Genomic DNA, 139,112 nt, shown 5'->3' with positions numbered 1-139,112 from the left:
GCCAAAGGACCAGTTTTATATGACATATGGACGGTTAAGACAAACTTAAACCATAAGGATTTTGTGTTCATGGTGCTGTGAATGTTATAGTAGAAAAATAATATGGTTAAAGTTTCGGACTCAAATAACGACCCACACTTATTGCAAGGTACTTTTAGACACTTTTATATGAACATTTTAATGAAGTCCCCCCCACCCAATACTGTTGATGTTGGTACGGAAAACTGCATTGCTTTACTATTGCAGCAATACTTCAGACACGATTCTACAGATCCGATTGCTGGTACTCGAAGCGTTGTAGTTGGAAAAAGCACATCTAACCAACGCATTGAGAAGTGGTGGTGTACATTACGACAAAATGGAATCCATTGGTGGATTAATTTTTTTCAAAGACTTACGCGATACATGGGTATTTAATGATCTGGACCCGATACAATGTGAGAACTTTAAATTTTGCTTCATGGACCTCATACAAACCGAGTCACATGAAAAAAGGCAACAAACCAGTTTTTCTGTTATTTGTGGTAAACCTGTTTTTTGTACCAGGTCTGTATGAAACTCACGACTTTGGTAATGCAGTTAACTTGAGAGACGTAAATATTTGCAAACAACATGTATTCACGCCAAAAAAGACAATGTGAGGAATTCGTAGAATTAGCACCTCTTCTGAATCCAGACCTACAGATGCCATGGGACGCTGATTTAGCACTACAACTGTGTACCGAGTTGAATATTTAATTTTGAGAATAGATTTAATATAAATACGCTTTGAAACGAATAATACTGATTTTTTTCCGTGTTATTGATATATACTAGGTTACTATAGGTTAAGTTAAAAAAATGATGTTTTAAAATCATAAAGACGATAGTCTACGATTTCACTTTATTATGGTTGTTTTAAGATACTGGTTTGTAAATATTGAGCAAATTACAATATATTTGTAAATTAAGTTATAACCACTCTAATTTGCACCAAAAGGGATTGTAAAATTGACAACATTGTTGAGTGGTATACCTAAAGGACACCTGCATGCAAAATTTAAGCAAAATTTACCGTACGGATTTGGAGTTGTAGGCATAATTATGAGTCAGAACCTATACATTAAAAAGGCTTTTTAAAAGAAATACATGTATTGAAAGTCTAAAAAAATATCCGTGTCATCTCATTTAAACATGTTCTGCAAGTGTTTAGATGCAAATAATAACATTCTAGTAATGAACTGTGCATGTTAAATGCATGACTTTTCTCGACACGATAGACATATGCATGGAAATGTTTCTCTACCCCACCCATTTGAACATTTTCTATCATATTACTCTAAATTTAACTAGAACGGTGTCCAAAGGACACGAATATATATGGTATGTAGTGAAAAAATCAACAAAGGGCCATAATTCTGTTAAATTTGGTCGCAGCAAAAATGCCTTCCTTTTCTTCCATCTACACATTAAGGTTGTTCATCCCTGGAATTTTAAGCAAAATCTGCCATCCAGATTAAGAGGAGTTGTGTTCACAAAATTTCTATATGGTATATAGTGAAAAAATCAACAAAGGGCCATAATTCTGTTAAATTTGGTCGCAGCAAAAATTCCTTCCTTTACTACCATCTACACATTAAGGTTGTTCATCCCTGGAAGTTTAAGCAAAATCTGCCATCCGGTTGAAGAGGAGTTGCGTTCACAAAATTTCTACATAGTAAATAGTGAAAAAATCAACAAAGGGCCATAATTCTGTTAAATTTGGTCGCAGCGAAAATTCCTTCCTTTACTGCCATCTACACATTAAGGTTGTTCATCCCTGAAAGTTTAAGCAAAATCTGCCTTCCGGTTTATGAGGAGTTGCGTTCACAAGATTTCGGGACGTACGGACAGACGTACGGACGTTCCAACATTTTGGGTTAAGGGGCTATTTTCTTTGTTATTTTCTTTGTTTTCTTAAGGCCTACTAGCCCATAAACCCTTTGGTCACGGAATGAACCTATTGTTCTCTTTTGTTCTCTTTACTGTTATATAGCCCCTAAACCCAAAATGTTTGCTCGGACAGACGGACGGACGGACAGACGGACGGAGCCTATATCTATATCCCCCTTTTTTTCTTCGAAAAGGCGGGGGATAATTGGCCAATGACCTGCAATGTTGTTTTTTGGCAATAAGCACAAATAAAGTGTTTAAGTATTTTGTATAGAAGTCAAAATGCAGCTTTTTTTACATTTCAAATAATTTCACATTCCAGGTAATAAGCATCTAACATACTTCTAACTATGGAAAGCCATGGCTGTCTTATATTGTTCTTTTGCAATTAATTTACCCATGCGGACAATATATAAGTTCACTTCGACAATATATGAATTGAAAACACATTCTTATTAAACCGGAAACCATTATATAAATCCAAAGTACAATATATGAAACCATGCCGCTAGTGTATGAAACCAAGGTAGCTATATATAAGTTGATTTTATCAATTTATGATACCAACTCTTCAATACATGGTACCAAAGTAGCTATATATCGAACCAGATATCCTTATATGAATCCGAATTATGAATATATTAGTTCATTTTTCAATATATAAAATCAAGTCGTCAATGTATGAAACCAAAGTACAAATGTATCAACATATAAGTTGATTTCGCATTATATGGTACCAGTTCTTCGATATATGGTACTTAAGTAACCATGTATTGAACCAGATGTCCTTATATGGAACTGAATCATCAATGTATTAATTCATTTTTAAAATGTATGAAACCATTTAATCAATGTATGGAACCAGAGTAGCAATATATCAGTTGATTATCACATTATATGATAGCAATTTTTCACAATATTGAACCAAAGTAGCCATGTATGGAACCAGGTGTCCTTAATTGAAACCGAAATATCAATATATTAATTCATTTTTACAATATGTGATTCCATTTTATCAATGTGCTGAACCAAATTATCAACATATAAGTTGATTAGATACCAGATCCCTTCAATATTATGGATCCAAGTAAGTCATGTATTGGAACCAGTATGCCCTTATATGAAAACCGAATTATCAATTATATTAATTCTTAATTTTTTACAATATATGAAAACATTTCATCGATGTAATGATCCAAAATATCAATTTATAAGTTGATCCGGCCCTGATGTGGTACCAGTTCTTCAATATATGATACAAATGTACCAATATATTGAACCAGATGTCCTTATATAAAACCGAATTATCAATTTATTAAATCGTTTTTACAACATATGAAGCCATTTTATAAATGTATTGGACTGAAGTTCCCATATAATATGTTGATTTTTACATTATATGACACCAATTCCTTCAATATATTGTCTAGGTTGCTTAGTATATGAATCCACTTTTCCCATATATGGAACCCAAATGAGCAATGCGTGGAGACAAAATGTCACTATATTGACGGGACTTTTTTTAAAGGCTGTATTCTATCCTTGCACCGGTATAACAGTTTCTTGGCAATATTCCTTGTAGAACTGTCAAAAGACCAGCGTGCTTCACTGATGGCATACTGCACATTTTCTAAATAAGGAAATATTTGAATTTAACGTCACTTTCATATTGGCCTTAAAATGGGCTGGGCAGGGCAAAACTTATCGTTATATATCCATGCAAAGTTTCAAAGTCCTCGTAATTTAAGCTACTGACTCGTACTGACCATTAACAAAACTTATTTAAAAATTGGTTCATCTCGACCTTTACCTTTTATCACACATCAAGGTTAACCTATTCACTAAGTTTAAAATTAAACCAATCAAATAATGATTGATTTCATGAAAAAGTGCATGCTTTGTAATAACAGAACCCAGTCACCTCGGCCTTGAAAATAGGCTATTTTGGTTCCATATAATGAAAATTGCTATCATAGAATGTAACATCACCTTATATACTGTTCCTTTGGTTCCATACATTAATAAAATGGTTTCATATATTGTAAAAATGAAATAATATTGATAATTCGGTTTCATATAAGAACACAATGGTTCCATATGTGGCTGCTTTGGTACCATATATTGACCAACTTATATATTGCTACTTCGGTTCCATACATTGTAAAATGAATTAATATATTAATCGGTTTCATGTAAGGGCATCTGGTTCCATACATGTATTTGGCTGCTTTGGTAACATATATTGCTACCTCGGTTTCATACACTGACGGTATGGTTTCATATATTGTAACTGTGGATTAATATAATGGATTATAATAATGGTTAAATCAGGTGTTTTCAATTCATATATAGTCGAAGTGAACTTATACTGTACATTATCCAAATGGTTAAATAAATTGAAAAAGAACAATATAAGACAGCCATGGCTTTCCATATCTAACCTTTATTTTAACCTGATATTATCAATACTATCCCTGGACTTAATATGGATTGAAAGTAGTTCTACCACGTATGTTTACATGCAAACATAAACAGAGGTAATAATCTTTAATCATGCATATAACGGATGTATTTATTTGACATACAAAGGAAAACAAGGAATTATCATAGTATTGCAAGCAATCCATAAGTCCCCTACCGGTTAGAACCCCATCAACATTCTGAACGGCCATTGGCCATTCACTAATGTTTCAATTTTTCTCTATTTTAAGTAAATTTGTTGGAAAAGTTCTTTAAAAGTGATCACAGGAAACAGTTTTTATGAACAGACAGACAGACGGACTGAAGGACACTCTAAAGTTAATATTTGAAACATCCCTGTTACCAAAATATAACATTTTAAAAGCAAAAATCTTAAAGAGGAGATAACTCTTGAATTAAAGATGCAATTTCATAAATATTTTCAGCTCTTTTAGACTAATCACAAATATTGTTATATTTGCCATGTTTTAAGCCTATTTGTTGCCAAGGCAACAGATATTTTTTTCAAAATAGGAAGAACAGATAAGACATGCATACTCTCAAGACTGCTATCTACCCATATGTCAAGTTTCATAAAAATATTTCCAGTACTTTTTGAGTTATCACTGGATTCAGTTTATGTGTAAAATTTGCCATATTTTCAGCCTATTTGTTGCCATAGCAACCAGAATTTTCAACATAGGAAGAAAAGAAAAAGACGTGCATAATCTCAAGACTGCCATCTATCCATATGTCAAGTTTCATAAAAATATTTCCAGTACTTTTTGCGTTATCACTGGATCCAGTTTATGTGTAAAATTTGCCATATTTTCAGCCTATTTGTTGCCATAGCAACCAGAATTTTCAACATTGGAAGAAAAGAAAAAGACGTGCATAATCTCAAGACTGCCATCTACTCATATGTTAAGTTTCATAAAAAATATTTCCAGTACTTTTTGCGTTATCACTGGATCCAGTTTATGTGTAAAATTTGACATATTTTCAGCCTATTTGTTGCCATAGCAACCAGAATTTTCAACATAGGTAGAAAATAAAAAGACGTGCATAATCTCCATACTGCCATCTATCCATATACCAAGTTTCATAAAAATATTTTCAGTACTTTTCAAGTTATCGCGGGATCCAGTTTTGTGGACGGACGGACTGACGGACAGACGGACGGACAGACGAATGGACAGACGGACGGACGGACAGACGGACGGAGGGTAAACCTAAAGTCCCCTCCGGTAAACCGGTAGGTCTACCGGGACTAATAAAGTTTATTGCGGTAAAATTATGATTTAACATATGTCTTACAATCATACATGTACATTTATTGCAGGTATTTTTATAACCAATCCACGATTCTATAATTACATATGTTACATATAATCACATATGTCACATACTCGTATGATACAGTCAACAAGGAACTTCATTATATTTATATAAAGTTTTTAATCAAAAGAAAAAAGGCTTTGCAAATAATATGTACTTGGTTATTTGTACATTTGGCTATCGTTTTTAGATTTAGGAACATAAGAAAGGATGACTACAAACTTCTGACAAATAGATTCCAGGTCCAAATTATTCTGAAAAAAAAATGCTTTCTCATTCAAAGTTATAAACTGGTACTTTATATATTGCTGTGCTCTTGTAGTATTTGCTAGCTGTTCTTTTACTCTACATTTGTAAATATATCTCAGAAAAAGAAATAGGATATTTATTGCAGTTGCATAACTATCTTTCAAACCTAGAGTAAAGTTACAACAGCTGGGCAAAGTTCGCAAATTGCCGTACTTTTCAAAAACAGAAAATATTAGTGTTTTCTACTGGACAATACAAAAACAGATGTTCTAATTATTCTATCTCATTTTAACAAAACCTATAGAGGCCATTATCTTTTATTTCATTTTAAAAAAAAATTAGTTGCTATTATTATGTGAAAAATTCAGTACTGAAACCAGTTAAGGTTTGAATCTTTTGATATATTAAAAGATAAAGAAAAATCAAATAACTCAAATCATCTTCGCTGTATGTTATGTTTAGCTTTTCACACCATTTTGAAATACAAGTAAGTTTTATTTGGGTTTTAATATATACCTCATACATGATATGTGTGCCCTTAGGAAATTTTAAAATAACCTTTAAGAATGGTAGTATGAAATATCTTTGAAGGACATTTCTTGTTCTTTCATGAGTTGAAAGAAAACCGGATACACTTTACATTTTACTACTTTATAACAAATAATTTCACATTCAAGGTAATAACCATCTAACATACTTACAACCATTATTTTAACCTGATACCTCGGACTTAATACGGATTAAAAGTAGTTCTACCACGTATTTTTACATGCGGTAGTAATCTTTAATCATACATATAACGGATGTATTTATTTGGCATACAAAGGAAAATAAAGTTTATTTCGATAAAATTATGATTCAACATATGTCTGACAATCACTGAATTAATGTACTATTATAGCCAAATCCGAAAAACATATATCAACTAGTAGACATTTTGTACTTAACCATAATAATAACAGCTATTGTATATAAATAATGTACTGTTCCAAGTTATATCTGTAAATTTACTTAATTTTTTCTTGTAGAGTTTTCCCCATGTTATGTATTTTCCTCGTCAACTGGTATATGTAGGCCAAAGACATCCTACTCTATACCGTACATCGTATATATGCATAACCCATGAATTATAATAGTTAAAACCATACATGTATCGCAGGTGTTTTTATAACCAATCCACGATTCTCTAATTGCATATGGCACTTCAGACAACACATGTTTTTCATGCGTCACATTACAGCCTGAAGACAGAGGGAAATATTGCATAAAGTTGCTTTTCTTTACAGATAATATTCCGTGTTCGAGATCTGACGTACGTGACCAATACTCGTGTTGTTTGCAATGTCATCACCACCGATTTGAATGATGATGTCCCACAAATCATCGACTTTCCACGTTCTTAGCCGCACGCCTAAATAATAGGCTTTCCTTGAGAATGTAGCTCTTTCTCAACCCGTCTTGTTTGATTTAGCTCAATGTAGAATCTCCGAGTAATATTATTTTGCTGGGAACTGTTACTTTATTTGACTGTTGAATTCTATCATTATGAGATTGACTGTTTGAATTTGTAGTAGACTTCTTACATGGAGACTGTGGATACTGGCTGTTGCCTTTATTGGGCAAGCATGCTTTTTATTTGATGTGTTCGACAATATAGCGTACATAGTCTGTTTTTTTTCACATTTTGATGTACCGACACAAGTTTCCTATCCATACAGTAATTTCGTTTGATGCTCATGACTTGAACATAGTCTATAAGTGACATTTCGATCACTGGCTTATTCCCGTAACTGGGTCTCTTTGTTAAACTAATGATAATTGTCTCTTAAATTATTTGCTGATTATTTATGTGCTAAGAGAAATGTCGTTTTCCAGCTTGCCCTGGAGTATTTGTGTTGTCTTGTTCATGTTAACATTTAAGAATTGCTTAAAACCTTTTCTGTTTATAAGCAAAGAAAATTTTGTGTTGTATAGATATAGTGAACTATAGTGTAATGAACTTCATTTTCCGTTGTTGCTCTGAATTGGTTTCAACATCGTTATTCATATTTTTTTCTATATATATATTATATTTTTACAATTTTAAAGTACCAGTAACTTGTTGTGATAGTTCCAAATGACATATTCATTTGCAGGGGGTCGAACGTATAGCGGTGCGATACTCCTTTAAGCGAGGTGAAATCATGCGATACGGACTAATGGCGGATTTATTCGTGTAAACACACTCCAGAGTGAGTGTATTTTATTAAATATTTCATAAATCGTCGATTACAATTGAATATTTTGTATTAAAGTTGTGGAGATAGGACCGACACACATTTCATCAAAATTACAGAGGCTTAAATTCATAATTAAAAATGTAATTGAAGGTAAACTGACGGCAACTAATGTTGTGTCGGTGAATGAAATCGCTTTTAAAGCAAGCTTATATTAATATAGTTAATTTTTCTTCTTCTTTATTCTATAAGGGTTATCATAATTGAGTTGCATAGCAAGTACCTTTGTGCGTCGATATACATAGACGCTTACTGGTCAAAATATTTTAATTTACGCTGTGTTTTGGTGAGATAAGATAACTGTACGCTGTTAATGGTTCGATATTTTTCATTATCACATCTGTTGTACATGTTTTCCTATGATTATACTCAGAGATCTACCATATATGTGTCCGTTTCCGGAATTTGAAAAAAAGTTTTTTTATATCTTCTTCTTTCCTTAAGGATTTACTTGAAATAAAAGTTTCGTATCACCATCTATATAAGTGTTACTATTTGAACTAAATTTTAATAATAAGATATCTACCTGTGATAATAAGGAGTTGGAAAAAGTAATCTTTACTCTATGATCTTAGATAACTATATTTCTTGTCATCTCTCAATTTTTACCAACGTTCATAGTTACTGTATCTTCATTCCAAAAAGTTGTCGCCCTTTCCAAAAACAAGTCTTGTTTTTTGTACTGTATCTTGTTTGTGACTTATTTTTCCTTTTGATCATAGAATTTGTGTTATGTCTTTTTTTCTGTAGTCTAATTTATTACTGAAGAATCTATGCAATTGAATTTTGTAGTTTATTTTCCACTTTCGTTCATCTATGATATGTCTGACATTTGATTTTACTCTTGATATTGACTAGGCAATACTGTATTCCTAGAAATTAATTCAAGCTTATTAAATTAGCGCTTGTCGCGTTGAATACATTTCAGCGAATTTGTATCCGCAAACAAGTTGCATGTAACAAATCCGCGAACATTTGTAGCTTATAATTTCTACAGCACATTATTCACATAAAAGGCATCATACAAGTTCAAAATGTTTTTTAACTCCAACTTGCCACTTAGGCAAGAAAATATAGCAGTTCACACACATTTAGAAAGGCACTAGCTTGCATAAGAGATCAACAGAAGCATGTTAAAGGATTCTTTAGTATATGCCATCAGTCCTTATATCATGTTGTACATTTCATTCTGCAGCTTTTATATGGTGATAAATATATTATAATTATATACATTATATACATGAATAAATGTATTTATTCTTGGTAGAGTTATTAAGTTACGCTGTAATATATAGTAATTGTATAAAGATTGTGTTGCACGAGATTTTCGTGCATCAACTAAGCGTATCAGATTTCTATATAAAGTATCGAAAGATATTGTCAAATCACTCGAGGTAATTGCATAGAGGCGGTTCAGCAGATTCTATGGTCGCTTTTCAGGAGTATCTAGATAAAAAGTTTTCTTCCCTTAAGCGTGAATTAATAGACGATTTATTAGTGTCAAAAAATTGAGAGAAAGTTCTTGTGCTAGTGACTTTAAGTAGACAAGTAACCGAAAACAGTTTGAATTCAAGTCGGGACTAATTGAACAGTTAGAGTCGGTTTCCAGTTTTATTCAGAACGACGAACAACGTAGATCATTAGATAAAGTTGCTGGAATCGTCAAAAGCCTGTCTTACAGGAATAAACTTATCAAATTAGCTGATAAAAGTCCCGGCGGCTGGGACTCGGTTGCTGAATATGAGTCGGATGAAATCGCCAGCGATAGCGACGATGATAAGAAGATACGTCGTGGTGAAAAGCGAGCTTTGGCCAAGAAAAAAATTCGTTCGGGTTCGAAACTTGAAAATTCTACAGTCAGCTTGCTGGAGTCGTCACGTGATACGGGTTATGCTGATGACACTGCTAGGGGTGTATTCAGTTCTTTTCGCACCTTTGACGAAACAACAAACAGCTCATCCAGTGTTATGCATGTGGTGGATTTGGACACTTCCGGTCGAGCTGCCCAAAATTATGTCAACCCCAAGGAGTCGGATATTATCCCGTTCTTGGAAGCGCCTTCCCTTTACAAGGTCAGCCAGTCAAGGTCAATCAGCAGCAAGCGGGGAGACCACAACAAACCGCAACTGAACCAAGAACCGGCTTATTGTAAAGATGAATATTTTTCAAATGATTGTATTTCGCAGAACAAAAACAAAAACTGTGTTTTAGAGGACATAATTTTAGCACAAACTAAGTATTTTGAATACAAAATGAACTTTTCTCATAGTAAAAATCAGTCTGTTAAGGGATGGTTACGGTGTCATGTTGAATTTTGGAGAAATATTTTAAAAGCTTCTGACTATGTAATTGATGTAGTTCAAAACGGCTATATTATTCCATTTTATGAAACTCCTGTTAGTTATTTTCTCAAAAACTACACGTCTGCTCTTGATCATTGTGATTTTGTTGCGGGTGCTATCACTGATATAGTTCATTCTGGTTGTGTTTTAGAAGTTCCTTTTATTCCTTATTTAGTTAATCTTTTGCTCAATAGTTCTGGCAAAAACGTCTTATTCTTGACTTAAGCGTTATGAATAGGTATGTTTGGAAAGAACATTTTAAGTTCGAGGACTGGTCAGTCGCTTTTAAATATTTGTATCCGGGAGGCTTCATGTAACCTCAGCATATCACCATATAGATATAGCTCCATCCCAGCAAACACTTTTTGGATTTTCGTGGATTGAAAACGGTTTTACAAAATATTATGTTTTCAATGCTTTACCTTTTGTACTGACATCGACTCCATTTAACTGGACAAAGTGTTTACGGCCAATTGTAAGCATATCAGGGAAAATGGTATATTTTTTGTACTATTTTTAGATGATGGCTGGGGTGTAAATAAAACACTTCAATTGGCTAAGAATGACGTCATGTTTGTGAAGTCAGTTTTGATTAGGTCAGGTTTTTTTTATTAATTTGAACAAATGCGTTTTAGAACCAGTACAAATTCTTGAATGGCTGGGGCTTTTATGGAATTTAAAAGATAACTTGCTTGAAATTCCGGACAGGCGGATATGTAATGTGTCCGATTATATTGACGTATGTTGTGCGAAAATTCCTCTTTTAAGTGCACGAGAAATAGCAAAGTTCGCAGGGAAAATTATTTCATTAATGCCTGTTATAGGTAATATTTGCAAATTAACGACAAAACATTTGCATCATGTTATTGAATCTAGAAATGAGGGTTGGGACTCTGTTTTAGATGTTAGCCGGTTTGAGGGAGCTATTCGAGAAATCAAATTCTGAATATAAGAAAATAATTAGTAAACCAACCAGACGTTTGTTCAGTACTGGTATTGTGTCAGTAACTGTCTATTCTGATGCAAGTCAAATAGCCTGCTCTGGCCTTTTCTCTCAAATTCTTTCGTCTATTTCTGTCAAGTTCTTTTTGTGTCTCATTTTGTTCTGGATCTCCTCCTCTGACCTTTTCTCTGGAAGTCTTCCGCCTATTTCTGTCGAGTTGTTTGAGTTTCTCATATTCTTCTGGATCCACTCTGACATTTTCTCTTTGAATTCTTATTCTATTTCTCTCTATTTCTTTCTGCATCTCATTAAATTCCAGATCCAGTGCTCTGACCTTTTCTCTCAAATTCTTTCGCCTATTTCTGTCAAGTTCTTTGAGTTTCTCATATTCTTCAGGATCTACAGCTCTGACTTTTTCTCTCGAAGTCTTTCGTTTTATTCTCTCTTTTTCATATTCACTGTTAATTTGTTCTGTGGTTGCTTCCTTGTTTTTGTCTCTCAAAATTCTAATTCTCTTTTTCTCACTTTCTCTAAAAGACTTTAACTGTTCTTCCGACATTTCAACTAACCGTCTCTTTCTGTAATTTTGCTTTCTTTTAGATTCAATAGTCTGAACACTTTGTTGGAGAGAAGTTAACCTGCACTGTTGTTTTTGTGATTCTTTTATTGTTTGGTCACTCATGTAAGAACTAAACCAATCATTATTGTTTATATCACATAATGGCATATTACTAACTGGAAAGTTCTCCACTTCACCATTTACTATACACTTTTTTAAATGAGCACGAGCACTATGAATATTGAACTGTTGTAATGTTGGGTCATTTCCGAGGAAGCAACTGAATGCAAAGGCAATAGCCATCACACCACATATTGGATAAGCGCACTGCTGGGTTACATATGGATATTTCATTTTCGAAGCAAGATCTCTCCCATAAATAATGTTTAACTGCCTACATGCTTCTTGTTTATGTGAGTCTGACATAAGTGAGTCATATACATATAACTGATTATCACTGACACTGTAAAATGATGTAACCCAGTGATTCAAAATAATTTTCATCAGAAAAGAACAGTTCTGAAATGTGAATGCAATATAAACAGTACACACAAACTGTATTTAACTGAAGTGTTAGAAACTATAGCATTACCTGCTGATGACATCTTAAATCAGGACCTGCAGATGGTATGATACTGGTATGTTTCTCACTGGTCTGGCTAGCAGCATTGCTGGTGTAATGTTGAGCGCTGACCTCAGATGTAAAATGACTGCTGGCACTGCACTGAATGGTGTCATCTTCCGTGACACTGGGTTCCACGGTTTCAGCAGGATATGAAGCACTGCACTGCCTGGAGGTCCCAAGAGTACGAACAGTGTCATGTGAATGTTCTATCGTGGTCCTAGGTATAGATGAAAAAGTACTTTTGTTTATTTCAGACTCAGGTGTACCAGGAATGATGATGGTTTCATTTTCAGTTATAGTCAGTTCACTAACATTGTCAGTACACAATCTAGCTTCGCGCATATGTTCCTTCCTTTTCCTTTTCTGGTCCGCGTAGAATTTTTTACGTCCTTTTTTTGGCATCTCTTATTCAAAATACAAAATATATTTAAATCAGAGAAGGAAACAAATGTTTAGATAGCTTTTGTACGGAACAAACATGAGGGTTTGCAAGTGCCGGTTACACAAAATCAGTAACTAGTAATGTCTAATGTCATAAAAGCATTGTAACAGATTCAATTGTCACACTGGTCCTCAGATTCCGTTTTGGTTTTCTTGGTGGATGGTTCCACGCTGTCATCATTGGAGTCTTCTTGGGAGATGCCCAATTCCTCGGTATCATCTTTCTTGCTTTGCTTGCTGAGCAGTTCAATGCTGTCGTTGCCGGGATCGTCTTGTGAGTTGCTCATGTCCTCAGTATCACTGAAAATAACATCCATGTTTAGTGTTTCAAGTTTTGCTTCTTCTACTTCCCGTTTTAGTGTCTTTACTTTAGACGCAAGCTCATTTTTTTCCATGGACAGATGACTACAGTACTGTGTCAATTTTGCATTTTTTTGTTCAAGGGTACTGCAGTACTGAGTTAATGTTCTTTGCTTTTGTTCAAGGCTGTTAGATTTTCGTACAGCATTTGAAAGTGAACCGTTGGCATGAGAGTAAAACGCATTTAAAGTTGTCCTCATACACTTTATGGTTTCCTTCGCGTCACCTACATCATTCTCAGACAGAGAATACAGACTTGCAATAAAAAGGACAATAACTGCATTTAGTCAAAATAGAGTTATGTTTCTTGTGCACTGCACTTCATCTCACTGCCCTTGACCATTGGTATGAAGTTTCATTTAATTCCAACCATTAATTTTCAAGTTATGCACAATAAACAGTAACAAAGGAAAAAAAATCTAAAATGAGTCAAGAAAGACTTATGGTTTCTAAGCATTGCCCTTTCTCTTAATATACTTGACCATTGTATGAAATTGTATTGAATTCAAACTAGTAGTTTTCAAGTTATGCTTTGGACAAGAAAAAAGCAAAGTAGCAAAGGGCAATAACTCTATAATAACTCTGGACAGAGTTATGGTTCGGTTCTTCTGCACTGCACTTCCTCTTATTGTGCTTGACCATTGTATGAAGTTTTTTTGAATTCCAACCAGTACTTTTCAAGTTATGCTTCGCACAAGGAAAAGTATCAAAGGGCAATAACTCTGTAATTAGTGAAGATGGAGTTATGGTTCTTATGCAACTCTAAATATACTTGACCATTGTATGAAATCGTATTGAATTCAAACTAGTATTTTTCAAGTTATGCTTTGGACAAGAAAAAAGCAAAGTGACAAAGGGCAATAACTCTATAATTACTCTGGACAGAGTTATGGTTCTTGTGCACTGCACTTCCTCTTATTGTGCTTGACCATTGTATGAAGTTGTTTGGAACTCCAACCAGTACTTTTCAAGTTATGCTCCGCACAAGGAAAAGTATCAAAGGGCAATTACTCTGTAATTTGTCAAGATGGAGTTATGGTTCTTGTGCACTGCACTTCTTCTCAATGTGCTTGATCATTAAATGAAGTTGTATTGAATTCCAACCATTAGTCTTCAAGTTATGCTCCGGACAAAAAAAGCAATGGAAAAGAAACTAAGGGCAATAGCTCTGTAATTACTTTAGATAGAGTTATGGTTCTTGTGCACTGCACTTTCCCTTATTGTGCTTGACCATTGTATGAAGTTTGAATTCCAACCAGTAGTTTTCAAGTTACATGTATGCACCGGACAGGGAAAAGTAACAAAGGGAAATAACTCTGTCATTAAAGAAGATGGAGTTATGGTTTTTGTGCACTGCACTTTTTCTCAATGTGCTTGACCATTGTATGAAGTTATATTTAATTCCAACACTTAGCCTTCAAGTAATAGTCCGGACAAAAGAAAGCAATGGAAAAGTAACAAAGGGCAATAACTTTGTAATTTCTTAAGATAGAGTTATGTTTCTTGTGCACTGCACTTTTCCTTATTGTGCTTGACCATTGTATGAAACTCCTGTTAGTTATTTTCTCAAAAACTACACGTCTGCTCTTGATCATTGTGATTTTGTTGCGGGTGCTATCACTGATATAGTTCATTCTGGTTGTGTTTTAGAAGTTCCTTTTATTCCTTATTTAGTTAATCTGTTGCTCAATAGTTCTGGCAAAAAACGTCTTATTCTTGACTTCAGCGTTATGAATAGGTATGTTTGGAAAGAACATTTTAAGTTCGAGGACTGGTCAGTCGCTTTTAAATATTTGTATCCGGGAGGCTTCATGTAACCTCAGCATATCGACATATAGATATAGCTCCATCTCAGCAAACACTTTTTGGATTTTCGTGGATTGAAAACGGTTTTACAAAATATTATGTTTTCAATGCTTTACCTTTTGTACTGACATCGGCTCCATTTAACTGGACAAAGTGTTTACGGCCAATTGTTAAGCATATCAGGGAAAATGGTATATTTTTGTACTATTTTTAGATGATGGCTGGGTTGTAAATAAAACACTTCAACTGGCTAAGAATGACGTCATGTTTGTGAAGTCAGTTTTGATTAGGTCAGGTTTTTTTTATTAATTTGAACAAATGCGTTTTAGAACCAGTACAACTTCTTGAATGGCTGGGGCTTTTATGGAATTTAAAAGATAACTTGCTTGAAATTCCGGACAGGCGGATATGTAATGTGTCCGATTATATTGACGTATGTTGTGCGAAAATTCCTCTTTTAAGTGCACGAGAAATAGCAAAGTTCGCAGGGAAAATTATTTCATTAATGTCTGTTATAGGTAATATTTGCAAATTAATGACAAAACATTTGCATCATGTTATTGAATCTAGAAATGAGGGTTGGGACTCTGTTTTAGATGTTAGCCGGTTTGAGGGAGCTATTCGAAAAATCAAATTCTGGAAAAAGAAAATAATTAGTAAACCAATCAGACGTTTGTTCAGTACTGGTATTGTGTCAGTAACTGTCTATTCTGATGCAAGTCAAATAGCCTGCTCTGGCCTTTTCTCTCAAATTCTTTCGTCTATTTCTGTCAAGTTCTTTTTGTGTCTCATTTTGTTCTGGATCTCCTCCTCTGACCTTTTCTCTGGAAGTCTTTCGCCTATTTCTGTCGAGTTGTTTGAGTTTCTCATATTCTTCTGGATCCACTCTGACATTTTCTCTCAGAATTCTTTTTCTATTTCTCTCTATTTCTTTCTGCATCTCAGTAAGTTCCGGATCCAGTGCTCTGGCCTTTTCTCTCAAATTCTTTCGCCTATTTCTGTCAAGTTCTTTGAGTTTCTCATATTCTTCAGGATCTACAGCTCTGACTTTTTCTCTCGAAGTCTTTCGTTTTATTCTCTCTTTTTCATATTCACTGTTAATTTGTTCTGTGGTTGACACTTCCTTGTTTTTGTCTCTCAAAATTCTAATTCTCTTTTTCTCACTTTCTCTAAAAGACTTTAACTGTTCTTCCGACATTTCAACTAACCGTCTCTTTCTGTAATTTTGCTTTCTTTTAGATTCAATAGTCTGCACACTTTGTTGGAGAGAAGTTAACCTGCACTGTTGTTTCTGTGATTCTTTTATTGTTTGGTCACTCATGTAAGAACTAAACCAATCATTATTGTTTATATCACATAATGGCATATTACTAACTGGAAAGTTCTCCACTTCACCATTTACGATACACTTTTTTAAATGAGCACGAGCACTATGAATATTGAACTGTTGTAATGTTGGGTCATTTCCGAGGAAGCAACTGAATGCAAAGGCAATAGCCATCACACCACATATTGGATAAGCGCACTGCTGGGTTACATATGGATATTTCATTTTCGAAGCAAGATCTCTCCCATAAATAATGTTTAACTGCCTACATGCTTCTGAAAGAAATAGAGATCTGACTTTGGAAAGAACATTTTAAGTTCGAGGACTGGTCAGTCGCTTTTAAATTGAGATCTGTCACCTGCTTGTTTATGTGAGTCTGACATAAGTAAGTCATATACATATAACTGATTACTAGTATCACTGACACTATAAAATGATGTAACCCAGTGATTCAAAATAATTTTCATCGGAAATGAACAGTTCTGAAATGTGAATGCAATATAAACATTTCATGTTTTAAGGTACACACAAACTGTATTTAAATGAAGTGTTAGAAACTATAGCATTACCTGCTGATGACATCTTAAATCAGGATCTGCAGATGGTATGATACTGGTATGTTTCTCACTGGTCTGGCTAGCAGCATTGCTGGTGTAATGTTGAGCGCTGACCTCAGATGTAAAATGACTGCTGGCACTGCACTGAATGGTGTCATCTTCCGTGACACTGGGTTCCACGGTTTCAGCAGGATATGAAGCACTGCACTGGCTGGAGGTCCCAAGAGTACGAACAGTGTCATGTGAATGTTCTATCGTAGTCCTAGGTATAGATGAAAAAGTACTTTTGTTTATTTCAGACTCAGGTGTACCAGGAATGGTGATGGTTTCATTTTCAGTTATAGTCAGTTCACTAACATTGTCAGCACACAATCTAGCTTGGCGCATATGTTCCTTCCTTTTCCTTTTCTGGTCCGCGTAGAATTTTTTACGTCCTTTTTTTGGCATCTCTTATTCAAAATGCAAAATATATTTAAATCAGAGAAGGAAACAAATGTTTAGATAGCTTTTGTACACAACAAACATGCATGAGGGTATGCAAGTGCCGGTTACACAAAGTCAGTAACTAGTAATGACTAATGTCATAAATGCATTGTAACAGTTCAATTGTCACACTGGTCCTCGGATTCCGTTTTGGTTTTCTTGGTGGATGGTTCCACGCTGTCATCATTGGAGTCTTCTTGGGAGATGCCCAATTCCTCTGTATCATCTTTCTTGCTTTGCTTGCTGAGCAGTTCAATGCTGTCGTTGCCGGGATCATCTTGTGAGTTGCTCATGTCCTCAGTATCACTGAAAATAACATCCATGTTTAGTGTTTCAAGTTTTGCTTCTTCTACTTCCCGTTTTAGTGTCTTTACTTTAGACGCAAGCTCATTTTTTCCATGGACAGATGACTACAGTTCTGTGTCAATTTTGCATTTTTTGGTCAAGGGTACTGCAGTACTGAGTTAATGTTCTTTGCTTTTGTTCTAGGCTGTTAGATTTTCGTACAGCATTTGCAAGTGAACCGTTGGCATGAGAGTAAAACGCATTTAAAGTTGTCCTCATACACTTTATGGTTTCCTTCGCGTCACCTACGTCATTCTCAGACAGAGAATACAGACTTGCAATAAAAAGGACAATAACTGCATTTAGTCAAAATAGAGTTATGTTTCTTGTGCACTGCACTTCATCTCACTGCCCTTGACCATTGTATGAAGTTTCATTGAATTCCAACCATTAATTCTCAAGTTATGCACAATAAAAAGTAACAAAGGGAAAAAACTCTAAAATGAGTCAAGAAAGACTTATGGTTTCTAAGCACTGCCCTTTCTCTTAATATACTTGACCATTGTATGAAATTGTATTGAATTCAAACTAGTAGTTTTCAAGTTATGCTTTGGACAAGAAAAAAGCAAAGTAGCAAAGGGCAATAACTCTATAATAACTCTGGACAGAGTTATGGTTCGGTTCTTCTGCACTGCACTTCCTCTTATTGTGCTTGACCATTGTATGAAGTTTTTTTGAATTCCAACCAGTACTTTTCAAGTTATGCTTCGCACAAGGAAAAGTATCAAAGGGCAATAACTCTGTAATTAGTGAAGATGGAGTTATGGTTCTTATGCAACTCTAAATATACTTGACCATTGTATGAAATCGTATTGAATTCAAACTAGTATTTTTCAAGTTATGCTTTGGACAAGAAAAAAGCAAAGTGACAAAGGGCAATAACTCTATAATTACTCTGGACAGAGTTATGGTTCTTGTGCACTGCACTTCCCCTTATTGTGCTTGACCATTGTATGAAGTTTGAATTCCAACCAGTAGTTTTCAAGTTACATGTATGCACCGGACAGGGAAAAGTAACCAAGGGCAATAACTCTGTTATTAAAGAAGATGGAGTTATGGTTCTTGTGCACTGCACTTTTTCTCAATGTGCTTGACCATTGTATGAAGTTATATTTAATTCCAACACTTAGCCTTCAAGTAATAGTCCGGACAAAAGAAAGCAATGGAAAAGTAACAAAGGGCAATAACTCTGTAATTTCTTAAGATACAGTTATGTTTCTTGTGCACTGCACTTTTCCTTATTGTGCTTGACCATTGTATGGAATTGTTTAGAATTCCAACCAGAAGTTTTTAAGTTATGCTCCGGACAAGGAAAAGTAACAAAAGGCAATAACTCTGTAATTAGTGAAGATGGAGTTATGGTTCTTATGCACTGCACTTCCTCTCAATGTGTTGACAAATGTATGAATTTGTATTGAATTCCAACCATCAGTCTTCAAGTTATGCTCCGGACAAGGAAAATGCAACGGACGGCTGGACCGACCGACCGACCAACCGATCGACCACCGAGTGACTCCTATATACCCTCCCCAAAACTTCGTTTCGAGGGTATAAATATATGCAGGAAATGTTTATTAATATCAGAATTAGGGATGAGAAAAAAATACAGTCTGACTAAGACTCAAACCAGAATAGAAAGAAATGTTAACTGCATCAGAAGAATTGTCACTCAAAGAACAAACGAATTTGAAGACAATAAGGAGAATTACACGCAAAACAAGAAGTCAACTCTGAAAAGTGTCGTTAAGAAAGCATAATATATAGTTAACATTTATAAACTGTGGACACTGAAAAGTTACGAAGTGAAATAAAATTAATCATTTAATATTAAAGAAGTGCTTAAAAAAACTGACGATGAAACATTACTGACATAGAATTACAATGCTGAAAGTGAAATATTAAATAAACTGTTACAGTGAAGAATATAAATAGTATATAACTTTTACATGCATTGTACAGTAAAAATATAAATTGAAGCGCTAAATCAATGGACATTTGAATAAAATTGTGAAAGAGAATTAATAAATTAAATAAGAAGTGACTTGTGAAATATAAAAACATTGCATTGACTGGATGAATATTGTACCATAATAAACAAAAGTTATCATAAGAACTTCAGGACATATTTTGAGTTATCACAAGAACTCCGTGACATTTGAAAAATCCGTTATAAATCTATTAGCCTGGGCTTTATGTTTGCAACTCTCCACTTGAATTGGGTAATTAAGTATAGAAACGAAGAAGATCACAAATGAAAAGGTCAATATGTACGAATGAGCAAGTAGTTTGGAAATTTTACTCAAAACTACCAGAATTTTAAAAAAACATACGATGAAAAATGGACTAAAAGGTTCATCTGAAACATAATATAATATGTAGGGCAAGCTTAATTATCAAAGTTTAATTAAGCACCTCAAACTCCCCATTTAAAGGTAAAAATGACCATTTTTCACACGAGTTCTTCAAGTATATAGAAAAGTTTTCCACAGAAATCCGTAACATTTTCCAGGAACTCCGTGACAGTTATCATAAGAACTCCAAACAAGTTATCATAAGAACTCCATCCTTCGTGTAACACTTCCGCCCCGTGGTTAAACAAAATCGTAAAATAACACAACTTTTACATGAAGAACATGTTACTGGAACTATATGTAGCAAACAGGAACTTTTAATTAAATTCAGTAAAATTTACTTGTGACACTAAACGTCATATATGTTATAACATGGTTTAACATGTTTTAGTGACCTTGAAGACATTTATAGAAATTTGCTATGTAGTTATGCTACATATTTTATAACAGATTTCTTGATTGATAAAGAAATCTATAAATAGAACTTGAGATTTGTGATTCATGAAAAAAATGATCTCAAAAGACAATTGTTTATCAATTGACAGTGTTATGTACTTAGTAATTTATTTCATTATTTATATAATATGTGTGTTTAACAGTTGAAATTATTTAATTTGTTGTATATTTTAAGATTTTACATTTAAAAATTATTAATTTTGATTGATGGCAACAGGATTTTAGCCATAGAAACAAGGGGGCAATGTTGTGATTTGAAATTTGCAACTATAACTGTAACATAACTGAACTGCATGAACTCAACTCCTTACCTTAATTGACTTGAACTTGAGAAGTTATTTTTTCTTCTAATCTTTAATAGTGAGGGTATGTTGACATTTACTAGCCATAAAACATATAATGAGCTGTGTTTTACTAGAAATCAAAACACCAACGCATGTATACTGGTTATGAGCCAGATTTAATATATCCTATTTTATCCAATATGTTTCCTTGTTTATCCTCCATTTTCACGATGTGCAGCTCAATCTAACTTATAAGGGGAATTGTCACTTTCACTCGTTCCCTGCGATTAAAAATCCTATTGTTATTGTTTATAAATTATTTAAGTCACTGTTTTGCCAAGTAACAATGTTTAATTCCATGTATTTTTGTAGTTATGTTCCGTTTTCTTAGAAAAACGTGCTTCCACTTTCGCTTCAAGATGCCATTTTGAACTGTTTCCGGTACGTTGCTAGGGACGACCGGCTACAGCTAAGTTATTGACGAAATTCTGCGATCTGATTTTTGTGTATTTTCTTCATTGAAAAGGTATAACTTGTTAAAGATAATGCCATAATATTTGTAACAAAATGTTCTTTGTCCATTTTTATTATTTCATAGGTCTAAGACTCTATGTTTAAATTTCTAACCGTTTTGGTAAATCAACCAATATTTCTTGGTCGGACCAACCATTTTTTGGCACCAACCGCAACCACTTTGGTAAACCAACCACTTCAACCACTTTACTTTGGTTGGGATTTGTTCTGGGTATAAAAGGGCCCAGATTTTTGGTTGAAGAGCTCAGTCTTGACCAGAATTCCAGAGGCAAAACCCCGTTTTGTTGAGTTACAAATTTGAGCGGAAAAATTTATATTACATATTAAAGTAATTAAACTATTCTTGATAAATAACGATTTATTTATTCAGATTAAACAGTTCTGAGCTATTTTCTAGTTATTTAATCTTTATTACACATTTTTTATTAACACTTTATTGTTTGAAATAGATTATTTAACTGCTTGTTGAATTTAGTCACGGTTCACTGGTACGCTATTTTTCCGTGTTTACTATTCACGTGTTAGACATTATGATACATTAAATTAAAGAAGATCTATATTATTTAGAAAAACGGTTTTAACATAAATAGGACTTGAAAACTTTTGATGATTTCTACTACAAACTTTTACTTATTTATATTTTCGTATTGAATCTGTTGCTGAATGGTAAAAATACAATTGTGCTCATGTGTTGACAATTTATTATTTTGTTATTGTAACTTTGTTATAACCAAAATAAACTCGCAATTACTACTGGAATAAACAGTGTTTAAATGTTACAGAGAATTTATTTATCTATGTAGAGATAGTGTTCCGTTAATTCGCGAAATTAATTCATTGAATATTTTTAAATCTAGAATGAAAGAAAAGTTTAAAGCCCCAGTAGTACCTAAACACTTTTTGTTTGGTATAAGATATTTGTCAGTTTTACATGCTCGTTTAAGGAACAATTGTAGCAACTTACACGCTGACCTTTTAAAAATCATTTGAGAGCACTATATATTTTGCTGTCCATTATTTAAACCTCAGAGACTTATACTCTTCGCAGAAACCAGAATTTTTCATCCTTTTAATGTTGAGCTATTACTGTGGGGTAGAACAAATATTTGCGGCTGTCCAAAAATTTATCAAAACTACTGACCGTTTTCGAAACACATGATATTTCTGTAAATCGGCCAATTGTATTAATCCTAATAACCTGGTACCACAAATAATTGACAATCACATTTATGATGGACGTTTACTCCCAATGACGAATAATGCTAAATGCTGGATCCTTAACCTTGTCGTTATTATATAAATACATAAATAAAAAAAAATTTCTTTCTTACTTATTTCTTACATTGTTTTATATTTATATGTTAATCTGTCTTTATTTTTTTTCCTTTGTTCGCTTTATATGTATACATGTCACACTTTCTCATATAAATGCCATCAATGTTGATTAATATATTTTTCAGGGGGAGGGCCGATCGCTAATGTTGTAAGAACTTGGGCCCAACCCTTTTGCTATTTGTTATTTCGAAATCAATTTGTTCTCTGTATATTTACATGTATATATAATATAAATATATATATTTAAAATATGATTAAACTGAAACTGTTCCGTTAAAATTATAAGTAAAAGGTTTAAATGAGCAAAGTAGATATAGAATAGCAATCACTATAGAAGTAAACTGTGTGGAACCAACCAACTCCCTTTACAGACTACATAAATAAACTTCTACTGTGAGACAACACTACCAAAGGTTTTTACCTCACGGCCTAGACCGTGACAATATGATTTCTGTTGATTCTTCACGTTAAAAATATCAACTATGATAAAAACATATGAATGCAATAATTCTAATGCAAAAATGAGGCTTGTGGCTAAATGTACTTGTAAACATTATATGACTTCAACACCACTCTCGGCTGATGTGCTCCCTTGCTTTTGGTGATTGTATTACAAATTTGCTTATTTTGCATTAATCTAAAATCAAGTAAAGCTAATGTTTATACCAAGGCAAAGAGTAACAGCAAATGGCAAAAGTTATAAGTCAAAAGTCAAAAGATAAAAGTCATAAGTAAAAAGTGATAAATTATAAGTGAAAAGTCACAAGGCAAAACCTAAAAAAAAACGAGAAAATAAGTCAGCATTTATTACAAAGATCAATTATTATTTTTGAAATAACAATCATATATATTCCTTTTAAATACCATAATACATCCTATAAAGTATGGTTGCTATTTGTTGCGAATGAATAAGACGTTTGAATCTAATTACACATACTTGAAATTACACGTATAACTTATATGTCACGGTACGAATCTATTCAGTAGATGATGTGCAATCTCGGTCGGGACAGAACTAGCCCTGTAAGGGGTTCCGGGTTCGAATCCCGGTATGGCTGCATATCTTTCTCCCCCTGTGACATTTGGCATAGTGGAAAGTGTCCCTGCCAGTCACGCGGGAGACCGAGGTTCTATTCCTAGTCGGGCAGCCTTTTTGTAACCAGGGCTTGATAGAAGAGATACAACCAGAAGTCGATTCATATAGTGCAGTTAATCTCGTAATACGTATGCCAAAAACAAAAAGAAATACTGCATGTATTTTACGTAAAAAGTCACAAAATTGCACATACATATATTGTGATGTAAAAACTTTACAAATTAATATTTACAGGCTGCTGAGTTGGAAATCTTTAAAAGGACCATTAACTTGTACAATAAATGTGTTTAGATTTGATTTTTTAAATAACTTTAGGAAGATTCCCACTACACGTATGCTTTTCGTGAAAAATTACATGCAAAGACTGTTTAAGAAATGACCCGTTAAGGTATGACCATTCTAATGCACTACCTCCATTTCAAGAGTATTTACATTAGTTGCATGAAATCAGAGGGTTGTGGGTTCGAATCCCATAGGAGCCAACTTTTTTTTCTTCATTTTTTCTTTTAACAGTATTTTTGTATTTTTCTAACTATATTTAGATGGAAAAATATGCTCGTTTTCTATTATTATCATTTTTTACAGTAAATGCTAAATCTAAGAGCAAATACGACATATAACATTTTCAATGCTGTATATATTACGAAATAGCCGTTAAAAGCCTTCCATATTTCACAGAATGAATCAATATACTTCTAGAAAGATTTTAGCAAACTTTTATAGAAGCCTTTGACTAATGTAATTTTAGTGATTTTTATGCCCCCACAAAGTGGGAGCATATAGCGTTGCACTTGTCCGTCCGTCCGTACGTCCGTCCGCTCTCACGGGACAGTAATAATGTGGCTAGAGGGACAATAGGTAACTGTTCTTTCTTTTTGATGTCATTCATTCTGTAATGCTTTTATGTGGCTTTTTTCTTTTGTGTGGCTAAAAAGAACAATAGAGAGAACAGTAGAGTAGCCACATTATTACCGTCCCGTTAGAACATCCGTTCGCCGTCCGTCACACTTTCGTGTCCGGTCCATAACTTAGTCATTTATCAAAGGAATTTGAAATAACTTGGCACAAATGTTAGTTATAATAACAGTCCTACGCATAAACCCAAGATTTCCAGTTTTTCCCAAAATTTCCTATCTCTGGTCAGTGATGAGCATTTAATTATAATTACACGGCTTGTCACTGTATTACTGATAGCAGCACCCTTGAATGTTTTATGATCCTATCATGTAAGCTTGAAGACATAGAGAACATTTTAGATGTAATGTAAAGAGTTACATACAATTTTATAAAATAGTTAAAGACAAAAAAAATTGGATTACATTAAAAAAGGTTTTTAATCACTTACAACTCACAATGAAAATAATTGTGTAAATTACTTTCATATTAAAGGCATATCATACCTCAGTGATTTACATTCTTTTTCTTTTTTTCAGAAGGAGCAAAATAATGTTTAGTAATAATAATAATTGATTCAAAGCATTATTGAAGCTTATCATTCAATCTAGTAGGAAAAGAGATGAATGTGAATTTAAAAAAAAAAAGGTACCAAAATGATACAAGCATAAAGTAAATAAAGTTTTTAAAGTAAAATTCTAAGTTCAAAGAGGAAATATCTCTTGAAATAAGGATGCTAGAGTTATAAACCGTGTCATGCATGATGTAAGTAATAACAAAGGACAATTATCCTAAGTCTAGAGTTGATGTCATTTATAATAACAAAGATAATTCTTAGAAATATATAAATTTAAATCTCTGATTCATAAATGAAATGGAGATAATTCTAGAAATACAGGACTTGATATAGATGTTGATAAGAAACATTTTTATGCCGGCGAAGGGAGGCATATTAAAATCGCACCGTCCCTCTGTCTGTCTGGACATCCGTCTGTCTGTGCGTCCCCACATCATTCCTGTCCGGACTATAACTTTGTCATGCATGGAATGATATTAAAATAACTAGGCGTTAATGTCTACCACATCAAGACGATGTGTCGCGTCCAAGAATTACGTCCCTACCTCAGAGGTCAAGGTCACACTATCATTTTTAAGTTTCACTTTATCACAATAAAAGTTTATAGGTTCACACATTTGTGTCCGGAATGTAACTTTGTCATGCATGGAATAATTTTAGAATAACTAGGCATAAATGTCTACCACATCAAGACGATGTGTCGCGTCCACTTATCACGCCCCTACCACAAAGGTCAAGGTCACACTACCATTTTGAAGTTCACTATATCAAAATTACAGTTTATAGTTACACACATTCGTGTCCAGACTGTCATGCATCAAAGGATTACAAAATAACTAGGCAGAAATATCTACCACATCAAGACGACATGTCGCGACTGAGACCCCTATCCCTACCTTCAAGGTCAAGGTCATACTTATAGTTTGAAGGTATTCATTCATTCGAGAAGAGTTTGAAGATACACATTCATGCCCGACTGTAACTTTGTTAACAGTTAATAGTGATTTACTAGCTGATAAGCCCTTACTGAGATTCAGCAGGCTTGAAGGGTTTATGCGTAGGACTGATAAGACGATGTGTCATGCGCAACAACAAGACCCCTACCTCCAGGATCAAGGCCGCACTTGCTCATTCAAGGTCAACGTTGTCTATTTGAGGTTATATGTCGTGTCCGGTCCATAACTTTCTTATCTTTGAAGGGATTTTAAAAAAATACTTGCCACAAATTGTTCACAATAATGAGACGATGTGTCATGCGTTAACAACCGGTCACCTACCTCCAAGGTCAAGGTCACACTTGGAGGTCAAATATTAACATAATCTGTTATAGGGTATATTTTGTGTCCGGTCCATAACTTTTTCATAGATCCAAGGATTTTGAAAACACTTGGCACAAAAAGTCACAATAATTAGATGATATGTCATGCGTAACACCTGTGTCCCTACCTCCAAGGTCAAGGTCACACTTAGAGGTCAAAGATTTACATAGTCTGTTATAGGTTATATTTTGTTTCCAGTCAATAACCTTTTCATAGTTCAAGGGATTTTTAAAAAATCTTTGCATAAATAATCATGATAATAAGACGGTATGTCAGGCGCAAAACATGGGTCCCTACCTCCAAAGTCACACTTAGAGGTCAAAGATAAACATAGTCTGTTAAAGATTATATTTTGTGTCCGATCAATACCTTCTTCATAGTTCAAGGGATTTTTAAAAGATATAAAAATTTAAATTCCGTGTTTCATTTTATTTCTTTAAATAATTTATTGTTGCATTTGCAGATCTAGCATTGATCATAATTTTGGACTGAAAGTCCTGAGATCCATACCTCAATCTTTTGAAATAGCACAATTTTATATTGTAACAATCATGACGAGTTATGGCCCTTTAATACAGGTACTCCATTTGCAGGTAAACATACGTAAAGAATACGTTGCACTAGAAACTATTTTTTTAAGGTTAGTTTGCTATTACTCTGTTGTAAATAATAATGCAAGTATTCCTTTGATGCAATTTTAATGAAATGTAAAAATAGTTTCTACTACAATGTTTTAATTGACAAACTATTTTTTTTAAAGTTAGTGTGCTATTACTCTGTTGTAAATAATAATGCAATTATTCCTTTGATGCAATTTTAATGAAATGTAAAAATAGTTTCTACTACAATGTTTTAATTGACATTTGTAATGCAGACTATATGATCTATATAAAATTATTAGCAGGTGCTCGTTTCTGTATAATTGTATTGTAACTAGATAATATTAAGCCAATCATAAATAGCCGTAATAGGGCGTTGTTGTGCAAAGCATATATAAGCAGAGGAATTCAAGGTGAGTTGGGTCTTCCGACTTCCCTTCGCGGCGTGCACGTCGCTCGGAAGGCATAGGTCACACCAGATGGGTGACCTAGTTAGGTCACTTAGCTGGTGTGACCTAGCCAACGGCGAGGGATGTGGCCCTAAAGAGAGCTGCTGCTCCCGGAAGAGGGGCCTTTCCTCTATTGTCAACCATTGTTCAAGAAGCGAGGAATTGGGTCCTAGAGAAGGTCTACGACGAACGACAGCATGAAAAGACCTCCGTCGCGGCTCTACGACATCGACGACGTTGCAGGCGAATAAGTCCTCCGTTGCAGGCTCTACGACCAGCAATCGTAATAGAGGCCGACTAGTCTGGGACATATGGGAAACCGGCGCCCAGAATAAATAAAACCTAAAACAACAACAAAAGTGAGTTGGGTTTTTGTTGGTGGAAGTCAGATTGTCAACATCTAATCTTGGACTTTGAAGTTATACCTGCTATATATTGTCTGTTATCCGTGTTCTCTAGGGGGCAACGCTACCGGAGAGGATTGCAGGTTTTTATATAGTAGAAAGTAAACCGGGCTGCAGGATATTTGTTGGATAATTGTTTGGAGTTAAATAAAACAGAAACATAGGAAATACGAGCATAGTATAATAGGTAGACATCGAGACGGGTTATATGTTGACTAGTGTAAACAAATATATCAATATTGTGTATTGTTTATCTAATATTTGTTTAATTCAAGTTGATTAATTTATATTCCAATTATTTTGAAATCATTAGTCTTCAATCATTTAGGTAAGGAAACCTAGAGGAAAATTATTAATATAATTTATTGAATACAAATACGTAGATTTAAGCTCGGTACACGTTACAATATAAAACTTCCCCGAGGCGGTGGAAGTTGGTAACTCTGTTACAAATTCTTGTAACTTTTGGAAACTATAACAGGAAATCTAAAATGAAAAGGTTTCGGGAAATCAAAATAAAAGCATTTCTTGGACATGATGGGCATTAAAGGATAAGTGAAATATTATGTTTTTTTCCGGTATTAAACCTTTATGGAATATATTTTCACTGTTTAAAACTATGCATTTAACATAATTTATTCATGACTTATTTCATAAAATGTACCTTAAACTAAAATATAATGTGATTATCAGATACGGTTTTAGGTCATCATATTTTAACCTATATTAATTAGTAAAACGATTGATTATTTAGCAAAAAACTCATCCATGGGTTTTTACTCTTTTGTGACATTATATCATTGTTTAGTCTTAAAATAATTGAATACTTCAATTAGATATCAAAATATCAAATTGAAGTGAAATATGCTAGAATACCTGTGCGTGAACACCAAAAATAAAACGCTTTTGAGAAATAATGACACTATTTTCGTTTTAAGATTTAATGCAGTGGTTTCTAAAAACCGGGTTTCCTTCCTCTTACTAATTACAAAACACCATTTTATATAATTACATAATTTACTTTTTACTGATACACTTACGTAACATAGATTTTAAGGGAATCGTGTTCATATTTCAGTTGCAGTGTAACAAAAAAAAAGATTAAATATACTTTTTGAAAGACACATTACCCACAACATTGTAACAATATCCAATATCCAATAACAAAAAAAACCCATTTATTTTGTTCAGGTCGGAACTTCTTATTAAACTGGTATTTACTCATGTTCTCCGAGATGAGATTATGACAGTTCATTATAACAAAGCACAAATACGAGATCACGATGTCAATAATCAGATGAAAATTCTTGACTATCATTTTTCTCATGCACTCTTATTGTCTACAGTAAAAGTTCACAGTACAAGAACTTTTAAATTAAAGCAATTACTAAACGGGAGGCACATGTTACTAAACGAGATTAATATATATGCTACTTAATGTTCCCCCACTATGGAGGCGCCTGTGGCATTTAGATTTACAAGTGTCCGTCCGTCCTTCCGGCTGTCCGTTCTCATGTTGTGTCGCACGTAGCTCATAAAATATTTGACCTACTTTACAGGAATATTGTTCAGCATGTGAAGTTGTGCACCTGGGTGTTTGCGTGTAGATTAATTTAGTATTTGTAGAGTTACTGTCCTTGGCTTAGTGAAATTTGCAAGTTTTAACTTGTGTCGCACGTAACGCAAAAATATTTGACCTAGAGTCATGAAACCTTACAAGAATGTTGCTCAGCATGTGAAGTTGTGCACCTGGGTATTTTCGTGTAGATATTTTTAGTATTTTTAGAGTTATTGCCCTCGAATTAGTAAAAATTTCCAATTTTCAACTTGTGTTGCACGTAACTCAAAAAAGTATTTGACCTAGAGTCATGAAACCTTACAAGATTGTTGCTCAGCGTGTGTAGTTGTGCACCTGGGTACTTTTGTGTGGATATTTTTAGTATTTTTAGAGTTATTGCCCTTGACTTAGTAAAAATTTCCAATTTTCAACTTGTGTCGCACGTAACTCAAAAAATATTTAACCTATAGTCATGAAACCTTACAGGAATGTTTGTCAGCATGTGAAGTTGTTCACCTGGGTATTTTCATGTGGATATATTTAGTATTTTTAGAGTTATTGCCCTTGAATTAGTAAAAAATTTCCAATTTTTAACTTGTGTCACACGTAACTAAAAAATATTTGACCTAGAATTATGAAACCTTACAGAAATGTTGCTCATCATGTGTAGTTGTGCACCTGGGTATTTTCGTTTGGATATTTTTAGTATTTTTAGAGTTATATCGAATTGCCCTTGACTTAGTAAAAATTTACAATATTTAACTTGTGTTGCACGTAACTCAATTAGTTTATGACCTGTAAGCCTGAAAGTTTACAAGAATGTTGGTAAGCATGTGTACTTATGCACCTTGGGGTTTCTTGTGGATTTATTCAGTATTTGTAGTATTGCCCTTTACTTAATAAAAGATTTTTAGTTTTCAATTTTGGCACATGTAGCCAAAAAAATATTTGACCTAGAGACATAAGATTGACAAATCGGTGGAGTGTGGGGGCACCCGTGTCCTATGGACACATTTCTAGTTCATAAATGCAATCTTGTTTAATATTTACATTTATCACTGAAACCCCGACAATATGAGCAAGGAACTTGATGGCTAGGCTAAAGAATCACTAGAAGCTGCGCACTAAACACCTTGTTCACTATATATTCCATAGATGTAAAAACAAAGGGCCATAATTAGATCAAGAGTAACCAAATCACAAAACCCGGGGCACTTAATGACACAGTTTCTGTGAAAGTTAAGACAAAGCCCTTTGCAAAATGTAGGAGGGTTGCGCACGGAAGATATTGTTTACTCCCGACTGCCCGCTTGTTCATATACCTCAATCTAATAAACAGCTTTTTTTATTTCGGAAAACCTGGTTATAACATCTGTGTATGTATCAATAGAAATACATTTCAGTAGTCTTTATGCTGAAAATAATGAGCTAATAAAAAAAGCTATTGAAATGTTCCTTGGGTCACTGCTTTCTTTTCATAATTTTAAAAGTCACTGAAACCCCTTTATTATCACAAAACCATGCTCCCGTTTTTACCCCTTTTAATTAAAACTTTTACGGTAGGGGGTTTTTGGGGTTTTCGCATACAAAATTCATTGTCTTACCCCTTTTGAAAATTTTTTTCCCCAAATTATTTTCAAAATTCATAAAAGGATTAATAAGTTATGGGAACCCAAAAGTTTACCTTTCAAGTTTTGGCATGGGAAAATTTGGGGTAGGAACCCGGTTGTTTTGCATTGTTAAACACTTACGCCCCCCCACCACACACACACACTTCCCTGGGTTTTTAAAGTCCATTTGCCCTTTAGATGAAAACAAAAAGGGCAAATTTAAAAGGGGTTTCTGGGTTAAATTTCCCTTTTCAAATTAATGGTTTTTGCAATTATTGGTACAGTTTTAAAAATGGACCTAATTATCCCCGAAAATTTAAATATGGTTCATCTTTTTTCCCCCTGGTCCAAAGGGCCCAACCAATTTTTCAAAAAAAATATTACTTACACCCGCTCAGGTTATTGAACAGCGCAAAATGTAGGACCCGGAAACCCCCAAAAAACAGTCAGCTTTTTCATTTTTTAAAAGAATTATAAAAAAATAACTGATTAGTTTAAAAAATTTTTAAATTATATAATAAAAAACGTTTAAAAATTTTTGTCATTTCAATTTTCAAAAAGAAAATTTTGAGCTTTTATTTTTTTAATTTTTATACAAAAGTATATTAAATATATTCTCGTACTAAAAAAACTAAATAAATAAATATTTAAAGAACGGGCTTGGGGTTTGATTTGAATAAAGGGTTATATGAGCAGTGTAATAAACAGTACATTTTATATCTCTATACATTAAAAATGTCAGTTGTTGTTAATCGCAATACTGTTAAAGAAATGAGTGTTGTATAAATTGACTGTGAAAGAAATGAGTGTTGTATAAATTGACTGTGAAAGAAATGAGTGTTGTATAAATTGACTGTGAAAGAAATGAGTGTTGTATAAATTGACTGTGAAAGAAATGATTGTTGTATAAATTGACTGTTAAAGAAATGATTGTTGTATAAATTGACTGTGAAAGAAATGATTGTTGTATAAATTGACTGTGAAAGAAATGATTGTTGTATAAATTGACTGTGAAAGAAATGATTGTTGTATAAATTGACTGTGAAAGAAATGATTGTTGTATAAATTGACTGTTAAAGAAATGATTGTTGTATAAATTGACTGTTAAAGAAATGATTGTTGTATAAATTGACTGTTAAAGAAATGATTGTTGTATAAATTGACTGTGAAAGAAATGATTGTTGTATAAATTGACTGTTAAAGAAATGATTGTTGTATAAATTGACTGTGAAAGAAATGATTGTTGTATAAATTGCATCCTGCTCTTTATAACTGGAGACATGATCTGTAGGTCATTAATACTAGTTATCAATAAATCATACATTGTCGCAACACTGAGCAGGACAAATAGATGTATATGTATGTCTAAATTATCAAAAATATCTAAATAATTTGAAAATAAAAACACATCACATTAAAAACAATTATTCGGCAACATTTTGGCACAAAGAGACAGTGTTCAGCATTTTGAAAAATATATACTAAGTACTGTATATTAGTTTTATATTCACGAACAAAATACAATATATTGAAAATAAATAAATCTGGAAAAATCGTCACTAGTGCACTAGTTACATAACCAAGAAGAAATAAATCTTGATATCAAAATCTTTAATTCATGATGATGTAAATTACCCATTCAAAATATAAACGATTTTGATGGTTCTCTTAACGTATATCTATATTGAGGGTAAATAAAACTAAAATGTCTATTCTTTCTATCTTGATAAATTTATGAATTAATTGCTTTCTTTTTTTCTGATGCAAATGGCAAACTTATACAAAAGGGAGATTATCATACGAAGTATAATACGTTTCCGTCACAAAAGATGAAACTGAATTGAACAGAAAAAATGTTAAAATCAAAACAAGCAATGCTTCGAAGTACAGAACGAACTGAAAGATACAAGATTCATTGGAAATTTACAAACTTGTTTAAAAACTTTCATTCTAATCATCTTACGTAGTGATAACATTAATATCGGAACAAAATTAGACTTAAAAAAAATGACTTGAAAAGATATCAAAGTGTCATAATTATTAAAATATTTTAAACATATTAGCTTACTTATGGCTTTATCAAATTTACTAACAGAATAGTTTTCGTAAACTGATCTCCTAATCAAATATAGTTTGCATTTTCTCGCATATTACAATATTATTTTGACTGAGAGACAATTCACTGGATTCAACATATTAATAAATCAAATTCACGATATTCAGAACTCTTATCAATGTGTTGATATAATTAGCTGTCAAATTTCTATTTCGATAAGCATGAGTAACACCCCAGAAGGCATGATGTCAAAATTATTGGATCAGTTTTATTGCATATTTGTTAAAAATAATATATGGTCGACGAAACAACATAAGACTGGATGTCTTGGCATGAATCATTCAGAAAATGTCGTTTCACTTTGTATAAAACAAACCAAAAATATGTCGAGGATGCAGAAAATGAAGAAATGGCAACAAAAGAAGGTACAAGGAAAAACAATTCTTCAAGAAATATTTATTTTAAAAACCTTACTGGTTTCTTCTAAGGACAAATGGGACTCATCGTATCATTGTTGAACAGATAGATCTCCGCAATTAGGAGTGAGCTTTGTAGGAGCACATTTGTCTCTGAACACATTTGTCTCACGAGGTGTGACCGATGTGTTCGTAAACATTCATATTTGCGACAAATTGGAAATGAGACGGATGTGTTCGACACACAATAGAAAGGACACTCGAAGCACATTTGTCTCACATTCTTCCATAAAAATCTACTTAAAAAGAAAACTGTTTCTGCTTAGTACATTGTAATTGTCCGAAAAGGCGGATATAAAAATTGTTCTGGGTTTTCTGTATTTTCTGTTATACCGTTTTTATGTCACTTCCGGTCAATCAGAAACTTCCTGCCTCTGCATTGGTGTCATATATCAACTTTAAGAATATCCCTGTTCTGCATGTTACCGTAAAAGTTTCTACCAGTGCAATATCCAGAACCCAAACACATATGCAGCAAGTCCATTCTTATCGTTGTTAATTGTAAGATGTTTCTTTCCGATGATTAAAGTTTTATGAATAATTCAAGATATATTCTAAGCAACAACAAGGTAGTATCTACGAGTGCATAAAGGGGATATATGATTTTCCTTACTTATTTATTGCGTGCGCATGCGATAGCTATTACGTGGCAACGCGATACTAAAACTTACGCACGCGATAGCTATTACGTTCTAAAGGGATAGTTATTGCGTGCGCACGCGATAACTTTTACGAGCGCACGCGGATAGGTATTCCGCATTTGGACCCTGCACGGGCTTTCTCGCATGTATAGTTCGACGCCCCGAGTAGGTGTCGAACGTACAGCGGTTAGGGACGAATGGTTTTTGTGTCGCCTCTACGGAGTAGTGGCGACATATAGGGATCACTTCTCCGTCGTCTGTCTGTCCGTCTGTCTGTCTGTCTGTCCGTCCGTCCGTCACAAAACTTGTCCGGACTACTCCTCATAAACTACTGGTGCAATTTCATCCAAACTTTACAGGAATGATCAGTACCAAGTCTAGTTGTGCATATTGTCGGCATTTTCCGGTTCAATGATTTTTGTCAGAGTTATGGCCCTTTAATAATTTTTATTTTTAAAGTTTGTCCGGACTACTTCTCTTATACCACTAATGCAATTTCAATGAAACTTTACAGGATTGATCTGTAGCTCAAGTCCTTGCGCATATTGCACGGGTTTTCCGGTTGAATGATTTTTGGCCGAGTTATGGCCCTTTGATAAAAAGGTTTCTCTTTCTGTGTGTTGCCAGATACACAAAAGCTTGTCCGGACTACTTCTCATAAACTACTGGTGCAATTTCATCCAAACTTTACAGGAATGATCAGTACCAAGTCTTGTTGTGCATATTGTCAGCATTTTTCGGTTCGATGATTTTTGTTTGAGTTATGGCCCTTTAATAATTTTTATTTTTAAAGTTTGTCCGGACTACTTCTCTTATACCACTAATGCAATTTCAATGAAACTTTACAGGATTGATCTGTAGCTCAAGTCCTTGCGCATATTGCACGGGTTTTCCGGTTGAATGATTTTTGGCCGAGTTATGGCCCTTTGATAAAAAGGTGTTTTTTTCTGTGTGTTGCCAGATACGCAAAAGCTTGTCCGGACTACTCCTCATAAACTACTGGTGCAATTTCATCCAAATTTTACAGGAATGATCAATACCAAGTCTAGTTGTGCACTGTCCGTCTGTCTGTCCGTCTGTCACAAAATTTGTCCCAACATGAAATTAGCCATCATGAGGCGACACATGTGATTACTGATCGCTCTTGTTTGAAATCACTCGACAACAGAGGCCCCTAAGGATGATCAATGATCTAAGAAAGAAAATGGGAAGACCATCCACGTATTTTGTGTTCATCAGAATGTATATATCAAAATATATCGCCATTATCCGAGAATTGCTGCTTTCAGATCCGCCATTGAAAAAGCACTTACAACGTGCATGAGTTCCTAAATGAATCCGGGTAATGCCATAATTATGATATCGGGCCTCCCAGAATCAGACGAGACGCGACATTACGAAGAGACACGAAGCGAGGCACGATATTGTAACGCGAGATCCGGCAATGTCGAAGTATCCCGTACCACGAGGTTTCACCTCCATTTCATGTTTTACCGGAATTTCGCTATTCGTGTCTCTAGGTAATAGACGTCTAAATTTAAGCTGTTTTCATCATGGATATGTTTTTGACATTTTTTGTAGAAAAAATGCGGGCAAAGGTTGTATTTGATAAAGTGAATTTCAATTTTAGTATTGGTGGTTCTTTTACGTCACAGCAGTGTGATTTTATAGTGATTTTACAGTAGCAAATGTGACGCTAGAAATTTTTCTTAGAAGATACATGACCCCTATTTTTCTCATCATTTTATATCAGTTTATCATAACTCTTTAAAATTAGATAAGGATTTGATCGCTAAAATTGGTCTAGCAATGTTTTAAGCACTTTTTAAATAGAAAATAAAGGGAATACTATTTAGCGGTATATGGCCTCAAAGGATTTTCTTGTAGCGAGACGCGAGATTCTGGCAAGATGCGAAACGAGTCACGATATTGTATCGTTCAAATATTGCCCGAGCACGGTGTTACGTTTGGACACAAGAAACATTTGTTTGCCTCTCTGAACCGCGATGCACGATGGTACAATTGTACAAATGAAAACACGATAACAACGATGGCAAGATTGTGAAATCAAGATGATGCGATGACACAATGGTGAAAATAATATCACCTTTTCATCATCATGCCGTCGCAGTTTCATTATCGTACCATTGTTTTCCCACCATCGTAACATCGTGTTTTCACCATCGTGACATAACGTTTTCATCATTGTGTCTTCGTTGTTTCGCCAGCGTACCATCGTTGTTTCACGTTCGTACCATCGTGTTTTTACCATCGTTCCATCGCGCCATCGCGCGTTCACCATTGAACCATCGGGTATACGTGAACGGGATTCCGTATGTTTCATTGTACGCCTTCATGTCCAGTCAATCAAATTTCTAAGAGATATTAGAATCGGAGCATCGGAGCACATTTGTCACATAAATTTGTTTTTTGGGGTAGACATTTGAGGTCTCATTTGTCTCATGTGGGACAAATGCGGCCGCATTGGTCTTACGTAAGACAAATGTGCGCCGAGAAAATGTGCTGCTTCAGAGCTTTCCATTCGCATAGTGGTCCGCATAAGTTTTACTATTTGGAGAAACTTGTTGGAAAAGATAATAAAGGAATACATAAGATTCAACAATTTCTGCATAATCAAGAATCTTACAGTCTTCACAAACTATTTAGGAGGCGTTTTGGACGAAATCACATCGTAAGCGGGGGATTGATGATTATTGGATGGCTGATTTGGTTTATATGGTGAAAATGTCCGACTGGAATCAGTGTTATAAATACATCTTTATGTCTCCAAATATGTTTGGTTAAAGCAATTGAAATACCAAACGGTGTGCTACCAAGTTGATTATGGATAATGATAATTCTGTTTTTAATGATATAATCATTTAAGCGTGTGTTCAAGCTCTTGTTGAAAACAAAATACTGCGTATTTAGTTTTTTATATCGGTGTATTCTAAAACATGGTATAAATTAAATGTTTTCATTTTTCAGGCCAAAAAGTACAATCGTTATGAGGAAGGAGGACATTCGCTACTTTCCCAGCAAACCCCTCGCTAAATATGTATGGGAAGTAGGCAGTAGCAGTAGCAGCAGTAGGAAACGTGAAGTTAGCAGTAGCAGTAGCTCAGCAGTAGCAGTAGCAAATATATAAAACGTGAAGTTGGCAGTAGCAGTAGCTCAGCAGTAGCAGTAGCAAATTTATAAAACGTGAAGTTGGCAGTAGCAGTAGCTCAGCAGTAGCAGTAGCAAATTTATAAAACGTGAAATTGGCAGTAGCAGTAGCACAGCAGTAGCAGTAGCAAAATTATAAAACGTGAAGTTGGCAGTAGCAGTAGGACAGCAGTAGCACTAGCAAATTTAAAAAAACGTGAAGTTGGCAGTAGGCAGTAGCTTAGCAGTAGCAAATTTATAAAACGTGAAATTGGCAGTAGCAGTAGCAAAATTATAAAACGTGAATTTAGCAGTAGCAGTAGCACAGCAGTAGCAGAAATGTTGTAGCAGTAGAACAGCAACGCATTTTCGCGATTTTACTACTACGTTTAAGAGGGGAAAAGGCCGCAAAAAACAGCTCAATATTTTTCCCTTTTTACATCCGATATACATGTATATCACAGGGTGAACCGCAAGCAAGCAGTCACTTCACTTCGGCTTTACCTACGAAAACCGAATTATTTCATTTTGTTCTTTATATACCCGAAAATCAAAATAGGCGTTAAATAGAGTTAAAAGTTTTTTTGCGGTCGTATGCAACAACACGAATTCTGCATGGAATGGAATTATTTGTAAATAAAGGGGATCATCCTTTTTACTACGGAATTTCATACATGACAGGGTCCTGTTTAATGCGTACTTGGTCCTGTTTACTGCGAGCTGCCTCCTGTTTAATTGCATAATTCTCAGCAGGAACTTAATTGACATTACGCCAGAGAAGGGATCGCTCCGCCCACTGGTTCAGGCGACCCGGTCAGTAAGAACCTTAGACAAAGTACGGTATCGATGTAGTGGCAAAACTGTAATGTCACTAATGTTACAAATGAATTTACCTTATATAAATTTTCTATATATAAAATTTTGATGCTTTAATGGTTTTATTGAATAGTAGATCTATTTCTCAATGTATAAATGCATTATGGTATTTCAAAAACGTAGGAAAAACAATATCTGCATTCCGTATTAATGATGCATGAAACGTTTTATTAAAGATCGTGTTATTTCTTGTTGATTTCAATGAAAATTTAAAACATCAGTATATCATTATATCTTACAAATTCAAAGAGAGACTATATGTAGAAAGTATATGATCATGTTATGAACGTTTTATTTTGAAATTGAAAAAGCGAAGTAAAGTTATATTAGTGACACAAATAAATTTAATAATACATTAATTTGTTCAAGAATTAATAAAATTGATTCAGAAAATTGCATGCCCTTGTTAACTTTTTATATTTGATTATGTATTGTTAACATACATTTGATATGATTCACGACATAACACAACGTTATACTCTTTAAAATATACTTCACATACATCAGACATGATGTTATTGGTATTTGTTTCGTATAAGCAGATCTTTTTGAATATTTAATATTAATTTATTGAACTTTAATAGAAATACTCAGGTTAGATAATTTCACCAAAGTTGTTATTGTATTTACTCATTATATTTGCATTTCTCTTGTAATTTTGTTGTGATTAATGCTTCCGAGGGATCACTTTATTTCCAGATTTTTTACAGTAACATAATTTTAAAACTGATTTCTTTAAATCATCATTCATACATCATATAAAGGGAAATGTAAATATTTTGAGATACTTTTATCTATTTAACCTTTCCTGATCTTTTTTATACTAGGTTTGTTGGAACTCTCTATATCGTGTAGGTATTGATGGAATTAGATTCCATCTCTCATAAATCTCTTGAAAGTATCAGAATTGTTCCAGATATGCGGCTCGTGTGTTTCTCATATGTGGGTATTACGCACGCTCATCTCTGACTTTAATTGCAAAAATCTTTTTCAAACAAACTTAATCATAATTGTACGGAGCCCCTAAAGTGACATTTTCCACACTTTTTCCCGGGACTTAATTCGTTTAAACGAAATATTAATTCGTAATAACGAAATATCAATTCATGTTTACGAAATATCAATTCGTAATTACGAAATATTAATTCGTTTTTACGAAATATTTATTCGTTTTAACGAAATAATAATTCGTGTTTATTAAATATTAATTCGTAATCGAAAAAATAATTCGTTTTTACGAAATATTTATTCGTAATTACGAAATAATAATCCGTCTTTTACGAAATATTTCGTTTTTACAAAATGTTAATTCGTTTTTACGAAATAATAATTCGTTTTTATGAAATCCTATTCCGCTTTTGAGTAACCATGAACAGTCACAATACCTTCATTCAGTAATGAGGACAGCAAGCAAAATAATATACCTGAGTAATTGGCCTGACATAGAGTTTGAATTGCTTGACATAGAATCTTCTAACCAACGAAAGGGGTCCTTTACAAGCATGGATCAACATTGCCACCAACTATGATGATTATAAGCTTAATGGCTTATTATATTTGAGTGAACAGGGTTCCAAAACATCCTCTTTTTCCCCTTTTCAAAAACATATTCAATTCACATTGGTGTATGATATCAAAGTTTAAAATAAATGACATTAGATACACCTGTCAACAACTCGGTGATGATTGTGTTGGGAGCTTGTAGATTGTAAATTTAGGAACAGAGAACACTTTATGGAAGACAGATGTTCCTAAACGTTTGGCGTGCGTCGGATGGCAAAATCTTTGTATTTCCGCAGAATAGCTCATGTGGTTAGATATTGCGATAGTAAAAACAAATTATTTCTCAACCAGGCAAATAGTGCTTTATATTTCTTTTGTAATGGAACTTTAATGAGAATCATCGTAACAAAACCATCATAACAACCATCGTAACAATATAAACAAAAATATATGGTGCTTAAATAGTTTTTATTTCAACAGTTCAAAAATGTGAATTGGCTTCTGTTGTGCACTTAAATTTAATAAACAATTGTGATTTTTCCCATTAGACGTATTATGTTTCTAATATACATATGTACATGTAAGAATGTAAAACTCATTGTCATTTACTGTACATTATTACAATGTATATTAAATTCTGAAAATATCTTCCCGTCCCGAACAGGCTATTTCGGCAGGCAGTTGATATTATAAAATATTAATAGTTTAATTAATGAATGTATGTGTAAACTATATTACAACAATACGGAGCCCCTAAGGTGACATTTTCCACACTTTTTCCCCCAGACTTAATTCGATTTTACGAAATATTTATTCGTTTTTACGAAATATTATTTCGTAATTACGAAATATTAATTCGTGAAAATGAAATATTATTTCGTAATTACGAACTAATATTTCGTAAAAACGATTTAATATTTCGTGATCACGAATGTTTCATAATAACGAATTAATATCTCGTAATTACGAATAAATGTTTCGTTTTTATGAATTAATATTTATTTTTTACGAAATGCATCATGTGATTAAACGGACTCACAAAAGGCACATAGAGGATATTTGTTTGTTTGTGTGTTAGATGAAATTTTATTTCATCGAGTGGGCTTTAAAAACAGTATTCTCACGAGTGGCGAAGCCACGAGTGAGAATACTGTTTTTAAAGTTCACGAGATGAAATAAAATTACATCTTACACAACAAACAGACAAATTTTCTTTTTATTTTATGCTTAAAAACAAGTTAAAACGAAATTTCCATAATTTTAATGTTAATATTAAAACTGTTTCCCCCATTGAGAGCCCCATTTATTCGGAATTTCTCATTAAAAAAAGAAGTCTTGAGCTGAGAAATAAGTCCGCTAATCAACATTAAATGACGGTGATATTTATTAATTTTATTAAAAAAATATGAATGATCGCTTGTTTTGATAATAAAAACAAACAATTCTTGTAGGAGAAAAAGTCCAACCATCCATCCATATTTCTGTTACTTAGTGCGAATTTATATTAGACCTGGCTTTGTAAATTGTAAGCGGCAGCCATTTTTTAAAGTTGTGTATTTCATGGGAGGAAAATAATTGTGTAAGATTCAGAGGGATATAATTTGGATTTGTTAGTCATACACATTCTTAAAAGAAAGAAAACTTATTTGAGGATTGTAACAGACAAAAAATAAGTGTTGACAGATGTGAAAACATTCAGAAAAGGAGCTAGGAAAATGGAAAACTTGGAAACCTGCTCAAGAACGCTGGGTTGATTTAACTTATTCTTCGAGTTATGGCTGTCAATGCTTTCAATTTTTCATAAAGCATACGGCAGTTATTGCTCGTAGGATACTTTAATATGCCCAAATGTCATCAAGAGCAGTTTTGCATGGGGAAGGAATGTATTTTTGAGACTGTCAAAATGAAACAAAAAAACGAAATTTGGTGATTGGAATTTCATGAATTTGAATGAATAGAAGTAAGTTTTCTTCTTTTTATTACTTTTGACATTTAAGTTATTTATCAATTTCAGTTTTGCTTTTTCTTTAAACAGCCTGACATTGTCAGAATTGTCAGCAAAAATAAAATTGAGGTACCACATGGGGAAAATCTTAAAAAAGTAGTTTCGTCATTGAAAAGAGTGAAATTATATTTTGATAATTTTCACTGTGAAATTACCAAATATAATTTTCACGGATAAATCAGTAATCCACTGAAAAGCATAAAATAAAGATGCATCTTTCTTGTCGGCTCAATAACTTAAACCTTTGAAATTTACTTTCTTTATATTTTAAATTAGTGTTTTTTATCATGGCATGGTGCAAATAAATAAATTTTAACGAAATATATTTCTTTAAGATTTAATAATGTGTATGATATATAGTCGTTAGTTTTTTAAAGAAACATGTCAGAAAAGAATAATTGTCTAAGAAATTTAACATTTATTTTTTTGCCAGCTGTTGGGAATATGTTCCTTTGTCATAGTCAGGCATTTGAGAAGCACATGCACGAAGCGATGCGCGAGAGACAAGAAAAGCGACATTCCGGCAAAACATGAAGCGAGCCGTGAAATTTCGTGGTACGGGATACTTCGACATGGCGAGATCTCGTGTTACAGTATCGTGCCTCGCTTCTGGTCTCGTCGGAATGTCGCGTCTCGCCCGATTCTGCGCGGTCAGATATTCCATAATTATGGCATTACCCGGATTCTTTTAGGAACTCATGCACGTTGTAAGTGCTTTTCAATGGCGGATCTGAAAGTAGCACTTCTCTTAAAATGGAATTATTTTTTTATATGTTTCTGATGAAAACAAAATACGTGTGGGATAGTCATCTCGTTTTCTTCCTTAGATCATTTAGAGGTCTCCGTGGCCGGGTAATTTGAAAAAACTACTTGCCTTTAACCGCTATTGGTTTGACACGCACTCGGAGCGTCGAACTATTCATGCGAGGAAGCCCGCCCAGGTTCCAAATGCAGAATACCTATCCGCGTGCGCACGTTATAGTTATCGCGTGCGCACGCAATAACTATTCCTTTTGAACGTAATAGCTATCGCGTTCGCAGATATAAGTATCGAGTGGCCACGTAAACGCTTTTGCGTGTGAACATAATAAATAAGAAAATCCTAAGTCCCTTTTACTACCTTTTTGTTGCTTAGAATAATTCTTTAATCATTTATAAAACTTTGAGTATCGGAAAGAAACGTGTCACAATTGATAACGATAAAAATCTCGCTGCATATGTGCTTTTTAGAATCGATGTTCGCCGTTTTACCTCATGTCAATTGTCATCATAAATAGGTTTGTACATATATTTATATAAAATCTTAAACCTAAAACCTACAGTGGAACTATATATTATTATACTTTTAATTCAAGAAATTTGATTGGCTGAACCTGAAGCATACACTTAAACATACGAAATCCCGTCCACCGTGGTACAATGATGAAAACGCGATGGTACGATGGTGAAAACATGATGATACAAACGTAAAAATACGGTTGTATGATGGCGAAACAACGATGGTACAACGGGAATCGCGAAACTACGAAATCACGATGGTAAAAACGTGATGGTACGATGGTGAAAATACGATGCTGCGATTATGAAACTGCGACGACATGATGATGAAAACGCGATATTATTTTCACCATCGAGTTATTTCATCAGCGTGATTTCACCATCCTGCCATCGCTGTTTCATCATCGTACCGTCGTGTTTTCATCATCGTACCATCGTTTCATCACGCTTTCAAAATTTTAACATCGTGCATAGTGGATCAGGGAGACAAAATTGTTACTTATGTCCAAACGTAACTTCGTAATCGGGCGATATTTGAACGATACAATATCGTGACTCGTTTCGCATCTCGCCTGAATCTCGCGTCTCTCTTCGCATATCGTACGTCGACGCCAGACAAGAAAATCCTTCGAGGCCATGTACCACTAAATATTCCCTCTATATTCTATATAAAATTGACATTTTTCAAAGACCTACAAAACATAGCTAGATCCATTTTAGAGAACAAATAAAGAGTTATGATAAAACGGAAAAAATGTATCTCCAAAGAAAATGTCTAGCGTATCATTTGTTATTGTAAAATTTGCTATGACGTGGAAAAACCACCAATATTAAAATTGAAATTCACTTTATTAAATAACACCTTTGCTCGCATTTTTGTTTTACCAAAATGTCTAAAATCGCGTGTCCCTTTAAAAAAGCTATCGCGCGCACATGTAATAGTACTAGTATCGCGTGGCCACGTAATAGCTATCGCGTGCGCATGTAATAGATAAGAAGATACTATGTCCCCTATATGCCACCGTAGATACTACCTTGGTGTTGCAAAGAATATTTCTTAAATTATTTATAATCTTTAAGCATCGAAAAGAAACGTGTCACAATTAATAACGATAAGAATGGACTCTCTACATATGTGTTTGAGTTCTGGATACTGCACTGGTAGAAATTTTCATTGTGACACGCAGAACAGGGATATTCTTTTAGTTAATATAGGACTCCTATGCAGAGGTAGGAAGTTTTTGATCGGTCGGAAGTGACATAAAAACGGTATTATAAATACAGACAACACAGAACAATGACTGGTTGCCATGATACGGACGGCATAATTATTACCATTTTAGAATTTTATGGAATAATGTGAGACAAATGTGATTCGAGTGTCCTTTCTATTGTGTGTCGAACACATCTGTCTCATTTCCCATTTTTCGCAAATATAAATGTTTACGAGCACATCGGTCACACCTCGTGAGACAAATGTGATCCGAGACAAATGTGCTCCTACATTGCTTGCAATACTGTCTTTATTGCTTGTTGAACTAGGTGGCCTTCAAACTCGTAGTCGAGATTCAAGTATTCGACCTCGCACTTTCAATACGTTCGCCTTTATCACAAAGTACTAATATGCAAATTGGATTTTAAGCGTTGGTACTAGTACCGGTTGCCCAACGTACACAGATGTTGGTTAGTTTATGTCTGGGGGATACTGAACTTGAATACTAGAATACAAGAAACGGTAATACGGAGTATTGAACTTTATTCGGACTGTGTGAATTCGTTGTGTTAGGAGTCGGATAGGACGAGTTGGTAATCTCAGTGAGAGTGATCCATTCTCCCGGAATAACAGTCTTGTAATTCTAATGTTGTTTCATGACCGTCATACACACCGATGGTCAATGTTGTACTTATACAGTAAAGAAAAGTTATACACTGAATATTTCGAATTCGAGCATGTTTTACATATTATTACATTTTATTCAGTCCAGAAGTAGTAAACAACAAGAATAAAAGGTCAGCTATAAAGATCGATCCTTTATTAATATCTATAGTCGCAGTGAAAACAGTTTTGAGGGAGCCTTGATGCGTGCCTTATATGTGACTGCTATCTATGAGTAAATACAAAAAACACAAACTATTTCGGCAACTGTATATATAGTTCTTTGACCAATGTGATTGCAATAGATTTTTTATTTTGAAACAAGAAGAAAATAGTTAGAAATAGGCAGTAGACAGTACACTGTTTGTTGTAACGTTATCACAATATTCGGAATGTTTTGATATTATTGCTTTAAAATATGCACAGCAAGCAATAGACAGTAAGCAAAACGCTGTATTTTGTATGTATTGCTTATCAACACCGATTCCTAAGTGATATAATTAATATCTTAGTATCAGAATATCATTTTTCATAGCTCCATCCTATTCAATCTACTCTAATGTAAGAAACCAGTTATTTGGAAATACACCACATCTGATATATTGACACATATCTTCGAATCAGTTAAAAAAATCAACATAAAATTGTTTTTTTAGAGGAAATTAATTTTCATCATGTTTTCGTTTGCATGTGCATTAACCAAAGGTCAGTACTTTCTGATTTGCTGGAAAAAAATGAAACCCGATTAATACTACCAAAACAGAAAATATTATGAAAAGTGAAAATTTCGAAAGTTATATGTCGAATTACGCACCTATGTCCAGATTGAAAGTTAAAGTTTGCTCGTTTAATAAAAAAAAAGAAATCTTGTCCAGTTTGTAAATTTGAAAAAAAGACGTACATCATATATCTACATCATTTATTGATAAATTATGTTATGCTCGGTCATGAAATCGATTACCTGGAGTATTCAGAAGTGTTCGGCAGGCATTACGAAGGCAACTGATCTTCGGTTGTAAATTTAAAATTTCTCTAAAATACAATTACATATACGATGAAACAATATATATAACATTGTCTTCTTTCTTTCTGTAACGTGTCCCCATAATTTAGATTGACTGCTTTACTCAAGCCAGTTAATAGCGTTTTTTTAGCAATTGATGTTGAATAACAAAATAAAATAAATTTGTATTAACTAAAAATGAACACTGAAAATAGTCATACTGTGGAAGTTGTAATACATGAATTGTTGAAAATATATATTATTCATGTCAATGCTCAATGCTCGTTTTATAATTTTGCTACTGCTACTGCTGAGCTACTGCTACTGCCAATTTCATATTTCATAATTTTGCTACTGCTACTGCTGAGCTACTGCTACTGCCAACTTCATATTTTATAATTTTGCTACTGCTACTGCTGAGCTACTGCTACTGCCAACTTCACGTTTTAATAATTTGCTACTGCTACTGCTGAGCTACTGCTACTGCCAACTTCACGTTTTATAAATTTGCTACTGCTACTGCTGAGCTACTGCTACTGCAAACTTCACGTTTTTATAATTTTGCTACTGCTACTGCTCAGCTACTGCTACTGCCAACTTCACGTTTTTTAAATTTGCTACTGCTACTGCTGAGCTACTGCTACTGCCAACTTCACGTTTTATAATTTTGCTACTGCTACTGTTGAGCTACTGCTACTGCCAACTTCACGTTTTATAAGTTTGCTACTGCTACTGCTGAGCTACTGCTACTGCCAACTTCACGTTTTATAAATTTGCTACTGCTACTGCTACTGCCAACTTCACGTTTATAAATTTGCTACTGCTACTGCTACTGCTACTTCACGTTTTTAAATTTGCTACTGCTACTGCTCAGCTACTGCTACTGCCAACTTCACGTTTTATAATTTTGCTACTGCTACTGTTGAGCTACTGCTACTGCCAACTTCACGTTTTATAAATTTGCTACTGCTACTGCTGAGCTACTGCTACTGCCAACTTCACGTTTTATAAATTTGCTACTGCTACTGCTGAGCTACTGCTACTGCCAACTTCACGTTTTATAATTTTGCTACTGCTACTGTTGAGCTACTGCTACTGCCGAATTCACGTTTTATAAATTTGCTACTGCTACTGCTGAGCTACTGCTACTGCCGATTTCACGTTTTATAAATTTTGCTACTGCTACTGCTGAGCGACTGCTACTGCCGAACTTCACATTTTATAAATTTGCTACTGCTACTGCTGAGCTACTGCTACTGCCAATTTCACGTTTTATAATTTTGCTACTGCTACTGCTGTCCTACTGCTACTGCCAACTTCACGTTTTATAAATTTGCTACTGCTACTGCTGTCCTACTGCTACTGCCAACTTCACGTTTTATAAATTTGCTACTGCTAACTGCTGAGCTACTGCTACTGCCAACTTCACGTTTTATAAATTTGCTACTGCTACTGCTGAGCTACTGCTACTGCCGACTTCACGTTTTATAAATTTGCTACTGCTACTGCTGAGCTACTGCTACTGCCGATTTCACGTTTTATAAATGTGCTACTGCTACTGCTGAGCGACTGCTACTGCCGATTTCACGTTTTATAAATTTGCTACTGCTACTGCTGAGCTACTGCTACTGCCAATTTCACGTTTTATAAATTTGCTACTGCTACTGCTGTCCTACTGCTACTGCCAACTTCAAGTTTTATAAATTTGCTACTGCTACTGCTGTCCTACTGCTACTGCCAACTTCACGTTTTATAAATTTGCTACTGCTACTGCTACTGCTACTGCTCACTGCTACTGCTAACTTCCTACCGGTTCGCTAAATTGACCAGTAGCGATATCGATTATCATCATAATCTTCTCGAATCAGTATTTAAATGTTTATCTGAATTTAATCTAAATATAAAGCCATCTAAATACGAATTCTTCCAAAAAAAAAACAACAAACCTCGGCCATGTAGTATCCGAAGATGTTATTAAAGCTGATCCCTCAAAGACGGAAGCAGTGAGGAATTGGTCAATACCAAAATCAATTGAAAAAAATAAATTAGCGCATACGGATTTTAACCTTATGTACAATTTTTTTTTTTTGCTTTTCATGTTCATTTCGTTTAAATGACTACTTAACCACTGTAACCACTGAACTGAATGCAACTTTTCTGGTCCGTCGGTGTTAATAGAAAAGTACATGAACACATATAATACTTCATTGTATTTTTTTTGGTCCGTAAGTGATATACAAAACCACTTTTAACAAACAACAGACGGTAGGTTAATGATTATAGTGGTTCTTAAATTTTAATAGTCTAGGATCGAGTGCCATATACTAAAAGATCAATGATTTTAATATTTAATCTTTAAAGTGTATAAAGCTTTTTGTTTGCTGCATGTGTTAAAGACACATGTTTTGAAAATGAACTAAAAACTAACGAATATCGAATGTTGAGCTAAATGTTGATTGTCTAATACAACATTGGAAACTTTGAATGTTTAGCTGATTCTTGACTGTCTAGGTCAACATTCGTTTTGGAATTACACTGTTAACACACTGAAATATCGCATATTGAGCTGAACGTTGATTGTTAAACTTAACATTGGTAATTTGCTCGTATATCGGTTACCTTTTTCAGGGTTTTAATATTCTGACGACAGGGGACGTGTTTTTATTTTTGTCTATGCTGCAAAAGAGAAAGAACATCAAAACACTTGGCATACTGGGTGTTACTCGTTTTATACAAAATCAGTCCCATGTTTCGATGCTCTTTCTATTACATATTCATAATCTAAACTTAATACTTTTTCTGTTGAATAAATAACGAGTAAGAATACAACTTTGAAAAACACTAAAACGTGGCCATTACAGACAACACAGATTGATAAAAATAATTATTGTATCTTTTTGGGGGTAGGTAAATGAGTAAGTGAGTGCGTCAGTGAGTGAGAGTTGATCAAATTATTGTTATGCTTTTTTCATCAAACGATATTACATTATTAAAATTTCGTTCTTTGTGTTATTGTTTTATTTCGAGTCCAATATAAACATTCGAAGTGAATTGAAAACGTGAAGATTTTTTCCCACTGGCTTTTTTTTAGCTTTGCTTAATAAGATTAAATCAACGTCTTCATTTATTCGAGCATGCTGTTCAACAATAAATCGTTGTCTCATTAATTTGTAGACAATGTCTTTTCTCACACAAAATTGTAATTATGAAAATTAACGAATTTAATTACTTACCAAATCCAACATTCTACTTTAATCGCAAAAGTAAGAAATGTTAATCACTTTTGTACGAAAACGTATACTGACCCCTTTATATTTGTTGAAAAGTACGGAAACGTATACTGACACGTTGCTATTTAGTTGACGTTTTTATCATTTTATTTGTCGGCACCTATTTATAAAATAAATCAGTAATTGTCATTAAATAACTTTTAAGAAAAGTAACAACCAATTTATATTTGACATGATATTTTGAATTCATATTTGTAAGTTTTATTCAAACCGATATTTACAAGACTTAAAATATTTCGCACAATTTATAACTGATAGTGATGATGGTTATTATTAATTCGTACCTGCGCGAGTAGTGTAGTGAGGAGAATTGAAGAGACTGGGAAAGGTTTTAGAGGTATGTTCTTCTTTTTTCATTATGTCATAGTTACAACATGTGAAAGCGGAGTGAAAACTGTAAAACAGATTTTTCAAAACGTTTGTAACAATATGTAAAAATAAGTTTTATGATATAATAATAAATACAATCACAAACAGGGGTCGTTTTTGAGTAATCTGCCATTTCTTTTCTTGTCAGTTAAAGGACAGATAACTTTATCTTTAGTGTGGCACGCCACATTTTTACAATTGGTAGAGGATTTTCCAGTTTAAGTAAAGAACCTGGCAAAAAAAAAATAAATATGGTAAAGATAAATGTATTGAAACAAACTACTTTCACTATTTTCTAAAATGTTGTACATTCCGTTGACAGGAAGTCAGCTACAAAAAAGCAGAAAAATAAGGCAATGATTATCTGTCTTTGAAAAAAGCAGGTTCAAAAACAAGCTCAGTGATTCCCATCTCTCCGCTTTATATGTTTTTGATACTCTAAAAATATCTTATATGTCCTGTAGGATATTCTTTATTTATTAATTTTGCCTTTCGGAGAGCAACGTTAGTATAATCATGTAATACATGCATTGATTAACTTCATTTTAATGAATTTCTTTTTAGGTGTCATTCAGTACTGACAGTTCAAGGTGTCCCATCTGTGACGAGAGGTACAGAAAATATTTTATGCCACGTGGTCACATCCTCTGCAAAATATATGATGTAACACAAAATCCAGTTGCAATCATCTGTGATAGTGCCCTTTTAGTCGGACAACCATCAGGAGCATAGGAAACATTCACTATTAAAATATCAGACAACAAGACAACATCGTCATTTTCTGTTGTATTTTCATTGCTTTGTTCTTTGTAAACACTCTGTGCAGTGCATTGCTTACAATTGTATAATTTTATTGCATTGTTTTCATTCTCAATTTGTGTCAAGACTATTATTCGAAAATTAAAAGAAATTTTACAGCTAGAATAAACTTTTCAAGGAGAAGCGCTGTAGGAGCACATTTGTCTCACGAGATGTGACCGATGTGCTCGTAAACATTCATATTTTCGAAAAATGGGAAATGAGACAGATGTGTTCGACACACAATAGAAAGGACGCTCGAAGCATATTTGTCTCACATTCTTCCATAAAATTCTAAAAAGGTAATAATTATGCCCGTCCGTCTCCTGGCAACCAGTCATTGTTCTGTGTTGTCTGTATTTATAACACCGTTTTTAGGTCACTTCCGGTCAATCAAAAACTTCCTACCTCTGCATAGGAGTCCCATAGTAACTTAAAGAATATCCCTGTTCTGCGTGTCACAATGAAAATTTCTACCAGGGCAGTATCCAGAACCCAAACACATATGCAGCGAGATTTTTATCGTTATCAATTGTGACACGTTTCTTTCCGATGTTCAAAGTTTTATAAATGATTTAGGAATTATTCTAAGCAACAAGAAGGTAATATCTACGGTGGCATAAAAGGGACTTAGGATTTTCTTATTTATTATGTGCGCACGCGAAAGCTTTTACGTGGCCACTCGATACTTTTACGTGCGAACGCGATAGCTATTACGTTCGAAAGGAATAGTTATTACGTGCGCACGTGGATAGGTATTCTGCATTTGGACCCTGGACGGGCTTCCTCGCATGAATAGTTCGACGCTACGAGTGAGTGTCAAACCTACAGCGGTTAGGGGCAAGTAGTTTTTTGAAAACACCCGGCCACGAAGACCCCTAAATGATCTAAGGAAGAAAATGAGATGACCATCCCACACGTATTTTGTTTTCATCAGAATCATATAAAAAATATCGCCATTTTCAGAGAAGTGATTCTTTCAGATCAGCCATTGAAAAGCACTTACAACGTGCATGAGTTCCTAAAAGAATCTGGTTAATGCCACAATTATATAAAAGAATCCGGTTAATGCCATAATTATGGAATATCGGACCTCGCAGAATCGGGCGAGACGCGACATTCCGACGAGACCAGAAGCGAGGCACGGTACTGTAACACGAGATGTCGCAATGTCGAAGTATCTCGTACCACGTAATTTCACGGTTCGCTTTATGTTTTGCCAGAATGTCGCTTTTCTTGTCTCTCGCGCATCGTATCGTGCATGTGCTTCTCAAATGCCTGACTTTGACAAAGGAACCAGCGCGGGAGCCATCTGGGCTTGTCGCCTAATGGCGGACAGGTTATTGACACTTTTTTCACACTGCATGACTATAGACGTCAACACGTCAAGCTATTTTCTGTTTAAATTTCATCATGGAAAGGTTTTTGACATTTCGGTTGAAAAAAAATGCGTGCAAAGCTTGTCATTAAGTGAATTTCAATCTTAGTTATGGTGGTTCTTTTGCAGTGTAATTCTCAAGTGATTTTACAGTAACAAATATGACGCTCGAAATTTATCTTTCATTATTTTATATCAGTTTTATCATAACTCTTTAAAATGAGATAAGGATTTGTTTTATATAGAATTCAAGTTAAATGTTGATGCTGCACATCAAAGACGCCGCTAAATGATGTGAACAGTCACAGATGATGTACAAAATCAGAATTGAAAGTCATTCTCTATTACAGTTGAATATCTGAAGCACTAATAATTTTTTCTCCATGTTCTTGGTATCATGGTATGTGTCTGAAATTCTGAAATGTTTGTCTGTTGTGACAAAGATTGAAACGTCTGGTCGAATCAAAATAAATTGGATAACAAGTAAAATTGAAATGATTGGTAAACTGAAAATAAGTTCAAGACAATATGTGCCGAGAATATGTCCATTTAAATATTGGTGCGAATTGCATAATGTTCGAATGATTTTGAGGACGAACTGTCTGTTATTTTACAAATAGCAAAAATATGTCTGTAATATCAAATAATAATTGATAGTTAAAAATATGAATAAATTGATAGATATATATCATCAAGATTTGCCAGGGGAACCATAATTGTAAACTGGTTAAGTTTTAGAGCGATCGACTATAGACTGTCTCTTGGCACGTTATTTATTAGGTAGATAAAATTAGATAATTATAAAAAGAATATGATATTCAAACATGGCACTATCACTTCAGTTAAACGTTTATTATAATTCATTAAAGCTCTGTGACATGTTGTACATCAGAAAAGCTATTTTTATTAGAAAATTTGAAAACAATGTGATTTTGTTAAAACAAAAGAGAATGCACAAAATCAAGTCTAACATTTTCCCCATTGCTATACGGACAAATCCATATCTACTAGACGGCGCGTGCACGCGCCGTCTAATAAAGGGAATACTATTTAGTGGTATATTGTCTCTTTCGCGTCGACGTACGATATGCGAAGCGAGACGCGAGATTCCGGCGAGATTAAAAACGAGTCGCGATATTATATCGTTCAAATATCGCCCGTTTACGGTGATCCGTAACATTTTTGTCTCCCTGAAACCGATATGCACGATGGTACAATGGTGATTTCAAGCGCGAAGGTACAATGATGAAAATACGACGGCATGATGATGAAACAATGGCACGATGGTGAAATCACAATAATGCGATTACACGATGTTGAAAATAATATCGCGTTTTCAATATAATGCCATTGCAGTTTCATCATCGTACCATCGCATTTTCACCATCGTACCATCGCGTTTTCATCATCATGCCATTGTGTCATCGCGTTTTTACCATTATACCATCGTGAACGGGATTCCGTATGTTTCAGTGTTTGCCTTCAGGTTTAGCCAATCAAATTTCTGGAATTAGAGATATTATAATTGATAGTTCCTGTAGGTTTTAGGTTTAAGATTTCATAAGGAAAACATTTGCAAACCTATTGTTGATTACATTTGACATAAGGTAAAACGGCGAACCTCGAAAAAAAAATCTGCCTGAGACAAATGTGCTTTCTTGTCCCTTAAAAATCATGAGACAAATGTGCTTTCCGGTCCCTTAAAAAACTTGATCGAAGCACATTTGTCACACATATGAGTTTTTTTGGGTAGACATTTGAGGTCCAATTTGTCTCACGTGGGACAAATGCGACCGCATCGGTCTTACGTAAGACAAATGTGCTCCGAGACAAATGTGCTCCTACAAAGCGCACCAGAACACTATTATATACAAGTTTTGAGTGGTAAACCCTTTGTGTAAAGAAATTGTTCTCTTTTTTATCTTGAACAAAACTGAAAAAAATATTTGATATATCAATTGAAACTTCAATATTCAAGAAACGTACCTTTTCAAGAACAATAATTCTTTTATGCATAATTCTGGATTAATTGTTCATAAAAGTTAATATGTCCCGGCCATGATAATGGCAAGGGAAAATATAGTTTTAACCCTTTCTTTCCGGCTTTTAGTGCGTGTTCGAAAACCTTGTCCATCCAGTAATGCTGTAATGCAGGAACGAATTTTGAAATAACTTAGCATAATTGTGTAGCTGGATGAATTAGTTTATCATTTGCAATATCAAGACCCATAGCTTCGAGATATAAGTTACACTAAAAGGTCAAAGATCAACAGTGAGAAAATCTTGTCTGTCATGAATCAGGGAATTTTGAAATAACTTGGCAACTTGGTAATGAGACGGTATGTCATGCGCTAGACCTAGACATTAGCTCCAATGTAAAGGTCACACTTAGAGGTCAAAGGCCAGCAGTTAGGACATCGTGTCCGGCCGAAATTCTGTATTGTATCAGGGATTTTGAAACAAATTGGCACAAATGTTAACCATATTGAGACGGTATGTGACTTGTTAAACCAATACCTGTACCTTCAAGGTCAAGGTTACACTTTAGTGGCGGCATGGCCGAGTGGTTAACGCATCGTAATGGTAATCTAATGATCGCTAGCCGCTTGGGTTCAAACCCTGTAAGGGGCCAGTCGTTGATTCCTTAAGAAAAAAACTTTTACACTCATTGCTCAGTACTGGTTGGTTCCAGGAACGGATTCGAAAGTGTGTCTATAAGCTTATAGTTTCCTACACAATCGCCCTAAAATGAATTCTGTATAAGGTTACACTTAATTTGGGGATTATGAATTAACTTGAGATAGATGCTTAGCATGAGAAAAGGGTGTGTGTGTCATGCGCGCAAGACCTAGAACCTTTGTTTCAATGTAAAATTCATTCTTAGCGGTCAAAGGTTAGCTGTTAGAAAATCTTGTCCAGACAAAATTTTTGTGTTGTATCAATGGATTTTGAAATATATTTGTAAAAAGGCACACATATGAAGCATGATCAAGGGATTTTGAATGTTTTTGGCGCATTCGTTTAGCATGGTGAGATGGTGAGTCAATTGAATGACATAGACCCCTAGGTTCTAGGTCAAGATGACACTTAGAGGTCAAAGGCTAGAAAATCTTGTCCAGCCTAAAACTCATGATACGCGAGATTTAAGAGTCAGTTGGCAAAAGTGTTAAGCATTATGAGTCCTTGCTAGCAATTGTGATAATGCTTTTTTTGACAATACTTTACTTTGTCTTATCATAACACTTCTATTCATACTATTTAGAATCCTAACATCTATAGCGGGGACATCCGTGTCTTTCAGACACATTGCTAGTTGTACTTTGTAATTTGTCATATTTATTTTTTGTCTACAGCTCATAAAGTCAAGAAATAGATATGATGCAATTAATGTTTCTTCTTTTAAGACCTTAATGTTGACTCCTAGAATTGTTTTGTTCAATCTTTAATTAATTGAAACATGATGATGTGTATCCCACAATCAACATAATCAAGTAAATCAGAGTTTATGTTGTTAACATTAATATTATTCCTGGTCTAAATGCATTAACTGCTGATTCAGTGAATTTGATAATTTGAGCATGAGGATGCTTTCATTGCATACTTCACCATGTTATGATTGTCATTGTAATAGTACTTTAAATAAATGACCAAATAACAAACAAATATTAAAACTTATGTTAATGTTATTATATCTAAAATGGATGACCATTTGCTTGACTGGAAGGCTTTGTGTCATTTTATTACCCCTCACTTTTTTCGTAATGTTAATTTCCTATGGACCTCTGGGTTTTATTCTTACTGTTAATGCAAGTGTACCACGTGACTAAGAATTTTGTACTGTTACATAGGTAACAGTATTTCTTAACAGTATAATATCTGGTCACGTGGTCTATTTTCTAAATAAAATGAAATAAAATGGCCGCTATTTTTCTGTCGATTCATTCTTATTTTCGACGATAGGGCCTAGGGCATCACCAAAGTAACTATGACTCTCATAAAATTTAGATCTTTGCACTGTAGGAGCACATTTGTCTCGGAACACATTTGTCTAACGTCATTTTTTTAATGAATTAGTTGTCACGTATTTTCCAACTTTCCAACCAAATTTTTTTAGGTTCGCCATTTTACCTCATGTCAAGTGTAATAATCATCAATAGGTTTGCTAATGCTTTTTATGAAATTTTAAACCTAAAAAATTCTAATACCTCTAATTCAAGAAATTTGATTTGATTGACCTGAAGGCGTACACTGAAACATACGGTAGCCCGTTCACGTACTCGATAATGAAAAACGCGATGGTACGATGGTGGAAATTTGATGGTACGATAATGAAACTGCGGTGACATGATGATAAAAACTTAATATTATTATTACCATTGTGTCATCGCATCATCGTGATTTCACCATAGTGCGATCGTTGTTTCATCATCGTGCCATCGTGTTTTCATCATCGTTTCATTGCGCTTTCACCATTGTACCATCATGTATCGCGGTTCAGGAAGACAAAAAATGTTACTTGTGTTCAACCTCAACACCGTAATCAGGCGATATTTGAACGATACAATATCGAGACTTGTTTCGCATCTCGCCGGAATCTTGCGTCTCGCTTCGCGTCTCGTACGTCGACGCGAGATAAGACATATACTTCTAAAAAGTATTCCCTTTATTTTCTTTGTAAAACTGACATTTTTCAAAGAGCTAAAAAGCATAGCTAGACCAATTTTAGTGAACAAATTCTTATCTCATTTTAAAGAGTTATGATAAAATTAATATAAAAACATGAATCTTCTAAGAAAAATTTCTAACGACACATTTACTACAAAATCACACTGCTGTGACGTAAAAGAACCATAAATACTAAAATTGAAATTCATTTTATCAAATACAACCTTTGCCTGTATTTTTTACTACCAAAATGTCATAAACATATCCATGATGAAATTTGAACAGAAGACAGATTAAATTTAAACGTCTATTACCTACCGAGATACCCGAAAAGCGAAATACCGGCACAACATGAAATTTGGATACGATATTCTATGGTGAAATCTCACGGTACGGGATACTTCGGCAATGCGAGATCACGTGTTACAATATCGTGCCTCGCTTCGTGTCTCGGCGGAATGATGCGTCTCGTCCGATTCTGCGAGGCCCGATATCATAATTATGGCATTACCCGGATTCATTTAGGAACTCATGCACGTTGTAAGTGCTTTTTCAATGGCAGATCTGAAAGCAGCAATTGTCGAATATCTCACGATATTTTTTATATATACATTCTGATGAATAGGTATGAGCAGGGATATTCTTTAAGTTAATATATGACTCCAATGCAGAGTCAAGAAGTTTTTGATTGACCGGAAGTTGCATAAAAATGGTATTTCAGAAAATACAGAAAGCCCAGAACAATTTTTATATCCGCCTTTTCGGACAATTACAATTTAATAAGCAGACACAGTTTTCTTTTTAAGAAGAATTTTATGGAAGAATGTGAGACAAATGTGCTTCGAGTGTCCTTTCTATTCTGTGTCGAACACATCCGTCTCATTTCCAATTTGTCGCAAATATAATTGTTTACGAGCACATCGGTCACACCTCGTGAGACAAATGTGCTCCGCGACAAATGTGCTCCTACATTGCACCCTAGAGTTCTTTTCGCATATAAAATATCTTTTCGTTGAATAGTCAAAAAGTAAACATCCGTTTTAAACGGAAAAAATTGTAATGTGAATAATTTTGTGTCAAACTGAAACATGCAGACGATTTAAGCATGCAACAAAGGATTTTTTAACAATTTTAATCAGTGAAACGTTACAGATAGAGTTGATGGACAGACATCTGCACTTTGTCAAAAACCGGCCATGCGAAGAATATTCTGGTTACAGAAGGATCAGATTTCACAGATCATAACCGTATAAATGGGTTAGTGTTTTGTTTTCTAAATAAACACAGCTTATTGTATGTTTATGACTGGTAGATATCAGCACTTGCTTAAAGAATAAAAGAAAAACAGCTTCTCAAGTAGGCCTATAGTACACTTAAAACTTGCAAGGTAAGGACAGTTTAGTTACTCTTGGTTTATTTTTGTTACAGTTAGATTTAGTTTACAAATTCAGATCGTCGCAGTATTTGTTCGGGGTAATAAAATAAATAACACATGGGATTGTGTGTAATAGTAAAAATATCATCCCTCGTAAAAATACTGTTACTCTCGGCTACGCCTCGGGTAATAGTATTTTCCTCGGGATGATATTTTTACTGTTACCCACAAACCCATGTGTTTTTATATAATAACACTCTGATATATATAATACTTAGTGTCTAAGTAGCTTATTTAGATTTAGAGGATTTCTTATAATTTTGTTTCTAGACAATATTAATGTTTTTTAACCATATACAATTAACAAAATGACTTTAATAAACAACTATCTACCGGTATTTATGTTAACATTTTTTAAATCTTATATTAACGCATGTACGCTAAGTAGACTCCATTTTCGCAGAATCAAAAATGGCATCCGTTTCAAGGTGAACTTCCAACTTATTAAACCAATGTCTATGTATCCTTTAAAAACATCTTCGAATGTACATACACAATATGTAAAAGTATTGATCAAATATTTTACCGTCTATAATTTTTACTTTGATGTATATGAAATTGTGCTTGGCAAAAGTTTTTAACTTGTACTGAATTATCATTTCTGAACACATCTTTAATTCATTTTGATTTCATTTCACTAGAAGATTGTGTTTGATTTTAATTGTCCAGATCAAGAAAATTATAATGGAGTTGTAGCCAGGAATAATTTACCAATGTTTCAACAAAATGGCTGTTGGATTGATGCAAACTCTGCAGTAACTCGTTTGGCATTTTTGACAATATTGTAGCTTCTCAAAAATTACATGTTTGCAGAAATATTCCTTTGATGGAACTTTATCAAATATTCAAAAGAATTATTTTAATTAAATAAAAATGCATTGCTATCAAGAGATTGGAGTTGTTTGCATTTTTATGTGTAAGATAGCTGATTCAACAATCAAATTGTTTATACAGTTTTTAAGGTTTATTTCATGTATTATTGGCTATTTATTATGTAGTGTTTTCCTTTGAACTAATAGAGCATAATTTATCCTAACGACTTCTTGTTACGTGATTTGTAAAGAAAAAAATGCTGATACGAAAGTCTATGCTTTAGAGAGATGACCACTAACAGGTTCATAAAAACGTAATATTACGACCTTGGTAATAAGAAGACAAGAAAGTGTAACAAAGTGTATGATAACATAACATGTGTGATATTTTTGTATTGTTTATACAACTCCTTATGTGATATACCGTAGATGATAAATCATAAATGATTAATGTGATTCTTATATGATTTCGATGTCTTGTAAAATATTTTAGATCTAATAAAGATGTTATACGAATAAATTTATTTTATCTTCTACTATTGCCATATCACAAGGATAAGTTTCACGTCAGTCCCTCTAACCCAAAGACAATCGATTGCAAGGGTTTGCCATTGTGTCTGATTAATATAAATATGTCATTCATGTTAGTTATTTACATATGTGTATATTTAAGTTCCTGACCTGATAATATTATGACCAAAGAAAAGAGGTTGCCTTTACAATTACTGGAATTAAATAGTATAAATAATCTATAGTTATAATCTGTTGCCCTTTCACTATTGTGTGGTATTTTGCCCTAACTCTATTGAAAAGTCTTATGCCGTCTGTGGTTCTTTAACTTGGAAGCAGTTACATGTACGAGTAACTAGGAAACATTGATGTAGGATATAACCCTCTTAACTCGGACTTTGTCATGATAATAATGTCATATGTTGCAGTTCGGATACGAATATTCGGCATATTTGGGCAGTAACGATGATTGCCGAGTTGCCGGAAATGGGCGGGTATCAGAGAGACGGATATTTCGATCTGAATACATGTCATGTGTTTCCGTAAAACTAAAATGAGGGTGCCAGATAAGTCACGTACTTTTCAATGGCGTAATTTAAGCACACTTTATGAATGATCATCGTTAGAATAACGTCATTTTGGCACATTTTTGTTTGAAAATACGTACAAGGAATAACATATAATATATATATATATATAGGTATACATGCTTAGAATAATATGGTTTTCTTCAGGCCGTTAACATATAGCTTTACCGTGGCCGAGGGGTTTGCGCGCTCGCTTAGGAAGCGAGACGTCTGGAGTTCAAATCCAAGTTAAGGCAACTCATTTTATTTCAAATAAGTCAAAAAAAACATTGAATTGAATATCAGTGTTGCAATTAGTCTTATAGCCAATTTACAACAATTAAAACGCTGGAAAGCATTGGTGGCACTTTACAAAAACAAATTGGTTTATAATCTCACAACCATCATATTTCTGACATTCTGAGACCCAAACAAATTCAGCGCCTTCTGTGCTTTGATTATCTTCTGTTGCTTTTGGCAAATCGAACAGTTATAGTAATTTGGTATTCTGTATGGAAGTCCTTTTTTACATTTTGCTACCTGTATGACAAATCAGTTGACATTTAGCGCTACTTTTCTCTAGCAACAAGAATCTAATAGCTTTAAAACCATTATTTAAACGTTATAAAATTTATATATGCCTTTTCTAAAGAAGTAAACATTTATTAATTTCTGAGGCATTATGTGCCTTTAAACGAACTTGCCAATAGTGAAATAAGGGTTAAACTTATACAGCATATTAACATGTGTTACATATCGTAAGGATATTTTAACGTATACTTTACTTACATGACATGTTCTAACATGAAATAAGTACATATAAAATACATATATGATGCTTTTCTTCTTCCAACATAATTGGTCATTTCTACATGTACTTTACCCTGGACATTTTAAGCTCTGAAATTACAGATAATTGATCATCCGTTGAGAACGGTGAAAAGTTCTGAACATACTTCAAATCTTGCCAACTAAAAGATAATATGTAGTGAAAAATAGTTTCTTTAAAGATCATAACGGTTTTATTTCAGATTCTATTTATCTGTTACCATTGTATTTCTCTTCGATAGTAGTGTGATAATAGTGCGGCTGTTTACATTTTCAGGATAACTTAAGGTTTCGCTTTGAATTTTATTATTTCTTGCAATGAGATATGGAGTATAAAAATAATTTGCCGTTGCACCTAAATTTCGTTACGTCAGTTGTTCATAGGCTTGCATATATAAGGGTTCCCAGAGGTGACTAAATGTTTCAATAGCAGAGCAGTAGATCAAATCTTTTGAGGTATCTCTCTATATCTTCCACTCCGTCTCCTCTAAAAGACTCTAACCTGAAAGCTGGATGTGAACTCATAACTGTCTCTTCTATCACTGTGGCTTCTTCGGTTTCCGGAAGAGTTGACCTCAGATTGTAGTTGGATGGTTTGCTATTTAGTGGCATATGCACTCGCTTTGCTTGAGAAATCCTACGATCTTGTAGATTCTACCCACCACGTGTTGTCCTCGTTATTGTTGTTGTTGTTTCTCTGGTTTGGGGAATTGTCTCAGGCTATGAGCTTTTACTGACTTAAAGTAATTGATTTTCAAAATTTAAAAGATATAAAAAATCGTCGTAAGCTTTCTGAGTTTATTTTGATAATGCTATTTTTTTAAACATTTATACATAGACATACATACATACATATATATAACATTGACAAATAAAATATTATAAAACTCAACAATTTCATGCCAATGTATTTTAAACTACATATTCAACAAAAGCTGTATTCAATTTTTTGAATATTGTATGCATAATAAAACAATTTATTTCAAAACATATGTTACTTAATAATTTGTATTTTCTTTCTAATACACATATAACAATGTCATTCCTTGTTATCTTTAACATAGAAATAATTCTTTACTATTTATAATAAAATAATGCTTTACTCTCATATTACCAACAGTAAAATATGTACATAAAATAACTTGTTAAAATAGTATAAAATGTTCTTACCTAAAAGATATAAAAAATCGTCGTAAGCTTCTTGGGTTTATTTTGATAATGCTATTTTTCCGACTTCAGGAAACGACGAGCTTATAAAGGTTATATTTAAAGAGTTGACCAATGAAAAATTCCGAAAATACATGAAATGTTTTAAATTGACCAATCAGAGTCAAACATGTATATAACAATCTGTTTAAAAATTGAACACTTGTCTTTCATACTTATTGACATGTAGACTAATTTAAGTAACAACAATATTGTTTCAAAAACATTAATTTAACATTAATTTGTCTGTAGAATTTGTACAAACTAGGTCCACATCTCATTATATATCCTCGGGCATATCAAAAATACAATGTTTCATTCAATACAGTATCTGATGAAAATCAGAGAGAATACTTTGTTTGTTTGTTTGTTTGTTTATAACAATTATTTAAACTGAATAATATTTCAATACTAAATAAATCTCAGGCTATAAGCTTTTACTAACTTAAAGTTATCAATTTTTAAAATTTAAAAAATATAAAAAATCGTAGTAAGCTTCCTAAGTTTATTTTAATAATGCTATTTTTTAAACATTTATACATAAACATACATACATATAACATTAACAAATAAAATATTATAAAAATTAACAATTTTATGCCAATGTATTTTAAACTACATATTTAACAAAAGCTGTATTTAATTTTTTAGATATTGTATGCATAATAAAACAATTTATTTTAAAACATATGTTACTTAATAATTTGTATTTTTTATAATACACATATAACAATGTTATTCCTTGCTATTTTTAACCTAAAAATAATTTTTTACTATTTATAATAAAATAATGCTTTACTCTCATATTACCAACAGTAATATAAGTACATAAAATAATTTGTTAAAATAGTATAAAATGTTCTTACCTAAAAAATATAAAAAATCGTCGTAAGCTTCCTAAGTTTATTTTAATAATGCTATTTTGCCAACTTTAGAAAACAACAAGCTTGTAAAGGTTATGTATGTTATAAAACATAAAAAACATAAAACAAAAACATAAAAAATTCCAAAAAATACATAAAATGTTTTAAATTAACCAATTAAAATTAAACAGGTATATAACAATTTGTTTACAAATTAACCACTTGTTTTTTTTATACTTATGTGACATGTAAACTAATTTAAGTAACAACTTTATTGTTTTAAAAAGATTAATTTAACATTTATTTGTTTGTAAAATTTGTACATACTGTGTCCACATTCAATTTAGAACTTCGTTAAATGCCGTTTTTTTTATTGATTTATAACATTTCTACAAATCAAAAGTTTAGGCAGCTGGGCCATCAACTTCACAAAAATGATAGAATTAAAAATCTCTCAAACTCAGTTTTTTTTCTTTTAATATACCTTTAAATATCATCAAAAATAGTCTAAAGAACTTCACAATGTCCCGTTTTTATCATTCAAATAACATTTTTACAACTGTATAATTTCCGGCTACAAGGTCGCTGGAGAGAAAAAAAAATGTGATTTTTTTCTTTTATATAACTGTTAAATGATAAGATATGTCTTTAAAAGTTAATTAAGAGTCGTTTTTCAAATCTTTTCCAAACTTTTACAACATTAAAATTTCACAAAAATGATAAAATAAAAAAGTGTTCTCAAAGTGATTTTTCCTTTTTACTTATCCTCTCAATAACTTTAACCCTTTCCCCCATGAGCATATTGTGAAAAATGGCCATTTTCACTGAAAAACCTCCTCTTACAAGTTCAAACTGCTATGAAACTATGAAAAATGCTTCAATACTAATCAAACTTGGCACAAATGTTGACTGGACCATTGCCTTTGTAACGACATGCTCAGTCTTAAATTTCCTGTTACCATGGCAACGAGGGGACATCTCAAAATTGCCAAAAATCACTATTTTGCATCGATTTTTTCCATCAAAATTTATTTCAAAGTGCTGCAACTTCTCAAGGGATTGAGATACAGTCAAAGGCTTTTCAGCGTTGTTTACACGTTACCTTATGATCGACCTGGGGTCATTTTAAGCCTCTCACAAGTCCAAAAATTTTGTGGCGATGAGGTGGACTCCGCCCGCTTCAAACCCCCCAAACAGAAGGGGGCACATCCCCCTTCTGGCAACCCCCTGATGTATCTTTTGGATGGGGGCGGCGCCGAAAAAGTGCTCACTTTTTTAGCAACATTTCTCAAACGAAAACATGTGTTTGGGGCCCGAATTTTTTCACCATTTCAGGCCTAAAAAGGGGGGGGGGGGGTCGAAAGTGCGTTGTTTCGCGTATATATGAGGTAAAGGGTTAAAATAACAAGGATTGTCTTTAGAATCTCATTACTTGCCGTTTTTATTATTTTTATATCGTTACTACAAATTTAGGCCGCTAGGCAGACAACTTCACGCCACTGGGCCGCCAGGCCGTCAACTTTCCGCCGCCAGGCCGGTAGGCCGCCAACTTCACACGACTTTCCATATAATCAATTAGTATGATTTATTTTAAAGTATATGTTAAATATTAAAACATGACATTGAGTTCCGTCTTAATCATAATATTTTGTGTCAGAAATAATACATCTATGAAAAAATATTATTTATAACAATTTATATTATGGACAAAATGCTGCCTATTTCATTTGTTTTTGATTCAATAAATGATTTGGGGGGAAAACGGAAGGATCCATCATACTTGACATTCAATTTAGTTTGGTAATTGTTCTATTTATTCATCTCCTATCAGATCAAATCGTGACTTTTCATTATATCTTAGCAGAATATATTGTATCAGTTGCTTTTAAGGTAAAAGATTAAGAACTTTTGGTACTTTATCATTAAACATCTATTAACTCGGGAAGAATGGAAATGTCAAAAAAAAAGAAGAAAAAATAATGAAAGAAATCAAGCTCAATAGGTTATTTTTTTAAGATAAACATATTTTAAAGGAAAAAAGTACAAATCCATATACATGTATTAGGTTAGGTTAATATGTAATGCGATATATGAAGCAAATTTTCTGATTTGTACGTCAACCGATTAAGCATTTTATTCACATTTGAAAATTTCTCACAGGAGTAACTGCATTTAAAATATGGCTTGAAACGCCGAGTTAAAATGCTGAAACTAGGAAAATCTGCTATAATTTTTTGTAATGATATGTAGGACAAATAGATCAAAACCAACACAATTTTAGATATCAATAAATGTTTCGCTTTGTTAGCTTGGTCAGTTGATACATGAAGGAAAATAGGTAAACGTACCAAACAGACGTCTACGTTAATAGACGCCACATTTGGCGCGTAAAAGAAACGTTATAATATTATATTACCTCATTTGCATACGCCTTTCTATATTTTAGATGACGTCATCCAGTCCATAAATCGCATACAGACCGGCTACCAAGTCCATCATTCTTATATGGACTGGATGACGTCATATCAAATATAGCAAATGAGGTATAATATTTTATTTTGTTGTTAAATGATTTATTTTTTCACATAAATTTATTACATGTTGATCAAAAGTCATGATTTGTCTTTAATTTTATTATAAATTTTATTTATACAGTTTGTGAAGTTCTTAAAGTCCGTTTTTTTGCCTAGTAACATTAAATATTTAATTTGATTAACAACATGAAATATCAAAAGAAAAGCATGAATTTTGCTACATCGCTTGATAATAATGAAAAAATCCTACTAGGGTTTGATATATTTCACACACTGAACAAATAAAATTATTATTTGGTTTAAACATATTTTATTTAGAATATTTGTACATGTGTAAATAACAAAATAACAATAATTATAGATTTTGGCCGAAAGGAGAAGCTTATAGAAGCCATTATCTAACAATAACAATCTTCAATGTCTGTGGTGGTCGTAATTAACAAGTTACCAAAAATAACACATTTGATAATGCAAGATTGAAAAGGAAAAATGAAATGTTAATGGTAAGGACAAAATTTTAGTAAGTTTTGACAAAAATTAAGTAAAAAACTACAGAAAACAACTAAAGAAAAAACACAAAAAGGACATTAAACAAATAAAGATAAGGACAAGAAAAGAATATAAGCAGCATAGCAGTAGCAGTCAGACATTATATAAATCGTTTCGTAGAATCAATATAAAGGTATACAGACTTGAAAAGCTCTACGTTTTGGTTGTTTGAAAGGGAATTTGAACCATGCAATAGCAGAGTGTGAGTTATGATCAGGGATCTATCCAGTTGTATGATGTTCCTATAGAGGATATCTCGCATATGTTGATACAAAGGACAGTTTAGAAGAAAATGACACACTGTTTCTGTTTGATCACAGGCGCATGTGTTTGATTCGGAAATATTTTTTCGGAAAAGATCATCATTTAAGGAACTACAGCCAAGTCTTAAGCGAGTATGCAGGATTTGAAGTTTGCGAGGCCCTGTGTTAAAATAATTAGGGGGTTTGTGTGGGTTTGAAAGAAGTCGTTTGAATTGTTGTAAAGATTCTGATGATTTTGTATTCTGAGGGAGCATGTTCCAGGAACGGATGCTAGACGGGATGAGAGAGTTTTGATAAAAGGATGTTCGACAATAGATAGGAGGAATATCAGAGGAGTTTCTGAAGGTGTATCTTTCGTTTTGACGTGTTGGGATTAGAGTGTTTAAGTAAGTAGGACATAAACTATTTCGAATTTTGTAAATAAAGACCAGTTTGTGATTACTACGTCGAGTTGATAATGATTCCCATCCTAGGTCGTCATAAAGTTTTTCAAGAGAACAAAGTTTAGTAGCACCTGTGACTATTCTGGCAGCCTCGTTTTGAATCATATCTAATTCATGCTTTTCGCTAGCTGAACAATTATCAAAAAGTATATCTCCATACTCTAATAATGGACGGATAAATGTCAAATATAATGTTTCTAATGTATTTCTGTCGAGTGTAAATTTTAGACTACGGAGAATATTGATCCTTGTCCAAGCTTTGTTTTTAATATATTCTAGATGATTTGACCATGAACAATCGTTTGAGCAACTCCTAAATGTTTGTGAGAAGAAGATTCAGAAATGACTTGGTTTTGCAGAAGCAGGGGAGGATGTTGTGTTTTGATAGCTTTCCGAGATATAGTCATACATATGGTCTTTGCTGGATTAAACGAAATCAGCCATTCTTTAGACCATTGGTTAATCTTTTGTAAATCAGAGTTTAGTACATTTGCTGTTATTTCGGGTGTATTAACGATAAGGGATAAACTTGTGTCATCTGCAAAAAGTCTGATGTTGGCGTCGATATCTATTACAATGTCGTTTATAAATATAAGGAAAAGCAGTGGGCCGAGAATGGATCCTTGAGGAACACCAGCCTTGACGTAAAGAAGAGAAGATGATGATCCTTGGACAGTGACTCTTTGCTGCCTATTGAATAAATAGCTTTGAAACCAAAGAAGTAAATCCCCACGAATTCCAGCAGATGACAATTTAGTTATGAGTCCTTTGTGCCATACCCGATCAAAAGCTTTGCTTATATCACAAAATACAATTCTAATTTCCGTTCCATTGTCTATTGCTTCACAGAAAGAATTATAAATTACTGATAGTTGGTTTATAGTTGAGTCGCCTTGGCGGAAACCAGACTGATATTCTGTTAAAATGTTGTTGCTAATTAAATGATTATATACGTGTTGTAAACAGCTTTTTCTAAAACTTTGCTTAGGGAACAGAGAAGTGAAATTGGTCTATAATTACTAATTGCATTGGTCTCATTCTTTTTATGAACTGGACATACGTTTGCAACCTTCCATTGAGTAGGAAAAGTACCGATAGACAGAGAATAATTGAAAATATCTGACAGAGGAACAGCTAATTGAGACGATATTTCTTTTAAAACGCGATTGTTTATTAAATCAGGACCAACTGCTTTCCCAAGTGGAAGTGTTCGTAATAATGGTTCGATATCAGATGGTTCAAAGTGAAGTGATGATAGAGTTGAGGAGAAAGAATAAATTGGTGGAATGGGTTGCCAATCAGGTTCGTCAAGAAATGTTTGTTGAGCGAAGAGACGATTGAAGGCGTCCGCCTTTTCCTCGTTGTCATATAGAATATTTGAGTCATTGAGCAGTGGAGGAATAGATCTTATTTGACTATTAGGGGAGATAAACATTTTAACTGTGGCCCACCATGATTTATTAGATGTTTTATTAGTGAGATTCTGGGTTAATTTGGCTGTATATTCTGAATTAGCATCTCTAATAAGGGAGACTATTTTATTTCTAAGTTGGCGGAATTTCGACCAGTCCGAAGTTCGATTATGGAGCTTAGCTTGTTTGAAAAAACGCTTGCGTTTGCGTATAAGTCGTTTAATTTCACCTGATATCCACTGTGGTTCTGTGGGTCTGGTGGTGATTAACCTATTAGGAATATGTTGGTTAGAAAATTTAAATATGGTAGATGTAAATGCAGAGACCCATTAGTCAATATCAGTGTTACGAATGGTCTGCCAATCAAATTGTTCTAAAGAGTATCTCAATGCATTATAATCTCCTCGGTCGTACAGCTATATTTGACGGGAGTGAGTCTGACATTTTGGTTTAGTAAATTTAAAAAGTGCAAAAGTGGGACAATGATAACGAATTTGCTGATCGAAAACTGGTTCACCAACGCCACTAAGTACCAAACTACGTATGTTTTTTAAAAGAATAAGATCTATGACGGATGAAGACGTTTCAGTGAAGTGAGTTGGATCATTGATACATTGAGCAAGCCCAAATTGGTTACAAAGGTGTAAAAGTTTTCGCTTGGATGCGGGTATGGCAGGATTAAGGTTAAAGTCGCCAACAATTGTAATGTTTTGAATACCAGAATTAAGTGCAAGGTCAAAAGATTGTTCAATTTTAAGGTCATATTGGGCATCAGAGTTTGGTGGGCGGTAGAAGAGTCCAATAAGCATCTTAAGGTTCCGCTTTAGAATAAGTTCAATCCAAATACATTCAATATCTAAGAATTCTAAGTCATGCCTTCGAACATAAGCTAAATTTTGTTTGACGTATAATATAACACCACCATATTTGTCATGTCCTCTGTCTCTGCGCTCGGGAATATGAAAATTATTTAATAGTAGTGCACTTGTGCTAACCGATGAATGTAACCATGTTTCGCTAAATGCTAATATGCCAAAAGAATCAAATTCTGTCTTGATAATGTCAAGTTTGGGTAAAAGACTCTGAACATTGTAATGTAGAATGGACAAGTTATGTGAAATATCAAATGATGTATCAAGTGATGCATGTGAAAATGAGTTGTCGGGCCCAGGATGCGGATGAACGTCTCAACACTGTAAAAGGAAAATTGTTGACCACGATATTATTAAACAAACAGTGAAAACAATAGCTACGTTTTTGGAAAATGAAAGATTTCTATAGAATGCCCTAGACTTTACAGAATATGTTTTAGTCGGTCCTTTCAATGAATGGAAACGACTAGCGTTAACTTCGAAATATTGACTAAAAGACAAGCAATATACAGGATTATTAAGAAGCAACCAAATTGTTAGGAGTAAAAAGTGAAAACGGCAAAATCTTGATTCTACTAACAGGTTTCTGTTCCAGAAAACAAAAGTACACCCCATTATGTAATTGATGAAAGGAGAAATAATAATAATTGATAAGTTGTAATCAACAAATATTTACAAATATGCAAGATTTCTATGAATGTCATGACTGCTACAGTGATCTTCAAGGATAGTGAAGAAAAAAAGAAAAAATATATAATAACTTTTAACATGTTATACATGTATGTGAAATATATAATTAAGCAAATTATCGAATTAAACGGTGTTCATTATGACTTGTAAACTACATTATAATGATGTGTGTGCAGTAAGATTTGAACTTCCTATATATATTAAGAAGAATATAAAAAAAAAGAGAAGGGGAAATATAATGATTAAATCCATTTGCATAATAAGGCAAAAACACAAGTATTGAATAAACGCATTAATATCTGCGAAGAAGTCCATAATTTGTCAATAGTACATTTGTACTCGTATATACGCAAAATGACCTATAAGCACATAAATATTTACACATTAATTATACTTACAATCATAGTTAATATACATTCAAAGTAATGCAGGTATATATCGGCTACCAGGGTAAAAATACAAATGTATTAATTATACAAGAACATAAGCAGAAATAGCATACTATGGAAAACAAAAGTATTTTCAGTAATAAAACATCTCTTTAAAATAAGTTTATACAATTTAACTTAGGCGAGTGCCAATTCTGATAAACTTAATGACTATTCTTCATTGAACTATTAAATATCGATCAATTATATACTATGCACTTTAATTATTATAAAAAGAGAGATTGATATTACTCGAGTATTATAATTATTATAACGTTGATGTCAACATGTCAAAATACGCATGAAAACACAACAACGGGCATATTCGACTATCTGAAGCCGCGGTAGTACTTGATGATAGAGATATACAATATTTATTTTAATTTGATAAGATTTAATAATCAACTATCTATCATAATTTATTAGATTTTAAAAAAGAGAAGCGAGACCTGGTTTGTATATTTTAACTGGAACAATAATATATTTTTTGGTCCCAGATTTTAATTAGAATAGGAAACACATTCGTGACATTGTAACAAATGTAAACAAAAAAGTAAATTACATGAACACTGACTTATTTTTTTTTAAAAATCAGCATCAGACTAAAATAACAAAATTGAAAAAAAACAGATTGCATAAGTAGAAAAAATTTTTTTTCGAAAGTCCGAGCGAGGCCGCGAGGGCTGTAGCGCTGTTAGATAACATGTATGACTTGTAATATGAAATAAGGCAAAGCCTATGAACGGAGAAATCGGTAAAAAAAATCATTTCATTTTTCCGTTTTAAAGGTGTCATTCGGTATTATATGTACCCGCTTCCGTTTTCACTCCGAACACACGACGATTATTATTAATCAGAAAAGTTTGTTCCGTTATCGGAATACACCACCTTTTTTATCATTGAGTTACATTGTAAATGGCGGCGCCTAGCTAGAACTGACACTGAAAATTTCATTGATATGTATAGAATTCTATATATTTTTTAATTGTTTTTATATTTGATTTTCACGTGTAGTCTATAGCCGGGCAAGCCAAAGCCCGGGCTCGCATAATATTTTTATTTTATTCAACTCGTTCAATAAATTTAGTATTAAACCTACACTCATTCAATATCCTCTAATTATACGATTGCATGTCCTGAAGACTTTAAAATCTATTTCCAATATTACATATACATATAGATTTATAAGGAGGATTAAGCATATGCACTATTTACATTGACATTCACACGAACGCTGATCATTTCCACTACACTATAGTCTAGTTAATCAGGATGATAACGCTTTATTAGACATTTGTGCTTACTTTATAGGCGGGGCTTAGTATGCTAAGTGTTCTACCCCACGATTCAAATTTTCGAATAAATATTGTTCAGTAGATCTATACAATAAATATTTTAATTATACAATATATATTTTCAAATATAGAACATACATATAGAAAATTATCGCACACAAATATTTTTTTATTATGAACAAATATTCAGCAGGATTGAATAAATATTATGGTATAGACTATAAAATTAGAGTTATACAATATAAATATTGGATATAGAACAAAAATTTAATTTATCGAACATTGCAACGTTTAACATACCATAATAGTGTCAAGAAAGTGTTTAATATCAAAGTTGTGACTATTCATTCTTTGGCTACATTTTTGCTGAGTTTGACCATCATATTGTTTGTTGTTGTTGTTTTTTTTTACATTTTTTAGATAAATGACATCTGAAGATATATATGAAAAATCACTTTTTATAGGGAATTCTTTAGGTATAGTTGTACTTGAAAATTTATTAGATTCAAAAATTCTATAACTCTCTCTTAATATTTGGTAGTACATATTACAAATCAATAGAATCAATCGGTATTTATCTGTATCTGTTATGTTCTTGTATTTGGGATTCATCAAATGTATAGCATTGTTGCTGTATCCGAAACTCTGAAACGAAACTAAAACAGATCTGAATACGTGGTTACAAAATATTACAAACAGAATAATATTGTGTAATCTGTAAAATATTAAATAACAAGTTATGTTCATTAAAACATAGAAAATTCATTAAATTATGCAACTTTAATAATTTATATTTCAAGAAAAGATTTTTTGTGTGTCATGTGAAGAATAATGAAAAAAGCCTTAATATTCAGCAAAAATGTGTATTAAAATACTTCATTACAAAAACGTTTGTTGTAAGAAGGGATGGGGTCGGGTGGGGTCGTATTTAAACAGGTTATTTAAGTACCACCAAATGCAAGCGTCGAGTGAAGAAAAACCGCGAAAACACTATATATTACCCACTAACACACGAAATACACGTGGACCGTTAAAAGAAAATATTTAAGATAATCACTCCATATTCAACTTAAGGTACAGAAACCATACATAAACACTCATTCAAGCTATATCCGATACGAGAATAATTTCATTTACTCTCTCTTATGTCGAGAGTAAATCAATTTTTCTCTAATCTACTATAGCAAGAAACAACAACAAATACATAGGATAACGCTTAATATTGGTAGAACATATCGAGTAATAAAAAGAGGGTATTTACGTCCGGAAAATAAAATTATTGAATCTCTTAAACAATTATCAGTAAAAGAATGATGTTACCCAGATACATATATACCAGAAACATTTCCGTTCAGAGTATTTCCATCTTTTAGCTAGGCCTGTATAAACTGTAGTACACCAGAGACTCAATGCGAGACGTGATCAAGTCAGTTCCATCTGCTTTCTGAAAATCTAATTACACTTTTCGCCAAAAACTGATAGTTTTATAATATATCCAAAAAATAGTAAATAGTAATAAATATTTTTATAAATATTAAAAGATTAAAATATTAAAAATTTGTTTCGTAGTTTCAGGCGAAAAATGTAAAACTATATAACACAGTTATATAAAACCCTAACAGGGCACCACTTCGCCCAACAGGGGGCAAACACTTCCGACCAACGAGGGGCAACACTTCCACCCAACGAGGGGCAACACTTCCGCCCAACGAGGGGCAACACTTCCGCCCAACGAGGGGAAACACTTCCGCCCAACGAGGGGCAACACTTCCGCCAACGAGGGGCAACACTTCCGCCAACGAGGGGCAACATTTCCGCCCAACGAGGGGCAACACTTCCAGCCCAACGAGGGGCAACAACTTCCGCCCAACGAGGGACAACACTTCCGCCCAACGAGGGGCAACACTTCGATTCAAGACAAGCATTCGATATTAAAAGATATTCAAACAGAATTGAAAAGAATATAATCTTCCTTAATCAAACTTTACTATTACAAATGATTAATATTAGTAGTTAAAAACATATCACTGATATATAAAGTAATAATTTTCAAAATCACTATTTGATTGAAATAAATTCAAAACAACATTTGATGTGATAATTTCAAGTCACAATATAATGTAATAGCTTCAAACACATGGCTATTGATTAATAACAGTGTCAATTATAAATGAAGATTTAATGACAGCACAGATAATGCGGTCCTTCAAAGAATCTTCATCAGAGCGTTTTAGATCTAAGGCTTCACTTATTCGTAAAAATCAGCCGTAACACAAAATACACAAGGTAACTATTCTCAAATTTCCCAGAGAACAATTCTCAGAAGCAAAAGTATATACATGTAATAATCTTTCAAAATATCATGAGAAATAGGTTGTTTTTTCTGCACTGGGTCGACATACTTTCCTGACACAACCTTCCAAAAATTGTCTTTACATGGATTTTCTAAAGAAGCTAACTCGTGAGCACAGTTAATAGCATAAAACGCTGTATTTAATTTTGATTTCCCACAACACTCATTCTCGAACCTGTAGTAAAGACACTAAATACAGTGCTACCGTTACAGGTGAGGGCAGGCAAAAAAAAGAAAACTGTTATTGCGTACACCATTTTGAAAAAATTTCAAAAGAATATTTATAATTACGTATCGTAGAATGTTCTTTGCTAGACATCACAGCGTCTTTCACTTCTGAGAAAAGCTCCTAGTTGTTAGGCAAAAAATTCTACACATTTCTTGTACATCTGACCAACGCTGACTGGTTAAAATGCCTGTAAAATTGACAAACAAATAAAACAAAATTATTTCATTATGCTTTAATTATAGCATTTGATGTTCACAAAAAATTGACCTTTTTTAACCAATCGTTAAAACATAAACTATTATGAGTCAAAACTAACAACTATTCTATTCTAGCAACAATTACCATGCTAGTAAAGTACGTAGATCCAAAAATAGTTTGCTTTGTTTCTGCCTTTGAACATATATATCCTTTGGATCATTAAACAAAAGTATTTCACAAACAAATTGCTTAAGATTTGATGTTTCCCCAAAAATCATCGGGAAAAAAAAGGGCTCGAAGGCCAGTAAGGGGCTACTAATGTACCATTAGCTTTAGAATATTTTAAATGGTTTAAAGCCTTTGGTATCAAATAACTGGAGGAACAATTAAGAATATCATCGTTAGGTTGTATCGAAGTTTCCCAAAATTCTAAAGCATGTTTTAATCGACCTTTAACTGAATAATCAGAAATTTTAATACTACTTTCTGTATACAGTTGTATTCACAAAATATCTCGTGATGACAAAAATGTGGAAAATCAGAGTGCAAATTATCAAAAATCAATACTTATCATATTCAAAAGAAGAGTCTTGTAATTCATTGTTTTTTAATCTTGACTTCCTGCTTGTCACATTCAGGCGTCTTGACTCTGTTGAGGTACCCATGGGTCTTGTATATTGGACCGGTTTCTGACATGTGTACATCCAGATGCGATGTGTCCCCAACTGTCCACACTTGAAGCAAACGACTGTTGAGGGAAGTTTGTTGTTGTTATGAGGATTCCGCCAGCCATGGCCAATCTAGATTCTGGTGTTCGTCGAAAGCTACGAAATTAAACTAAGAGCTTTGGTTAGAATAAGTAGACAATTTGGCCTTTTCGATACGAGCTTTGACCCGCGTCTTCAGCTTTACGAACTCTTTTTATCGTCATCAGAATCGCTAGCCACATCCAATTTCTCATACTTCTTAAATGGTGGCCCAACCGGAATTGTCAGCAATTCTGATCAGTTTATTTCTACATTTAAAAGAAAGTTTGTTTTAAAAAATTTTCCATATTTGCCCAAATTTCTTGGAAAAGGTTATTTAAAACTTCCGACCCTATCAAAAAAATTAAATTTAATTTACTGGTTTTTTTTTTAATTAAACCCCTTTTTTAAAAAACCAAATGGGAAACTTTATCTAACCTTTTTTCCCGGTAAACTTTTGAAATCCAAAATTTTAAAAACAAGGGCTGGAAACCCCCTTCCCCCGAAAAATGGGAAATTTGAAAAAATAATTTTTCCCGTTAGTTTAACCAAATTCTTGTTTTGTTTTAAAAAATTTTTTCCACGGGTAAATTACCTTTTCCCTTTACCCCAAACCCCTTTTATTAAAAGGGGGATTTAAGGGGGGGGGGGGAACCAAAAATGGAACCGGTGGGTTTTTTTATTTAAAAAACCGCCTTTTAAAAAAATGTATTTTTTTACCCCCTTAACCCCAAATTAAAGGGGGACTTTAAAAAAAATATTTAAGGTATCACTCCATATTCAACTTAAGGTACAGAAACCATACATAAACACTCATTCAAGCTATATCCGATACGAGAATAATTTCATTTCTTGCATATTAGACTGGCGTTACCGTTAGTTTTACCCATGCGGCATGGGGGTGCTATGAGTCGCGTGCTGTACGATTGCACGCTTTGGATGACGTAATTTTACTGTTATGAATGAAGTTGTAGTTTCATACGTCGTTGTAAGAAAATAGTTACGGGAGTAATGACATAAATTTCCATGTCAAATTGTTTTATTAAGGTAAAGAGTTTAAATTCTAATTGAATGTGGTAGAGTATGCAAAAAATATCTTACATATGTTTCCGTTTGGGATCGGAATATCCGTCACCCGGGAACCCGCCAATGGGCTGTTACTAGTATTCGGCAAGCCTCGTTACTGCCCAATGGACGGGTCCCCTCGAGACGGATATTCCGATCCGAACCGCAAACTCATGTAAGATATTTTTTTTGCATACTCTGATATTATTATTACAGAGAGGACAACGAGGTCGACAACATAAAGATACTTATCCAATCATGGATTTAAAATTTAAATGAGAATTAACTGGGCTGTCATGTAAATTTCTTGGTCTCATATCAAGCAACAATTGATTTGTATTTGTATTATTTTCGCACAATGTCGTTTTGAGAAAATTTCAAAAGACTCGAATATTGGTTAATCATTTTACTTGTATTAGGTGAAGGGTTATGTGTACAAAAATGGGATTATATTAACAAGATCTTCTTTTCACTTTTCATTTTAATGTGACCCTAGAAAAAATAGGAGTCCTTGTTATTATGTCTCTAATAATAGTTTCCGTGTAATTTCTGACGCGTAGTTTATCTCTGGGAAGTCTTTCTCAAATATGATGTTATATGATATAAATCGTTTAGACCTTTTAGCCTGGCGTAATGGAATATACATGGCCAAGAATGGCATAGGAAAATTTAATGTAATGATTGTGTTAATATTCTCATACATCAGGGAATAAAAAACGAGAATAAAGATCAACAAGCATAGGCAAGGTTCACAGGACGCAGCCCACGACACACCCAAGTCGCCACAACAGGGCACAAAACCAAAACTGGGAGTGGACACAAGGGCGGCGAAAGTAGCAGAGAGACACGTAATGTGTGAAATTATAAAAATTAAAACGGGTCCATTTGGGAATTAAAGGGACAAGGGATGAAAAAGAGGGGCGGCGGGAGGGTAAAAACATAGGAACTCGAGAACGGGACCGCAGATTGCGGCGTATATTTTCGATCGTGTAACGGTTTTTAAAAACGTTTCTGCTACATCTAAATATCTTTTAGTATTATCCGAGTGTATGGACTCAAAAAATATATTATCAATTGAACCCAATCTGTCTCTTTTAAAACTGGTCAAATTTTACGGTATTATAAAAAAAGACAAGGAGTGACATCCGCCATTTGCAGCAACGTTTTCGGCATGAGTTTTCCCCCTTTGGCTACAATTGATTACTATTTTTTTCAGAATTTTGTTCCCGTTATTTTTGTCAACTATCAGGTATCGTCCGGATATAACGTTAACGGTTTATTGTTTACACGTGTTGACATGTATAGGCGGCATTATATCGGGTGTATTCGTGTTTTGATTTGTTAACATGGAGAAAAGAGACACTTTAGTAATATGGTCAAACTGGTTTTGCCTAACTGAAAAAAGGAATATTAAAACATGATCCATAGATAAATATTTTAGGCACTCATCTGGTATTCATTACTAGAAAAATTAAAACAAAAATCAAGCATATCAAGGGGGATAACTTACGCCGAACTTTGCGGCAAATGGCGGATGTCACTCCTTTTCTTTGTTCAATATACCGTAAATTTGACTGATTTTTAAATTAGCAGATTATATTAAATTGAGATTAGATAATTAAAGACCACCCGCTCGCATAATATGAAAGGATATTCAAAGGTCGGACAAACTAAATGTAAAGCCGGTACGGATTCGGATTTATGCGCCGCAATATGCGATCCTGTTCCAGAGTTCCTATGGGTAAGAAATTAAAAACATGGGATAAGGTTGGTGGTGAGAAAATACCGTTTACCACAATTTAATAAGGTAGACATCACAAAACATGCAAACATTCAAAACAAGTAACAATACAGACATGTGAAACAAAGGAAGGAACACAGAAGGGTACTGCCTTGAAACAGTCAGTGATAGTTACACCACAGGGGAGTTTAAACCGGTTTAAGGCGCGCCAAACCTCACTCATAGCCCAAGTATTTTCTGATATGGCACACATGAATTTAAAACAATTTGATTAAAGTAACACACATAAATTTGAAATCAGATGTTGTGTTAAGTGCTATTTTTGTTATCAGCCGTTGAAACTGACCTACAAGAGCTAATAAATCAATTTTAAGGGACATATAACTCAAAAAGTATGATGTTTACCCCTTTTTTATCAAAATTCTTTTAACAATGCAAATATAAGGAAAATGCTTATTTGAATTTTCTCTTTAACCAACGAAAAGTCTGCTAGAAGGCACATCGACCAATAATAAAAAGGTTCGGCCACAATGCTGTATTGACATTTTCGGAATAGTTTATGATTTTATAACCTAACAGATATGCAGTTTGAATTTACCCTCACATGTGATACAAGCATCATTTCATCGTGCTGACTGAGATTTGTTTCTAACTTTGATCTCGCCTGGTTGATTTTATTATACAAAAAACAGTTATGTTTCATTGGCATGATATAAATTACACTCATAACTATGTATAAGAAAGAACATGTTATTACTGTTGAACCTCAATTTGCGCAGAAAGTATGTGTCACTGTAACACCGCACTTTGGGGTCAAACACACTTTGGGGTCCGACCCTAAAGTGCGTTACGTACTTTGGGGTCCAACCCAAGAGTGCGTTACGCACTTTGGGGTCCAATTTCGACCCTACGTAGGACTTTGTAACTTCTACGTAGGAGTTTATAACTCCTACGTAGGAGATAAAAAAAAGCCTAGTTAGGAGTTAATAACTCCTACGTAGGACTGTTAAACTCCTACGTAGGACTTTATAACTCCTACATAGGACTTTATAAGTCCTACGTAGGACTTTGTAACTCCTACGTAGAACTTTATTACTCCTACGTAGGAGATAAAAAGCCTAATTAGGACTTTATAACTCCTACGTAGGACTTTATAACTCCTACGTAGGACTTTCAAACTCCTACGTTGGACTTTATAACTCCTACTTAGGATACATATCAAAGCACTGAAAGCACAGAGTTCGACGGACATGTATGCTAGAGTATAACTTAAGATAGAGTATAACTTAAGATAGCATATTATGTAGGAAAATAAATTATACGTGTCAAGTTGTAATTGTGGCAAGCCGCTTTAGTAGATACCCTTAGTATGTAGTCAGAGATGATTTTGTCATTCTCTGCATATATTAAACGATGATTCTGTATTATGTACGTTTAGTTATATTGATTATACACATGTACAAAAATGTATGGGTTAAACTTTGTTCAAAGTAGGATATACAGTGTAATTCATTATTAAACGTATGCATGCATAATTCTCCGCAAACCGTTTTCTTTTTAAACTTTACGGAGCAGGAACAAGACACTTCACTACTCCCCCTGCCCCTATAAGGATTTAATCATTTGAAACGGCCGAAAATGAATAAATAACTCGTATGGAAAGCGTAATCGTTAAAGCCTTTTAAAATTTTGATATTATATGCTTGTTGTCGAGTAAGTTTTTCCGAATAGCTAATAGCATAATTTGCCAAGTACTGGTACTGGTACTTAAGTACTACACCTTTAGTACTGATGCAGCTCTGATATCTATAAAGCAATTTTTTCGGGATACATCGCCAATGCTTACAGACTCCTCACCCTAAGACACTGTACACTCTAGAAACCTGAGACACTTTATTAAAAGGTGAAGTGTGGCGGCATGCTCGTGTGACTAGTAACCTAATGATCACTAGCCGCATAGGTTCAAACCCCGTTAGGCGCAAGCCGTTGTTTCCCTGAGCAAGAAACTTTACATTCATTGCTCAGTACGTACTGGTTGGTTCCAGGAACGGATTCGAAAGTGTGTCTATAAGCTTATAGCTTCCTACACAATCAAACTTAAATATACTTAAAAAAACTTGTATAAACCAAAGGTGAAATGTCCTCTATATCTCTATAATCAAGATTTGAAATTTCGGCCGATATACCGGTCCGGAATGTTGAGATTTTGCAAAGCATTCTGTTTGCATTATTTATAAAGTCATAAAGTCCTACGTAGGAGATACAAACTCCTCAACATTCCGGACCGGTAGGAGTTACAAACTCCTAATTAAGCTTTTTTATCTCCTACGTAGGAGTTTATTTTTATAGAACATTATGAATTGGCAGCAGGACGCTTCCGTACGACAGTACGGAATTTTGACAAATTGACAAAAAGAAGTGCATCAAATGATAATTAAAACCTAGCAAGCAAATATTGGCTTCGCTGTCTGTAACCGACAATAATGAAAACGTTGCTATCATACTATCACGAGCTTATTGATCTCTTCTATAAAAGGAAAAGATGTTACTTAATTACCGTTATCAGTTTACAGGACTGACTTATAACTCAAGTAACTTTATATTGTATCTCATTAATCTTTCTTTAGCACCAATACAAAAGTCTTGAGAGGTTGCATTTACGGGTTGAGGAATCAAAATCGGAGACCGTTTAACCCTGCGTGATCGTAAGAAGTTACAAAATGTGTTCGAATTATTGGAGTCTTAGCATCTCTTAGCTCCAGTAGGTGGGACGTTTTTACCCCTTGTATTGCTTAAAGTTTGTTATACCCGAAATAAGCCAAAATCATGATTTTTGTTTTGGAGCCATGTGACATGAGCTCTGCTGGGGTCGTAAAATCAAATAAAACAAACACAATTCTTTGTTTCTTATACCTTGACCGGACACGTGAAAACAATAGCCGCACACGTCAGTGTAGTTATACAACGAGTACAAACTGTGTTGAGCTATTTGCTGTTGTGTTTGGTCCATCGCTCATTTTTTGTAAATGTACGCCAAATTGTTTAAATGAAACTAATTCATCCCCAGTCTATGGAAAGAAAAACATTTTCTTTAACATGTATATACGGTTTCAGCTCGTGATTCTATTATAACTTTAATCATGTAATTTAAGATGATATGTCAGCTCAGTTTTCATGTACTACCGTTATATTTTGCTGCTTAATTTGATAATTGGCTTGATGTTAGTTTGACAAAATCTTCATCGTTATGCGAATAATTAGGCAATGTTTATGCATTCTGACTTTTAAAATATGAATATAAACAATGAATTTCATTCATCTTTCTAACTATATTCATTGTTCATGTTATTTACATGATTTCCATATTTTCTTTATGTTTATATGTTATAGCATGTTTATTCCGCAATGTCTGTTAAATCCATTTTAGTCATCCTCAGATAACAAGTCTGATTGTTAAATCACTTCAAATAACATTAAAGCTATTAATTTTACACACGACACACCTTTCATTCAGATGTGTGATGCTAGGCAGCGACCCAGCGACCTGGCGGCGTGAAGTTGGCGGCATGGCGACCCAGCGGCCTGGCGGCGTGAAGTTGGAGGCATGGCGACCCAGCGGCCTGGCGGCGTGAAGTTGGAGGCATGGCGACCCAGCGGCCTGGCGGCGTGATGTTGGCGGCATGGCGACCCAGCGGCCTGGCGGCGTGAAGTTGGCGGCATGGCGACCCAGCGACCTGGCGGCGTGAAGTTGGCGGCATGGCGACCCAGCGGCCTGGCGGCGTGAAGTTGGAGGCATGGCGACCCAGCGGCCTGGCGGCGTGATGTTGGCGGCCTAGCAGCCTCAATTTTTAATTTGTTGAATGTTATAAAAACAATAAAAACGGCAATTAATGATGCTCTAATGACAATCCTTGTTATTTTAAGTTATTTAAGGGATATATTAAAAGAAAAAAATCCCTTTGAGAAAACTTTTTTATTTTAAAAGCCGGAAATTTTACAGTTGTAGAAATGTTATAAATATGATAAAAACGGGACATAATGAAGTTCTTAAGAGTATTCTTGATATTCAAAGGTATATAAAAAGAAACAAAATCATGTTCAGAGAACTTTTGATTTAATTATTTTTGTGAAGTTGGCGGCCTGGCGGCCCAGCGGTCTGGCGGCCAAAAATTTTCATGTTGTCTAAGTTTGGAAAAGAATTGAAAAACGACTATTAATTAACTTTTCAAGATAATTTTATCATTTAACAGTTATATAAAAGAAAAAAAATCACATTAAGAATTTTTTTTTCTCTAGCGACCTTGGCAGTTGGAAATTTTACAGTTGTAGAAATGTTATAAATATGATAAAAACAAGACTTTTTGAAGTTCTTAAGACTATTCTTGATATTTGAAAGGTAAATAAAAAAGAAAAAAATCATGTTCAGAGAAATTTTTGATTTTATCAATTTTGTGAAATTGGCGGCCTGGCGGCCCAGCGGCCTATCGGCCAAAAGTTTTAATGTTGTAGAAATGTTATTTCAACAATAAAACAGCATTAAATGAAGTTCTAAAACAAATCTTGTTATTTAAAGGATATATAAAAAGAAAAAAATCACTTTTAGAAAACTTTTTTTATTTGATCATTTTTGTGAAGTTGGAAGCCTGGCGGCCGATCGACCTGGCGGCCAAAAATTTTAATGTTGTACAGATGTTATTTCAACAATAAAACGGCATTTAATGAAGTTCTAAAGACTATTCTTGTTATTTAAAGGATACATAAAAAGAATAAATGGCTTTGAGGAAACTTTTTTATTTCATATCATTCTGTGAATATTGGATTTAACGAAATAGATCAAATATACAAGATGTGTATGGTGCCCTAAAATTTTAATGTTGTAAAAGTTTGGAAAAATATGACAAACGACTCTTCAAGTTCAAGTTCTGGTATTTTACCATTCCAATTCTGCCGATGTCATTTGCCAGCAACGAGCACGCTTCAAAGGGAAGTGAGAAGCTGTTTAGTTTAGCCAATGTAGTTGTTTTTACATGTATATGAGTATCAAATCGAATCAAATTTATTTATATATAAACATATCACAAAAACAAAACCTATGTATAGCTTTTGACCGACATACATTTCATATTATATTTAAGCACCCTACAGACGCACAGTAACCACTTTTAGATCATTAGTGTTTATATCATTTATTTACACACGGCAATCATATGAAATTACATTTAATAACAAATAAAATATTAATTCCTTTTGCATTATTTTCATTTAACCGCATGTCTGTCAGATACTAAGCTTTTAACAACATATACAACACTATTAAAATGCGTAAAACTGGTAAAAGTACATACTAGTATGCCATTCTATACAGAATTATTTGAGACGTGTAAGCAAAGATTGCATACGTAAATATAGTAAAAATCATATTTACATATATAATTATATACAATACACATATGAGCCGCGACACGACAAAACCAACATAGTGCGTTTGCAGCCAGCATGGATCCAGACCAGCCTGCGCATCCGCGCAGTCTGATCAGGATCCATGCTTTTTGTTATCAGTTTCTCTACGTGTAATAGGGTTAGTTAGCGAACAGCATGGATCCTGATCAGACTGCGCGGATGCGGACTTTATTTTAATCAAATAAGATTCCACATATCATGACGAAAAACAGTTATCTCTTTCTGTCTTTTCCATTTTTGCTAATTTGCCAAATATTTTACCAGCATTTGCTGAAACACGATAATGATACGATGGTCATACTTAAATGCTACACAAGATATGTTAAATCAAAGCGCATCTGACGTGTATATTCGCTGTGCTTCTGGTGAACTATAATTTCAGCCTAAAATCGGTAATAGCGAAAATACATCTTGGATCTATGTATTCATTTCTCTATTTCAGTTCTCGGTTGCATCTGTTTCCAGGTTATTCGAATATATTCATATTACTTTCTATTTGTTCTTGAATTATATACTACATGTATATCACTTTCGGTGAATTATAGATAACCTCGGTGGGGGTGTATTCCTTCATTTGGTCAGAGTATCGCATTGTAACACGGCCAGCGATTGGCTGAAAAAAGTGCAGTATAATTCAATTGTACATGAGGTGATTGGATGAAAATGTGGTATTTTTAAGTATAAAAACTAATTTAGAAAGTAACACTACATTGTTTTCTGAAGAAAATGAAATATTTCATGAGTCTCTATGAAAATTTTGACTTGGATTTTTGCATCTATGAAAAGTGTATGTCAGTCCTGTTCAATGAAATTGGAATGGGGGGGGGGTAATCCTCTTTGAAGTAATTTTGCGAAAAAATTGGTTAGCTACCCCTATGTAACAGGAACTTTTTCACGTGTCAGGCACCTCTTGAGCGTGAAAACTCAATTTTAAGGTAGGATTAGGGACCATTTTATAATGTAAGTCTATGGGAATATCAATGTGGGTGTCTGACCCATTATATGTAAACGGAGTTGTAGATAACAGTACTAAAACTATGATAATGTGAGAGTGACGTTACAATGTGTAATAGGTAAAACAGATTTTTTTAAAGAAGAGAATATAATAAAAGATAAGAAGAACAATTTGGAACGTCTTCATGGCCAAGTTGGTTAAGTCGTTGGTATGTGTCTTAAATTTTTATCACGAGTCCGAGCCTCAGATGTTTCTTTTTTTCTTTCCCTATTTTTTAAAAAAATTTATGATAGATGCAAATGAATTGGAATATCAATGTAGTTTTGTTATAATATCTAATAATTTTGATATACCAGGAAAAATAGTTTTTTTCTGTGTTTTGTGTAGTATTTAGTAATCATAGTACTTGTGTAATGCACGAGTATTTCGTGCCAACTGAACTATAATTGAAACAATGTGTGTACTTGTATGCAGTATAAGGTTTCACCAACTTGCTAGATATGCCTACATTGAAAACGAAAGAAAAAATTGAGATGAGAAGTTAATAAAAAATAACACAACACAGTAAAAAATCATATTCTGATACAGAAATATTTTTGTTTGCGAATCGAACCTGCCTTGCATTGATATGCAGCTAGAAATTTAACTGACAGTCTTACCTACTGCGTAACGTGGGCAGTTGACATTTTTTAAAAAGATGTTAAATACAAAATGATAACTGTTTTACACCGTTATAGTGGACTTGACAGCCGCGTCACTAAATATTTATCTTAAACGTACTCAACACTTTTACATATGTCTCTGCACAAAAAAAAATTGTTTGAAATTTTTTGTAATATTAGCGGGAAATCACTGACCCGCACATTGCGTAGCTCATCTAGACAAACGCTATCACTTATCTATTTGACTTTAATCTTTCAGCTATGTAACACCGCACTTTGGGGTCAAACGCACTTTGGGGTCCAACCCCAAAGTGCGTTACGTACTTTGGGGTCCGACCCCAGAGTGCGTTACGCACTTTGGGGTTCAATTTCGACCCCAAAGTGCGTTAAACAGGTACATATGCATTTTTTTACATCAGGCAAACGACCGCACTTTGGGGTCAGAGAAAATTTATGTTCATTATGTTTTAAATATGGTAAACAATGGTAAACAAAAATCAAGGTATTAAATAGACACAAAACATGTGCTCTGAATCAATAGGGATTTAAATGGTCTTGATTAGTAAGTTAAGAACTTTCACTAAATAAATCACCAAATAAAGAATTTGTATCAATTATTAAGCTTAAAATATGTTTTTCTCAACTTTTCCATTTATTTTAAAAGAATGTACACCCTTCATTAACTCCATTGTTTTAAGCTAAATGCATCATTTTCCCGTTTGTTATTTACACATTTTACAGAAATATGATAGTCTTAGCATAGACAAAGGTATAAATTCTGGGTAATCTTAGTAAGACATTTCAGTAAAAAATTTGCATGATAATATGTTAAAATACCCATTTATTTAGCTAACTGTGACACATAAGAAACTTGACAAGGTGTAGATGCGGCTTTAATATGTATTTTATATACATGTGTAATTATTGTTTTTTTTTATTATTATATATTATCATATAAGTGTCTATTTGGAAAGGGCTGTTGATTGGTGATCAGTTATTATTCCATGAATATGCACCACTCAACCCAACCCCCTGAGAATAGCGGGGGGGGGGGTTGACTTTAAACCAAGCCGACCACTGGTAAAATCTTCGCTCTACGGGGATATTCAGATAATAACATTCCTGCCTTATGCCCCGGAACAGTGCAGACACCAAAACACGATTCTATTTTAACCCGCACTCCCCCGGGGGCAAGGGAGGTGGTTACAAATGACTTTGTATTACAATAATGCACAATAAAACATCTAAATAGGTCCTTATATTCCACTGATTTAGAAAAAAAAATATATATATATACATGTATATAAATGTACATGTATATATATACTAAAAAGTGTTGTTATCATTTTGATACCTCCAAAAATGAAAATGTTGGTATTTGCAAATGGCGTTTGCAAATGGGGTACTGTAATTTACCGATGGCGAAGTGTTTGAAAATCAAAAACAAAAAAAAGTTGCAAATGTCACTTTTATGCCACCGTTCAAAAAACTCTAGTACAGAAATTGTGTATTCCTAAAGTTAAAAGATGCTGCGAAAAATATCCCGTTCTGTCAGTCATTTACTTGATAACTTTTGGTGCCATGTTGAGCCCCACTTTAAATATGTTGGGAATGAAATAAAATGCAGTTAATATTTTTTTTCCAAAGAACTATAAATATACTCTATTGCAAGGTTCTGGTGAAACATCAAGTTTTTAGATCAGACTATAAATAGTGATTTTTACAAATATATTATTAAGCTTATCAACAAACTTAAGGGTTTTTGTAAGCTCCGTAACAACCGTTCGCCAGAGGCTTTTTTAATGGGAAATCTTTAGAAAGAGCAAACATGAATTTTATAATGTTAAAATAATGGTATCAGAGAAATGTAAGATGTTTGTTACCCGAATAAAGTAGCGATAAATGTGAAATTATTTGTAATAAAAGTTGTCAAAACAATGTAGTATTTGACTGCCATATAAAATACTTATTCACTATAACTGTACTCATCATTGTCAAAAAGCAACAGATGAAAAAGATGGTTCAGGTAATTGGCCAATGTGTATTTTTTGATAATATAAAAGAACATCAAAATAAAAAAGCTTTTAAGAAAAATAAATAAAAGCATAATGGGCCTTTAAAATGTTATTTTTAACCCTCGGGGGGATCGATACCCCACACTGCCCTCTATACCACCAGTGAGAATTTTACATTATTCTGAAGCTCCGCTCTTAATGTGCGACTACTTAAAAAGTTGATATTTTGAGTACTGCCTGTACGGACTACTACTTATTTATATGATTTAAAAAATGGGCCGAAAAAGGTCGGCCGAAACCAGACTTGCGCGGCCAAAAACGACTGGACCGATTCCAAAAATGGGCCGAAATGTGACCAAACCACTGTGCTAGTTTTATACTCAACTATGGGCTGTTATGAGATTTGAAGGTTGTTTTGATTGGCTAAAATATGTGAGAAAAACAAAAATAAAATATGTACGAAAAACTACAATAAAATATGAATGCAAAACTCAAAAAATATATATATATGCAAAACTTGAATAAAAATATGTATGCAAAACTTAAATAAAAAAATGCAAATGTCACTTTTATGCCACCGTTATTTTGTTATATGAACACAATTTTTGGATATTTCAAGTGGTAAAATTAATGAAACTTTTATCACTTAAGCATCATCAAAGTATTGACAGCCATCTTGAACTCCACCTCAAATATTTCAATGTCGCAGATCGAAAATAAGTCAGTATTCAGTATTTAAGCAGAACTCAGATTACACCTTTAGACCTCTGGAACCCAAAGTGCGTTGATATGTAGCATATTAACGCACTTTGGGGTCAATTTTTCGATTTTGACCCTAAAGTGCGTTTGACCCCAAAGTGCGTTTGACCCCAAAGTGCGTTTGACCCCAAAGTGCGGTGTTACACAGCTACAAACCTGTTCTAAACAACATAAGAACAGAAAAGGCCCTACATCGAAAATTATGAAGGGAGTTTATAATTTATTATCTTCATGAATAGACTCCAAAGAAAATAGAGTATACACGTGTCAACCATATATATTTGCTTTGGAATATTGCCCTTTCAAGAGGGATCTCTACTTTTACAGAATAAAACAAACATCCAAACATTGAAGAATTTGTACAAAGAGAGAAGGAATATATATAGGAGTCAACACAAAAAATGAACTAATTTACGAGCTCGAAGAGCATATACAAAGGGCCTGCTAAAAAATTGAGCATTACTGTTACGCAAGTAAAAAATAGATAGTAATGTATATTTTGAACTGAACTGGTACTAACTGTGGAGGGTAGTGATGGAAATTTCTGGGGGATAATACTGTTTCTTCAATTTGGTGATCAAAATAATATATATTTATATTTATATTTATAAGAAGTTCATGAATGTAGGAGCACATTTGGCACGAATCTCCATGTGTCCCATCTTAAGCGAGTTTTGTGCTCATGTTGAATTTTTAAGTGTTGTATATCTTACATTTGTCGCATCTTTTTTTACTTCTATATAATTATATATATGATCCACATTTATATCTATGACGAAGCAGGAGTATATTCAGCCGATACTTTAGTAACATAAAGCTTACGGTGTCAGCGGTCAATGGATACAGCAGTGGACTCCTAAACATTGGGTCACATATTCTAATTCTGGAAAAGTAATTGGGTTCCGCTCCAGAGATACTGTACATTTATTCTGGGAATGTCCGTATAAACAACACTATAGGAAAGTAATGTTTAAATACATCAATAGCAAGAACGATATATTGACAAACATGTGTTTCATGATAATAAATTAAACAACTAAGTATATACATTTACTCGCAAAATACAACATATACAAATTTAAATACAAACCAATTCTTAAAATTTTCAAGATCAAGTATTGAACTTAAACAAATTATAGCATTAAAATAACAACATGGAAACATTCAATACAACCTGGCAACGATTTTTCACCCCAATAACGACTAATTTACACTTGTGCTAGCAATCGGAATTCCAACCATTTATCCATTTTTTCCAACCTTTCAGTTTCATCCAATAAGAAGGATATAATCATTTAGTGTATGATCATAACCTCATACTATAATCATGAGTTATTGTTAATAAATGTGTAAGCAAAAGTTATTTTGTAAAGTCAGTAAAGGATGATTACCTGACTTATACTCATGGTTGGGACGGGGAGAATAAATTGGATAGGACCCGAAAAAAAATGATTTAAAACTTCATTAAGGACCATTCATATTTGTTTCAGAAATTGTACACCATATGTTAGCCTGCGTTCCAGTCTGTCAATTTTTTATGTGCTTCTGTTCGGCAAATCGATATCATCAAAAACACAAATAAGTATGATATAATGATAAGAATATGCAAAAAATATGAACGCCTGAATCCAAGGCACAATTGTCTCGGAGCACATTTGTCTCACTTTGTGTGACCGATGTGTTCGTAAACATTCATATTTGCGACAAATTGGAAATGAGACAGATGTGTTCGACACATAATAGAAAGGACACTCGAAGCACATTTGTCTCACATTTTTCCATAAAATTCTTAAAAGGTAATGATTATGCCCATCTGTATACGGGCTACTAGCGATTGTTCTGTGTTTTCTGTATTTATAATACCGTTTTGTGGTCACTTCCGGTCAGCCAAAAATGCATAAGAGTCATATATTAAATTATAAAGATTATACCTGTTCTGCATGTCAAAACGAAATTTTCTACAAGTGCAGCATCCAGAACCTAAACACATATGCAGCAAGTCTATTCTTATCTTTATTAATTTAGATACGTTTATTTTCAATGCTTAAAGTTTTATAAATGATTTATGGCACTAGAAATATTCTAAGCAAAAACAAGGTAGTATCTACGGTGGCATTAAGGGGACATAGAATTTTCTTATTTATTATGTGCGCACACGATAGCTTTTACGTGGCCACGCGATAGCAATTACGTGCGCACGCGGATATGTATTCCGCATTTGAACCCTGACCGGGATCCTCGCATGAATAGTTCGACGCCCCTTAAATGATCTATAAAAGAGAAAAAGAAGACCATTACACACTATTTTGTTTTCATCAGAAATATATGTATAAAAAATCGTCATTCTTTCAGATCCGCCATTGAAAAAGCACTTAAAACATGCATGAGTTCCTGAAATAATCCGGGTTATGCCATAATTATGTGATATCGGGCCACTCAGAATCGGGCGCGAGACGCGACATTCCGATGAGACACGAAGCGAGACACGATATTGTAACACGAGATCTCGCAATATCGAAGTATCCCGTACCACGAGATTTCCGATATAAATAAATTTTTACTTCTTTAGATAGGGCAAGAATGAATTTATTAATATTCAAATAATGATTTCTGAGGAAGTTAGATGCTTGTAACCCAAAGAAATTCGCGATAAATTATGCGTTATAAAAGTAGAAAAATGTAAACAAAGTAGTATTTTGACTTCAATTCAAAATTCTAAATCACTTCGACTGTACAAACTGCAAAAAGCAGCAGATGAAAAAATGCTTCAGGTAATTAGCCAATGAGTATCTTTTGGGAGCTATAAAAGTATACCAAAAATAAAAAGCTTTTGGGGAATACAAATAAAAGCATTTCTCAGGCATAATGGGCCTTTAAGTGATTCTGTGTAGACTATAAAGGGAATACTACTTAGCGGTATATGACCTGGAATCAATTTCTTGTCTCGCGTCGACGAACGAGATGCGCAACGAGACGCGAGATTTCGCTAGACGCGAGATTTCGGCGAGATACGAAACCAGTCACGATATTATATCATTCAATATCAACCGATTACGGTGTTCCATTTGGACATAAGTAACATTTTGTCTCCCTGAACAGCTATGTACAATGGTACAAAGGTGAAATTGAGATGGTACGATGATTAAAACACGATGGCACGGTGTTAAAATCACGTTGATGCGATGACACGATAGAGAAAATAATATCGCGCTTTCATCATCATACCATCGTATTTTCACCATCGTAACATCGTCTTTCACCATAGAACGATCACCTTTTCATCATCGAGCCTTCGTTGTTTTAACATCGTACAATCGTTGTTTCACGTTCGTACCATTGAGTTTTCACCATCGCACCATGGCGTTTTCATCAACGTACTATCGTGCCATCGCGCTGTCACGATTGTACCATCGTGAACGGGATTTAGTATGTTTCAGTGTACGCTTTCAGGTTAAGCCAATAAATTTTTTGAATTAGAGATATTATAAATAATAGTTCACTTTAGGTTTTCATAAAGAAAGCAAACCTATTGATGATTACACTTGACATGAGGTGAAACGGTGAACCTAGATTCTAAAAAAGAATTTCTGCCGTGGAGAAATATGTGACAAATAATTCATAAAAAATGACATGAGACAAATGTGCTTTTTTGTCCCTTAAAAACACATGAGACAAATGTGCTTTCTTGTCCCTTAAAAAACTTGTTTGGAGCACATTTATCACACAAATGAGTTTTTTGGGGTAGACATTTGAGGTCCCATTTGTCTCATGTGGGACAAATGCGACCGCATCGGTCTTACGTAAGACCAATGTGCTCCGAGACAAATGTGCTCCTACAGCGCTACCTTCACAAAAATGATAAAAGATCTCTCAAATTGATCCTTTGTTTATATATCTTTTAAATAACAAGAACTTCATTAAATACCATTTCTTTTTATAACATTTCTATAACCGTAAAGTTTAAGCCGCTGGGCGGCAAGGCCACAGACTTCACAAAAAGTGATAAAATAAAAAAGAAAGTTTTCTCAATGTGATATTTTCTTTTTATATATCTTTTATGTAACAAGAATTGTTTTAAAAATCTTCATAAAATGCCGTTTTATTGTTGAAATAATATTTCTACAGCATTAAAATGTTTGGTCGTCAGGTCGCCAACTTCACAAAAATGATAGATTAAAAAAATCTCTCAGAGTGATTTTTTTCTTTTTATATACCTTTTAATATCAAGAATAGTCTTAAAAACTTCATCAAGTCCCGTTTTATCATATTTATAACATTTCTACAACTGTAAAATTTCCAACTGCCAGGTCGCCAGAGAAAAAAACTTTCTAAATGTGTTGTTTTTCTGTTATATAACTGTTAAATGATAAGATATGTCTTGACAAAATAATAAACTTAAAGAGTCGTTTTTCGATTCTTTTCCAAACTGAGACAACATTAAACTTTCAGGCCGTTAGGCCGCAAAACCGCCAACTTCATAGAAATGATCAAATAAAAAAAGTGTTCTCAAAATAATTTTTTTCTTTTTATATATCCTTTAAATAACAAGAATTGTCTTAAAAACTTCATTAAATGCCGTTTTATTGTTGAAATAACATTTCTACAGCATTAAAATTTTCACAGAAATGATAAAATCAAAAAGTTCTCTGAACAAGATTTTTCTTCTTTTAATATACCTTTAAAATATCAAGAATAGTCAAAAGAACTTCATTATGTCTCGTTTTTATCATATTTAAAACATTTCTACAACTTAAAAATTTCCAACTGCCAGGTCGCCAGAGAAAAAAAACACTTTCCAAATGTGATGTTTTTCTTTTATATACGATAACTGTTAAATGATAAGATTTTTCTTTTTATATATCCTTTAGATAACAAGAATTGTCTTTAGAGCTTTATTAAATGCCGTTTTATTGTTGAAATAACATTTCTACAACATTTAAATGTTTGGCCGCCAGACCGCTGGGCCGGCAACTTCACAAAAACTATAGATTAAAAAAATCTTTCAAAGTGATTTTTTTCTTTTTATATATAAAGAATAGTCTTAAGAACTTCATTATGTTTCGTTTTTATCATATCTATAACATTTTTACAACTGTAAAATTTCCGGCTTTTTAAATATTTTTCTTAAAGTGATTCTTAAAGGGCCGTTAAGCCGCCAACTTCAGACCGCCAGGCAACCAACTTTACGCCGCCAGGCCGCTGGACCGCCAACTTCACGCCGCCAGACCGCTGGACCGCTAGGCCGGCAACTTCACATATCTCTTTCATTGTACAGTGCACTGTATTAAGTTAACCTGTGTATGAAGTAAAACCAAGAGCATCGATCGAAACAAGAGGCTGTCTGATTTGTACGAGGGGGCTTAGCCCCCGTGTATAAATCAGATTACCGAGTGTTTTGATGTTCTTTCTCTTTTGTATCATAGGCAAAAGTCTAAACACGTTCCTTGTTGTTACAATATGAAACCCTAGAAAAAAGTAACCAAAATGAACGATCAATACCAATTGTGGGTAAGCTATTCATATTCTTGGAAAATAATTAATTTTATGATTATTTTGCTTTGTTTTTTGCCAGAGGAACGAAATGTCCTGTTTTGGGTCTCGGAGTCACAGTAGATATGGGCTTCGGCGGAATGAATTGCAAATTTTTTGACTGCTTGACTATTGTAGATGGGATAGTTTCAATGTAGATTTGCAATCTTGTGTCATATACGCTGTCAACAAAATGTGTTTTTTCCAGGTTATTACGCTGTCAACAAAAAGTGTTTTTTTCCAGGTTAGCAGAATTATCAGACGTATTGCTTGAAGGACATTGACGGCAGGAACTTGAAATATACTGTGGATAGTTACCTTAACCCTTTCAATGCCATAGGGACGGCTTAAGCCGTCCCTGTTATTTTCGGCGTATTTGCCATATGGACGGCTTTAGCCGTTTCTATAATAATAATAGTAATAATAATAAATTATTAATAATAATAATAAATATAAAGAAAATTATACCATCAACAATAATTATTATTATACTAACAGATTTGGAAACATATATAATTATTATAGTACTAATAACAAATAATAATAATTATATTAATTAATAATATAGTAATTTCTTAGAAAATCCTCTGGCAAATATGTGAACAATGAAACAATAACCCTCTGGCAGCGAAAGGGTTAATTATGTTGATAATGTGCTATCCTGTATAAATGTAATATGGCTATATCAATCCATCCCGTTTTAGGTCTTTAATATACATTACACTTAGAATTTTTCATTGGTGACGAGGACTGATGATTGAAAGTCCTAGTGGATTAACATATACAAACGTTAGTCTCACGATTATTTTGCGTAATTGGTTGGATAAGCGCTGTTCCCGATAGTTGACGTGTACGGAAAGGAGACCTTTAAGAAGGTCATCATTAATTTCATGATGGAGAAATCACTCCAGTTGTGTCTCCACGTAAAAAACAAAATGCGAGTTGTTTGCAAAATGTTTGCTTGAAAAAAATCCGCACACCTACCTTAAAAACAACCTTGCATTTTTTCAATTTCTAATATGTTCACATAATTATTTGCTCATCGACGAAGTTAATATTATCCTTCACTTTAAGCTTTATTACGGACACAATATGCGAAATAAACATATAAACTATCGCCGCTTTACTCCATTTAGAATATTTTTCTACAAATTAAAACTTGTCTCCCGGCTTTGTCGTATTCAAATGCGTCGTGCTTTTATCGTGAGAGCCAGCAAAATCCTGAACCATGACTGTAGGTTCCTAAGTTCAAAGCGCGGCGCATTTGAATAAGGGTTCCGAGTCAGAAATGTTACATCATTAAGACAAATATTTTATTTATTATAAGAGTTTATATATAATTTCTACAAATTAAAACTTGTCTCCCGGCTTTGTCGTATTCAAATGCGTCGTGCTTTTATCGTGAGAGCCAGCAAAATCCTGAACCATGACTGTAGGTTCCTAAGTTCAAAGCGCGGCGCATTTGAATAAGGGTTCCGAGTCAGAAATGTTACATCATTAAGACAAATATTTTATTTATTATAAGAGTTTATATATATATATATATATATATATATATATATATATATATATATATATATATATATATATATATAATATAAGGTTCTGTCTATTTCATTTGTTTGTGACTCAATAAATGAATAGAAAAGATGGAAGGAATCAATCATACTTGACGTTCAATTTTGTTTGGTAATTTCCTTATTCAGATCATATCGTGACGAGTCATTACATCTTAGCACAATATATTGGATCATTTGCTTTAAGATGACATATAAGATAATTATATAAGATGCCCTTTGTTGCTAATCATTTTTGATGGCTCAATACCGTAAGTACTCCTGGTTTGTATTCTGATACATGTACTGACAGCTGGGCAAACCATTACAAGGGACTGATTTTATTGTAGAAAATCTTTAAAAAAATATATTAACCGGCCAGTTGATATTTTCAAACATTTCAGAATCAAAATACAAGTTATTTATTTTATAATTGTTTTACAATTCGATTTTAATATATCCGTGATGTTTTTTGTTTCGTTTTTTTTTCTAGCGAGTAATTGAGCTACTCAAATATCATATGCAACATTTGGTTTAATTATCTGAAATATTGAGTTTTGTAATAAAGTGTCTGTATTTGAATTATTGAGCGAGTGTCTGTATCGAAACAAATAAGTTTCATAATAAATTGTCTATATCTGAAACAATAATTTCAGAAATGAAGTACCTGAAACATTGTGTCCCTTGTGGGTGAAGGATTGCCTTTAAAAAATTGAGACAAGGGAATTTTAGCCACCGTTTATCCCTGCGTAATCGTAAGGCGCAACTTAAAGGGCTCGAATAACTGGAATAACTGCATCTCTAAGCCCCGGAGGTTGAGTTGATTTTGACAACTGGTGTTGCTTTGAAGTTTGTAACACCCGAGGTTAGCAAAAATTATCTTCCTGTCTGTAATATGACCTATACTGTGCTGGTGCGCCGTGAAACTAAACAAACACAATCCTAAACACTTCGATTCATACCGAAGAATCTCTTTATGAAACATTTATTTAATACTAAAAATGTATCTGTATCTAAAACATTGAGTATAACACGTTGCGTCTCATTAACCAAACGCTTTGGGAGAAAGATGTTTAGCACTTGGTTAATTGCCATTACCAGTGTTCTAGATCCTGTCTCATTAAGGTGAATAGAACTGCTTAACGACCCCTCAATCTCTGAACACGAACGATTTGTACACATCAATATAAGTCGCGGTTCACAAGTATACATCAATTTGTTGTTCCCGGAGACGAATAGCAGCTTAAAGAATATCATCAAATGTTGTGGAAAGTGGAGTTTTGCCAAATACTCATTTCCGCCTACATGAATTACAACGTTTTTGCGTCCATCTATATTCCAGTGACCCTACTTGTAATAACGCATTACTGGATCTCGTTCCTGGGATGCACGAAGTATTCCTTTCAGTATTGAGTCTTCAAGAATAACTGTACCGTTTTTGTTTGCCGTACGGCAGTTCAGAGATGTGTGAACAAGGGGATAAGTTTGTTTCTGTGCGTGAAAATATGTCCCTTGTCCTAGAAGTGTTTTAGAATATCATAAACAGGCTTGACTTTTTTCAGCACTGTTTCTGAATAGTTGGCAATGTCATTGTCTATTTTCAAAGTACTATCACACAACGTATCAACTTGATCATAAGTTTAAGAATTTATTTGCGATACAAGCCTTATTTCTGGCTATTTTATCTTTCAACTGACCGACTTGATTTTGGTAGTTAAACGCTTTTTAGTATGAGTACATTTTACTATTGTCAATTTAGTTTGTATATGGCGCAAACAATCCACGATGTAATCACTGTTTGTGTCACACTATATTTCAGTCTACACTGAAATATCAGATATATCAGTGGTGCAATCATTGCTATGTTTGTCACTGTCTGATTTGGAAATTGCATAAATTTTAGTTGGATGTTCACTCTGTAGACAGCGGAGAACATAGGATTGCTTCTGACTTGCACTTTTTATTATTAAGATACTTTGAAATAACTTCCTTATGTTGCTATTTCAATTCCCTACGGTACAAATTAATTTTTGAACTTCGTATTCTATGCAATGAAAAATATCATTAAGATTAATCACTCATAAAATGTCCTGTATCCGACCAATGATAAGATCAGCCGATGTTGTGTGGTACACATTTAAAGTGAACGTATGCGCGCCCGTTGGACATTATATGATTTAAATCAGGTTCCCTTTGTTATCATACACTTTTTTGATTTTCTTCGTGTTATTTTCTTTGGCAGAGCAAAAGTAGCATTCAGTTGCGAAAAATTCATACATACCACTGTTTATAGTTAGTTTCCCTCCCCTCCATCAGAAATGTTTCCTGATCAGTGGCAGCAAGAGTTCTCCTCTACTCGTCATTTTTTTATTCAGTATAATTCCTTTTATCAGTGGAAATGTCATGTATTATTCTCATCATTCGTCTTCGGTGAGACTATTTCCTGTTCTGAAATTTTTAGTCGCAATTTCCAAATGCACATGTGATTCTCAAAATAGAATGATTTAGATATATTCTTGAAGATCGTGGACAACTGCATCGAATTACATTTAAACGTTTCATGACGTTTTGGCATTTTATTTTATAATATGCAAAAGTGGCCACACAAGAAAAAGTTTCGGGGACATCTAGGGTAATCTCCCGATATTCCCGTAAAAAACGATATTTCCAAGACCGCCACAAGATCCAGCTGGGTTTAATATCTAAAGTAAGGGACCTAGGCCAATCGCCGATTTAACTTTCACACCTAGAAGTATGGCTCTAAGATCATGTGTATAATAAAGTATTTATTTACAGGTTTGAAAGAGGGGTTTAAATTACCTATAAATGACCTCCTATCAATTCTTTATATTTGAAAAATCTCTAATCGGCAATAACTTTTCCTTCAATAATAATGTCTATATTAGATTAAGAAGGAGAGCTTTGTCGAATGATTTGACATTTGTTAATAAACCGTTTTCCAGTATTCATATTAATCAATACCAAAAATTCAAATTTATCATATCCGCACCTTTCTAGTGTATATAATTTTTTTATAATAAAGATTCATCCTCTGTTCAATACACAAAATGTGATAATATTTAAGATCTTCACAAAAGTATATCACAATCATTACCTGATACTTTGATTCCGCAGTTAACTTGTGTCCTGTTCATCCTGATGAGTTCGTTCTTTTAGGAACATAATTTAACGATAAATACTGGGTGCAAAAATATAGGTTGTTGTTCAATAAGCCCAGCAAATTTTGTAAAGGTTTCATATCTGCATTGTAATTTGCTATATGAAAATATGTAAAATCAAATAACTTAAATCATTACCTTGACGACTTTTTCTATGGCAGAAAATCTAATATAATGTTTAGAAATCGACTCTGTATATATGAAAATACGCGTTCCTGAAGATTTAAAAAAAATTAAAAAGCAAACTTAAAGACATTATTTCAGAAATTTTGATGAAAAAGAAAATCAGACCGGCAGTTTAACAGCCTTACTTCTTTACGAAAGTTGTTCCTGTTGACAGAACATTTAATTGTCGGATATATCAAGCACAGACTCAGGCAAAATAGACGCACTTTTTTAAAGAATTAAAAGGAAAAACTCGTTACTTGGTTTACTTTTTATTCTTTACAACGGGACATCAGTAATGACTTACCAAAATTAGGTTTCATTCCAATATATTGATTTATTTACTGGAAACAAACAAAATATGGTTAGTGGTGCATTTATAAATGGAAACTGGTTTAATTTCTAATGGCCTTCTATTTGCAATATTAGTTATTTAAAGATATGACAATAGTGGTATTTTTACTCATCATGTTTGCATTTTTGGTGTGGGGATAGAAATTAAAAGGAAACAAAATAGTATTGCACTGTGACAATTTTGCCTTAGCTCTCATATTACAAAGTAAAAGGTTTTTAAGAATAAGAGAGTTTTAATTTTATTACGACAGTTAGTGTTGATTCTTCTGATTAATAAAATTCAAGTAATGACTGTTTTTATATTAAAGAAAAAAAGGTATTTGTGATGTCATTAGTGGATTTAAATTAATAAAAAAATAGAGAAAACTAGAAATGTGTCCATAGGACACGGGTGCTCCCACACTCCACTGTTCTGTCAATCTTATGAGTCTAGGTCAAATATGTTTTGGACCACATGTGCCACAAGGTGAAAACTAAAAATCTTTTACTAAGTAAAGGGCAAAAACTTTACAAATACTGAATAAATCCACAAGCAAACCCCAAGGTGCATAAGAACACATGCTGACCAACATTCTTGTAAACTTTCAGGCCTACAAGTCAAATATTTTTTGGGCTATGCATGAACAAGTTGAAAATTGCAAATTTATACTACTTTAAGTAAAGGGCAATAACTCTAAAAAAACTGAAAAAAAATCCACATGCAAAGTTCCAGGTGCATAGCTTGAAAGTGATGTTGATCATAATTCTTGTAAAGTTGGTTGATTCTAACTCAAGCACTCAAGGAACAGCTAACACAACATAATGAAACAGTTTTTACTAAGTCAAGGGAAATAAATCTACAAATACTGGATAAATCCACTAGCAAAACCCAAGGTGCATTAACTACATATGCGGAGCAACATTCCCGTAAGGTTTCATGACTGTATGTCAAATCCTTTTTGAGTTACATGCGACAATTGCAAAGTTTTACTAAGTCAAGGGCTATAATTCTAAAAATACTATATAAATTCACACGAAAATACCCAGGTGCAAAACTACACATGCTGATTAATATTCCTGTAAAGTTTCATGACTCTAGGTCAAAACGTTTTTGAGTAACATACGACAAAAGTTGAAAATTGCAAATTTTTACTAAGTCAAGGGCAATAACTCTAAATATACTAATTAAATCCACATGAAAATACTCAGGTGCACAACTACACATGCTGATCATTATTCCTGTAAAGTTTCATGACTCTATGTCAAATCCTTTTTGAGTTACATGCGACACAAGCTACAAATTGCAAAATTTTACTCAAGGGCAATAACTATAAAAATACTACATAAATCGACACGAAAATACCCAGGTGCATAATTACACATGCTGATCAACATTTCTGTAAAGTTTCTTAACTCTAGGTCAAAACATTTTTGAGTAACATGCGACACAAGTTGAAAATTGCAAATATATACTAAGTCAAGGGCAATAATTCTAAAAATACTAAATTAATCCACATGAAAATACCCAGGTCCACAACTACACATGCTGATCAACATTCCTGTAAAGTTTCATGACTCTTGGTCAACATTTTTTTTTGAGTTACGTGCGACACAAGTTGAAAATTGCAAATTTTTACTAAGTCAAGGGCAATAACTCTAAAAATACTGAATAAATCAACACGAAAATACCTAGGTGCACAACTGCACATGCTGATCAACATTCCTGTTAAGTTTCATGACTCTAGGTCAAATTCTTTTTGAGTTACGTGCGACATAAAAGAGAACGGACGGACGGAAGGACTGACGGACAAGGGTAAATCTAAATGTCCCCCCCCTAAAGTGGGGGTACAAAAATCCGAAATAATTTGGAAACTATTGCAACAGTTTGCGCGCAAAACCTCTCTTATGATGCCATCTGAATTTGATATTTGATAACGTATTAAAGTCGTATGAAAATTTATGGAATGTATGCATTACGATAAGCAATAACCTCAAACGTCCAACAGATACAGGAATATGTTGCATATTTAGGTACGCTTATAGCTCTACTGGACCGTATATGTCACGGAACTTATATGTCACACGTGTAGAACATTTTCGGCCGAATTTATCACAGCTGTCTTTATGTGCCATATACGTTTCTGCGATTTGGTAGTAAATGCCTGAACGTATATGTCACACATGTGTAGACATGATAGTAATCATTTGTGTTACAATCCATCAATAAATGATTAAATGATCCTCGTACACAAACTTTGACCTCTATCAGGCCTTGACTTTGGTAGCAGGGACCTGAATTAAGTGCGCAATAAGCTTCACAATGCTGAACATTTGTGCCGAGTTACATTAAAATCCCACGATGAATGAAGAAATTCGGTTCCGACCAAGCATTTTTCAATGATTTAAGTATGACCTTAACCTTTAACCCAAAGACCTGGTTCATGCACGTGACACTGCATCTCATAGTGGTTAACATTTCGCTGCATGCAGATATTACATTAGAATCCCACCATGCGTGAAGGAGATATGCTCTTGACAAAATTTCTATATTTTATCATCTTTAGTGACCTTGACCTTCATATATTAACCTAAATTACATGTTTCGCACTAGTAGTTATGATAACGACCATTTGTTTTTCAATCCCTCAATAAATGATGACTAAATGATCCAAAAAAAAATTTACATAATTATTTTTATCTGAACTTTGACCCCTCTGTGTGACCTTGATCTTGCCGCAGGTACCTTAATTCTGCACGCGATACTTTGACTCACAATGGTGAACATTTGTGCCAAGTTATATTGAAATCCCTTTATGAATGTTGAAGTTTTGCGTCGGACAAGCGTTTGTGTGAAGTTTAATTTAATGCCTCCATGCGTGTAGGAGGTATGCTCCGGACAAAAAATTGGACCCAACAGGGCGGAAACTATAATTCATTTACCTTAGAACAATAATGTATATCAAAGAGTCATTACATCAATACTTCAAATATAGAAACAATATCACTGCTGTTGCAACTGAATATTTCTTGCTTGAAAGCTTTTGTGTTATAACTCTTCTATTTGTTACCTAAAATGATTGAGAATCATCTATCAAGTAGAATTGCTTAAAATATGAGAGGTTTTCAAATATAAACGCAACTGGATCAAATTTCAAAAGTGCTTAACAAACAGTGCCAATTTGAAAATATATATCTTAATCCTTCAAAATATTCACCACCATGTGATATACAAAGTTTCGTTTAATATTTTCTTCCAGCAATGTGTTTTTTGAGCCTCGGAAATAGGAAAAAGTCACAAGGGGCATGATCTGGCGAATAAGGAGGGTGAGGAAGCCTCAACCTTTTCCTGTTTCAGATAATCTCGTACAATGGCCGCTTTGTGTGAAGAAGCATTGTCATGCAACCACCTGACACCAAGGAGACCAGTTGCTGGTTGAGGATTTTGAATATTTCTTTAATTTTTGAAGGACCTTGCCTTTGTAAAACTTGGCATTTATAGATTTACCATTCGGTACGGCAAATTGAATAGCAGGATTGATTGGTAAAGAGAATTACATACATGACTTTTCTGACGCTCATGGTGCGGTTTGCTATGCAAGGTCTTTGACTCCCTTTGGTTACCCATATTTAAAAGTAAACCTTGTCTCATCGCCAGTGATGATAATTGCGAATGATTGATTGTTGTATTTAGGGAACTGTTTCAACAATTGTTAGGAGATTCTTACCCAAATAAGGTTTTGCTCTTTTGTATACATCTGGCACTTATCCTTCTTATTTTTAAATCAAGTCTGAATATTGTATGAGCAGCTCTTACAAAGATACCAACGCATTTAGCTATATACCTAGTTGTAAATCTTGCATCAGAAGCAATCAAATCACTACTTGTTCAACCAATTTTGATGAAGTTGCAGTTTTCGGACGGCGTGCATGAGGTGCATCTTTTACTGAATACACACCACTTTGAAATTTCTTACACCACCGTGTGACAGATGATAAAGAAAGTTCATTGTTCCCATAAACACGACACATTTCATTAAATATGTATTTCGTCTGTATACGAAGAATATAGCGGTTCTTGATATAGGATGTATTTGGTCAGTGAAAGGAGACCTTTTCCCAACTATTTAAGCTTTTGTATACACGAGTAGATAGCGTTAATCGAGCTATTATCTAACAACGCTAGACTAAACTGATTTATGCCTAAGTCACAAATGACGAACTGCCACCGGGCGGCGTCTATTTTTTCCAAAAAAAAAAAATCGTAATAGCGGCCGATGTCCGTCCGAACACAGTGACAATCGGACGGCAGCAGTCGGACATTTCGGTCATCAGGCGGGCGACGTCGTGTTATAAGTACTACTAAAATAATTTCTTCATAATCTCGTAAAACATGACGGGGAAGTTGAGTGAACACAGCTTAAAAAGGTTTATACCAAGTACTAATTCTTTGTTATATAATAAACAAGAATAAAAAGACTATATAATGTGTAAATTTAACTTTTCTGAACAATTTAGAAAAACTGTTGTTAAGTTATCACTTTTGAAAAAAAATTATCTTCAAAAATCTAGAGCGCACCTAAAGTTTAAAATACTGATGAAAACGTCCGTAAGTTCGGAGCAAAAATAAGAAAATGTGTAAAGCCAAGATAATTTGTGAGCAGGGTTTATATACATGTACTAGCAGAGCTCACAGCTCACAATGTGTGATGTGGGGCTCACGGTTCACATGTCTGTGATGTGAGACTCACTGCCCACAAGTGTGAGATGTGCGGCTCACAACTCACAACTGCATGTGTATTGTGTGCAAAGTGCAAGGTGCTCTTAATAATAAAAAACATCAATATCTTACTTAAAAATATAAGGAAAAATACATAATTTATATATAAATCACTCATTTACCTCAAAGGTTCTCTTTCTTGGGTTAATCATCATTCTTTGCAAAAATACGATAGTTTAAACAACAATAAATAAGATTTCAAATAGCCCGCCTCAGACTGTTGCTAGTAGCAACTGCTCACAGTCAATTCCAAGATACAGAACGAGGTCAAATATAAAATATTAAAATATGAAGGATTTAACAAGTTTCTGTAAAGGTTATCTTGCAGAAACATTCATAAACATGGATTAAATTGATATGCAACATAAATAGTGACTTATAAGAGGGTTTATTCACATTACATGGAAAGATAAACACGTCGTGAAAACACATGACACAACATATTCTGGCATGGAAACATATAGGGATCTCAACTTAACTCACGGACTAGAATAATATCTGGCATGATACGTGACATTGATCTGATGTCTTGTGAAAATTTACTAAGACACCAGTCAACTAATGCGCTAATAAAAGCTTCAAAAACGAAAGTAGGATCAATAAATGAATAATTAAAGGTGAAAATGAACGAATGAAGTAAACAGGTAAAATTTTCTAGATCATTACAAAATTTTGAATTTAAGGAAAAGGAAGACAACTTATAGAGACAAAACTTTATTTTTATAATGCTTAATTTTATTTTCGTATGGTATACTTTCAAAATTTATTTCTTTTAAAATATGGGAGAAATGTGATATTGATAAATTAATGCTAGCTTAACTTGTTAAATTATAGCTTTACTTGACGTCGACGACGTCATCTTTGTCTTATATGTATGCAGATCAGTTGAATAAACTTGATAATCATGAATAAGAGTTGATTACAATGGATTAGTAGAAGACATAACAAGTTTCACCACAGCCAACAATAATAATATCATCTGCAATCGTAAATGTTCCATGTAGACCTTTCAGAGCTTCTACAAATTTCCTTTGAAATATTTCACTAGAGACACTTAGTCCAAACGGTAATCTTTTCCACCTGTACCTTCCAAATTGAGTTATCATTGTCGTCAGTATACTTGGTTCTTCGTCAAGTTTAATATGGTAGAATGCTTCCTTCACATCAAATTTTGTAAAGGTTTTAGCATCTTTCAATTCAGGTAGAATATCATCAAATGTAGGCATTTTGTACCTTTCTCTGATTAGCACTTTGTTTAGTGATTGTTGGTCAATGCAAATTCCGAGTTTTCCATTCTGTTTTCTCACAATGACCATTTTATTCACCCACTAAGTTGGTTCAGTGTCCTTTTCCAAAATTTCTCTTTCTACAAGCTTATCAAGTTCTTCTTTCACATCAGATTTAATAGCAATTAGAATGTTCCTTACGGGTAATGCAACTGGGCTTGCTGATTCTTCAACAACTAGTTTTACTTCACCATTGATCTCCTAAATACTTTTCAACTTTTCCGATGAAATTTTCAGTGTCTACAGTTATTAGGTTCAGCTTTTGCTTCATACAAGCAGGCATTCAAATTCATCTTGAACAATGACAAATTTAACAATTTCTTCTTCTCCATTGCACGGATTTTTTATATTCAAGCTTGCTCCACCAATTGAACTTACTGTTGACCTATTCCACATCTTAAGTTTAGAGAAAAAAAAATTTCTTTGACTTTTCTTTACATATTTTCTGTTAATTGTATTGATCTCTGCACCTGTATCAATTTGAAAATCAACTTCACAATCATTCGCAATCATTTTTGCTTTTAATAATTTTATATTTTTGGCCTATTTCGACCAAAATTCATCTTCACTTGATGATTCAATTTCAATTTTGTGTATTTTCTTACATCTGCTCGTACAATGATTTCTGCCTCCAAATCCCTCACATAATTTACCCCATGCCGGACACTTTTCTTTTCTTAAATCGTGATTGTATCCACAATATTTACATTGTGATCGATCTGATGTGGACGTTGTTGTTTCTTTTGCCACTGGTTTATACTGACGCGGTTGACTAGGACGATTCAACTCTTGTTTTGGATGAGAATTAGATGAATGTGTCTTCTCAACTTTGTGGATTGGTTGATCATATGTATTGCGAACATCTTCCACATGCTTATTTGATTGTTTGTAAGCTCGGCATATTTTGATTGCCTTTTCAAAGTCCAGATTTTCCTCTCTTGACAGCAGTTCTTGTTGTTTTCCGTTGCTACTAAACACAATTTTATCTCTAAGCATTCTTTCTTTCTGTGTATCAACATTACAAGACTCAACACGCTTTCTTAACTCTGTCAGAAAACTGTCAAATGATGTATATTCATCTGGATTTGTTACCAAAAATATGTGTGATTCTAGCACTTCATCTTTTCTAGGATTGCAATAGCTTTCTATTTTGTCAAATACTTGTCCACTTTCAGTTAATGTTTGCCCACGTAAATTGATCATAAATCTCTATAACTTTAGGTCCAGCACAGTGTAATAGGATATTAACTTGTATATGACAGACCCAATAACGGCTATAAAATAAGCCAAAAAATCCCTGTGTATCTTTTCATCTTTCTCAGCATTTCCACTGGCAGTCAAATAAATTTCCATTTGGCGCTTCCATTTGATAAAGTTATGTGATATGTTAATATTTTCAACATCTAAATGTCCAGGGGGTCTAAACGAATCTGTCATGATTGTCAGTTCGAATTATACCGATTACGAATGCTTAGTTCGAATAATATTGAGTAAGAATCCTTAGTTCGAATAATATTGAGTACGTATCTTCAAATCGAATAATATTGAGTACGAATCTTCCCCTTCCCGAAAAAATGGCTTTTGGGCGATATAATTCACTTAAGTGGCAGAAATACTTCACACTGCAGGTGTGCAACAAATAATCGCATATTCCTCCGATGTCACCATGTTGATAGGGCTCTATTATATGCAATTATAAGACAATACATTTTAAGAACGTTAACTTTTATTCTATTCATACATACGCTTACAATGTTACATACCACTAAATAAGACATATATCTGTATATGCTCGTTTTGTAAAACAGTTTGAAATAGAAAAAATATACAATTGTAAATTTAAGAGTAAATAAGGTTAACTTGTTTGATTTAATATTTATTTCGGATGTTGGACATATTTTCATACAGAGTCTGACAACTTTTCTATGTCGTAATTCATTCATTCTTGCACGCGCATGCGTGGATACGAAGTTTGAAGCGTAGGTGTACACAATGCTTTTATCAATGAAATAGTAATTTTCATATTTTTTGCTTTCATGTTTAGAAATGTTTCTTTAAACTGAAAGTGCATAGTTTTGAACTTTCAAAGCCTATTGACAACTATGCAAACAATATTTTAATAAAAAGTGATCTAAATGTGACAATCCTGCAAAATGAGGATCTACTTTTATCGAGGTTTCATCCGGAAGTGGATGTTGTTCAGCAAAGGCTTTAACCCTATTAATTTCTGAAATGCAGCTATAACTCTGTATACATTGAAAGCAATGTATACAAAAACGGGAACCAATCTGTTAAATGTTAAGTTAAAACCCGTTATATGCCTATTGAAATCTGTCCAAAATTAACTTTCGCTAATTGACTCAGTAGAACGTAGTAACATACGAAGTACATTACTTTTTAACCCCTTGAAAGGGTTAATTGGAAAGACACACGCTAGATCTAGCTTTATTTTACATTGCATTGAAAACACCGTTCCAGGGTTCCTTAATGAATGACCGGATATTTTTATCTCATTGAATGAAACGCTTAATGTACAAATCAAATGAATTAAACCTTTACACTCTATTTTCAGACGTTGGTTCGATTTACTAGATAAATATCAAAATAACAGTCTACCGGTTATTATGAATCTATTTTTTACAAGCTTTGTAATAAGCTGCATATAAAGTCATCAGTGCATCAAACCTAATTATGGTTAAAATGTTAAGTACCCGATTAATTTTACGTCCGCTTTAAATCAGTTAATACAAATTGACCATAATAGTTTACGGAGATATTAGTCTCTTGGCTATTCAATTTAAAACTTAATGCACTGAACCAAATAAGATGTTGATTCATCAGCATGGAAATAATATACCGGAAAATATTTCGTACACTTTATAAGTTTATCCGATAATTATGTCACTAATATTTTACATTGTTACGTGCGCAAACACATCGTACAAACATTAATTGTTGTTAATTATTAAAGCTTACACGCCAACCCTCACGGAAAAATAGCTCGTACAACGCTTGAACCTTGAATTTTAATTTATATTAACAAGAATGAAAAGCGAAGAATTAATGTTTTAACTTTAGATAAATTAGTTTGCAGATTTTATGAGCATGCTATAAGTCAATTCATCGGTTATAGTTAAATACAGCGTATTAAAGATTTGACGCGTTTAAATGTTTTTTTAATACTTGGACAAATAGCTTATTACTAATATATAACATATAAATTATGTTAGTACATGAAATATAAACAGAAAAATGTATGGCGACTTTTGTATAAATTGACATCAGTAAAATTACATTGAGATATTGACCAGCCGTTGACCGCAATTATTTTACGAAGGCCCAGTGTCAAATCAGACGTTTAAACTTTCATCACTAGTTCGCATCATAACGGCGAAACAAGTTTTAAAGTCTTACTTCTTATTAAAGGGAAGTAACGTGATGAAATGTAACGGATATTTTTGTGTACAGTTATATCCCTTTTATACAGCGTGGTAAACATTTAACGCGTTTTATAAATCGGTCTGTCGAATAATATTAAAACGATCATTTGAAACCAACTTTATGGATTTATTTTACGGGTTTGTTAAAATTAATAATGACTCAGTGGTCAAGTGTCATTGGCACGCGCCTACGATAAACGATTTCTGTTAAATGAGCTATATTTGTATGAAAACAAAAGCGTCATTTTTTCAAGAAATTATTCACAGACATTATCGTAATTCCTAAACCATAGAAGATATGAAATAAACGTTTCCAATTTTGTTTCTTAATCATGAAAATGAAACACTCACGAGAATGAATGAATTTCATGTATCAATTCACGAGTAGCTAATTATTTTTATGACCAATACAAATTGAGCATGAACGGATATCTTATTTTAGTTGTCGTTTGACTGTTGATGTTCCTTAACAAATCTGGAAATTAATTCGTTTATGACAGCCAGATATCTTTATTCACTCAATTACATTTGTACATTTTCTAATATAATGAATATAATACATTACTACATACATAATTTTACACAATATCTTTTTTATGTAAACAATATGGTAAATTATTACCGTTTTTTTTTCTTTTTAAAAACTGCGGCGTAGCTTTATGAATAAAAGGTAATGATAACTATTTTTTAATACAAATTTGAATGATTATAATTGTAGTTTATTTGTGACATAATACATATATATAAGTTATCAATAATTATAAATATTCAGTAATTGAAAAATTTTAAATTAACAAATACTTTATATGGGAATAGTATCAATAACTCTTAAAAATCCAGATCAACCGATACTTATAAATTGAAATTATAGCTTAAAAAAACAATGATGAAAATAAAAGCTTGATTTGAATGTTTAAGACCAGCTATATTATTATTATAAATTATGTATAAAATGTCACTTTTGAAACAAGTTACGAACATAATACCGAATAATACCGAAATAATATTTTTTTTACAAATTAATATATAAAGTTAAGTCTTAGATTTAACATAAAGGAAACACTTAAAGTTATACATTATTCTATGACAATTCCAAAATATCACTTATATATGTTACAATAAATTAATATAAATTACGATGACTATTTAATACACAAAGTATGGGAAATTGCCAAAATTATAGAATTAAAATATACTGGAGAGACACAGTTTAAGAATAAATGAAACGTGTTTTTTAGAGTGGAGCATTGCACGAAAAATAGTAGATAGACAAAATATACCTGATAAATGATCCGAGATTTAAATTTAAGTAAAAAATTATTGTGATAGTAAATATCTAATATGACTTTACAAACTTTCTGTCATACAAGTAAATCAACATATTTAATAATAAAGAAGTACACTTTCGTATTTATTTTTGATATGCCACCATGATGCTGTTTAATGAGTTTATCCTGATAAGGCAGGCTAAAAGCGGATTAAACCGGTATTTCTAAATAAATCAGCCAATCAAACAATGAAAGAAATGACCTACGTTACAAAAATACCTCCGATGAAAAGTATAAGTCCGCTTCGAAGCAGGCAAAATCATTCTCACATTTGAATTCAACACAACAACATGGACTTTTTCGAAATGATAGCGGATACGTTTACCGACGCTGATGAACTTATGAATTTTGCGGCGACCTGGGGAATACAGGATTCCCCGGGGGTGAGATTTCGACTTTTTCAGCTAAGAATCCCGCAATACGGTAGCGACTTTATTTACGAACAACTGGATAATATTCTTCAAAATTTTGAAGAACCAACAGACCAGAACACAAACGACAATGATTACGTCACAGAACAAGAAATAGAACAGTGTGCAAAAACGTTACTGTTTGACGAAGAAGTGAACCAGTTGGCGACTGATTGTATAAACGATGGGGAATGGAGCCCTCCATCACCAGTCATGATCGGAGAGGGAGATGGTTCTCAACCGGGACCGTCCCATAAGCCCGACAGAAAGGACGCACGCGAAAAATGCCGCAATTGATAGTACCTATCAAATAAAGATTAATGAACAGTATGAAGGAGAAAAACTAGAAGATATAAGGAAAGGACTTCACCGAATGTTTGAAAACGTGCTCGATGAAGCCCGGGGCGATCTGGCGGGGAACGATTTGGGCCCTGTCAAGGTCTGCATGACCCTATTGTCGTTCCTCTCCAGCCCTGGGACCAGTTAAGCGCCGACAAAGTGATGGACACAATACAGAAAGTGCTGAATAGTAATAAAGAGTTGTCCATCGACGAAAGTTTTGACATATCTTGAGCCCTCCATCACCAGTCATGATCGGAGACGGAGATGGTTCTCAACCGGGACCGTCCCATAAGCCCGACATCCCGCGGGGGCTTCAGTATACTATGAAAAAGAAATCAGAAAGGACGTACTCGAAAAATGCCGCAGCTGATAGTACCTATCAAATTAAGATTAATGAACAGTATGAAGGAGAAAAACTAGAAGATATAAGGTAAGGACTTCACCGAATGTTTGAAAATGTGCTCGATGAAGCCCGGGGCGATCTGGCGGGGAACGATTTGGGCCCTGTCAAGGTCTGCATGATCCCATTGTCGTTCCTCTCCAGCCCTGGTACCAGTTAAGCGCCGACAAAGTGATGGACACAATACAGAAAGTGCTGAATAGTAATAAAGAGTGTTGTCCATCGACGAAAGTTTTGATATATCTGTTGAAACTATCGATTTACCAAAAGGTGGGGCTAGACGAAGAATTACTAAACTTAAAGGTAAAAAGACTTCGCTACAGTTGAAAAACTTTATAGTGACCATTGAAAATGAAAACCAACTGTGTATGGCGAGGGCGATCGGAGTAAGCTGGGCGAAGTTAAATAGATGTACGTCAGACGAATGGAATCAAATTGCCAACAATAGACAAAAGAAGAGTAATTTACAACTTATACTCGAAAATCAACAAGTACCCGAAAGTTATTATAAACATTTAAGGAACAAAAATCGCGATGAACAGAGACAGTTAGCGGGAGCCATTTGTCAACTCGCCGGAGTACCTTTAGATCGTCCCGCCAGTTTAAATGACTTAGAGGCGTTCGAAATAGTGTTGGGAGTGCGCTTGATGGTGGTCAGCGCCAAACTAGGCAACACATTCATTACGAACCCGAGTAAGGACGAGCGTCCATGCGTTTACATTTACTTGGTAAATGATGACCATTTTCACTCCATTACGAGTATTACCGGCTTCTTCAGCGCAATGTATTTCTGCGACCAATGCCTCGTACACTACGTCCACAGAGAAAGGCACCAGTGTGAGACATCCTTATCGTTTGTAAGACGGTCAGCTGTCCAGAAAAAGAAAACACATTCCAGTGTACGGACTGTAATATGACTGGCAGATCAACGACATGTTTTCAACGGCATAAAACAGTAACGGTACGTAAAAAGGAAAATGTAAAGGAAAGAGCCCAGGGGACCATCCCAGTGTCAACAGTATTGGAAGTATCCTCAGTATTTACAAAGTATAAAGGACCGATAAAAGAAAGAAAGAAGAACATCAGTGCGGGGAATTTTATTGCTTCTCCTGTGAGACTTTTGTAATGGAAGGACACTTGTGTTACTTAAGAGCCACGCCGGCAAAGGAACATTACGATTCTAAATTTATATATTTTGATTTTGAATGTTGTCAAGACGAAGTATCACAGTGTAAAAACGGATATGTCCCTAGTAGAAAACGAAATTGTAAAGACTGTCAATCACAACAGGTATGTAAATCTTGCTCTAAATGTCAACATTGTAAATCATCTTGGTGCGGAAAAGCCACTCATCGTCCCAATTTTGTAGAAGCGCATACTGTGGGTCCAAAATGTATCGATAAGCCCTTGACTCCCGGATCTTTATGTAAAAAATGCGGTACACGGTGCGACGAATGTGACAACTCTGAACTCCACGACCATGAAAACCCAGTACCGTGTCCTGAAAAATGTGGATTTAGGGAAGTCACGTTCGAAGGGGTCGTCACCGCTGAAAAATTTGGTGAATGGTTGTTTTTTCCTAATCACGAATACTTTAAAGTGTTTGCTCATAATGTGAAAGATTACGACGGTTATTTTCTTTTAGAATATTTAATAGACCAATCCATAAGACCTGACAAGATTATTTACAGTGGCTCAAAAATTATGTATACGACAGTAGAGTCTCATCTACATATCAAAGTGATTGACAGTCTCAACTTTTTACCGATGATATTGTCCTCCCTACCTAAAGCTTTTGGATTGACTGAATTAAAGAAAGGTTGGTTTCCTCATTACTCCAATAGTAGCGAGAATCAAATTTATGTAGGACCGTACCCGGACGCTCGGTATTACGGTCTTGACTTTATATCAGTGAAAAAGAGAGAGCCGAATTGTTATTGTGGTTAAGTGAGAGAAAGAACGACATGTTCGATTTTAAAAAAGACTTGTTATCTTATTGTATGAGTGACGTACACATTTAAAGACAAACGTGTTTGAAATTTAGAGACTTGTTAATGAGCGCTACGGGTGAAATAATAGAGGTGGTGAATGATAAAGGAAAAAAGAAAAAAAGTGGGTTGGGGCCGTGGATTCATTCGATTTCGTGACCATAGCTTCAGTCTGTATGAATGTTTTTAGAACCAAATTTTTAGAAGAAGAATGGAAAGTCAAATTCGAAGGTAGTGATGATTGGATACCTTCAAAATTAATAGACGATAAGCTTTATGTATTGCGCGGAATTGAATGGATCTTAGAAACCAAACTCACGGGTGTGAAAGTCAGTGAGACAGAGTTTGTAAGTACACCGATAGCGAAAATTCCTCACAGTGGTTATAACGATCAATATAGTGAAGCGTCTATACAATGGTTAGAATATATCGCGTGTACAAAAAGCATCGAAATTCAATACGCGTTAAATAAGGGAGAGAAACCTTTACCCGGAACACGTTACAAATTAGACGGTAACTGCGAGGAAACAAACACGGCATATGTGTTTTTCATGCCTGTCTAGTTTGTTTCCAAGATAACCGAGAGAAACGCGCCATCCACTCACCAAACAATCATTAAATGAAGTACACACATTAACGATGAAAAAGAAAGCTTACATCGAGCAGTTAGGTATGAAATACGTTTGCATTTGGGAACACGAATTCAAAGACTTAAAAATTTAAAATCCTGAACTGAAACAATTAGTAGAAAGCCTAGATCTAATAGATAGGTTAGACCCGAGGGAAAGTTTCTTCGGGGGTCGCGCCAATGCCAGTCAACTCTATTACAAAACGGAAGAACAGGAAAAAACCAAGTACGTGGATTTTACGAGCTTGTATCCGTGGGTGGAAAGTATTGTCAGTATTACGAAGGACATCCAACCGTCATAACCAAAGATTTTAAAGACATCAAGGACTATTTCGGTATAGCTAAGGTAAAAATATTACCACCTAGGAGATTACACCTTCCCGTGCTACCATATAGGTAAAACAATACGTTAAAATTTCCGCTATGTAGGACCTCTGCCGATACTGAAAATCGCACCCATGCTCATGTTCAGAGCAAGAGAGAGAGTTGACTGGTACGTGGTGTACACAGGAGATTCAAATAAGTAATTGCATTTTATAGTCTACGTTTCATGCTTACGCACGTTCAAGTGACCATTAAATTAGGGTATCAAATTAGAAAGATTTATACGAAGTATACCACTGGGAAAAAATCGACGCAATATGACCCACAGACAGGATCAGGGGGACTGTTTGCCAATTACATAAACACATTTTTAAAATTCAAACAAGAGGCTAACGGCTTTCCTGACTGGATGAATAATGAACAAGATAGGACAGATTATGTGTCTCAGTACTTACAGAGAGAGGGAGTTTCATTAGGTCGGGCAAACATCTCGAAAAACCCGGGTTTGAATGCTATGGCTAAATTATGCCTCAACAGTTTTTGGGGCAAGTTTGGTCAGAGACTTAATATGCGCCAGACAGAGTTCTTTCACGAAGTACAGGCCAATCTTTTCATCCAGATGTTTGCCGATCCAACGAAGAACCTCTAAATTTTCACATACTTACCAATGACATGATACATATGGAATGGCGATATAAACGAGACTGCCAACCCGAAGATAATAAAACGAACATTTACTTAGCTACATTCACAACATGCTAGGCCAGACTCAAACTCTACAATGTGCTTGAAAAGCTCGATAGACGAGTGCTGTATTACGATACTGACAGCGTCATCTATGTTAGTCGCCCAGTACAGTACGATCCACCATTAGGAGATTACTTGGGTGAACTCACGGATGAACTGGACGCAGGGGAGCACATTGTAGAATTTGTGTCTGGTGGTCCTAAAAATTATGCTTACAAAACTAACAAAAACAAAGAAACTTGTAAAGTTAGAGGTTTCACATTAAATTATAAAAAAAGCCAACTCATTAACTTTGAAAGTGTGAAAGATATAGTAACAGACCCACAAAATAATACAAATATTGTTGTAACAAACCCTAGTAAAATTTGTAGAGATAAAAGAAAAAGAAAATTGTATAATAGGGAAGAAAAAAAGTTATCAGATGGTGTATGCCAAGCGTAGAAAACTTGACAATTATGATACAGTGCCTTATGGATTTAAAAATGAAATATAGTTATTGTATTTGTAAACATTTGTTTGCTTTTGTCTAAAAAGTGTCGCTTCCGTTTTAAAAAGTGTACATACTTATTCAAGTTTTGTCATTACTGTTTCAAAAAGTGTCACTGCTGTTCCAAAAAGTGTTTCAGTTTTTGCACGTTTGCATGTAATTTTTCATAGGGTCTGTTCCAAAAAGTGTCACTGCTGTTTTAAAAAGTGTCACTGCTATTTTAAAAAGTGGCACTGCTATTTCAAAAAGTGTCAATGAGTTTTTTAAAAAGTGTAACTACTTTTTCAATTTTTTTAACGTGTGTTTTGAAATGTTGAATAAAAGTATGTAAGAATAAACAGTCTTGCTTATTTCATGCTATATATCGTAAGAATATGAACGATAACGACTCCCACGCTTTTATTCACTTTTTAAAATGTGGATGAAGAAATAGACTCTAACGCTGACAAATGGCATTTATAAGGTAGACGAGTACCCAAGACTGAGACTGTTTACTTTCTTTCCCTTCAAAACGGGTCATCAGAACTTTAGATAAGTTTACTGAGCAGCTGTATAGGATACGCCTTACCTAGTCCTAAGCTAAAAAAAATAATAATGAAGTCATCCCTACCTTTTGAACCGTGCTCAAGTATATGCATAAGTGGACAGACCGGAAGCGGAAAATCGCAATGGGTGTACAAGTTTTTGAAAAATGTTAAGGATATTTACCGTAAAGACTCACTGTCACATATCTTTTATTCTTATGGTATTCATCAGGACTTATTTGATGAACTGGAACGGTCAATTCCAAATTTTTACAGTAAACAAGGTCTACCTACGGCGGACGATGAATTTACCAAAGACAGAAGACATAAACTTATTATCATCGATGATCTCATGCATAAAGTTATGTAAAACAAAAACATGGACCTTTGCCTTAAATACTTGGTATATGGTTTTGATGAAAAGTATAAGAGATGGCGGCGATATTTGGACGTCAGTTTTACCCCGGTAAAACGAAAGGATTTGTTAAAGCCTACAAAGACACCTTAAGTACAAAACAAGGTTTTTTTTGGTAGACATAAGTCCCCATGCCGAGGATAAATACCCCCTTAGAACGCATATTTTTCCCGGCGAGGACCCTTTAATTTATAAACTAACGTAAGAAGCAGTGTAAAACTTGTAACATGGCCGAACTCATTCAACAACAACGTCACTTTTTATATCTCCTTAAAAGGATCACAAGGGCACAAAGGAAGGCATTGTTAAGTACAATTACTAAACATCGATTGAAAGCTTTCTCAAATTGCCTGCGCTTTAAAATACGCCTTACACCTTTGGAGAAAGATCAACTTAAACGTCAAAGACGCGTTATTCATCTGCACGGAATCAGATCAATCGGTTTCGTACGAAAACAAGGTGTCATTCGGCATAAGCCTCGAGTGGTCTACACCCTGGTGAAAATCGCTTTCGTGTATTTGGAATCGGTATTGGCATAATAATAATAAGTTTATTCTTGTGCCTTACGAAATATTTCGACGCTTTTGAGGCCCCTTTTCAGGCTCTTCGCACTCTTCAACCTTCTTACAGATGACCTCTGACTTGGCTATTTCTATCGCTTGTACTACGGGGGAAATCAGTTTTACTGAAGGTGACTGTTTCATTTCGACCATTTTTCTAAGATAGTTGCCGCTACCTACGATGTAACGGCCTTTATGATCGGGTTTAACGTATCCATCACTCAAGTCCTTGAAATGTTGATACCATTTCTCAGGGTCGGGTGTATAGGGTACCCAGTTCTGTTGTTTATGGTCGTAAACTTCTATAGAGCCCATCCTTTTTTAAAATGTAACACACAATGAAGGTCGTTGGATTTGAACTCGACTATGTTTAAATCTTCGTCTCTCAAATACATATGTAACGAGTTGAAATAATTCACAGTTACTGGTACGTATACCGGGTGGCTATATTCTACAGAATGAAGTTTCTTGTATCTCAAACCTCCTTCAATATTTCTAAGTACCGGAACTTGCCTGTTTCTTACATACGTGTGTTGTACCAGGTCGCAGCATAAATACAGCGTTTTACTTCTTGGCGTAAAGTCACATGTAAGAGTAATTTCTGTAACAGCGAAAGTCCAATGTCCATCAAAGGTGTACGATTTAGGAAACTGAATATAAAGTTCTGCCGGGTAATTGTTCTTACCATGTTATGGAATTTTGTTATTGTGTGGGCAGACACAACGTACTTAACGTTGTTTCCACATGATGCTACTGCATTTTTTTACATAGTATGTAACCATTTGCTTAAATTTCGTTAAAGTTATGTAACGTAATCAATAATGTATGAAAATGTAAAACATGTATGTTGAAACCATAGTGGCCTAATGATTAATGACTAAATCATTTGTCCATGCAATGTAAGTAACCGTAATGAATGATATTGAGTAACAGATCCACAGAGTTTCAATACATAAAAATTTTAAATCAATAATTATCAATTTTTACAAATATACACATGTAGCTGGACAAATTTAAGTTCTGTTCTTTGCAACTAATAAAGACTCAGGGTGTTCACCAGCCATGAAATCCTGAGGGTCATTTTGACTCAGTTTTACAACTACAAGGACAAATCCCCATGATTTTACCAAAATTTGACCCTCCAGTTAAAATCCTGAGAGTCAAATCAGGCCTTTAGCAAATTTGAAGGGTCAAAGAGTCATTTCAAGGGTCAAACGGACTCTTATTTGCAAATTGTCTTTATTTGTTATGATATGTTCTAGTGTCTAACACATAAACAAATTTAAACAGAATTTCATTACATTTTAAAAAATTCACATTTTTATCCACCATGTTGTGCACGAGAAATTGGTAAAGGGTCAACTCGGCCCTGTACCAACTTGGCACGGGTCAACTTGGCACAGGTCAACTCGGCCCTCTATTAAAAACATATATTAGAATATAGATTGTTTCTAGATTGTTAAGTTAATAAAAATTTTAAGGAGAAAATAACTTAAAGTTTTTCAGAAATATGATCACTTACAAACAGAAATAGCCTTCGATCTGAAGGTAACACTTTTCTAAAAATAGATTTTACCTAATCACCACTATATCACCTGTACTGACTTTCGGACAAGGGATTAGGGAGAACACATTATACATGATGTTAATCAGCGTATATTTACTTTGTTTACATGCAATATTTCAAGAAATTGTAGAATGCAAACAAGTTGGAAATGGAATTTAGTGTGAAAAGAAAAGGGACAACTAGATCTACACACTGTACTTTTAAAAAGTTAAATTTAAACATAAGTCACAATCTGCTCTGGCCTCTATATACATCTTTACACCTTGTCAATAAAATAAAGTTTAAAAAATGCACCAGTATTTGGCGATGATTTTAACAACAAATATTTTGTGTGAGACATAAAATAAAAAGCAAATGCATTTTATTGTCTATACGTAAACAGTGTATTTTAAATCACGGACCTCAATTGTCAATTCAGTTTAAATATACATGCAAGCATGCATGTATGTATACATTATTTCTGATAAAATAAATACTAGAATCGGCATTTTTTATTAGGTAAAATAAGAAAAATGCAGAGTTTTGCTTATTCTAAAATTATTAAAGAATTAAGATATTAATCATTAATCTAATACTGGTAGCACTTTGGTGGATAGATTCATGACTTCTCCAATCTAAGTATTTTACATAGAAACAAAATTTTGTACGGTATATCTGGGACAGAAAGATACTCTTTCATTTTTAGTCCCAATTTCTTAAAATCATACCATATCATATCACCATTTCTAATTTTGATAAACAGTGAAACAAAAACAAATTGCCAAGCGCCGGCATTTTTCTCAAATTGACATGCAGGGAAAGTATTGCCCCGAAAGTTATTTCTTTTTCACCATATCAGCTTTATTTTCCTGATGGTTCTAAACCATCTTAACCATGCCTTACGCAAGTTTAACTCCAGGAACATCATTTCCATTGAGAGAAGTGTGAATAAAAGTATTCGTAACCATTACATGTTGTATAATCTACATGTAGATTAACCAGTTTCCTTGTCCGAAAGTTATCGATATGTGATATGTGGAACAGGTCTCTTATCAGTGACATTTACGATGCTTATCTCAGATCGTTCCCTATTGAAATAGTTGGCAGTGTACCTGTACGTATTGTTTGAAATTATCTTGATATCAAGACAATATATGTTAAATATTGATCAATAAATAGAGTTTTTAGATTGAATTTTTGTGACAATTAATGTAATTGTGTTTAATACTGTTTGCTCTTTAATACGACCAATGCTTTTTTAACGATATTTTTTACAATAAATCTGGAGTAGCAAATCATGCATATAAATTGTAAATTCTTTCTTTTCTACAAATTCACATGGAAGTGGCTAGCCGTACGGGCCCGTACAGCTAGCCAGGACTCACTGTATTGTCTAGCCGTACGGCACTTTTCAAAATTATATGGAAGTCGAACATGCATATGTTATTTTGTGCCTCATGATTATGATTTGTTGTTTTATTTGTATGACAGGTGATTTTTTGTTAATTAAGCAAATGGATCGAATAAATAATAATCGGAGTGGAATAAATAAAAAGAACATTGAAAAAAATTGAAAAGCAAAAATAATTGTTTAATTTTCAAATACAGTAGATAAATATCGAACATAAAAGCACAATCAATTAATGAAGCCTAAATTAAAGCCTACCCAGCGACTGACAATAGAATTTTAAAATGCGTTTCACGGAACATGCAAACTTTCCTTATTGATGGACAAACTTCTGTACGGTCGGTAATTGACGCAATAATCAGAGCCCAACAACAATAATTTTTTCATTTTAAAGGTGTCGAAAATTAAACTTAATGAAACAAAAACGGATTATCATCAATATCTTGTAAACTACATGTATTTCAATTGATGTTATTTAACTGCGACCAAACGCTTTTTTTTCTCAACGTCTTGAGATGACAAAGAATGATATATTCGTACTTTATTTACTGTAGCCAACAAGGAGATAAATTTCTAAAAAGTAAACATACGAAGACAATTGCTGTTTCTTGGTTAAAAATCCTCGCTTAAAGTCATAAAATAACATATGCATTTTCGACTTAAATCTAATTCGGCTAGCCAATACAGTGTGTCCTTGCTAGTCGTACGTGACTCAAAAGTTCTAGCCGTACGGGCCCGTAGGGTTAGCCACTTCCAATTCACATACAAACAATAAAACTTTTCAATATCCTTGTGTAGAGGTCCGTTAATGTGAAAATGTCAAACCATTAAAGTTATAATGAAAACATATCAAAATTAATAAAAGTAATCTTTACCAATTATATATAGTTCTGGGTCGAGTTGGAATAGGGCCGAGCTGACTCGGGGCCGATTACGTTTTAGAGCCGAGCTGACCCTGATTCCGAGAAATTTGTATATAATTCCATCCATATAAACTATAAGTATAGCATCATGCCGTGTAATGGGTTTTCTGATCGTTATGTGATATCAGACAATCTTTTTTATTTCTAATTATGGTAAAATAAATACTGACCGGGTATTTGACTTGAGTTTTTTTTTCGCGCCAGGTTGTTTGTTGACATATCATTCGGAACTGCCTCGGCTATTATCTATAATAACTCCGAAGACTGACGGAAAGGGCCGAGTAGTTTGGTATGACACTAAAATGTGTGCACAAGTGTCTTGATATTAAAGTTTATCATTCAATATAAGAGATCATAAATCTGTGAAGAAAATAAATAGTATTGTAGTAAAGTAAGAATTTAATGTTAAAACTTTGCACTGCATGTTACCGGGGTCTTTCAAATAAAATCCTGATGTTACTAGATCTATGCATTTTTTTTAATTGCGTTTATTTAAGGTCGCCGCCGGAACATTCAAGTCGGGCCATCCTAGAGCGTCCCGCCGAGATTTTTTCGGTGGAGGAAGACCCCAGGTGCCCCTCCGGGCATTATTTCAGGCACGAGCGGGCACCTGGGTAGAACCACCGACCTTCCGTAAGCCAGCTGGATGGCTTCCTCACGAATATGAAAGATTTCGACCCGATTGAGGTACGAACCTACAGCGGTGAGGGACCTGTGATCTCAAGTCAACGACCTTAACCACTCGGCCACGGAGGCCCCCGGTTACTATGCAGAGCTACCAACTTCTTCTTCTGGGCCTACTTAATTCTAAAGTAATGACTAGCAATCATTTACTTCGCATAAAGGGCATGCATGTAAGGAAAATGATGCAATGAAGTGTGCCCGAGACGACCGTGTAGCAGATGGACCTTAAAATGGGAACATAAATAATTATATTAAGAAAGTATTTTCAATTTTAATTTCAGCATATCATTTGTGTTTACAATACTTTTAAATAAATCGATTCCACCACGGATTTACATTAAAATAATATTAATCCGTGATTCCAACTATTTTTGTAAATCTGTCTTTATTATTTCTTTCCACAATCCATGGTTATTTTCACCAAATATTCTTTTTATCCTACTTGATATAATTAATCGAGTTAATGAAAATTAGCAAGTCTATCATTATCCTTCATATTGTCTTGGAATATTATATCCCTTTTAACTTTGTCTCTTTTTGAGTACAATATAAATTAAAAACAGTATTGTTTTCTTGGACTCGTAAGAAAAGATATTATAAAGGTTAGGTTTGAAATAATTTAGGACTTTATGACGGATATATTGCCATTTGATGTCAAATGACATTTGACATCAAATGGCAATATATCCGTCATAAACATTATGTCTTGCTCTACAACTATTTATGTTTGCTTTAAATTGTTTTAATTTATTTGGTTATTTAGTCACATTTTGAATGAAATGTTATGCTTAATGGTTTTGCACATTCGGATGTCCAAATTATATTTATATTTTTTTTTCTACAATAAAGTAAATTAGATCGTGTTGAATCTAAGTGAGCCTATTCTGAGAACTGTACATTTCTTGTACCAGAAATAAGGGAAATTGTTCAAATTTATACCAGGGTCTTAGTGTAAGGGGCAAAACTCACTTGCTCGCTTCTAAATTTAATAATTTTGCAAAGGGAGACAAATCCGCCGATCTTGTATGATGCTTTTCAAGGGAGATTACTGTATTGGTTTGGTTCACGGACGTGAGAATGTAACAATGAAAAAAATGTATATATACACATAAGTTACATGGAAAAAAGCAAAAAAGAAAAGAATACAGATTGAGAACGACATTAATTTTATTACGATACAGAGCCAATGTTTTAAAAAACTTCTTATTACTGCTTTGCATTAAGAATGTCAGACAAAGTCCACTTTCGACAAAATCTCCCTCATGTATTTTTGTATATCTGGACATAATCCCCTCAATAAAATTGCTAAGTAGGACAAAACCCCCTCAGATGAATTTTCTGTTTATAAAGTAGGTATGACAGCGACATACTGCATTATGCTGTGTGGTGATTGCCAGTACTTTATACCAACATCAGTTCTATATACTGCTAAGGCCTGTGCTAGATGGACAGTGTTGCACAACTCATTTCTTCCTCACCATCTCTCAGAATTTATAGACAAGTTGTTATAGTGTTTTTGAAATTATAAGAATAGTTTTAAATAAATTAAAACTTCAACATGAAAAACACACTTTACTTTAATTATATTTGTTATGCAGTTGATATTACCACAATTATAATGAACACTGCTAAACTTAATTGTTTCTAATGATAATTTGGTTGATAATTGATCTGAACAAATAAAAAATATGTCTTATCAAGCTTATTTAATTATAAAGGGTAACTTGATACATAATTATTTATCAATCAAAAAACAAAAGTTCATTGCTCATCAATTTTTATGGAGCATAATAATGCATTAGAAACCTATGAACCAAGGGGATTTTGTCCGTGTAGGTAAGGGGATTTTGTCCAGCCTTGCAAAAACATGAAGGGGATTATGTCCATCCATGGAGGGGATTTTGTCCGGGTATTTGAAAGGGATTTTGTCCGAAGCGAATTATGTCCGTACACCTGCATTAATGATATAATACTAAATTATATTTGTGTGGGTATAATAATACCTGAGTATATAAAGTCTTCTTAACTTGACATAAGCTGTACATTTTAAAACAAAATGAAATTCGTCCTCTAGACGGTTTAGGTTTCAGAGGGTACATTTTCGTTCATCGCGCGGAATATTTTAGTGTCGGCCACATTCAATATTAAGCTAATGTGAAGAGAGACGTATTTTAACCAGTGTGTTTCTAAATTTTGTATTTTCTAATATACATATAGTCTGATATAATTTGACTGCTCAAACGTATCTTTTATCTCCCGTTAAATATTTTTTTAAAAAAACTTGACATTCTCCAATTACTTGTGTATATATCTCTAAGCCTGGAACAAATACTTTTATTTTAACGGATTCTGGATATAACCAGACTTCACTTAGACCAGAAGACGGATATCGCGTATATATGAGACCCATTTTTTTGCTCTAAACTTGTAAAACTGCCTTGAGTTTGCAATTTTCAGACTTCACAGTATCAATCATCAGAAAATACTTAACCATTTTAACATGTCTTTCAATATAGAGTGGAAATATACCTCATTCACTATATAGAGAGCTAGAGTATGTGTAGGTTGCTTAACCCTTTCCCCCATGAGCATATTGTGAAAAATGGCCGTTTTCACTGAAAAGCCTCCTGTTACAAGTTCAAACTGCTATGAAACTATGAAAAATGCTTCAATACTAATCAAACGTGGCACAAATGTTGACAGGACAATTGCCTTTGTAACGACATGCTCAGTCTTAAATTTCCTGTTACCATGGCAACGAGGGGACATCTCAAAATTGTCAAAAATCACTATTTTGCTTCGATTTTTTCCATCAAAATTTATTTCAAAGTGCTGCAACTTCTCAAGGGATTGAGATAGAGTCAAAGGCTTTTCAGCGTTGGTTACACGTTACATTATGATCGACCTGGGGTCATTTTTAGCCTCTCACAAGTCCAAAATTTTCTTGGTGATGAGGGGGACTCTGTCCCCCTTCAAACCCCCCTAACAGAAGGGGGCACATCCCCCTTCTGGCAACCCCCTGATGTATCTTTTGGATGGGGGACTGCGCCGAAAAAGTGCTCATTTTTTAAGCAACTTTTCTCAAACGAAAACATGTGTTTGGGGCCAAAATAGGGCATTTTTTTCACTATTTGGGGCCTAAAAAGGGGGGGGGGGTCGAAAGTGCGTTGTTTCGCTTATATATGAGGTAAAGGGTTAACATTATGTATCTATTTACACAATTTCATATGTACTCTTTCTTTATACAACCCCATGATTTAAAAAAGAAAGTTCATACTAATCAAAAAGATTAAACATAATATTTATTGGAATTTTAATGCTAACGAACAATAGCCCACACGGAATGTAGAGATAGCAACCCTAACAGTGTCATTATAAATGTCAATTCTAGGCAATTGCCAGTATTCAATTAATTGGTAAATTATATCTGATTACATATTTGTATCAGCTCGGTTTCAGGTACAAAAGCAAAGAAAAACTTTCTACAAAAGAAATGTTAAAAGTTTTACTGTGGTCAATATAGTATTTTGACGATACGATAAAACTAACAATTCGTACATGTACTATCGGTGTTAAGCTAGACACGACCTTGCTAATTACAACGTCTCACAATGATATATATAACAAAATGTGTCGGTTGGGGTATGAATCACATTTAGTGATAGCTCTAGTATTTAATTTAAGTCAATATTCTAAATGCTTTTCAAACTACGCATGACGTATGTTAAAATTTAGATACAATATAGAAATAGAATGCACAATCATATTTGAAACAAAGCAAGAACGTAGCAAGTAGAACTACTGCGCTCAATGATAAAGACTGATATCTGGTAGAAACATTCGGAACTGCCTCGGCTATTATCTATAATAACCTCGGAAACAATATGGATTGAAAGTAGTTCTACCACGTGGTTTCAGATGTAAACAGAAAGAGAGATAATGTAGAACGAATGTATATATTTGATATCTAATGTCTGTTCCGGTATTCTTATGCATGAAAATATGTCTGGCAACAATTTGTAATTTAAATATGCCCACTGATGTTCAATTTTAAACAAATCCGACTAAATGTCAATGCATTGTTTGCTTTTGTACCTATGAATTCACATATTTTTTACTTTTATTTTTAGACTTTTACTACATATATTGGAAATAAACTTGTCAACAACTCCCAGCATTAAATTACTATTTGTTTACATGCTAAGTTTCTTAACGTAGGTTAGACCGAAATACCGCATCCGTTCTGTGTATTCATACTATTGTGTTCGAGGTCCTTATCCGAAGACTGGTGGAAAGGGCCGAGTAGTTGCGATTGTGGTAGAAATCTCAGCTGTTTTATTCCTCCGACTTACTTACTATCACCAGTGGAGATCTTCTATCTACATGTACTTTAATTAGAACTTTTTTAAACAAGTTTTTTTTTTTACATTGAACTGCTACTGGAGTCCGTGCTAAAACCACCGAAAATGAATTTGTTTGTGTTGAATGGTCCATTAACGTGCAAAAATTTCCAATTATATCGGAAAATACGGACAAATTGGTCCCATTTGGGGTCACTTAATAAGTTTATAGACTTATACAGGAAAAACGTCAAATATTTTCTTCTCCAGAACAAGAAGACCAGGATGTAGCATTTTCTAATTAACGGCTAAGTACCACGTTTGTTCAAATCATGATCCCTTGGATCAAACTGACCACATCAGAGAGTCACATATATTTTCTATAGGAATTTCTTTCAAAATTGGTCTTCTATAATAATTATAACCAAAGGAGCTACAGCTAAGATATTTGATAAGAGTATCATTGCAAAGTAAATCTCTGTTAAGATTGTTCACATCATGGCCCGAGGGGCAAAACTGACCACACCACAGACCGTAGTCGTCTGAAAACTTAAACGTTTGTCATAATCTTATTACACCTGTATTCCCTAGACTTGATATTTGTACATAAAATCCCTATAGACAAGACCTTGAAAATAATCCATATGAAGGTGACCTTGACTTTTAAATAGTATTGACCGTCACTGTCAACATTTCAAATTTACACATATCTTTGATATCAATGAGAATATTTTAGTCTAACTTGAACACAACAATCTTAATGAGACCTCTATTTGGGGGTAATATAAATCTGGTATTTGCCCTTATGCCTTAAAGCAGCTAGCTGAGCGATTCAGGGCCATCATGGCCCTCTTGTACTTCATTTTATCTTCACAAAGTCATCATAAAACTTTGAAAGCCAAAGTAATCATTTTCAGTGCTTTAAAATGTACAGGAAACGAAAATGTCTCAAATCAATCCTTACTGATAGTCGTGCTCATAAAAATAAACAGGTACTGAAAGTTCAATGATTTGTCTTTAGTCTCATTAAAGTGTTTTATGGAACAGATTACTTTTCGGGCAGACCTAGAACCAGTACAGCCAGACATATGTACCATATGCATGAATAGACCAAGAAATTCCATTCTGTTACCGTGTTTCCTTCCTTTTTGCGGCATGCGTGCGACAGGTCAGCAACAGTGTTTGCCTCATTGTGAAAATGTGCTAAGTTGATAGCTATTATCTAAGTTCTGTCCACATGAAATTACTAAACCTGTTAAAACTTTTTTATTCTTAATGTGCCACCAAGTGCTACTTCTTTATTTGGAACAGATTTAAATTTCAATGTTATGTATGTATTCATTACTTCACTTTAACAAGTTTTAATTTCAAACATACACGACAACATTCATTGGCGCTATATGCGGCTTATAATATGCACAAGAATTTCGGTTACATTTGATGTAATGAGTTTCCTGGCCGTATTCAAAACATACTTAGAATTGATCGAAAATGTTGAAATTTTATTTCCACTATGTAGCCAAAATGTTTCAAACGTGTTAAATTCAAAAGATATTGAAAAGACCTTTCCAAGATATACTTTTTTTCTATAAGACACACATTTTACACATCCGTCGATCGGTACTCTGAAGTAAGCCATATCAGGTCTTTATCTACATGTATAATAATTATATGTTTAGTTTCACTTATTCAATTTTTGTTGATTATCAATGAATAGAAAGTAAGTCTTATCCAATAAGTGATTTTGAAGTTACATTTTCTTTGATGTATGTTGTTAAAGTTACATTAAATAAATATGTAAACATATTTTGCCGTCGACCTAAAAATCAAGCATTTTACAGTATCATTAACCTGTTTAACAGTATTGTTGTAAATATCATCAAATATTGTTCATAAATTAGGATTTTAAACGGAAAACCCCACGGTAACACTAAAGTTCGTATACGAATTTTAACATGCAAATGAAGATTATAATCAGCTTGTGTATGCGCTACGTCACAGTGTTATAGCAGCTCAAATATGAGATTTTCTTGTGCAAACACATTTTAACCGTTTAACTTCACGGTGCATTAGGCCCGAGGTTCAGTAAAATGTAATCATCTCATAAAAACAGATTGAATTTGTATGAAAACATCCGTTACAATGCGGAAATATACCGTTAAATTAGAACTGCTACTTATAGTCATGTTTGTTGATTTAATATTGATGTACGGATGATCTGAAGGCAGAGTTTCTCATGCAAACAGATATTGAACATCCGAATTCGCCACAATGAGGTTGTCCATTTTTATGCTTATAAAACTCATTTTGGTTGTCTGGACATCAAAATAAGATCTGGAGTCGATATGAAACCCAATTTATTAATGAAATGTCGCTATTTCTGTTTTTATGAATTTTATTAAATGTAACTTTAAGTTCTACCAAAATTTTAAAGCAACTAAAATATCATATTTTTAGTGTGATATGTGTTTTCTTTTCATATTTTATTGTAATAAAACAGAAACAAAGTATATAAATATTTTGTTGATCCTTAGCCTAATCTATGTTAGGAATAGAAAATTAGTTTTCTCGATGCATGTTGGTTAGTCCTGCCAAAAAAGAACAATAGAGAAAACACTCCGTCCAAAACTTTTACATTGGCCAGTACATGTACTTCCTTATTGGTGCATGGATTTACTTCATATTTGGACACAAGACTCCTTTGGACAAGACCTTCCTGTTGACTTATAATTTTGTTGCATTTACCCCTGACTGACTTTATACTTGAAGCTTATCTCAAAAACCTTACAGTGCCCATAACTTCCTTATAAGTGCATGAACTTACCTTATTGGACAAACAACCCTTTGGAAAAGGCCTTCCCTGCAGACCTATAATTAATTGACCTTGATAACTGAATGACCTTGTACTTGAAGGTCAAATTCTCTTACATTGCCCATATATTCGTTATAAATGAATGGATTTACTACATATTGGAACATAACTGCCCTTTTGACAAGAACTTCCTGTTGACTTATAATTATTCAACTTGACTTATGAAATGTCTTTTGACCTATGTCCGAAAGCGCAATTGGGGCAATAATCATCTAAATGCTACTTCAAAATAGAGAAAACAAGAATGCATAAAAAAAGCAAAAACACTAGGAAATGAAATTTGAAAATGTTGCAGTCTCGCTTTGATTGAGCCTGTTCGTGAACAGAACTGGAAATTGCAAGTTACTGTCCACGCCCCCCAGCACCGGCTTAAGCCAGCACCGGCTTAAGCAGAATCAACATTTAAACATGAAAATAGTAAAAAAAACATCCGCAGATGTGGTCATATACGGCGGTTATAATGGAACATTCATTGTGAGATAGTAGTGCTATTCCATGAAAAGCTGCGTATGATCCCCAAATAAAAGAAAACGTGTGCACTTAACGAGAAAACAATGGGCGGACTTAAATAAAATGGAATTTTAAAAGGGGATCTGAGGTAATGAAGCCTGCATATCACAGACAAGACCCCAAAAGACAAATTTAAAAGGCAGGCGACATATCCTAATGGTTTTTATACAGTATTCAAGCTGGAAGTTGAAAAAGACCAATCAGAAGAAACTAACAATACCACATAACATGTGTAAACAACAATAATGTCGAGCTGAACGACCCTCATATAAGATGATCTAATAGTGACAGCTTTTATTTTTTATACATACCAGACCAAATTACAAGTAAAATGGTTTCCTGCGGGGAATGATATAAAGATATTTCATTTAACTATTTTCAACATTGTTTTGGGAGAGGGGAATAAATAAACGTTTATATCAGGAATATAGTTGACAATAATCGATCAAAATAGAAGACTGGTGACCGTTGATGACCGGAGAAGGTCGAACATAAAACAATTACATGTACATGTATTTCTTTTTAAGAAAATGATTAAATAAGCCTACCATTTTATGAATAATTCCAAGCAAAAAAATAAAATAAAGTAAACACACAAGTTTACGCAGAAAATATCTCTATTTATTATGACAGATGCCACTACGATTATTTTAATTCTGTAGATGTTCAGTATAAACAATTTATTGTTTGTAAAATTTGAGATGTAATGATAATTTCAAATACATCATTCAAGTTTTTCCCACCTTAAACGGTAAAATAATTATAGAAAATTAGAAATATCACGTAATAGTTTTTTGTTCTTAATTAGGTGTAATTCTGACTAATTCCCTAGAGGTAATTCCGTAACGTACCGACAAACGGTATTTAGCCAGGTTTTCGAAAAGGTCAATTAACCAATCGTGTACGGTTTACAGATCACATGCTCCTCCATGTAGCGAAAACTGGTCACGTGCTCCTCCATGACGCGTACCAATACCCTGCGGTCACCAGACCGCAGGGAATAAAGAAAACTGGTTGAAAACCGACCACTTTCAAAGCATGTGGAATGTTTGGTAGTTCATGGTATAGAAATACTATTAATCTATATATACAACAATAAAAGCCTTATTCCCAAGGAATGGACTGTCTCTGTTTAATATATACAGTTTTGCATCTGTCTTGTTCTTAAAGGTGAATTTATAAACAAAGCTGTGTTTACTTAAGACTAATTAAAAATGTTTTATTGCAGACATGCATGAGTCCTTCTACCATTTCAAAAAAAAAAAAACCCAACAAAAAAAAAAAAAAAACAAAAACAACAACAACAACAAAATCCAACAAAAAAAGAAATACCTTCGTTCGATTGAATTATGGATTATCAAAAAGTAATCGTTTCGTAGGTAAAGCCCACCATAGTGGGGTTATTTATCACCTTACGTATAGCTCTAGTCAGATTTATATTCTCACCATCTAAACAATACTTTTCAATTTTTATTTTTTACCGCTACAAATGTAATAAATTGACATTAGATATGTTTTCGATATTCTTAATATATTGTTACCTTAGAAACTTAAAGTTTTATAAATGCTTTATGGCACTAGAAATATTTTTTGCAAAAACAAGGTAGTATCTTAGGTGACATAAAGGGGACATAGAATTTTCTTATTTATTACGTGCTCACACGATAGCTTTTCCGTGGCCATGCGTTGCTATTACGTGCGCACGCGATAGCTTTAACGTGCGCACGCGCATATGTATTGCGCATTTTGACCCTGACCAGGATCATTGCATGAATAGTTCGACGCTCGTGTATGTGTCGAACCTACAGCGGTTAGGGACAAGTGGTTTTTTCTCTTAAATGATCCATGGAAAAAATAAGAAGACCATTACACACGTTTTTCCTTTTCATCAGAAATATATGTATAAAAAGTCGTCATTTTACAAGAATTTCGGCTTTCAGATTCGCCATTGAAAAGGCACTTACAACATGCAGGAGTTCCTAAAATAATCCGGGTAATGCCATAATTATGGAATATAGGGCCACTCAGAATCGGGCGAGTCGCGACATTCCGATGAGACACGAAGCGAAGCACGATATTGTAACAGGAGATCTCGCAATGTTAACCTATCACGTACCGAGAGATTTCAGAAATGAATAAGTTTTTACTTCTTTAGATAGGGCAAGCATATGAATTTATTAATATTCAAATAATGATTTCTGAGAAAGTTAGATGCTTGTAACCCAAGGAAATTCGCGATAAATGTGAAATAATGCGTCATAAAAGTAGCAAAATGTAAACAATGTAGTACTTTGACTTTAATACAAAATTCTAAATCACTTCAACTGTACAAACTGCAAAAAAGCAGCAGATGAAAAATTCAGATATTTAGCCAATGAGTAACTTTTTGGAGCTAAAAATGTGTACCAAAATTAAAAAGCTTTTGAAAAATACAAATAAAAGCATTTCTCACGCATAAAGGGCCTTTAAGTGATTTTATGTAGACTATAAAGGGAATACTGCTTAGCGGTATATGAGCTGGAATCAATTTCTTGTCTCGCGTCGACGAACGAGATGCGAAGCGAGACGCGAGATTTCGCGAGATGTTTCGGCGAGATGCGAAACGAGTCACGATATTATATCATTCAATATCAACCGATTACGCTGTTCCGTTTATTTTGTCTCCCTGAACAGCTATGCACAATGGTACAAAGGTGAAATTGAGATGGTACGTAGATGGTACGATGATTAAAACACGATGACAAGATTGCTTTTTTATAATAACTATAATATCCATGTAATAACTGTAAATGTATTCGTTACTGTTTTGTAGAATGTTTACATGTGACAATGTATCTGTTTTTGTATAAAATGTAAAAGCAATAAAATATGATTAAACTAAACAAGATTGTGAAATCACGATGATGCGATGACACTATAGAGAAAATAATATCGCGTTTTCATCATCATGCAATCGCAGTTTCATCATATCGTATTGAACATCGTTTTTTCACCATCGTAACATCGTCTTTGACCATAGTACCATCAAGGGGACATAGAATTTTCTTATTTATTACGTGCTCACACGATAGCTTTTCCGTGGCAATGCGTTGCTATTACGTGCACACGCGCTAGCTATTACGTGCGCACGCGCATATGTATTTCGCATTAGAATCCTTCGCATTACATGGTTTGTATGATAAATGCACTAAACAACCATATTTTGTAACTTTTGAAAATTGTTATTGCCTTTTTTATGGAAGAATTGACAAAAATTGTTTACCACGCGGACGGCGGTCGATTTGATTGCAACGCAGTGCATTTGTCAATATGAGGGTTTACTTGACATAACTCATTTTTCAATAGAGTACAACACTTTTCTTACTTTGACATCAGAGAAACGTGTTTCTTTAGTTTGATTAAAATAATATGATTATTTATGCAAATAGATGTATAAGTTGCACTTCCATTTTCCTTCCATTGTTATTCCTTAAGTAGAATAGTTTACGTTCAGCCTGGGACTTAAAAGGCCTTGAGCAACAAACATATAAAAGAAGAAATTCTGTAAAGATTAACATAACATGTTTCTTAAAAATCAATCTCAGTTTTGAATGTCACTGTGTTATATTACCATGCTGAGGACACCAATTATACTTGTATCATAGTTTGGGGACCTTTGTCATAGTTCAATCGTACATGTATATGTATACAGTCATGGTGCGTTAACTGGAGTGCAGTTTTACCGGCAGCAAGTAATATATAATCATATTGTTTTAAACACTACAAGAAAGCGTTTCTCTGATGTCAACATAAGAAAAGAATTGTTCTAAATTAAAAAATGCGTTATGTCAAGTTAAACCCTCACAATTGACATTAATGGTATCGGGACCACCGCACTGCGTTGCAATCTAATCCACCGTCGTCTGCGTTGTAATCATTTTTTTTGTCAAATCTACTATGAAAAGGCAATAACAATTTTCAAAAATTCCAAATTATGGTTGTTTTGGTGCATGTATAATACATATGATGTAATGCTGGTGCATTAAGGGGCCGTTTTGCATACAACGTACGAGTTTGATCACATTGTTTATCACATCAGTCAGAAAGTGAAAATTAAGCTATAGAGGCACCAGCTATATATCCATTGAGTCACGTCTCAACATATATTTTACAGCTGGTCTTGTTTTGGATTCTGTTAATGCAGACAATCGAGGTAATGCTGACACTTGCCAAAATAGTGAGGATCCGCAGAGTGGCATTGACAATCTGAAACACATGTATGACAGTGGCTGTAAATGACCTTTACATGGAACTTGTAGAAAAATCAAAATCAATGTTTGTAAATCGGGAACAACACAACCAGGCAGATGTGTGAAGTTGGCGGCCCAGCGGACTGGCGGCGTGAAGTTGGCGGTCTGGCGGCCTGGCGGCGTGAAGTTGGCGGTCCAGCGGCCCAGCGGCCTGGCGGCGTGAAGTTGGCGGCCCAGCGGCCTGGCGGCCAAAAATTTTAATGTTGTAGAAATGTTATTTTAACAATAAAACGGCATTTGATGAAGTTTTAAAGATAATTAGTGTTATTTAAAGGATAATTCAAAAGAAAAAATCACTTTCAGAGAACTTTTTTATATTCTTATTTTTGTGAAGTTGGCGGCCTGGCAGCCCAGCGGCCTGACGATCAAAAATTTTAATGTTGTAAAATGTTATTTTAACACTAAAACCGCATTTAATCAAGTTTTAAAGATAATTATTGTTATTTAAAGGATAATTAAAAAAAATCACTTTCAGAGAACTTTTTTATTTTGTCATTTTTGTGAAGTTGGCGGCCCAGCGGCCTGGCGGTCAAAAATTTTAATGTTATTGAAATGTTATTTTAACAATAAAACGGCATTTAATGAAGTTTTAAAGATAATTATTGTTATTTTAAGGATATATAAAAAGAAAAAATCACTTTCAGAGAACTTTTTTATTTTCTCATTTTTGTGAAGTTGGCGGCCTGGCAGCCCAGCGGCCTGACGGTCAAAAATTTTAATGTTGTAAAATGTTATTTTAACACTAAAACCGCATTTAATCAAGTTTTAAAGATAATTAGTCTTTAAAGGATAATTCAAAAGAAAAAATGACTTTCAGAGAATTTTTTTATTTTGTCATTTTTGTGAAGTTGGCGGCCCAGCGGCCTGGCGGCCAAAAATTTTAATGTTATTGAAATGTTATTTTAACAATAAAACGGCATTTAATGAAGTTTTAAAGATAATTATTGTTATTTTAAGGATATATAAAAAGAAAAAATCACTTTCAGAGAACTTTTTTATTTTCTCATTTTCCATCGGGAACGAGCCTTAGCGTTGGGATTTCTCTATCCTCTATCCAACCCAATGATAGCTTATTTATCTCACTCACCTGGACACACAAGAAATCAGTGAAGCTACTTGCTACGCGCATTACAACGTACCTAGTTTTGAAAAGCGGGGGCTTAGGCGCCTGACTTTCTATGATTAAAAAGCATTATGTACGTCCGCAGAAATTCTACTGACCAAGTTTATGTGTGATCCCTCATCAAAAAGCAAGGTTATCATGATAAAACACATCAATATTAAAGTTGGAAAGTGTCATAATATAAGTGTTTATAAGGAATTGAGTCGGTTGACAAAAAGCGTTTATCGTTTACAAAGCTTTTTCTACTTATTTGGTTAATTTGGCCGAATATTCAATTAAAATATATCAAAATGAGATTCGTCATCAAGAAGCATCTATTATTGAGAGATAATAAATTATAAACCCCCTTCATCATTTCCGATAGAGGACCTTATCTGTTCTAATGTTGGTTGAAACCGGTTTGTACTGATAGCGTTTGTGTAGATGAGCTACGCAATTCGCGGGTCAGTGATTTCCCGCAATTTATTACGAAAATTTTCAAACAATATTTTTTTGTGTTTATTATTTATATCAGATACATAGGTAAATGTGTTGAGTACGTCTAAACTAATTATTTAGTGACGCAGTGGTCAAGTCAACTATAAGGGTGTAAAACAGTTATCATATTGTATTTATCATCTTTTAACGATATAAATAAACAAAAACTACCAATTTGCCAACTGTCCACTTAACGCAGTAGGTAAGACTGTCAGTTAAATTTCTAGTTGAATATCAATGCAAGGCAGGTTCGATTCGCAAAAATTATTGCTGTGTGAAGAATTTTTAAACGCACTACGATTACCTAATATTTATAATTTGAATATATGGATCAATATATAACATTATTTTTTACTTTTCTGATAATGCTTTCTCCTGATGTGTGGCGTTTTCTCTAACTGTACACAAGTGCATATCAACCCGTGTCCAAAAAATATCTGATGCATTTGTAACTATTTGAAACAAAACCGGTCAAATAAGAAAAAGATACATTAGACAGCCAAATGTAATAGTACTTTATATATAACCATGATTCGACCATGAATATAACACTTAAACGGTCGCTCTGTCTACTGCGCTATCAAGGCACATAAAAATCTCACGTTTTACTTTGTGTTTAATTCATAAGAAATCAGCTTGCCTTTTTTTATGGAAATCCATGGCTGTCTTATATTGCTCTTTTTCAATTTATTTAACCATTTGGACAATATATAAGTTCGCTTCGACTATATGAATTGAAAACACCTTCTTATTTAACCGGAATCCATTATATTAATCCATAGCTACAATATATGAAACCATACCGTCAGTGTATGAAACAGAGTTAGCAATATATAAGTTGATTTTCTCGATATATGATTCCAGTTTTTCAATATATGGTACCAAAGTAGTCTCCGATCAATCGCAACTTTTTGGCCCTTTGATATTATTATAGATTATAGATGAGGACGTTCCGATTGTTCCCCTAGATTGGAGGTGGACTGTTTCTCTGTCGAGAATGTCTCATGTGTCCTACTGGGCTATATTTTTACGAGTTTTTCACAAAGTTTACTGTACTTCACGCATCTTAATTATTTAGATGAAGATCAGCGCGTCTTCATATATAAACGAAGAGGTGAAGATTGATTGCGAAAAAGCATGAATAATAAAAGAAATGCATTTCGAAATGGCCTATAGAAATTTTCTTAAGTAAAGTTTAAATTAAATTCCTTAAACGGCAAACATTCACGAATTCGAAAACCTAGGTTAACGCCGTTTTCCGGTACTTTCTTTACATAGCTGTGGGAAATTCCGTTAATGGAGTGTAATAACGAATTCTTCGTTTTTGGTCGTTATTGAATAAACAGATACTACTATGTAGGAAAATAATTAAATATCATTGTAGGAATAATTCCATACAAAAATAAAGTAAAATACACAAGTTTAATCACAAAAGATATCTCGTTATTTATTATGGAAGATGCCACTACGACTGTTTTAATTTCATTGAATTTCATAATAAAGAATTCAATTTTATAAAAATTTGCAATAGTTGTTGAGGGAACATTGATAATTTTCAATCACGTCAAGTTTTTTTTACCTTACACGGCGAAATAATGATAGAAAAGTAAATGTTCCAGTGGTATGTACTTCATTTGGTGAAATTCCCCAGAGGTAAACCCGTAACATACCGGAAAATGGTGACGAATAAGTCTATAAACTGAAGTCAAAGTGAAGGAATCACATATTCATATATGGAGCAATCACCTTTTAAACATCTTTAATAGATCCATGGAAACAACATGTATTTAATAAATAGGCGATTGTAATTGCGTTGTTTTTTGTTTTTTCTTTCTTTCTCTTTTTTTTCTGAAATCACGAGAGCCTGACCCGGTGCGTAGTTTGCGTAACGCACTTACGTGAGTAAAATTTATCGAGGAAAATGAAAATAATATATAATATGATGTGAAATTATCAGCATAACAATTGTAGAGGCATACATATTTTGATGTGTCGTATAATAGGCCAGGATGTGGCAACTATTGATCAAATGGGTATTCTTCTTAAGTTCAGATAATCTTTATGTTCTTTAATGTGTTCGTTTAAACATATGCATTGTATATCTCTTTACATTTCAACACATTTTTATCTTTACAGACCTTAAATAAATATGCGTTGAACACTTTCAACTTCATTATAAATATATACATACAAACTGGCATATCATAAATAACTCACATGACGTCACTTATTGTCCAGAGACAGCGGCATTATTAGCCGAGAAAATGTTCTAAGACTAAGTCCTACTTTATTCGAAAACATGTTTAATCCCGCAAATTTCGAAGCGTCAGAATGAAAAATAAAATAAAGTTCAATATTTAAAAAAATAAAGATCGCGATACTGAAATGGTGGAATGGTCTAAGTATGTGCTACCGACTCATTTCCGACGGTTTTCATGTTTGTATTATCCTTTGTTTTCTTTAGGCTGCTAGGCTGCCAGGCTGCCAGGCTGCTTGGCTGCTAGGCTGCTAACTTCACAATTTTCGAAGCGAAAAAAAAATCAATATTAAAAAAAAAAAGTTAGCGATACTGAAAAAAGACGTGGAATAGTCTAGATATGTGCTACCGACTCATTTCCGACGGTTTTCATGTTTTATTTTATCCTTTGTTTTCTTTAGGCTGTTAGGCTGCAAGGCTGCTAACTTCACAATTTTCGAAGTTCAAAATTTAAAAAAAAAAATTCGCGATACTGCAAAAAACACGTGGAATAGTCTAAGTATTTGCTACCAACTCATTTCCGACGGTTTTCATGTTTGTACTATCCTGCTAGGCTGCTAACTTCACAAATTTCGAAGCGTCAGAATGAAAAAAAAATGTTACGATAATGTTCAACATCTTAAAAAATAAAGATCACGATATTGAAAAAGGCGTGGAATGATCTAAAGAAGTGCTACTAATGTATTTCCGACGGTTTTCATGATTGTACTATTCTTAATTTTTTTTAGGCTGCTAAGCTGCCAGGCTCCTAGGCTGCAAACTTCAGGCTGCTGGGCTGCTAGGTTGACCCGAAAAAAAAATATTTTAAAACTTCATAAAGGACCATTCATATTTGTTACAGAAATTGTACACCATATATTATTAGCCTGCGTTCAAGTCTGTCATTCTTATGTGCTTCTGTTCGGCTGATCGATATTATCAAAAACATTTCAATAACTGTAAAAGTTTACAAGGTCACCAACTTCACAAAAATTTTAAAATATAAATATATATATATAAAGAAAAAAAATGACCAAATAAAAAAGTTCTCTGAAAGTGATTTTTTCTTTATATGTATCCTTTAAATAACAATAATATTCTTTAAAACTTCATTAAATGCCGTTTTATTGTTAAAATAACATTTCTATAACATTAATTTTTTTGGCCGCCAGGCCGCTGGGCAGCAAACTTCACAAAAATGACAAAATAAAAAAATTCTCTTAAAGTGATTTATTTCTTTTTATATATCCTTTAAATAACAATTATTATCTTTAAAACTTCATTAAATGCCGTTTTATTGTTAAAATAACATTTCCAGCACACTAAAATTTTTGGCTGCCAGGTCGCCAGGCCGCTGGGCCGCCAACTTCACAAAAATGACAAAATAAAAAAAAATCTCTGAAAGTGATTTTTTCTTTTTATATATCCTTTAAATAACAATAATTATCTTTAAAACTTCATTAAATGCCGTTTTATTGTTAAAATAATATTTCTGTAACATTAATTTTTTTGGCCGCCAGGCCGCTGGGCCGCCAACTTCACAAAAATGACAAAATAAAAAAAATTCTCTGAAAGTGATTTTTTCTTTTTATATATCCTTTAAATAACAATAATTATCTTTAAAACTTCATTAAATGCCGTTTTATTGTTAAAATAACATTTCTATAACATTAAATTTTTTGGCCGCCAGGCCGCTGGGCCGCCAACTTCACACATCTAACAAACACTGAAACGGTCGCTCTGCCTACTGCGCTATCAAGGCACATAAAAATCTGACGTTTTACTCATAAGGCATCAGCTTGCCTTACTTTTTTTATGGAAAGTCATGACTGTCTTATATTGTTATTTTTCAGTTTATTTAACCATTTGGATAATATATAAGTTCGCTTCGACTATATATGAATTGAAAACACCTTTTAATTTAACCGGAATCCATTATGTTAATCCACAGCTACAATATATGAAACCATACCGTCAGTGTATGAAACAGAGTTAGCAATATATAAGTTGATTTTCTCGATATATAATTCCAGTTCTTCAATATATGGTACCAAAGTAGCCATGTATGGAATCAGATATCCTTATATGAAACCGAATTTTCAATATATTAATTCATTTTTCAATATATGTAACCAACTATCAATTTATAAAACCAAAGTAGAAATATATAAGTTGGTTATCACATTATATGATACCAATTCTTCAATATATGGTACCAAAATAGCCATATATGGAACCAGATATCCTGATATTAAACCGAATTATCAATATATTAATTCATTTTTCAATATATGAAACCAATGTATCAATTTATGAAACCAAAGTAGAAATATATAAGTTGGTTATCACATTATATGATACCAATTCTTCAATATATTGTACAAAAGTAGCCATATATGGAACTAGATGTCCTGATATGAAACCGAATTTTCAATATATTAATTCATTTTTACAATTTATGAAACCAATTTATCAATGTACGGAACCAAAGTAGCAATATATGACTTGATTATCACTTTATATGATACCAAAGTAGCCATATATGGAA

At 33.8% G+C, this 139,112-nt stretch overlaps 1 protein-coding gene across 1 annotated transcript; it reads right to left on the bottom strand.

Moving 5' to 3' along the window:
- Window positions 1–17,796: 17,796 nt before the first annotated feature.
- LOC132716797 (uncharacterized) lies at window positions 17,797–104,593 on the bottom strand. The gene is made up of 2 exons (XM_060700131.1): window positions 104,364–104,593; window positions 17,797–17,983 (listed from the first exon to the last, which is right to left on the bottom strand). The coding sequence occupies exons 1-2, from the start codon at window positions 104,591–104,593 to the stop codon at window positions 17,797–17,799; spliced, it is 417 nt and encodes a 138-aa protein (XP_060556114.1).
- Window positions 104,594–139,112: the final 34,519 nt, after the last annotated feature.

This window comes from Ruditapes philippinarum, unplaced genomic scaffold (genome assembly GCF_026571515.1).
Source record: "Ruditapes philippinarum isolate M1 unplaced genomic scaffold, ASM2657151v2 ctg1606_1_1_1_1, whole genome shotgun sequence".
In the NCBI taxonomy this organism is placed as follows: Eukaryota; Metazoa; Mollusca; class Bivalvia; order Venerida; family Veneridae; genus Ruditapes; species Ruditapes philippinarum.
Note: the sequence above shows the minus strand (reverse complement) of the source record. Positions and strands in the feature narration are given on the sequence as shown.

Bases quoted from the DNA above. Each gene is read 5' to 3' on its own strand.
- LOC132716797 (XM_060700131.1), bottom strand. From the start codon at position 104,593: ATGGTCATTGTGAGAAAACAGAATGGAAAACTCGGAATTTGCATTGAC. The intron at 17,984-104,363 runs GTACAGGTGGAA...TGTTATTTTCAG, and splicing joins ATGATAACTCAATTTGGAAG to TGATACTGAGGACATGAGCA.